The sequence below is a fragment of the Tetrao urogallus genome, assembly GCF_951394365.1.
Source record: "Tetrao urogallus genome assembly, chromosome: 6".
NCBI lineage: Eukaryota > Metazoa > Chordata > Aves > Galliformes > Phasianidae > Tetrao > Tetrao urogallus.
Window position 1 is genome coordinate 28,199,180 of NC_136819.1, and position 101,433 is coordinate 28,300,612.

Below are 101,433 nucleotides of genomic sequence, written 5' to 3' on the forward strand. Positions count from 1 at the left end.
TGCAGTCTCTTAACAGTCTTTGCAGTATTTAGTTCTGTTTCAGGTTCTTACTGATCTGCAGGGTAGCTTGTAAGGGAACAGGACAAATCTCTTTGATAAGTTGCAGTTATCATTCACTTCTGATATCGTGTTCTGTACTTTCTTTCTGCCTCGTGAACTTGAAGACACTTAATTGTTGAAGGCTTTCTAGTAAATGTTCTATGGGATAGACCAATATTATGTTAATTCTTTTTTTTTTTCTAGTTACCGTGCTGATACTCAGACATACCAACCATACAATAAAGACTGGATAAAGGAGAAGATCTACGTCCTCCTCCGCAGGCAGGCTCAGCAAGCAAGCAAATAATGGGGGCACCATCCTTACGTGGGTTTGGGGGAGGGCTTGGACAACAGGTGTGTACAGAGTGTAGTAGTGAAAGTTTTGTATTATAGTCATCCTGTTGCCATCTTGTTAACTCTTCAGTCAGGCCTGAACGACTTAGAGATGCAAGGATTTTGTTGGATTCGACCTTTTTTTCCAGTGTAATTGAAAAAGAAAGTGCAGCATCTTCCGCAACGTTTTAATTTGGTTTTGGTTTGGTTTTTTTTTTTTTTTCCCCCCTCTGGTCAACTAATGGTCCTACCTTGTTTGAACCCCGGGGCTGTTCACACTGTACTTCACCACACTTATTGTATGTGCCCTTCTGTGGGGTTTTCAGTGTTTAGTTTTTTCCTTGGGGCAGTCTTAACAGGAAATAAACTACCCTTTAGTTAAATTTGAGTGCTGAATTTTTTGTTGGGGGGGTGGATGTTGCCAAACAACAAATTAAGCCTTTCTTGCTCATTTGCTGAAGGAATCTTAAACCTTATATGGACCGAATCATGGTTGTCTGCTGTATTACATCACTGCTTCATTTCTGGTCTGCCCAGTTAACTTCTCCAGCCTACCACATCTACTGTCTTTCTTGGGGGATCCATGGGAAACACAGCAACTCTTGCTCTTGCACTCTAGACAAATATCTTTTAAGAAGGATCAAGTTCAGGTGTGTTTGCTCTCTGGGAGCAATGATAGCTAAGAACAGGCTAATATGTCATGTTACAAACTTCATGAATAATTTTATTTCCAAACTTCCTGAGGAAAGAAATAGGCAAAATGAATTATTTTGGCAGGAGTCTGCCCCAAACCATGATCTCTTTACAAAAGATAAGGAACTATCTGTTTGCATGCTCTGCAAAATGATAACCTCTCTACCTTTATTGGATGCTGCTGACTTCATAATCTTGCTGTACTGAAAAAAACTAGTGCTGGAGGATATAATAGACCAAACAGCAAGTATGGGAGCAAGGCTGGATTAGTGCTTTGTGCTTGTATTAGCACAGAACTTGTCAGGTGTGGTACAGACTAGAATCAGAATCAACAGGCATACACAGCCAAGATCATTTGGAGGTTTAAAGGAATATTGTTCTCCCCAGCACACTTAACTTCCTAAATCACATCAATAGATTCTGTTAGACCTCACAGCAAATGCATTGGCTTACAAGAATCCGAGTTCTAATGGTCTGTGTATAGCAAAGCTTCACTGAAGTAACTCATTGCTGCTGAAGACTTGGAGTCAAATGACTGGAGGGAGAAAAACCCTGAGGCTGATTGAGGGGAGAGGGAGTTAGACTTTTGCCAGCGTAAGTATAAATTGGAGATAAGAGCTATGAGCTCTATGGTTGAATCAATTCCTTATCTCTACAATATACTGACTTCAAGACATGCTTCATTTAAAACATTTTCAGAGCTGTAGGTCAATATATGATTACTTAAATCTGAGAAAAATTCTGCTTAACACAAAAATAATTCACTACCTATTGCCCCAAATAATGACATTCAAATTAACATCAGCAGTGTTATTTCAATATCTTGCATAGCTCATTCTCCTATATAGCAAGAGTAAAGTAGCATGTATTCTTTGCTAAAATGTTTGATGTTTATTAGTGGTAAATATTTTGTTGTTGTTAAAATTCCACTATTCTCATCTTAAATGCATCAAGTCACACTGAATGTACTCTAAGGTGCGTAAGTCTTCAGCATATAAGTTTTTTGGTTTTTTTTTTAATTTTTATTTTTTTATTTTTTTACCCTGGGAGCTAGACTTGGCCTGCTAATACAAATACAAAGATATGGTCTATACATCCTATTAAAAGTTACTTCCCTGCTCGACACCCACCTACAGTTGTCTATTGGCATTCTATTAAGAGGTTAGGTGAAAAATTACTCTCCAAGGTAGGAAAAAATAATCTGAGCCAAGCTCTCCATTGAAGCTTTGCCCCTTCAAGTTCCCTCCCCCCCTCCCCCCCCATCATCTAACTGCCTGATCATTGTAGTGCAGGTCTAAAACAACTCCACCCCAAAAGACATGTCACATAGGACTCCATCTTGTATCAGTGCTCCAGTGCTTTCTTAGCCAAGCTTGACTTACTGGAATGGTTCCTGCAATCAAAGCCTGAACCACAGGGAGATTTTGGCCTCAAGTAAATGACTGTTGCAAGATCAAGGACACAAAGTCAAGCATGTAAATGTGGTTTCAGAAACTACCTGAAGGGCTGCATACATGAAGGACCTGCTCATATGCCACTGCACACTCCTGCTTTGTAATAGACTGGGGCAGACAAGGAGGATGCCTGACACTGTTATATTGCTTATTTTTATTACTCCTGATAAAGACCAAAATCTTGCAGCTAGTTCAAGGACCTCGATCTGACATAATCTCACCCAGATTAAAGTTTTAATTGCATATGATGTCACACTAGCAGCACTGGTCATAGAAGAATCCCCCTTGGCAGCCTCCTTTGGGATGCTGAAGACTTAAGTGGTGCTTGTGAAAAGCAAAATTGACTTTTTATTCCTTCTTTGAGGGTGAAATAAGGTAGGCAATTAAAATAGTTTCCTTTGTGTACAGTTTCTTGCCTCATCACATTATTTTTTTTCTAAGAGTCTAAAATCCTGACTTCCAAGCCCATACACCATAAGCATAGCAGGAAAGCAGCATGCTCACTGGATCAGTTTGTTCTCGTGATAATTCTGTCACATACAGTGGGAAAAAGAAGTGAAGACTGCCTTGTTATCTTTGTAAGTAACTAATAGATGTATTTCACAAACAAGCTTAACAGCAAGAGGAGACTTCACCATTCACAGTGTTGTTTGGGTTGGAAGAACTACCTGATTTTTCACTTGTATTGAGACAAGAAAGTTACAAAGTTGCCGGTTGTGATCGCATTACCCAACCCTAAGCAGTGAGATAGGCCCTGATGTACTGCAAACACGTGCAAGCTTCTAAAGGTGAGTTACTGTCAGAAGGAAGAGGGAATGCTCCAGTTATTTAGCTTTAAACTACTTAAACACATACATACGTTTGCAAATTCCACTGAATTGCAAGTTATATTGATTTACTGATTGTATTCAAACTGAGCTGTGCTAGGAGAAATGCACTTTAAACAATCCATCAAGAGAATGAATAAACAATGGAAATCTACGGGTACTGGATTACGAGCGTGAAGTAATTTCAAGCTCTTGCTTCTCAACTGCTATGAAAATTCATTGCCTGCTAGAACCAAACGTTGTCTGCTTGTTGACTATGGATTAAAGTATTTAATAAGTTATAAATGCTCTGCCTTGCCATTAACACGTATTTGTTGTGGAGGGAGTGCAGGAACATATTTGAAGGGTCAAGGAGCTTTACACAGAGGCAGCTGTGGATGAGGCCAATGACTGACCCCAAGCTGCACTGAGTGCCTGCACTGCTTGCCTGGTGTGCCCGCTTTGCCTTGAAGTTTGGAAGGATTTAAAATTTGTTGCAAATGCATAGTCAGCTAGCACAAATTACTTATCAAAACTGGAAGGGCAAATCAGTTTAAATAGAAAATTATTTTAAAGCTGTGATGTATTAATCAGTTCTCTGAGCTTTGCCTACACACTGTCTACTTTAATATTTCTTAGTGCTGGCTGATTGGAATGTGCCACTCACTGGAGTAGCAGGGAAATGAATTGCCACTGAAATACACCAAATGGAGATATTTGACTTTATGCAGTTCTAGACAGCCTTCCATTCTGACACACTAATAAATGTTTTATCTTCACTATGTCTGAATACCATTGAAGTTAAAATAAGCCCCAATGGGATTTATTACAGAGTAACAGTGGATGCTAACAATTAGTCTTCTCATCACTGTAATCTGAGCTATGCCTGTATGAATAGTTTATCCAGGCACAGCTCCAATTTATAGGTTTTCTTTCTATTCACGCTCAGTTTGCAACTGAGACGCAAGCAAAACTTGCATGCTGCATATCCTCAATCAGTGCCACTGCTTGTGAAGCGTTAGCAAGAATTCTAATAATACACAGAATAGTCACTGTTCTCCTACAATTCCTGCAGTATCTTAGAATCGTATGAGTTGGAAGGGACCCTTAAAGGCCATCTAGCCCTACTCCCCTGCAATGAACAGGGACACCCACAGCTAGGTCAGGGTGAGCAGAGCCTATTCTGCCTGACCTTGAATGTCTCCAGGGATGGGGCATCCACCACCTTTCTGGACAACCTGTGCCAGTGCTTCACCATCCTTTATTGTAAAAATCTTCTTCCTTATGTCCCACTTAAATCTCCCTGCTTTTAGTGTGAAACCATTTCCCCTTGCCCTATCACAGCAGACCCTGCTAAAGAGCCTGTCTCCTTCTTATAGCCCCCTTTAAAATCTCCACAGTCTTTCCACACAAAACTGTTACTTTGCACTGTTCTCATAGCATCAGCAATCAGTGACATGCACACAGCCTGTTACTCTGTGCAGCTGTGTCACATTTGTGTCATGTGAGTCAAGAAGTCCTGGGAGGTCATCACACCCTCCACCCAGAGACATCTTTGCCCCCAAAACACACCCACATGCCTTTCCAGCTGTCAACTGCTCCAAGTATTTCTACATGAAAGGGCTAAAATTCAGTAATGTTCTTTTAGAAAAAGCTTGAGGACACAATAAAGGTCAGAAAGAGGCCATGTGTGACAGTACAGAGAGAAGCAGGCACTTAGTAGAACCATCAAGATATAACCAACATGCAAGAAGCAGTCAGTATTCAACTTCCCTCTTTGAAGTGCATTTCTCAGACCCATCCCCATCATCCCCAGAATTCAGCTTGTGCCAAATCAACACAGCTTTCACCACCTGCTTGTTTGGCTATTCCAGATTGCAGCTTATTCATGTCCTCACAGATTCCAGTCAAGGTGAGTTTATGATCAATTTCTATTGACTTTTGCTAGTATTGCCTCTTTATGTTCTTTCTCCAAGTGCTTCCTCCCTCACCTCCTATGGAAATCAATCATTCTCTGTCTCAGTTTTTGAGACATTACCAATTTCTCATTGGTAGGTTCTCCCCTTACAGTATGTTCTCACATTTTTATCTTCTTCACCTACTTACATTTATCTTTAGTTCAATATAGTAATTGTTCCAGGTACCTACAGCTCTACATGAAGTGACCAATCTTTTATACTGTAGTAACATCATCTCCCTAATCTCAACCAAGAGCAAATCATTTAACGCCTCCTAAAGTGACGTATGTTTTTTAAGGTTTGCAACACCTTTGATTGCCCATAGCAACTCAGTACAGCCTCTATGATCTTCAGTAATAAACAGTTTATAAAATGAAACAACTTCAGCTAGACTTAGAAATAGACATGCAAGAATAACAAAGCAATTAATATTAATTAGGGCACTCACCTGAGATATTCAAAGAATTTAAGGCCTCTCTGAAACAAGCAGAACATGGATTGCGTTAATCCAATGTGCCTTGAGAGAAAGGCACCCAAATGTGGTCAGCAGTCGCTCCAGGGACTATTTCCCCTCTGAGAATTCCCAGGTGGAAGCATCTCCCTCTATCTTTTAATTAATGAACAATCATCTCGTTAGCACATTGCATAACCTGGGCAGCCCCCTGCTCACCATGCTGCCTTCGGTCCATCCCACTGCCCAGACCCAATACTCCCTGAGCCCAGAAGCACAGGTGGCTCATGAGGAGCAACAGCAAGAGAGTTTTTATGCAGACACCTCAAATAAAGCATTTTTGTTTTAACAGATCTGAGTTCTCCATCTAAACTGTTTCAGTAGAAAAGTCACAACTACAGGCACACTGCCATTAGAAGTCAGATGTTTTAATAAATCTCGTTGCAGAGAGAAAGGTCTAGCTTCAAAGGTACTTGGCAGGTAATTCAGACTGAAAAAATCCTCCTCTGTGACTCGCCCAGGCTTTCTTCCAGCTGCTGGAGCCATGAAAAAGTAAAATCCAGGCTCCAGGCCAGTAACAGCTGAGCCAGCTCCATGTGGAGCACCTGGGTCCAACTCCACCTTTCCCCGTTACCCTCACTATGTGTGCACTGACCCAGCTGGCATTGCTTGCCCTAGTTTCCATGAAACCCCAGCTCACCATAACTAGGAACAAGCAGAGCTAATTAAAGCAGAAAGAAGATTCTCTAAGGACTGAAGCATACCCCTCTTCCTAATTATTTAGACAAGCTCAGTAAAGAGAAATCCATTAGAGGCTGTTAATTTGAGGACGCTATCCCTGGCTCAAGCTGTCGATAAATCCAAAGTTATTAAGGATATCTTGAGAGCATTTTGGCAGAGCAGCACCATACAATTGCCCTTTTCTTACATCTTCCCCCAGCTCCTCGGTTTTGGTCACTGACAGAAGTAGTTTAAGAGATCAGGCAGAGCTTTTATCCAACCAGATACACACTTACAAGATTTTGATTTTAATTTTTTTTTTTCAACTTGGCTAATATTTTGTACAGATGATGTTCTACAGGGAAGATGTAAGAGAAGCTGTGGATGCCCTCAAAATCAGGTAGGATGGGGCCCTGGGCAGCAGAATCTGGTGGAGGCAGCCCTGTCCATGGCATGGGGTTGGGTGGCTTTGAGGTCCATTCCACCCCAAGCCATTCTGCAATTCTATGATTCTAAGTATGCAGATCCAAGGAAGGCAAGGAGTTGCCACAGGCTGAGTCTTCCTCATTGTTATCACTTCTTAGGGCTTTGTGCATGCTGTGGTGAGGAGAACAGGTGGTGACGTATTCTTGCTGATGCAGTGATTGTAAAAGCTGTTTGCTTGCTCGAGGAGCACCCGAAGACCTGGAAAACCTTTCTCTCAGCGCACAAGCAGCACTACAAATCAGTTGATCTACTTCACGGCACTGAGTGGCTTTTAAAGCAACAGTTAACATAGCAGATAGATGACTTTTTTGTAAACTAAAAAGCAATTAATAATAGCAATTTACCCACATCCCTGTCTCATTGAAGGCTAATACTTTAACGCTCCTGCAATTACTTCTCTATATGAGTTCTAGGGGCCTTAGCAATTGCTGCTGCTTCACTACTGTGCCCTATGAGCATTAGCTCAGCTGTGCAAACTCCATCTGAGTCTATTTAACAAACTGCATGAATCAGAGCCCTGCAATAAAGCCCAATTAGCAACGAGAGTGAAGGGAATATTGATCCACTTAAAACCTTTTAGACATTTCCCAGCTCTCAGAATCTGCTTGGTCACACATAGATGCAGCAAGTACTGTAGTCTCCTGCTATCTCCCTTCCACTGGCTTGCTGGGATTACGGTCCAGTTGAGTTCTGATTGCAGAGATCACTGATGAGGGCCTCAGGGTACGAGCAGTGCCCCACATAGCCCTTTCCACACATGCTCACAGCCTCTGGGATGACTTTTATCTAATTCAGTGGAAATATCTACAGCAGCTCTTGCTTCTCCTCTTAGCAACACTGAAAGCCTTGGAGGTTATCCAGGCCATTCTATCAATGCTGTGTGGTGTACTGGGCTTTGCAGAAGCTGGACAACAGCATCACCATATGCAGGACACCCATGGAAGGGTCTCCTGAACTCCACTAACTCCAGATGTTCATAGTACATTACAGGATAAAGAGCCCCTGTGGTAATGAAGCACGCATTATTCAAATGAGGCATCTGATTAAGATTTTCAAGAAGTGTGCATTAAGCTATGTGAGGAATATACAGCATCCTATCCAAAATACAGGGCTCAACATCAGGCAATTTCTCAATTCCTTCACAATGGGAAAGGGAGCTCTCCCCTCACAGTCTGCCCCATTTCACCCAGTTACACAGCTGCTTTGGGTCTGGTGGGAGGGAATAGAGTGCAAAACACCAAATGTCCTCTTGTGAGGCTCTTCTGAAATATTTTGCATGAAATATCTGCAGATGATCTGCACCAGAGGGAAAGCAAATGGGAGGTGTTCCCAGAAACTCAAAGCCTCTCTCTCTTGTGCGAAGGATCTGTGCTTCAGCTGAGACTCAGCACTTGCAGACAGCTGACAAATGCCGTCAAGAAAGTTTAGAGCAAGCCGAGGTGACATCTGACAGGTTAAATATTGCTAATGAGCATCAGGTGTTTGCAGGGGAAAAACGTTCCTCATCTCAGATATGGTAATTACTGTAAAGATCTATTTAGCATTTAGATTGCTGAGGGGAAAAGGAACTTGGAGCAGCTGATTCCCTTGGAAAGTGCTCCAGTGCTAAGTGGGGCTCCTTGAGCACTGCTTTCATCTGCAGAGACAGAAAGCAGACTTGATGCTTCAGCTCGGGATAATGAGAAGGACTTTGACATCATTTGGTTGTCCTTGTCAACAGCATTATTGCCTGCAGCCTCTAGCTAAAAAAATACGCACAGCAAACCTCACACAACAGCATTTTAGAGAATTAGAACCCCAAAAGATGGGCCTCACTGCAGTGAACCCTCAAGAGGAGCTGTGGAAGAACCATACAAAGCATCCGCATCATACCCTCACCCTTTGCTGTGCAGAGCTAGCCACATCACAGTGCACGTTCTCCCCAGTGGGTCCCTACAGCTGCAGCACTCTGTGGGTGCAGAGGGGCCCTTAAGGACAGCAGCTCCATGGCATTTGGTTCACACTTGCAAATCCAAGTGTCTCTGGGCAGCTCTCTACCCAGCACAGCCCAGCCGTGGGCAGCAGTGAGCAGCGCTGCTCTATCAGTTTCCATGGAAATGGCAGCCAGAGCAGCTGGTTTCCACCAAAATCCTATTAAAACACAATTTTGTCCCAAGTGGATTATTTTGTTATCTTTTCTCTCATTCTTCCTTTTCTACTATGCAGTACACAGATCAGGTTGGACTTATTTTAATGAGTTGGATTTGTTAAGCAGAATTTCTGTCGAGATGTCAAGCAGAAGCTGCTGTTTCCATGTGGATGAGATGTTCCTGACTCACAGAATACTCACCCAGTGTCACTTGTGCCATTTCCAGCACCTCCTGGCTCTTCCCTGCTTTTGATCACTGTTCAGTCACCAGTGGGATCTAAGCAGAAGGGGCAGCAGCCCCAACCACGCACAGGCAAAGATCTACACAGTTCTCCAAGACTCCTTTGCTACTGCCTAAAATGCTCAAAAGTCACAAAAAAGGAGCAAAGCCCCTTGCAGGGGGGGAAATACACAAACTTTTTCATCAGGAGCCTCCAAATTGGCACTGTTGGCTGTTTTTGCCAATTTGTTTCAGGTATGGGCAGATTTTACCAGCCCACTGGCAGTCACAGAACCTGAGCCCAACAGCACTGTACCAGCAAGCTGTGCTGCTCCCTCCCCTAGAGCTGTAGGCATCAGAAAGATCTCTGGGAAGCTTATAAGGAGCAGGAAAGCTGATAGCATGGAAAGCTCCAGGAAGGGGGTAAAGGAAGAATTAACATCCTTCATGCAAAGGGCTGGGACATGGCTGGAACATAAATCTGGTGAGGGACAGGGACCAGGCATGAGCAAGGGGCCTTTTCTTCAACAGGAAGCCAGGAGAGCAAGAAGAGGCTGACACACACTTGTCTCAAAGTGGGTTTTATTACAGGCATTAGACAGATTCTGGAACATGCTTTCTTAAAGAAAAGGGAAAACAAATCTGGGTTCCACATAAATTACATCTGGCAAAGTGCAACTTACAACTGAGTGGAGGGAAATAAACCTTCTGAATTGATTTCTGTACAACAGCAGCTTCAGCTCCTCTTAAATAAACCAATGATTGGCACATGAATGATAGCACATGAAGTCACGCTGAGTGATCTGAAACAGCACCAGCTTTCTTATTATCAATGCAAACCTCTGTCTTCACAATCTTGGGCCCATTTAAAAGAAACAGAAAAACAAGGGCAAGCAGCTGCTGATCTGAGTGTCTGAAATACAAACCACCAGGCTGAACCTGAGGGCTCTGCTGGTTTTCTTTCCAAAACCCTACTAGAGTAATTTCAAATTGCTGGACCTTTGGGGAAAAGCACAATGACGTTCCTCCTCTTTCCCTTACCTCCCAGGGAAGTAGAAAGCATGCCAGCAGTGAGTTTGGACGGCCTTTGTTTATCATGAGGAAAAGTTTATTTGGTCACCTTTAGAAGCAGACTTTTGTCATGCATCTATGTCTCAGCAATTGCTAAAGTCCGTTGACTCGAAGGTGATATGGGAGAGGCCTACAGGAATGCTCCTTGGGCTGTGCCTTGGCTGCCAGCAGAGTACAGCAGTGGAGGGGTGACCTTCAAATAACATGTTCAAAACCTGGTACATTTGAGGTTCTGGGAGCCCCAAAGTTTGGGGACAATTTGAGTTACCGGTATTAGCATCTGCCCAGCTTTTCCCTGTTCTTCCCCAGGCCAGAGCATTTGAGTAAGAACGTCCAGTCTTCTCCTGCCCATCCTGCAGCCCAACATAGATGCCGGCTCATTTGGCCAGTTGGTGAGCAGCGTGAGAAATGCAAACCAACACAGCCAGTCCAGGAACTGCTGTCCTGGGAGCTATCAGTAACCTGAATTAGCACTGGAGCCAAGCACAAAGTCAAGGTAGCAACCAGCATGCCTTTGTCTCAATCTAACCGGAGCCCTTTGAACCAGGGCTGGCGCAGAGCTTGGCAGGGTGTACATAAGCAGAGTTCATGTGGTCTGCAGCAGCAGAATTGTTTGATGAGGAGCTGGGTCTTGGTCCCAGTCTGGTTATGAAGAAGGAACTGCAAGAAAGCTGCACACATATAGTGGGACAAAGAAGGGAGGAAGCAGTACCTGGTGGATAAGTGAACATACTGTTAGCTGCAACCCATAAGCTACTAGAGAGTAGGGAAGCTCAGATAGTTCACTGAGGATATATTTTGATGAAAATAACTAATCATTTAGCACTTCACTGTACACAGAGCTTACATACGATACCTGTTCAATGGCTTTTCATCTGTCTTTGCATCAATTCTTTTCAGGCCAGGTGTTTGAGAACTTGGCCATTCGTGTCTCCTACTGCCTAATGATATTTCCTGGAAGCAGCATAGTTCTTGTTTAAAAATGTAGTTGCTAGTAGGATAGCTTCTCTTCTCATAGTAGGTCTGTCTGCCTTTCCTCTTTCCTTTCCTAAGTTTTTTCTTTCTTTCTTTGTCTTTCCTGCTTCCTAAAGTTGCAGCCCAAAAGCCCACAGTGAAACAGAAGTCTCTGCAGCCAGTACCACTGCTCCCATACACAAATGCAGCTGCAGCATGCTTCAAGCTCGGGGCCAAAAGGAACTGTCTCCTGAGCATTCCCCATGCAGGCAGGTCATTCAGTCAGCTGACTGGTTCAACATGGTGAGCTGATGTCAAAGTGGAGGTGGAAATAGAAAAAATGCTCCTGGCACCTGACTGACTTCATTTTTTAAATAAAATAACAAGTCAGAACACAAAAAAAATTCCTCCAGTTCTCAGACAAGCACTTCTGAGCACAAGCAAACATATGTATGAAGAACAGTATCTGTTCTTTTGTCATCTGTTTGGGGTAATACCAAACTACAAGAAAGAATTAGAAAGGGGTATCCCTTTCTATGGTCAAATACATGATCAAACACAGCCATTGTTCAGAATCCAAATGATCCTCCTCTTCTTCTATACCCGACCAGAAAGGACACAGACAAACATATTCCGAAGATGGCCCCTGTATAACCCTTGGAGGATTTGGGAGGGGGGGGGGGGGAGGAGGGGGAGGTTGGCTTACGAAACTGAGCTCCAAAGCAATGTTGTGGAGATTTATTTATTTGTACCCCTTTCTTTTCATTGATAGGCATCCCAGTTGAGTGGTAACTGGGAACAGGGCTGGGATGCGAGCTACAGACACCACTGCCATCAGTATTTACAGCATACAAAGGAGACACTTCACAGGGCAGACTTACACTGTGGCAGTATTTGTGCTGGAGCAGTTTCAGCTTCACCAACCAACCCCCACAGGGTACCTCCTGGAAGGAAAGCCAGGCCTTGCAAGTGGATCAGCTCTGGGTCTTTTCAGCTCTTCTTTCAGATAGAAGGGGAAAAGCAAGTGGACGAAGGGACTGGATGTCTTATCACACTGGGCCACCCCATTCCCACAAGGGCTACACATTGCCTTTGGTGTGAGGTACTGCAGGCAGAAAAATAAGTCAGCAAACAGCCCTGGCTTGCCTTGTATCCCAGAGCACCAGGACACACTGACCATCAAGGGGCAGCTCCCCAGGAGCATGGTGCCCCAAACCCAGGTCCTGCTGGGCTCAGAGAGACAGGGCTGGTCTGCCACCCATAGAAAACTGGAAGCAGGAATTCAGCAGGGAATAATGCCCTCCAAAATTCCTGGTTATGCTGCTAAAACAGGCTGGCCTTTTTCCAGCTGGTTGGTCAGCCTTATGCCCGATTTTCCAAGCTCAGCCCATCTGGCTGAAGAGCAGCTGCTAATGGTAGAGGAAGGTGTGGGCCTCCACAGAAATGTTACAAACCTCTCTCAGGGCTTGCTAGATCCTTCCCTGCACCTCTGCTTATCACACTGGCTCCTCTTCGGGCCAGTCCTCACTGCAGCACACCAGCACACATGCATGAACGATGCATGACATTAAAGTGAAATGCCAGGGAAGACTAAGAGCTACCCATGTTTGTACAAGCATTGTCCAAGCTGTCGCACTGAGGGTCATGGAGTCTGGATGCAGAGAAAGGTCTGGAAAGGGGGAGAGCTGCAAGGCAGTTCTGGTCCCTTTAAGCATTAGAGGCTAGGTGCTCTCCCCTCTCCGGGTGCTGTGGTGTATGGACATCAGCTGCAAAGGAGATCTTAAAATGACAGATGGCTGATTTCAACAACTCTCCTCATTCTGCACTCACCCACAGCTTCTTCTCTGAAAGCTCAAAAACACCAAGTGCTCAGCTGAAATGGTGGCTTGCTGATGGGCATAATGAAAACATTTAATGTCAGACACACAAAAAAATTCCTCTTTGTTTCCAAAGTCTCATGCACAAAGAAACAAGGAAATCTCTGTGCTACCATCATGTTGCTTGCAGCAGCTCCCACTGTTGGCCAGGTATGTCTGCCTGGCAAGGGTTGGTCACCACTCTCCCAGTCTGGTTTTCCAGGCAGAGACCGCTGACAAAGTGCTGAATGAAACTGCCTTTCATCTTCCACTTCTGTGAGGAGAGAAGTACACTATTACTTCCACTTAATTAGGTAACTGTGCCTTCACGCTTAAAAAGAAATGCTGAGCATGAACCTCAAATACAGCTCAACAAATGAGGAAATTGGAAGATCTGGGTATTGGCAGCATCTCCAAGGCACTGTTTTCTTGTATTAATAATATCTCAAGTTTGAGTTCATCTGGTCTATAGGACCAGATGTTCAGAAGCATCTAAAAGGCAGACAACACAAAATAATCAACTTATGGCATTTCCAAAAGTATGTTATGTTCATAAATTCCCCCGCTGTTCTGTGCCCTACACCTCTAGGCACTGAGATCACTTTGAAACCCTTCTTCGGTTTCTTTCCAATGCACAAAAGCAAAGATCACACAACTTGCTGTTTGTCTAGATTGTATCTCTTCTTTCATCAAATCCAAGATTTTTATCAGAAATACACTGAAAACTCATCATACTTCCTGCATTCTCATCAGCTCATTGTTCTTAATCTTCTCTCCCCTACAAACATTTCTGTTTCTAAGTGCCCATTCAACAGCTGCTCAGCACACATCACTTCACTTTCTGCAGCGCTGTTCTCTGAGCCTGCTCCTATCAGAGCATTTCCACAAAGCTCCCTGCACAACTCTTTCTTGAAGACCTACTTTGTTTTTGCTGCTTTCCAGGAAACAAAACATATCTCCTAACCTTGCACTGCAAATTCTGCTAGGAAAAGGCAGTACCCTCCATCTCTGCTGGAAGAACCAGGACCACTGAAGGTGATAGCATAGAGAAAAAAAAAAATAGAAATGAGTCTGTGGACTTAGGACCCCCCAAGTGAGGCTGTGCCATTTCCCTCCCATGGAGCACAGCTAGGACCAGCAGGTTATTAGATTGAGTGCTACAGGTTCCTGGTATTTTTCCCATCACTCTGTCGCAAGTGACTCAGTCAGACAACAGCTGAGGGGTACTGTGAGGATGTTTTGGCTAATTCCTGTGACTGATGAGGGAAAAGAAACACCTTGGCAGCATTGATGGGCCTGAAGGCTGCTGGAGAAATGCTACCCAAAAAGAGTAAAAAAAAATCCTGTGATAACCAGACAATGTCAAAACCTGCTGACATTTTGATTCCTGGGTAAGTAACACAGCAAGCCATGTGCTTGCCATAGAGATTGCCATGTGCTGTGTGTTTTAAGACAACCAGGTACATTCACATATTGCTGTCAGCTTTCCTTCAGATCTGCATTCTGGTCCAGCTTCTTGGAGAGCAGGGCAGCTGCAAATCCTGGAGTAACATCACTTTTGTATCTCATATTCCTTCTTCAAGATTAAATAATAGGTGGAAGATCACTTTGCCATGGCTGCTAGCCCTAAATGATGGGATACTATTGAAGGAGAATTGTTTGTACAGCAGGAAGAAGAAGATTTTAACAGGTGTACAGAGAAAGGTAATGGTGATGCAAAGGAAGACCCAAAACAGTCTGTGCTTACAGAGGAGCCTCCAATACGCTCACCAGCTGCTGCATCCCAGTGTCTACACAGATCTCACAGCCATCTGGCTCTTATCTGGTAGAAGTTTCCTTGCAAGGAGCTGAGGAAGAGTTAATACCATAAAGCAACATGCTGCCTAGCGGGTGTTATATCTGTGCAATGCCCCCCTGCCTATCACCATTTCCCAGGGTCACAGATACTTCTGTAAAGAGCCTTTTGCCCTTCTCCAACTCTCTGCTTCAAAGCATACCTACTGTGCTGAGGGAAGCTCTTCCTTGCCCTCCATCCTCATCCCTGCCTCTGTAGTTGTTCAAGAGATGCTTTTTTTCTTCTTTTTTTCCCCAACTGCTCAGGAGAAAACTGGCAGCAGTGGGAGACTCTCACACATTATTGCTCCAGATCAGAGACCTGCTGTTGTGTGGTCTCTCCATGCTGAGCAGACACCCTCCGTGCTGCCTGCAGAAAGAGTCTACAGACACAGCAAGACACCAGCAAACACTCAACAGAGCACAATTTCTGCTACTAATGAACTATACCAAATCAATCAGCTTCCAGTGAGCAGTACAGTTCCAGTCACTTTAGGTCCCTCTGTTTCCACAGAGGGTGGTAAGGATAGGGAAGAAGGGACAAACACTGAGAAGGTGACAGAATTAAATGTGAACCTCATCCAGGCTCTGGCAGGTGCCATGCATGAAGCTATTATAAAGCATACTGACAGTCAAAGCTAAAATAGGGCTCCTTCATTTCTCAGAGGTGATATTTTCAAAATGATGGACAGCTGCGCATCCTGCTCAGAAATTGCTCTGCTGCTCTCCATGACAAACCCAATATGCTCCCTTGATTGCACCTGAGCCTTTCACATGAACTTGCTGCATGATTGCCATAGAATTGCCAGCAACAGCCCAGGAGCTGACTGTACAGGGACATATTTCCATCTCACACCCTTAAGGAAGACGGGCAGTAGGAATGGATGGAAACAGGAGATTACATGTTTGTCTCTCACCTTCAGTCCCCTTAGAGCTGGGCACCGAAGTCTAAATTAGTCAGCTAATCTTATACTTAAGGAGAGGCCCAAAATGCAAACACCTTCAGGAAAGGCTCAGTTTTCTGCAATGACCACAATCAGTGCCTGGACAGCTAGCTTATAAATTGCAGTGATGGTCTCCATCTTTAGGGAAAATAGAAAAAAGTATAAGCAATAGTTAATTCCTGTATACACAGCCAAACTTTACTGAGAGTCTTCTCCCCTCTTATCCACAGATGGCTTTGACTGGCCTGTGCTTGGAACAAGGGAAGATCTTGGAAGAGCTGGGAAAAGTTTTGGCTTGAAAATCTTAGTCAGTCTCCCACATTGCACATGGAGCTAATACAGTTTACTGGTTACAGCAGATTTGGAGTGGAGATGGAAAAAAGAAACAATATTTTGATTGAAATGTTGCCTCTCTCTCTGCTCTCCTCACTCCATGTAAAGTTCCTTGAGGCTGTTGGACAGAAGAATTCGGCATGCAGTCACTAAGAGAAAAGCCAGAAACAGCAATTTCTCATCTACTAGTTGGTGAAATACAGCCTAATATATAGGGATGAAAGCGTTAACAGTATTGTAATTTTTCAGGATAATCAAAAGGGTTTTTAACCCACAGCAATCCAATCAGTCCAAGATTTATTTCAAATTCCTGACAACAGCCATGTAACCCTGAAAATGTAACAGAGTTGGCCAAGCTCAGGAAACACGGCTGGGAAGAGCAGATGTTGCTGATTAGGACAGAGATGCTTCAGACAGACACGTAGGGAGAACTGATAACTGAAAGTATTTGCAGAGCCATGGGCAATGTGAAGCTGGTGTTGAAGACAACGAACTAATTTTTAAACAAGAGAGCAGAAAGAGTGAGATAGAAAAGCTCACACCAGCATCCAGGAGGTACTATCTCCAACTCTGAGCTCTTAAATTTGCATAACTGAGAGAAAATCTTGTTTCCTAAAAATTGCTTTCAAGCTATGGCATATTGCAAGGAACTTTTTATCTGCTTATTATCATGAAGTTGCTGAGTAAGCTGCTTCCAGAACAGACGGGTCTTCACTCCTCTTCCCTGAAAGTCTGTATGAAGCTGTATTTGTTTGCACCCAGGTAATAGGAGACACTGAGAAGCAAGGTGGGAAAAAATTCTCAATCACATCGAAAGGTACACAGCACTTCATATACTGGGTGTCTCACCAGAAAAACAAATGTCCTTATTTTCAGGCAGGGTTCACTTACTTCAGCACATTTTCATGAAATGTGGCTGTTCAACAAGATTTCTCAGAACGTTTCTTGTTCTGTTGGGAAATACTGTGCCAATGTTTCTCATTTTTATTCTGTTGTGTTAGTGTCTGACTTTCACTTTGCCTTCTATTTGTCCTCACTGTAACACAAATTAAAATACCACTCCCACCATCAGTCAGAGCCAAAGCTCAAAAGCTAAAGGCAATAATTTACTGTGCATTCAAGTAAAAAATGCTGCTCTCCAAATAACATTATGGATTACATCCATCTGCTTTGAAATCTAGTTCTGATTATGCACAACAGCTCTTGGCTGGTCTTGTGCTAGCAGAGCTGGCTGCTGCTGTTGAATGATCAACAGGATCATGGCGCTAATAGGATTTGTTGCTGGTTCCTTTCAGCCCAAGGAAGGAGCCTAACAGAATAAAATATCATCTACATTTGGAGCATTGTCTATAGCATCATTCCGCCTGCAAGACTCTAGAGTTATTTCGAGGTAATACTCCACAGATACAGTTCATAATACTTTAAAGCCTCTGCAAGAGTATTATATATGTCAGATGGACATGAGATTGTTGTTAGCGCTCAAGAAAAAACAACAAAATTCTCTTCCCTGTGGACAGGCTTTATGCACAACAGCTGTGTAGCATGGGCACAGATTCAGTACATCTGAAAGCAGAAAGCAGCATTAGGAACTCTATGGTGCTGTTGTAAAGATCTGAACAACCTGCTATGGTGACAGCAACAAACAAAGCCATCACTTGTCCTACATTTTGTAGGCTTTTTTGATCTTGGCTTTTGAGTGACTCAGCCATAAACATGACATCTAAATCCAGGAAAGCCCAAATGCCTTCCACCAAAGACCTTTGATGACAGCGATACCAGAGATGATGATCAAATCTGAGTTTCATCATGCTGCCATCCTCTCCTGGGATGACACATGTGCTCACTCTCTTCCACTCAGGGTTCTCGATTGCCACTTCCACTTCTGAGGTAGCTCAACTCCCTTCCTTGATCCCTAGTCAGCCTCTCTGATGTTCCGAGAAGCTCGCTTGAACTGAGGAATGGCAACACCTATGCGTAGTTTGAAAAGACTGCTATGCCCCATCACTAATACCTCACACCCATTGGGAGCCTGCCAAGCTGTAAACTAGGGGAATTTGTTTCCCCCAGCTTTGCTGTTCCATTTAGTGCTTTAAGGTTTCATAGCAGTTGATGTCATCCTGAAATTGAACTTTGTAAATACTGCGAGCTGGGCTTGGGTGACATGGTAGGCATGGTAGGCTGTGCAATTTGCCAGCTCAGGAGGAAAAAACTCTCTCTCTGTCTTGTTTCTTTGTCACCAGAACCCTGCCTTGCTAACCCAGATGACCCCTGTAAGAGCTATTAGTTTCACCTCCCACTCTAAACGGGAATTGGCAAAGAAAGTCAGTTCCCACAATGAGCAGAAAGCATTGCATTAGATGCATGTGGTCCTCCTAGAAGTGAGACAGAGGAGAGAGAATGGGTCAGTTCGCAAAGATGACTGACTTTAATTAACTAAAATCCAATATTAACTACTATTACTGTCGTATTTATGGAAGGAAAATACCATAGCAACATTCCCCAAGAATGTGACAAACTTGAGCACTATGTGCGGATCTGGCTTTCTAAGTAAAAATCTGAAATGGGATTTTCTGACTTCCAAGCAACCCCAGAATTTCAGAGCATGTTAACTCTAATTAGATTAAGAATTCACATGCTGTTCTTCCACTTCATCCCCACCTCATCCATACAGCCACAGCAGGATTTGGAATGGCAGCTGTGAATCAAATCTGTCTCTAATTGTTTGAAATGCTTAAACAAAACCCTTGCTTAGAGTCAGTTGGCTAAATCATCTGCCAGGTCAAGTCCTCGATTTAAGTGCAGTTTGTTCACATAAGGTAATGGAAAACAACAGATCACATCCTGCGTGTCTATGATGAGCCTGTATATAATCACCACATCAAGGATCAATAAATCCAACACTCCAGCAGCAGAATGAACCTGATGTGTAAATGTGGATTAATCTCTCTTCTGGCTAATAGAGCCTGCACTCCACACCCCTCCAGGGGGCCCTTGTCCTTCCATGACACAGAAGGAGGGAAAGAGTTGATTTTGGCAGCTGCTAGAGTCCTCTTTGCTGCCAGGGAGGAAAATGCTGCAAGGCATCTAAGAGGAAGCTAAGTGACCTAATTACACAGCAAGAGGGTGAGTGGTTATCAACAAGAAAAAAGGAAAAAGGAGCAGGCAAGCAAAGCCCACCTAGAATATCCTTGCAAGACTAATCCAAACTAAGTGTCTACCCATTATATTCACAGTGACAACTCTTCAAGACCTTTCTATATTAACCAGACCTCCAGGGGAAAGTCTACACAGGCCTTCCACACATGGGCAAGACCAGATTTCAGTGCCTACTTTCAGGAGGAACTAAAATCAGAAATACATACAGCATTAAAAAATACTGACAAAAGAGTCGCTGCTGAAGACTAGTAACAAGCCGTTTTTTATCTTTGGGCTACCAAAACAATAGATGTGTTGGAAAGCACAGAGCTAGAATAGCCCTATATGATGGAGAATTTGTTCTCTCAGTGTAGAGGGAAGCATAAAACTAGGGATGCATAAAACTAGGGATGAAGCAAGCCCTGTCCATTCACTGTCTGCCAGTGCTTTGTCACACACTGTATTTTGACCAGTCCTGATAAAAAAAGGCATATCACAAACATGTGAGAGCAACATGCCCATCTCAGACAGTCTCTTACCTTGTATTGCAAGGCAAAGTGCATTAGGTGTCCTGACAAATCAGAGATCTGTGTTTTGTTGGGAACATTCCAAAGCCAACACTGCTGCTGTGTAATTTTCCAAAACATATACTGTTTTATGCCAGTTGATATTTCTCAAATGAATTGTACAAACTCAGTTTTACATGCCTGTTCACACATCCAAAGAAAGCACAAAGAACACAGTTCTCTCACTTCTAAATGGATAATGCCCTCATTAATATGCTTTAACTTTTGATTATCCCTGAAGTAGCTGGGCAGTTGGACCAGATGATCTTTGAAAGGCATTTTCAGCTGAACTATTCTATTCTGGTAAGCAAGCAAACAAATGATAGCACGCACTGCTATCATGATACTCTTTTCTCAGGTCTCTCAAAGAATTTACTGCTTATCTACCCCACCCTGATGCTGTGCTTCATCCATGCACTGACCTGCCTGTATGTGCACGTATCCACAAAGTGAGGTAGATGCCACTGGGCTGGATGCTCGCATGGAGTATACATGCATACATCCATTCATCCATTCATACGGAGCACACCAGAGAGGGAGATGCAGAGACAGCAGAGACTTTGACACACTTTGGTAGTACTGGGTTTGCACTGCTGTAGGAACACTGGTATGAGACAACGAAGAGATTAACAAAGGTGCACAGTTACCTGTCTGCCATCTTTTTGATTGCAGGCTTCCAGTGTGATTTGAGAGCCAGTAGAAAAGGAGGTAATGGAAAGACACTTGTCCTGCTGTCTAATTAGAGGGTCACTGAATACCCACTCCTTCAGCAAAAAAAAGAGGAAAAGAAAGGTTCCATTATGATCACAATGGTGACAAAATGAGATAAGTTTTTCGTGTGGGTTTTTTTTTTTTTTCCTTCCTCTTTTCTCCTGTTAGATAGTACAAGAATCTGAATATTTTCTTCAACACTTATCAAAGGCTCCCTGGGAAGACTGATCAGAAGTTTATGCTCTGTCTTGACACACCATGACTATTTCAAAACCTACAGCTGGCTTCTCTAACCTTCTGAGCTGCTTGATTAACCTTGGATCCCTTGCGACTCCATGCTCTGCAGCTTTACAGAGTCAGGCCTATATAGCATGGAAGCCACCAGCCTCATGATTTACATGATGTGCAACTGCTTCTGCATATTTTACATAACAAACATGTTCTATAATGAGTAACTGAGATTTATATATTACCAAATGAAGAAAAACGCATGCAACAATATCCATGGGCTAACAAATATCACCAGCACATATAAAGCTCAGACTTCATTTTTCCCTTCTCTCACTTGAAGGATGCTTGACCCAATCAAATATTCTCATTATATATTCCCCAAACAGGAAACAGAAACACAGTACATTTTGGAGATTTTAAACAGTAATGACATGGAACAATGAGTAAGATTAAATGGCATGTTGAACTCTGGCTGAAAACCGGTTTCCAACAATTAACAGATGTGAATATGTATTTTCTGGCATAAAATATCCTGCTGTGACACTTATCTTTCTCAAGCTGCTTCTCTGCTGCTTAGACTACCACAAGAAGAGACTGAGCATAAATCCTCAGCTGATATAAACCAGCACAGCTCCACTGTTAAAGTAGCTGCACCAAATTACTGCAGCTGAGGTCTTGTCTATTTAAATTCTGCTTAGGCATTACACTGAAACATCTGCAAAACACACAGTTCAAACCATCTGCAGCTACAGCTGAAATGGTGGACTAAGAAACGTTTATGACCCTGGGGAAATCTCTTAGCCTGCATGCCTGGGTACCAGCCAAGTACACCCCAGGACTGGTTCTCATAGGAAAGTCATAGCCCCAAGGGCAGGAGATGAAGCAGAGCATATCCAAGCCATGAGTAGTGGTAGAGGTCTGAGTAGTGATCACCACGCAATTCAAACTCTGGCCATGAGTTTACTTCACAGACTAGTCAGGCCTCTGAATGTTCAAGTGTTACCTGTTGCCTCTGACTGAGTGACAAAATCCTTCCTACCCCGTGCTTAACTGTTGTGTCTGTTGAGACAGCAGAGCTCTGAGATGGCCACAGCTTCTTTTCCTGTTTACTACTAAAACCACTAATAGGGCCAAATTCTTCCTTTATTCATCTCCGTACAAATCCAAAAAGGCCAGAAATACCTTTTCAATCACTGGCAATACATAAAGGGGGCAGAGGAAGGAGGAGAGCACCAAGCTGAAGCCCATCTTACCTGAGTGACAGGTGGATTGTTCACTGTCCCTTTACAGTTTCCGATGCCAGCCAATGTATTCCCTGTGGTATCCTGAGCCCAAGACTCCAGACAGTTTCCTCCTTGTCTAATTATTCCTGGAATCAAGTCTTTCTCAGGAACCCTTGAAGTAGAATAACTGTTTTATGGCACTTAATAAACAAAGAAGTACAAAGCACTTACATACTTAGAAGAGCATAACTGGTCTCTATCTGAAACACAGCCCCCTCTAACCACACAGGAGAACAAAGATCTTTTCCAAGTCACTTTTTTTTTTTTTTTTTTTTTTTTTTGCCTGCTGCTCCACAGCTCAGTTTCTTGCTGCAAACCACTTCCCAATTCCTTCAGGAATTTTGGAAACTGAGATCGAACTCACTTCAGCTCAGGATAGACTTTCTCCAGATACCACTGGAAGGATTTACAGTTCAGTTTGCGGCGCTGCTCCACTCGGTCTGCAATACTGAAAACACAGACACACACAGTGACCAGGAGGAAGGGGGATGATCAAGAGCAGTCAAGAAGTCTGAGGGGGACTGTATAGTTTTCCACCTTTGCTCATTCTCCCACCTAGTTGTTACTGGGTTTAGAGCACTAGCAGTGACCTGAGGTGAAGAATAGACAGGCAAGAGAGGAATATTGAAAAGAAAGAAACAAATGCCTTTGGAGAGCAATTCTTGCACTTCCTTTGGTTCAGAAAGATGCTGGGGTCCAGGTTCTATAATGTTAAAATAACACAGTGCATGTAAAGGTACTGTAAGACTGAGAAAGCATTTCAGCCTCTGGGTGCCTCTGTAGAAGCATTCAATGAAACTTACACAACCATCAGCTCCTAGAAAGGCCTAGAAAGCATTTACCTTATGGTATACACAAATGGCTCATCCCTGTGGCTGCCAGAAGTAAGGGGATATGGCAGCAGCTGTAGTCTCAGGTTGGACTGCAAACCTAAAAACTAAAGCAATTTCTTCTTAGACAGTTTTGAGAAAGAAGGTAAGAGGAAATTAACTCAGTGCCCTGTAACTGCCTGCTGTAGCAGCCCTTCCAACTCTGACCTCCTTGGCTTTGGATGGCTGAAGAACTCTGCTTGACCAGTCCCCCTGAGCAGTGAAATTAGGGACTGTCCTCTTCAAGCTATACTGCTACAAGTGTGTCTTGGAAAGGACTTTCAGATGCACCCATGTTCCTTGACATCCTCAGCCCACAGAGGCCATCCATATCTCAGGCGTATTTATGGAGATCTTACAGCTGCATCTAAATTGTGGGGAAAGAAGGTCAATTCTTGGACCTTTTGATGGTGTCAGAGACATTTGCATTCTAAATCTAGATAAATAATGCAGGTTCACAGGGCTGTCACTACAGGTCAAGAAATCACCCCAAATCGAAAACCAACTGATCTGCTTTAGCTCTTACTTGGCCATTGCTATCTGTAAATCTGGTAGGAAATGCATGCAAACAAAAACTGCAAGTTCAGGCCCTAAGACACAAAAGCGATAAGTGCAAGTTCAATATGCAATACTTCAGTTTCTTTTATGAATAGGAGCATTGCTTACTATTTGGCCACAGTCTGGCTGCTGCAGTCAATACAAAGACAGAAAAATTAGGTAGGTAAAGCTATTGTCATGGCAATATCAGGATGTACAATGATAAGCCTGTATGGGCCAGACCAAACCTGCTTGTCACCACATAAGTAGTAGATGCATCATTATCCAATACATGTAGTTACACATCTGAAGCACCATCACATTTGACAAGTCCCCCAGCTGATACAACAGTCACTTGTTCACAGGGGATACAACACAGATACATGTGCCTCCCAGGATGTTTTTAACGTTCACTCGGAAATCACAGGCATTTGATACAGAGAACCAGCTCTCCTCTCATCCCAAGTTTTGGTGCCCAATGATTTCTGGATCACAACTCTAAAAAGCCCATAATAGCGAGACTTATGTGGCCTGCAGATAGGTTCATCTAGGATGCTGCAAGAAACAGTTCTTCACAGAAGTGGGCTCAGAAGGTGCTAGAGACCAGATTGTGTTTCAGCACAAGATGTCTCACCATTGGCCGTGCTCTGTCCAACCTTACAAAATGAGCAAACCACCTCATTCACTCATCAGCAAAGAGGGGAGCACACCAGGTAGCAATGAGTGCCATCTAGCTCTGCCTGGCCCTGGATTCTGCATGTACATCAAGCTCTAGTAACTGCACAGCTCACATTTCCAGAGCATATGCATACTGTATTAGAAAATATTCTTATCCCCTTAAAAAGCCTGGCATCTTAATTTCATTACAGCTCACTTTGGCCTTCCCCTAACAAATGATTTACAGAGGACTAATGGAGGAAAAATGAAGTGAATTAGAAGAAAACGTGCCAGTCAGACACTTGAGCTGTAACACTCCTGGCAAGTCAGCAATTCAGAGCATCTCTGTTTCTCTTTACCACATTCAGAACCAGAGAAGATCCAACAACTATTTCTTGCTAGGAAGAGGCTTACTAGAGTCCTCCTAGTGAGGTCTGGGAGCAGCTTACCTTCCATATGACTTGCCAATGGCTGATGGCCGGGCTTCGTAGTAATACTGCTTGTACTCATCCATCCACACCTCCGCTGTGCGCTTAGTGTTCCTACATGGGAACAAGGGGATGCTTTGCTGAGTACTGCTGGAGAACCTGCCCTCCTGTCAAACAGTGCTATGTGGGCAGACCCAGGGCCTGTCTGCCACGGGGGAGTTGGGAATAGCACTAGACATGAAATAAAGTGGGCACCACAGTCAGATTTAGACTGAATGTGTTAATTCTACAAAGCTTCATGGGGATACTACAGTTCAGAATATAAAAATAAATTAAAAAAAAAAAAAACAAACACAAAACACAACAAAACAGAGTTTACCATGATTTCTTTCACATACGCTCCCACTGCAGAAGTAACTGGTCTGACTGGTCACCACCATTCTGCTCCCTTTCTCCAGACTATAATGTTACCATGGAATAACTCAGCTTGGAAAGCAACTCTAGTTACGATCTGACCCAATCCTCCTGCAGAAAGCAGGACTAACTTCAGCTAGGCAACACTGCTCAAAACCTTGCCTGAGTTCTGAAATTTCCAAGAATGGAGATTTTATCACCTCTCTGGGACTCTGCTCCAGTACTTCACTGGTCTCATCATTTTTCTCTTCCCCTCTGTCCTGCGAGTTGTCCACAGGGCTCATCTCAGCACACACACAGCTCAGTAGGATCTCTGGACTTGAAAGCAGCTCAGAGACATCTAAGGACTGCTGATACCCAGGCATGTGTCATTGGGAGGTGGCCAGGGTCTCTCCCTGGGGCACTGCTCCCCTCCACCATTGCAGAGAGAGGAAAAGCAAGATGCAGTAATACAAACAACAGGGAACAGAGAAGGGAACATTGTGCATTGACCAACAGCAACTCATCTTCCCCTTGAGAACAGATGCTCAGCCACAAGTTGTTCTCTGTCAGCAGGGAGAAAGACGATAAAGAATTCAGGCTGATTTAGAGATGCCCAACATCAAGGTGACCTGGCTGTTACCACCTACTTGATGTAAGTTAGTGCATTGCCTTCAGGGAAGTCATATGGATGGCGCTTCCTGAACACATGTCCCACACGACTGCAGGGAACAATCTCCAAGCTGCCACCACACATCCACACTCGGAAAGAGAGCTCTGGAAGAGACCGAAGAGTCATAGAGTTGAAGTCAGACCATCAGCATTTCCAAAATGAGTAACCTCAGCAGTGTGCCTGAAATCCTTGTCCCTCTGTTCTAGGTATATTTACTACAAAGTAAAACCAGATAAAGTGATGCCATGGTAAGAGAGGAAAAATCCCTCTGCCCTTCGTTAAAACAGAGGCAACTCCAGTCCTGGCCTTCTCCAATACCACTCCACTGTTTGGGCCTCTGAGCATTTCAGTGAGACGCCTTTTCATTTGACCAGATCTTAGCAGCTGTAGTCAGGCTTTCAGAACAGCATTCGGTAACAAATCAAGATCACCTCCATACCCACCCTGCTCCGAGCTTCTGCAACTCACCCACCCTGAAAATGGGTGGAAGAAAAACGAATGAAGAATTTGCTAGATGAAGCAAATCATGTGAGGAAGAGAAGGAGTTTAGGAGACAAAGGAGAAAGGAGAGAACAAGATGAACGCATAGGAAGCAAGTCCTCTCCCCAAGAAAATTAACTGAGTAATTGGTTGGGATTTCAGATGAAGTGTCTGCCATAAGAGACTCAGAATGTATAGACTGATCGCTTCAAAAGTTTTACTCACTTGTGGTCTCCCTGCCCAAATTACGGCTCTGATGTTTAGAAATTAAAAAAGAAATAGTGCATCCAGACTTAATGGCTGTTTCAAAGCACGCACACACACTAACATCATCCCACCCTTCATCTTTCTCCTTGGCTTTCCTCTACAGTTCCTGGGAAAGGTTGTTTAAACAGCATGGTAGTTTACTTGTCTGGCTGTTTGGCGATTGGATGGTTGTGGGATTTTTTTGAAGGGGAGGAAGAGATGGTATATTTAATCCAACTTCTAAGTAGTTGTCTGTAATTTGTGTCATTTCTTATTAGTTGCAGTTTCTCCCTCAATCTTTCCTACAGCTTTGAAGAGAGGAAGGACTCAAAAACAAACAAAAAAGAACTAAAACAACAACAACAAAAACACAAGACATAAGTTTCTATCTGGTATTATATCCAGGTGGCAGTTGCCCTCCTCAAATGAGGTTCTGATTCATTCTGGCCTGTAACAAAAACAAAATTCTCAAGCTAGCATGTTTTATTTAAAGCAATGTCCATTTCCCAAGAAGAATCCTCATATTCATATCTTAGGCACACAGACAGACTTTGCATGACTGGGTTTGCAAATGGCAATTCTTTAACAGCGGGGAGAAAGGATGCAGATTTTTGGCACAAAATAGAAAATGGAGATCAAGCATAACATATTAAGGACTTTATCTGGTTTTTTATGAAAAATATGACATTTTTTTTGCTATGTATTTTCCAGCACCCGACCTTGCCCATATATGCTTTAAATGATTTTATTGCTGTGCCTTTTCCCCACTTGAAAAAAGTTCTTACCTACTCACATCCAGCTGGAAGAATACTTTGACAGCTGATAACCACTACCTGACTGTTCCTATGTACCTGCTTCTCCAGCTCTGTGCCCTTTAAAACCTTCTCTTACATTGTTTCCTTGCAGGAAAAAAGTTTCCAAGGAAAAGTTTATTGAAAATGGCCTTTGTGGCCATTCTCACCCACCCAGACTAGTCAGAGCTACTCTCTCAATTCACCCATCAAAAGGTGACCTTATCTAAACAATTGCTTTGCACTCAAAAATGTAATGCGTAGTAAAAAGTGTTTCAGAACCAACACTTTTCCTTCATCACAAAAACTAGATTTCCATTAAGTATGGAAAACATTTCTTTCAGAGTAGAAATTGAACACTAAATATTTTTTAAAGAAAACGAACTTTTTGTTGTAAAATTGTTGGTTTCTGCTCATCTGCTACATAAGAGAAACAAGCTGAATGTAGAAGCCACTGATGGAATTACTGCCTCATATTATGCTGAAGGGCTGAACAAATGTTAGCTTCGGGGAAAAAATAAAATATTTTCCCATTGCCATCAGCACACTGCCATTGTAGCAACACATCTCAGGGACAGACCCCATTGTATCCCATTACATGCGCTGTGCACTGAGCCTTGCTTTTGTAAAAGAGTCAAGGTGCAGGATAACAGCCAAGCGATGAGGGGCAACTAACTTAATGGAAACTGCACAAGGCAAAACTGGCAAGCCCTGCATGCTCAGCCCAATCCCACACAGCCTGGCCCAACCATTGCCAGGCTTTATGAGAGCAGTTTAGCGAAGGTTTTCATCACCTCTATGTACAAGAGAAGTTGTGGGTGTGCAGGTAACTGCCACTTACTGCAGAGAGCTCTGCTTTAGCATCAGCTATGGACATACGCACCAAAAAACAGTGCTAGGCTTCCTGATGGGCAGCAGCAGGCAATGAAAAGCCTAAATTCTTCCACTGTTTTGGGGATTTTCAGCTTTTACACAGGTAAAGCTCAGAGGCTGACTCTGCAGGAATATTCTCCAAAAATAAGCAACAATTTAAACATTAGGAGAGGAGTTCTTTTTATTACTATTCTTAACTTGTTTGTACTGTAGAAGCACTCATACAGTGCTGCATATGCATATAAGACAGTGATAGCCCTGATATCAAAGGGCCTCTGTTTACCTTGTGCAAAACTGACATGAAATTCTGACCCAAGTGGTGATAGCCTGACAATGTCTGTAACCTTCTATCAACATGCAGATCTTGGAAGAAGAGCTCTGCTAACTGATGAATACTGGGAAATGGCCTGCATTAGTGTGTCATTCCCCAGACACTCTAAACTTACCAAAATTTTCTCCTCCCCAGATGTCCATTTGAGTATCATATTTTCCCAGGTGGTTAAACCAGGATTTGTTAATCACAAAGATGCCTCCTGCTATGACAGGGGTTCTGGAAAAGAAAGCACAAGCCCATATTAAATAAGCTCACATACTCATGTGCATGCAGCACCACCATCACTGCCATCTTCATTTTAGAGGGGGGACATTTTGTGCAGGCCTGACTAACCATCTCTCTCATTCAAAACAAGAAAACAGAAGTCAGCTGATCACGTTCCTACTTTGCTGAGATGCCCCTCACGAGATCCTCCCCCATCCTTTATTAGACTGTACTGCAAGCACTACACAAATAATGCTGTGCCTTTTGCATTTATACAAATACATACAGTGTGCCGGAATGACAGAGGTATTGTCTGATGGCTGTGTTCACCAACTAGACACGGTGTGAGTGGTTTTGCTGTATGTAGTGCTGGATACTTCTTGAGTGCAAAACACAGACTTACAAATTACATAAAGGAATAAAATGGCACTTTTGTTACAAACAGGGAGCTGAGTACTGTGACTTCTTACACCAGGATTTTTCATGCTCTACATCCCTCAGAACCACACACACAGCAGCAAGGCTGGCAATAACCGCCGCAGCCAACACAATCTGTTTTTGTGCGGACACACTTATTTAGGATAGAAGGTTAATTCCGTGCTCAAATTAATAGGCAAGATTAAGCTCCTAGCTCTGCTTAACATTTCCTGAGGTGATTGTTTAGCTGCTTCTTTCCTTAGTTTCTCACCTAGAAGACAGAGGTAATTAAAAATGATTTCTGGAGGCATTCAGAGTGTTGCGGGAAACCATAAAACAAATACAGAACAGGAAGAGGTGGCTTGTTGGGATAGCACAGCTACAAGCCAGTGAAACTATATAGCTGCTATTCATATAGTATTCAGGAAGCAAAACTCGAAGAATTATGGTATTGCTGCATTACAAGATTTCTTTAGAAAGAACATGAAAAGTTTGCCTTTATCAAGTAAAAACAGTGAAACATTGTCCCCAGCAAGACAACCCTTTGCACTCCTTGCCATAAAGGCAAAGGCTCAGTAAAGGCATTTGAAGGTCTGCACGCAGTCCATCAGAGATAGCTACCTTATAGACTGAGTTGGGTCTGTCCTGGACATCTTCTGCTCTATAGGAATCTGCTCCCACTTAAAGTGAAGACTCCAGTCAAATCCTGAGAAGAAAAGAAACACACCAGATAGGCTTTGTTCTTGACTTTCTACCAGCTTCAGCTCCCACCTTTACATCACAGGCAATACCTACTTTCCTTCCTCAACACCCCTCGCAGTCTAGCCAGAAGGGGAAGAGTTCATCTTAATGTAGCCAAGAAGTTGCTGCCAATTTTGTCTTGGTATCTTCATCCCTCAGCAGCACAGGACTCTGATCAGTTCCACTCCACATGCTCAGGAGAGTGTTGTCAGAGTGACACGTACTAATTAGGGTTGTTGCATTTTGGCCAGTCTGTTTTACACTTCCCTGTCTGCCAGAGTTATTCGGCTTCAATCACAGCACTTTGTGGGACGTAATGTATTCTGGGAACAAAGGCTTGCTGTTCATCTTACCATTTTAACATCCAAGCCTACTGTTTATTTATAATTGGTCTGTGGTGGAGAGCTGAGCACATCACAGACACTAGCACTATATCCTGTTGAGGTTAGCCACTGAGTGAGTAGCCTTCAGTGAGCAAGCAGTGCAGCAGTGAAATGCAGCTACCTACATTTCCTCTAGCCACAGCAGGAGCTCACACTACAGGCAACCACAGGAACAGCCATAAGAGGGTTCAGCTGCTAGGAGAGTGGTGGTTTTAAGGAGAGGCCTGGCAGTAGAAGCAAGCAACTGAAGTGGGTGTCAGACACCAACATACATACAGTGCTTTGCAAACGAGACTCACACAAGGTAGGAGCTTTGTCTCTGAACTCTAAGCTGAAAGCAATCCTTGCCTGGGAAAGCTAGCAGAGAAGGCAGGACAAGCCCTAGGCAGTGAGTATGTGCTACCTGAATAACTACCAGGAGGTGAATTGATCTCATGTCCAAAAACATACACAAAGAAGTTCAGATGCCCTCTGAATCCTCATCTGCAGTAGCACGCACGCATATGCAGCTTCCAAGGGATTGCAAAGGTTCATATTCACAAGCAGCCCATGTGATGTTGCAGAATCACAGCACTGCCATAGCACTTCAACATCACACAGAGCAGACAAAGCCTGGCAATGTTGTGCACATGTGCAGAATTTAATCTCCTCTTCATTGTTTTAGTGGGTCTTTCCCAAGGAGCAAATTACATCACACAGGAACAGCCCAAGATGCCAGATTGACCACAAGGAATATAAGAAGCGAGAAGGGTTTGTAGAAGTGGCTTTCACCTATTTTATTTGCTATCACCCTTCTTCCTTTACTGTAAACTGTAAAGATTGATTTCCCTGGTTTATGAACATGTGAAAGTACAGGAGGGTGCTCCACATCTGGCTGTTTGGCCTGAATGCCACAGCCCAAAAATTCTACTGTTCACTTGCTGACAGGAGGTGAAGTGGCCAGAGGATACACTGATATGCTTCATCTGTTAGCTAAGCCCTTAAACTGCAAAATACCATGATGTTGATGCGAGCTCAAGAACAAAACCACATTTGGACTTTATTTCAACTCCGCAAAATATCCAACTTAGGAATTTGCAGGAAAAGGAGGACAAAACCCATCAGGAAAGAGGAGCATTTTCTTTTTATTTTTTTTTTTTTTTAAAGCTGAAGTAGACATCAATTATTTTTTTTTTTTTTTTTAAGCAATATCCCTCAGGCCTAGCTATCACAAAAGCCATTAATTATACCCACCTCCCCTCAGATCTGCTGATGCTGCCAGGTAGGCAAAGTTATCCAGGCTGATAACATCAATGATTGGACTCACCACTCGGGTATAATCCTGAAAGGGACAGAGAAAGGGGGGAAAAAAAGCAGTCAGGTATTTCTCAAGGGTCTGGAAAAGCTGCCAGAGATCATAAAAAAGCTGCACATGTAGCATGCAAATTTTTATTTGGCTTTTCCAGTATAGTTTTGACAGCTGAGCAGTGATCGATGTACACTATGTTCAAATGGAGAAGGTTGGATATTAGCCAAGTGTACACCATGGATAAAGAGAATGAGGCAAGAGACCCACATACCCAGAAGTGCTGCCAAGAAACAGCTCAATTTCCTGCCCAAGATACAGGACATGAATCATTGTCCCAAAGTTTTTGTGCTTGTTTTTGATATCTACTGATAGATATCAAATATATACTGATAGATATCAAATATATACAAATGATACTGATGCTCAGCCATTCTTGAATTGACTCGTGATCAGACCAGAAACAATTGCAAAGTGAAAAATATACAATATCTTAATATTAAGGAATTAGGACACTTCACTGGCTGTAAGGGTACAATCCTTATAATACACAGAATTTGAGATTGTAAGAAGTTTCCACCACAGCACTGAAGAAAGTCTTTTGAAAGTTGAAATCTCAGATGAAACAGAGATCTGGTAGTGCCAAAGCCAGTATCTTGCTATCACTTGACAGCCTTCACAGCCTACCTACCAAACATCCATTTTATGCCTTACAGTAGCTCCTTTTGCTTGGCCAGCAGGGCACAACTAGCAAAAGCCGTTTGTTCATGCATATTCCCCTTCACACAGTGACAACTGCACAAGGAGTGTATCAGTAAGGCCTGAGCCCTGCCCTTAAACCTACTCTGTCAGCACACCACTCACACAGCTTAGGAACCCCATGCTGTATGTTGACTTAAAAGGCAGAAGTAAATATATGTGGGCTTCTGAGATAGAGGATTTACTGAGCAGGACTAAGAAGTGGAAGCTTTTAAGTCATCATTCCTGAAGTTTTGCCTTCTTCCAGTTTAAGCCAGACATGGATACGAGTCAGCATAAAAGACTCAAACTCCTTTTTCTGGAGCCCATTACTCCATAGAATCCTGTATTTCAAAGGAGGGGAACAATCCCAGCCCCTTGCAAGCAGAGCTAAGTCTTCTTGCAAGCAGGGCTAACGCTTCTCCCCTTACCCCTCCCATTTCTCTTTTAGCAGAGCCATGTTTTCCTCTCCAGCCCTACAGTGCAACCAGGGTGACAGTCCAGATTCACACCAATCCCTTCTGAACTAAACCAGCAAAGGTACATCCCCACATGCACAGGCAGCTCTTCTGTGCTGGGAAGCTGCCTACCTGTAGGTGGTTTGTGTTGGCAGCTCAGCAGAAGCATTAGTGGAAGGAAAGTTTTGGCAGTGACAAGACAGAGGGGAAGGTCCAGCAACAAGGGAGACAGCAGCCATGGAAAAAGTTGCCCAGTGCGTGCTGAGGTCACTATCCTATGTACAGGCAGAAAAGAAGCACAACACTGCAGGACAGCTGAGGTACAAGTTGGTGGTTCAATTATTCACCATTGCATCTCATCACTCAGCACCTGCTGCCCTGCTATGTTGGCAGCAGAACACAAGAAGTCCGTCAGGGATCTGCTGCCCATCTAGCTCAGGCTGTACGTCCATCTGCCTGAGAAAGGCTACTTGAGAAGGCTCTGTCCTTGCTGGCACTGCTCAAGGCACCTGAAAGCATGGGATTCATCAATCCCAGACACACTAGCCCTGTCCAGCTCAGAGAGGGGAGATGGTGCTCACCTCTTTCACTCTCTGAAGCATGGGCTGCAGCCACTCACTGTTGACTTCACAGTGACTGTCTAAGAAGGTGAGGATGTCAGCAGTGGCCATTTCAGCTCCTCGCACCCGAGAACGAATCAGCCCTGCAAGGGGGAAAGGATGCAGAAGAAGAGAAGAAAGGTTAGAAAGGTAAACAGCTGAGCATCTTGCAAAAACTAAAGTACTTCTTGTAAATGTTACATGAGAAGACCAGGCACTTCTCCAATACAACACCTCTGTCAGGAGCAGAAAGCAGCTTTGGCAGGGCATCCCCTGGGGCAACATCAAATCTGAGCCCTCCCAACACACAAGGAATTATCTCACATGCCACTTCTGTTCATGCCACTGAACCCTCACCTGGTTCCTGCCTTGATGACAGTTCCCTTCCCCTCCAGCCCTTCCCACAGGGTTTCTCTATTCTCTATTCACAGAGCCTCCAACATTAGGATACCAAGCCCTTATACTGATAAAAAAAAAAAAAAAAAAACAACCCATAATGGTAAGAAACAACATGTGCACAGCTGGCAAGCAAACAGAGCCATGTGGGCAAATCCAGCAAATCTCTGTACCTGTAAAGCTTCCACACTCACCTTCTCGACGGATGTTTCGTAGACACTTGACTTTAGGGATCTTGGTAAGGAGCTGACAGTCCTCAGCTTAAGGAAGGCAAAAAACATTTGGTACATACACATGAATTATTTGGCTTCAGTAGAGAGCTCCAACTAACCGTTCTCTTGTACCTCCATGGGAGGGGAATTTCTGCTTTCACTTAATATCAGCCTGAGGGCCACAGTCCTCCTGTTTGAAGGGTACACAAAAGACACTGCTTGCCCACTGCCCACCTCAGACAGCTGAGCCTGTGCCTCCTGACACTCTGGTAATCCAGGCCTCCATTCTCTTGCACTTCTCACTTCACAAGAATAATGGGGCATGTGCTGGTAACATGGCACTGAGTGGATGGCTTTGATGAAATGTAGAGACTATAGGGAGCCAGAGCTGCAAACTGCAGAAATGCCAAGTAAAAGAGAATCCTGTCATATAAAATGATTTCATCCATTTTCTTTGCCCTCAGCAGCTCATTTGGCCATTTCCCAACATTTGTTCTTAGGGTGGTTTCTGCTTGATTTTATTTAATAAAAGCCACGGAGAGTAGATCTGCTTCCCTGGAGGCACCATTACACTAACACACGGATGTCTAACTGAGGGCTTTGCTGGCAGCTTGCCAGGAGCTTGTGCCATCCCTCATTTCCTTTGCTCAGGGAACACGATGAAGAGCAACAGCTACTGGGTCCAGCCCAGCCATATGAAGGAGCACCACATCATGCAGGATGTCACAGGCTAGGCTGCCTACAGACCTCTCTACTCCCATTCACAGAAGCAACACTTTCTAGCACATGCTGTTTTCCCTTGCTCCACTATAATATCCCATTCCTCCATATATTTCATGTTCCTCTTTATGTCTCACATCCTCTCTTTCCCACTGCCATCCTTCCACAGATGTCGTGCTCCAGGGAGAACATGAAGGCCATCAGCCAAATTGCATCTCCTGGCATGGTCCTGCAAGAGCATTTCTGCTCTCAAGGATACATGCATGCAATCTAAAATACTGCTCTTGTATGGGCACTTTGGCAGCTGCTGCACTATCCAAGTGAAGTGGCAGGTGTTCTTAATTAAAACCTACCAAGATTTTGCTGGACATCTGCTACAAGGGAAAGCATCACTCAGCTTGGCTAAGCCACAATTTCAAGTACATACAAGAATCCATATCAAGTCACTTACTCTGTAGGAGTGAAACTTATCACTACTTGCAAGAATCGATGGATTCTTTATCTTTGCAGAAACTGAGGCAGATGTTAAAACTAAGTGTCAGTCCTCAAGCAGGTACTAAAGCGGTGAACTAAAGTTCAGAGGCCTCAGTAGAGTAGTTGTAGAACCACCGATATCTGTTTGCCAGCAAGAAAAATAAGAACTACCATAGGATGGGGCTTTGCAAAAATTCTTCTACCTAAGACCCTAAATGGCAGTTTGTAGCTGAAGCCTGTGCAGTACTGGCACCAGAGATCCAGTTTGTGTTGATCTGGAACGCTTCGGCCACTGATACTGGAATTTTCAGGTGCTGAATGTGAGACAGTTAGGACTCAGAAACACCCAGCTTCAATAGTTGGGTGCAGTTCAGTCCTTACCCAGACAGGACTCTGAAGCCCTCACAGGTTTTAATACCTAATTTCACCATCCACCTCTGCCATGGCCTCTACCATGCATGTAAACTACGCACACAAATACCACCTCCCTTTTCCTTCTCCCTTGCAAAGAGACATGATGGAATCTCTGTGAAAGAAGGGAATAAACAAAGCAACCAAAAAGGAGAACAGAAGGAGAAAGGAAAAATGAATGGGAAATAGGTCCATACTTACGATCTGAGCTGAAGTCATCTACCAAAATAATTTCCTGGATGAGGTTGGGAGGGGTCCGGTTCAGGACGCTGCAGGGATCCAGAGAAGAAAAAGACAGTCTTTGCGAGTTGCCATAATAATGATAATGGTAATACTGACACAAGTCTGCTGTGCCGTGCATTACAGCAGGAATACCAAACTCAGTAATGTGGAAAGAGGTAACACAGGTCTTTGTATGAGGGTCCATTGGAAGCTGAACTGCAAGCAGAAACATCCCAGAAAGCAACAGCATCTCAATCAAACCTGAGAAGGACCCCATAGCTAGAAAGATGATTGTAGGGTCTGCCTGGAAGCACCTAGGAAGGGATGCTGAAGCATGCTCTCTGCCTCCTAAAAGACAAAGAGGAGAGCATTAACAGCCCTGCAGCAACCAGGAAGCTGTTCCTGTCCACCAGACTCCGGACAAAGCTCATCGCTGCTAGGAAGTAAAAAGAGAGCTGTTACTTTTCCCAGCTAGGAGCGCTCTCAGTCTTTTCTCAATGATTCTCTTTTTGGGAAGAAACCAATTCTCTTTTATGGCAATGTTTTGGACTTGTTTTGGTTTGGGTTTTTTATTCCGTTCTTTTGATTGTTATTTGTCTTTCTTTCAAGCCATGTCACTTGCTGAGAATACAGACTTTTCCTTGGGCTGGTACTCACTGTGGCCTGCAATAGGCTTGTGTTTACAAGACGCAGGCTTTCACATACAAGGAAGGAGGATAAGAGTTTACACTCTTCACAGAGATCAATACAGTCTAGTACTCTAGACTTACAGCATCTTCATTTTGACCTCCTCATTCCTCTCATTTGTTTTAAAATAATTGAACTAATTTTCCATAAACTTCAAGCTCCTCCTCTGGCTTTACTAGAGCTACACAGCATATTCCCTCTTTAAGCCTCCTTCCACAAATGCACAGGCAGGTCCTTATTGCCCTCAGTAAGATGGCTCATATACTGAACATTGCTCACACTTGAGCACACCAGTGAAGAGGACAGTTCTGCAAACTTCAGCCTTAAAAAAAATCAGAGACAATCTCTGTCCTCCTGGTTCTAGCATTTTAGTGGTGCTTGCTCTTCTGATTTCAAGCAATTTTAGAGAAAGCATTGCTTAAATATTTTGAGTTATCTTATTTTGTTCAATTCATTTTGTTTTCTGTTTATTTTGCTTCCTCTTTGTTTTGGTTTCTTTTACACAGGAAACACATCAGCAGCAACACCATACTCCCAAGCATAGACTACTAAGGCTAAAGAGAGAGAAATTACTGTATGGTAATTAGCACCACCAATGGCTTTGCACACAGAGCCCAAATTTCCTTAGTTTTCCACTGATTTTGCTCTGTGGGACATTTCTGCTCTGCTGCTCTGTATCACATTCTACTCCATTTCAGATTTATACTGCTTCATATACCTCAAGAGTATTTGTATTTTGAGCTTACACATCCCAAGATGACAGACATTGCATTTTTCAAAGCTGAATCTTATTTGCTGCTCTTGGCTCATACTCCTCTGGATACTTCAGAACTGCATAATGGGGTGGAAGGTGGGGCTATGTTCCTTCTCGCATTTATGATTGCCCCTTTCCCCAGAATAGCTATTATCTGCATATTTTACAGACAAAGTTGCCTTGCACTGAAATTCTTGTTCACACGGACTTAACACAAAACATTAACAATCCTGACTGGCCACATCCTGCAGCATAACTGCTGTAAAATGGTATTCTACACATTCTCTCGCTACCCTATTAGCAATACTCGCATTTTCTCCACAAGTTTCAGGTCTTCCAACTCAACTTGTGAACTGGAGAAAAGGCAATACACTTTGTTCTCTCTTCCTCAGTTGTTCACTCTGTCCCCCAGCAGAGAGGAAATATTCTTGAGGAGTTCACTACTTATTGTTCAATGCCTAGTTCCGCTCTCAGCTCTGCAATAATTTGCTGTGGATCCTCGGAAAAGGTACTTAATCTTCTTTGTACTTTGCCTTGCCTGTCTTTTTAACAAGGAACACAGCAGACTACTATTTCACCTCAGAGAGGTGAACAGACTGGCACAACAATTGATTACTCTTAGGCACAGAATGTATTACTAGGCTTCCAAAATCCCAGTGCTAATCCTTCTTCTACAGCAGAAACAGAGACTATTCCCCTCATCTCAAGGATACCTCACCCTCCTTATTCTTTTTTAACAACTTTCTTTTTTCAATGTCAGTGCCCTTACTTTGTCCCATGACACCATTTCAATATTGCCAATATTCTACTAATATTCTAGCTTCTCTACGCTGCTGATTTGTCCCTCTCCCATCAGTCCAGATACCTTTTTTTTTTTTTCTTTTTTCTTATCTGAAATTATCTCCTCTGTTTATGGTTATCAAGCCTTCTCTGATTTAAAAGTGAAGGCTCCTAGCCAATGTCTGGCTGTGTGCCACTGAAAATACTGTACAACCCAAGAATTCATCCTTTGGGACCACTCACCAAACAGGGACAAATCCGGAACACTTCTGACATTTGATGTTGCAGAGTCACTATCCTTGGAGATACTCAAAACAAATTGGACATAGACCTCAGCAACCTATTCGAGCTGATCCTGCTTTGAGCAAGTCTGGCATTATGCATTGGCAACATTCATCTGGTCCTTAGTACATATAACCCACAGAGGATCTGGATATCAATTCCTATCTTTATGGGTTACTTCTGTTTTGAATGTCATCTTCTCTACATTTTATCATCATAGCATCTTCTATTTGATTGGCTGCATTGAGATTTTCTTAAGGATCACACTACCGCAGTTTCTGAGCACCTAACGATTTATTGTTTGACCTATGATATAATCAGCAGAAATCTCCTGCTGTTGTCCTACTAGCAGCACTGTAGTTCCAAACAAAACTACTCATTTTCTGAACGGTGGCTGTGTAGGGTTAATTTTATGGTTTAAATGAAAAGAGAATGATAAGAAAAGGCAAAAATGTGTTAATGCAATATATACAGGACTCTGAAAATACAGCAGCACCAAACCCGGCAGACTGAAACGCAGCCTTCTAACCATGAGGCCAACTTGGGAAAGCCTGTTATTTATTCACAACGTACATTTCTCTAAGCCCACAGGACCTGACAGGAGAAGTGATGATGATGAATAATACATTCCTGTTAGTGAAACCATGAATTCAACCTTCTACCTGAACAATTCAATCTCCTTTCAGCCTTCACAAGCTGTTCCTGGACTTGCTTGCAGGCTTCAGAGACCATTTGAACAAAGGCTTGATAACTCCGAGGGCAAAGGGCATTTTTTTTTTTTTTTTAATGTAGAAAGGAAAAGGAAAAGAACCTCCCCAGATTCTACAGGGATGATGAGGAGGGGAAAGTGCAGCACTGCTTTGTGGTACAGATAATTGCACGCTTTCTTCTGCTTGGGGACAAGACTCTATGTCACTATTTACCTGATAGATTTGGCTACTGCTGATACTCAGACATTAGGAGGTACTGGCACAAGATAGCAGGTGTCCTGTACGTACAACAGGGTCTGTGTGAAAAGCCCCAGGGAAGACCTGGTGGGCCATTAGGTTCAGATGTTTCTTTTAATCAGCTTTCTGCTTGAAAGACTGCTCACCCTGTTCTCAGCAGGATAACCCCACCTCCTGAAACATGTACCCTAGGAGGAAACTGGCTGCATATTTCTGTTAAAATACACCCTCCCAGGCCCATCCCCTCAGCTGCATCCGGAAGCCCACATTTTCCCCCTCTGGTCCCTCAATCTTCCAAACCAAGATAATACTGACCATTCCCCATCTGCGGAGGCAGGTCCAGCAGCCCCTTTCCTGCTGCTAACGATCCCATCACAAGAACTATGCAGTAGCTACCTGCAGACACTTTGAAGAAACACCCACATCACCAATCCCCAGCCCAGACCCATCTTCGTGGGCCACGTCTAGGACAGATCACTAAGCATACAGGGGAGGTCCACCCACCTTGCTTGCATAACCACTGGAAAATGTCTACTCCTGCAACAGTGCCCCCCCAGAGCCCAGCCCCTCTTGCTGAACTCACCTCCTCACCGTGCGGAGCAGCGCAGAGCGGGCCTCATTGTGGAAGGTGATGATGAGGCTGGTAGCTGGCAGGTCTGCATCATAGTGTACAGAGGTGCACCTGCAACACAGAAGAGAAACATGAGCCAAACGCTTTCCACCAGCTGGGGCAACACATTTACAACTCCCTGAGGAGAAGAGAACATACATGCTAAAAACAGAAACAGCGCAGCAGAGCTGCAGCAAGGAAAGCCTCAGCAGCCCCTGTACTAAGGACAGCAGACTGTGCCTGCCAAAAGGCAAAAGCTTTGAGGTTCTGGTACCTAAACTCATAATGCTGCATGCATTATGGATGAGAATGCATGACTTCCCTGGGGAACAAATGCTCAACACTGTGGATTCTAGCCCATGAATTTGCCTGTGTTTCATGTACTCCAGATCCTTCGTGCATAGGATGTGCACGATAGCACGTGCACATGCTAAGGATGCATAAAGCTGGTAGATCCAGGCATCAGTTCAAGCTCTTTGGGCCTACTGGGGCTCCGCAGCTTTTCTTCTGAACATTAATATCTCAGATAGCAACAGAAAATAATTCTTCCCTTCTTCCCATTTCACTTAGTAATATTATGTATACTCATCCATATACTCAGAATGAAGAATCAGCTTGCGCCAAGGCTGATTATACCCTGTGGACAACAAGCATTCTGGAGAACAACTCATGGCTATGAATCTTGGATCCAGTTCTGGCAGTGCTAGAAATGGCAGATTTGGACTGATGTGCTCCTATGGAATTGTGGCTTATTTTTACTTTTAACTACTCCAGGCCATGCTTAGACTAAATACATCACTGGACAGAATACGATTCATTTCTTACAGCCACTTGTTGTACTTCTACATTTACTTACCATTCTTCTATGGCTATTATTGGACTGTAACTATTTTTATCATCATGCTCAATTCTGCTAGTTTAAAACTATTCTAATCTATTGTTATTTTTCATTGTAACAAATTGCATTTGTTAAGGGTACAATGACTTCTTCCATCATTTTCAAGCATACAAGGAAACTTTCATAAAAAGCTTAGGACCAGACATATCACATTTATTATTGTTTCAAAATGACTCCATAGTTTAATGAATGTAAAATGCATGAAGTCACCAGCAAGTAGAAAAACAAGATATTGGTGTGCACATTATTTGAGACAGACTTTCCAAGTTCTCAGCATTATTAGAGCATCACAGGGAACAAATATGAAGTTTGTGCTTGTAAGCTGGGTCTGCCTTTGCTTTGGATCAAAAACCAGCTAGCTACATCTTCAGTTAGAATTAGCTTGAAGGAGGTAGACTCAAATATGCCCTATCTGAGCTTTGGTGCCTAAGGAAAAATACAGCAGTGACCAATTCATCCCCGACTCCTTGAACTGAGCCAGAGCCATTTGTGACAGAAGGAAGGGCTTTCTCAAACTACATCTAACTTGTACCAGCAGAAATAAGTCCTTATGTTAAGCTGTCATCACAGCAACCACTCCAATATTGCTACATGACATGGTACTCAAAAGCAACATCTCACTCTCAAACCAACCCCCCTGCAAATAGTAGGAACACGATAACAGATCTATCTGCCTTGATTATATGCTGCTTAAGGTGTCCCCATTGCTATAGGCAATCTCTGCAAAGCTGAGGCCTGAAGTAGCTATACATTTCCAGAGAACAGTATATGTATGTCTTTAGACTGAAGCACACAAGTAGGGTTTCTCACAAAAAGCATCCTCTGCATGCTACTACAGATCACAGATCAAAATAAATAATTTATCTTTGAAGGGTACTGGTTTAGGCCAGAACATGACAGCAGATTAACAGCAAACAGCAATTCTGCATGGCAGGGGGACTGCCAGTAACAGAGGACATGCACCACTGCCTCTGAGTCACCAGCAAGCCAATCCTGAATACTACACTGGGGAACAGAAGCACAAGACTTTCATCTAACCAAGGTCCCAGCCGCTTCCATTCACTAAGCACCCTGAGGGCTGTCAGTGCTGGCAGGCTCGCAGAGCTCCACATCTCTTGACACCCCTTTTGCAGTTTCAATCAAGTTAGATGCCTGGTTTCCTCTTCCCAGAAGTTAAGAGGCATTGCTTTGCAACACTACATCTAAGTTTCAAACAGACACCAGTGTTTCTGACATGGTTACTTCGCTCCTATTTTTTCTTCTTTGAAGTAGGCTGCTTTGCAATATTCTATTACTATCAAACCTATCATCTTCAAGGTAGTGTTATCTTTCTGTACTACAGAAAGAACAAAATAATTACCTGAGCTCTGGTAGTCATTTACAGATTAGCTTAGTCAGCAAAATAAATTCACTCCAGTGAAACAAGGACAGAACAAGGAGCACTCTGCAAGCCATGAAATATTCACTGTCTGAACATGAAAAGCTCATTATTTTCATCCCCACCTCAGCAGAGTTCATCCAAACCATAACACTCAGAACACACTAAACGAGATTTACACAGCCAGTTCATAGCAGGTGAGCAACACCAAAGTAAAGCAATGCTACAACAGCTGAGTACCTTGCAGATAGGACAGAGGCTCACTGAGAAATCCTGAGAGTGGGGGATTTTATGCAAAAAACAGCTTCCAGTCAAGCAATTTAAGCTACAATAGAGGAGCTATTCTGAAACTCAAATGCTGAAGTAATAGGATGGAGTTTAGACCTGGGAGAAGATATGCTAGAAAAGCAACAAACTAGGACTGAATTAGCCAGGGGTCTCCCATGCATTTGAGACCTTTCCAGATTAACCATGAAACAAAGTGACAGACCTTAGAGAAGAAAAGCTAAAACCATCTTCTGTTAACAGGGCAGAACACAGAAAGTCTCTGGACTCCCCACAGCAAGCAGCAGCCATGGCTTGGAGCAAGGGCTGCACAGTACCTGTAGTGCCTGGTGTCCCGTATGGGCCGGTCGCTGCTGAGTTTGTCACTCTCTAGCTGATTAAAAGCATGCTGGCGGTAGGGGTCTTCTCCAGCCTTCAGCAGCTTTGAGGACAGATAAGCTTTCTCATCAAAAGCCCTCCTGTTGTTCTTCTCTCCCTGGGGAGCCCTCGTCACCTAGAAAAGAGATAAGCATCAGGGAGAGCAGCTGATTGATGTTTCAACACTGGTAACACATTCAGATGTATACACTAAGGGAAGGGAGGTCATTTGTGACACATCTGGAGGCGGGTATGGTATGGAGAAAGGCAGGACAGGCAAGAGCTTGGAAAAGAAAGAAAGAAACCTTATGGATGTAATGTTACAATTGCCTTCTCCAAGGAAAATTGCAGGCCTTGCTACCCTTTGAGGTAGCTTGGTTGAGTAGCTTGGGTTGAAAGCTGCTTTTCTGATAGCCCAGGCAGAGCCAAATTCTCTGCAGCACTTGTTACACAGAACATGTGAGACTGTAGGCATTTGGAAGCTCTTGCAGACAGCACAGGTTTAAGAGCAGCTCCAGCCAATGCAGCTAAAACAGTATTTCGAGGAAAAATATTTTCAGCTTTTCGTCAATCACTACTGCATACAAACACTGTCACAGCTGATTCAGCAGGTTCCCCTCTGTGCCTCACCACCCAGTTTCACAGAACTCCAAAATAAAACCGAAAACTGCATATGACCATCCCCAGTCCTACACACAAGCTAAAACAACTGGGTTATCCCCTCTCCGCTCTCTAAAGGCTTAACTTGCCCTTCTTGGGTCATTGAGTCCACGCAATGCCAGCACTTGAGGACCATTCACTACAGCCACTGGTAGGGAAACTAGGATAATTCGCACAGCAAAAAAGTTGTTTAACAAACTGTCTATGGTAGCAGTTTGAAAGATGGAATCATGAAAAAGCCATAAAATGCTTCCAGCCTTGTACGAAGGTATGCTGGACCTCCCTAAAACTGCTGGAATAGACAGATTCTGACATATCTGCAACTCATAGAAAGTGGCAAGAAAATCTCCAGATCTCAAGATCCCTGTATAATCAATGAATATTAAGATGCTATAATTACAAAATAAACAAGAGAGTTAGGCAAAGCAGATTATGATAAAAAAGAGAGAATAGATAGAAAGCTTACCCATATCCTAAGCTCACTTACAAAACTCCAGCAGAGCAGGTCTCCAGAAGAGATCCTTCCCCCCTGGCAGTCAGCTCTTAAATGGGTCTAGGAGAGGTGGAGCCAGGCTCCATCCCTTCCTGCAGCACAGGTGAATTGCCTTCAGCTGTGCTCCTCTGGCTGACTCTTTGCTCACCTCAGGTGATCAATCAGAAGTTCAGGCCATGACTCAGTAGTTCTTATACAATCCCCCTATTTAAAACAGTTTGGATATCCTCTAATATTAGATTTGATCATGCTTCTTCCTCTGCTATATGACTACTTTTAAGACAGTTAGAGGACAAGAGACCATGGGCTGGTCATCAGTATCAGGCAGCAGTTCACTTAATCCATCTTAATAGGGTTGGTGACAACTCAAGAGACCCCGCACATGGCAAATTCCCGAAGCAGCAGAGTGTTTTGAGGTAAAAACGTCTCTGCACTCATCTCTGAGGGCTGTTCTGCAGTTCAGACAACCCTAAGAGACATGGACAGTGGAATAAGATGACAGTAAATGGAATTCAGTGTAGGCAAATGCAAGGTAATGCACATTAGAAGAAACAAATTCAACTATTCGTGCACACTGATGAACTGCAAACTGACCGTGACCACTCGTGTTACAGATCTGAGAAATTCCATGGACAGCTGAGCAAAACCTCAGCAGTCAGTCAGCAGAGGTGGAAGATAGGACAACAAGAGCAGACTAAGGACAGGATGGAGAAAACAAATTATCATGAATGCTGTTATACAAAAAATCAGTGACAGCTCAGCACTTGTGGCCACAGCACAGATTTTTGTCAAGCCAGACTCTGGAAATAAATTATTAGGGGATGAAGAGAAGCTAAAGGTTAAGATTATTCGGTTTGGAGAGAAGATGAATAAAGTGAGGGGGAAAAAATGATAGAAGTCCTATAAAATTATGCCTACTATACCCGAGGTCAACTTGATGCTCAGATTTCCCATTCTTATCGTAAAAGAATAAAGAAAATGTCTTGGCACAGGAAATAAAGCTGCATTACTTTCAGTACCAAGCAACATACTCAGTCACTGCACAATCAAGCTGCTGCATATGGATTTACTCTGGTTTTGGTTCAGGCATGCTTTAGCAGACAACCCTCTCTTCCACTGTTGCAGGCACCTCACTGGAGGTGCTGGCCCCTGCCTCTTGGACTCTTCCTTCAGGTTTTATCTTCAGCACAAGCAGGAAGATTGGCTCCTTTAAAAGCTGAAATGTTATCGTCTTTTAATTTATGCTATAAGTTATGTCAAACAAAGCTTCCAATTCTACTTCCCAACCTAGTAAACAACACTGATGTGAAGCAAAAGCCAAGCTAACCATGCTCCTTTAAATATTTTTGCGGTCACTCACTGGACCTTTCTACTTACTTCTGTCACCCCAGGCCCTGGAAAAGCAACAGCTGGGTTTGGTTTCTATTGCCACGAATGTCACACAAAATGCTGGCACAGCTGCAAGCCATTTTTTCACAGCACTGGGAGGGCTCCCCAGGCACCTCCCTTGGGCATAGGCCATGGCCATACTGTGCTATTGTCCCATGGGTGGCACAAGCAGGTCCATCGGTGCCCTTAGGGCAATGACACATTGACACTTGAACTATTACAGGTAATTCATCTAGCTAGCATAGTTCTGACATTACTTCTACCTAAATTTGATGTGTGAGTGCTAGGGTGCTGGGAATCAGGTGTTGGTTAAGAAAACCTCCCATCTTTATTTTGACTGGTACCTCTTCATACTGTCCTTAAACAGGAAAGAAGGGACATTTAGGGCATAATAACTTGAACAGTTTAGCTTCAATGCTGAGAAAGACACCACAACAAGTAATCAAACAGCTGATCCGCAGGCACCAAGAAGATAAAAGGGTGACAAATAGCAGCAGACTGAGATTTGGCAGGACCACATCATGTCAGACCAATCTTATTTTCTCCTGAAATGGAGTAATCAGTCTTATGAGTGTGAATAAGCAGTGGATATGACGTATCGTGACTTTGGTAAGGATTTTTATACAGTCCTATAAGATAACATTAGCAAGCTAGAGAAATAGCAGCCTTGATGGAAGTCATCATCAGAGCTGAATTGCCAGCTATTCATTGCCAGAGCAGGGGAGCAATGGTGTGCACAGGTATCAGGGGTTTGTTCATAACTGGCTTGGGTCAAAGAACCAAATAGCTTTATCAAACTCAAGGAAAATCCAGCAAAAACATCAGACACACTGGGGAGCCAGATTAGAACTGAAAATTATCTCAACTTATGTTTGTCTGAAAACAATACATAAAATTCAGTAAAGGCAAACCTCTACAGTTCAGCGGGACAAAACACAGAGGAAATAAGAGGAAGTGAGAGTTCTTCAGAAATTACAACTCATTATGCAGAATACAAAAACTAAGTTTAATGAGGAGAGGACAGCAAACACTGCCCTGGAGTTGAGTCCAGACAGTTACAAAAAAGCCTAGCAAAGTGAATATAAAGCTTATCACTAGAGGACTGACTTGCTTTCCTTCCCTAGAATATAGATGCTTGACTGCAGAACATTTATCACTACTAATTCAAAACTCACTTAACAGGAACAGCACAGGTTCTCCATGAAATAGTAGACAGCCCTTCACAAATTCCTTTGAGGTGGGCAGACTGACATCAACTCCCCTGCTTTCTCTCCCTTCGCATTAACTTCTCTCACTTCAGGAAAAAGTTGATGTAATCATACACGAGCTTTAGGTATGTTAAAGGCACGCTATGTACAGCTGAGTGCTAACTCAAGGCTTTTACAGAATCAATGGGACAGCTCATTGCCACAAGCTATACGGCTACACACCCCAGATCCCCATGCGTGAGGCTGAAACTACAAATGGGAGTTACAGGAGCAGGAGTGCCCAGTTCCTTCTGACACTGTGTGACAGACCAAAAAAAAATATCACTACATTAATGCAGAAGATTAACAGGCACTGGAAAACTGAGTGTCTAGACTAGGGATTAGCAAAGTAGCTTGCACAAACCAAGGTTTGACCCAAACACCGCTGTGACCTCCAACACAACTCACATACCAACATTTCAGGAAACAGTGTAAACATTCTAGTCTCATTTCAGTGCTTCTCTTTCGTACATACACTTTTTCCTGTCAGTGACAGAATGGACCTAGTTGCTCTCCTGATGTTGAAAGCACATCGTTATCTGTATTTTGAGACAGTTGAAGGGACCAGCAACTGTTTAAGCAGTGAAAATAATACCATAAGCAGGGTATTAAGGGAAAGGAATTAATGCCATGCATGTCTGTGACAATTTGAGGACTTAATTTCTCAACTAGCATAGTGATACACGTGTAGGCCTGTAAGTCCTAAGACAGCAAGACATTCACCCATGTATATTGTTGTTATCTGCCTCTGGATACAAACACACCAATTCCAATACTGAGAAAATAGCCACTAAAACTAGAGCAATTTGGGAGCTCAGGGTCCCAAGATTATTATTTATTTTTTTTTAATTTTTATTATTATTTTGCAACAGTAGGGTTTGCCAAATTCAAAAAGGATAACCATATTCCACAGGCCAAGAGGAATCATTACTCATCCAGAGTAAGGTCTGCAAACCTCTCAAAAGTCACTATAATTCATCATTTTACAGTTACTCTGAAGTTAGCCTAACAGCAGTATTATACAACAGGATGTGTACTTTGCAGCTTACACATCTTTCTGGGATTATTTAGTCTAGAGAACAAAAGGCCCCAGGGAGAAATCACAGCAGCTTTCCAGCATTTAAAGGAGACCTACAGAAAAGATGGGAGATGCTCTTTATCAGGGAGCATAGTGACAGGACAAGGGGTAATGCCTTTAAACTAAAAGAGGGTACAAGTCAGATTAGATATTCAGAAGACATTGTGAGGCTTTGGCACAGCTGCCCAGAAAAGCTGAGGATGCCCCATCCATGAAAGCATTCAAGACCAGGTTGGATGGAGATCTGGGCAACCTGATCCAGAGGAAGGTGTCCCTGCCCATGGCATAGGGTTGTACCTAAATGGGCTTTAGGGTGATCTATCACACAGCCTACACCTCCCTTCCACCATCCTTTCAGGCCGAAACCCCTTCAGCAGAAGTGTTCCCCTCTGAACTGGTTCAGTGCTAGCTTCTACTCTTAGGATTTAGTTACCAGCTGGCTGGCTGAGCACATCACCTCCACTCAGAGCAAGTCACCTCTGTAAACCACTGTGGAGCCACTGGTATCCACAACTAAGATTTTCCTGAATGAACTCACTCCTCTAGCTCCGTACTCAGCTCCCGTGACCTGATGCTAAGCCTCAGAGCAGCACAGCACTGCTACCAGCAACCAGGCTGCTGAGGAGTGCAGCAGCACTTGGAGATGCTACACATGGACTCTGAATGACACAGTGTTCAGAAAGCTGCAGCAGATCCCAAGAAATTCCCAGGAGATCTGGGAGTACTTGCCAGGGAGCAGGCTCCTGTTGATGGGCTGAATCTACAAGATGTCTCAAATGTCAATTGCCAGAGGCAGCTGTTTCAGAGGGGGTGTCACATTCCCTGAGGGGGTTTATGAATCCCAGCATTCACATGGCTGTTATGCCTCATGGAATAACTCATATACTTCCCCAAAAAATTGCACAGAATACGTAAAAAGGCTGTGCCTAGCAGCAGTATGGCCTATTTTATTCATGCCTTGTCTAACTGTGTAAAGCATTTTAATGTGGTTTAGGAAGCACGCTCTTAACGTTTCATAACAGAAGTTCTGTAAGAGAAGTGACCACAATTAAATAGAACCATCCTCTTTTTTGTTTGTTTGTTTGCTTGAGAAGTACAAGTGCTGACAGAGGAGCAAAGAAATTGATTTGAATGTTTTGTTCACATATTGCACAAACAGGAGTAACACAGTAGAAGAAGTAAAGCAATTTGAACTGATTAGCTCCCACACCAGAAAACTGGTCACGAGAGATTTTCTACTGGCATCAGCTCTGGACTATCTTGAGTTCTGCTACCTTTTCCAAACTATGCTGGAGGATTGGCGATGGGTCCCCACCAGAACCTATTTTCATTGCCTACTCTAAAGAAGCTATGGCCAATAAGCTGCAGCTGCCAGCTCACAGGTGTTCTTCAGTACTGTGACAAACAGAGCTGTAGCCTCTTATGACTCTAATCCAAGGGACAGTGTAAGTAAGAAGCATAGAAAGTCTGCTGAGGCCTCCTTTTCAGTGCTGCAATTTGCTCAAGATGCCTCTGCATCTCCCTATTGTTTTCCACTGCTCCCTGGTATTTATTCCTTTTGCACACACAGAGGCCCTTCTCTGCTCTACTCTTGTTTTAGCTCTGAGAATTTCTGTCTCTGCTGTCATAGCCAGAAAGTCACAGGAGTCTATCCAGCATTTCTGACTTGTTTTTCTTTCCTTCCCTCAGCTTCACCAAACATTAAACTGTTGATATGGAAAGCATCCTCAAGCATCTGGCTTGAACAGGTTGAAATCCTGTAAGAGGCCAGAAAGGAGAAATAAATATTTTTGGGTGTTTGGTTTCCACAGTGACCTTCTCCCCACACCCATGACTTTCTGGACACCACTCTCATAGCTCCCTCCAAGAGAGGCACAAGATGGCACAGTGTTTTCCATGGCACTACCTTCAGTCTGGAAGTAGCGATCATCACATCCTCACATGGTGTTTGTCACAAGCAGCTGGATGTTCTACATTTCTGGTGTAAAGGATTTAGAAAGGGGATGATGCTGACCTGCAGGTCACAGCAATGGGTCGATAGACAAGGACTGACTGCTACATTTCAAACAGACTTGCCATGGTTCATCCTACCACAGTCTTTGCTTTCATGTCTAAGAACTGACAACCTTGCTTTTGAGGCAGCTACGTGACCTCTACCTAATGATCCTATTAGACATCTTGTTAGTGACTCTGTAGAGGAACATTCTTATGATACTTTATTTTGACCTTGCACGTCCTTATCTTCAGGAGAGTGAAATGTTTCCAGAAAGAACACCTTGATCACTTTGCCTAGGTCCCAACAGGTATTCAAAGCAGCATAGGATAGCACCTAGCTGACCACCAGAAGTAATGCAGCACACAAATAACAGCACTGAAGCAGACAGTCTACATTCATTTTGCAGACAGCAGCCAAAAGAGTGCAAGGTACATAATGCCATGCTGGTTATGAGCTCAGCATTGCACATAAACAAATCATTTTCACATGCAGAGACTGACCTCAGTATGACCTAAACTCACTCCATCCCCATGTAAATTAAGAGTCCACACATAAATCACAACACCATGGCTTTACTTCTGGATACAGTCCACAGTTTGCATTTGCCCTGCCTGATGTATACTCACTGTAAAATGGAAACCTTAGAAGATGGAACTTATTTTACCCTCACATGACAAGTGCATGATACTGACAATTATGCTCTCCTGCTAACCAAGACAGATTTTTCCCTACATTTAATAGGAAGTGACCCTATAAAGCACATACATCTTTGACCCAGCTATGTAATTCTTGAACAGGTCTTGAAGAAGTTAGCATAGTCTGGATCCTGCAAAACCTTCTGGCCCAGCTAACCAGAAGCAAGAATATATCGCCCATAATTGGAGAGAGGGGAGTTGATGTCTTGGGGCATCCTTCGAGTTTTTTGTTTTTAGTGTTATGTAAAGCAACAGTGGAAGCCAAAAGCACTTCAAACAAAGATGCCTGAGGGCACTCCCTTCCAAAAAAGCTCTGAGGAAATAAAGCTGCTCGGAACCATAGAAATCCAGGCCCCAGATGACGTGAAGCAGTTGCCAGCGCCTACTTCTTCTCTGAGTTTGAAGCCTAATGCACACAGATGTCCATTATGCAAAACTTAAAAAATTATGCGACAATGTTTAGTTTTAATATATTTATGGCATTTACATACATTGAATTTATATAAACACCCACATGTCCAGACACACATACATCTGGCTTAGTATTCACTTAATCTTCATCTCATTCCCTGGAGTAGAGGCATATTTTTCCCTATTTGGTTAATTCTATTGTAACATGAACACCACTGTATTAGCTGACAGAAATTCTTCACTCTTCTACATTTCTCTCTGAGAAAACAACAATATGAAGAAAACCCTGAAAAAGTGAGTGAGGGGAAAGTCTTCAAAATGACTAGGAACCAGCAGGAGAGGGGAGAGCGAGGTTTCTGAAGTTGTTTTTCCCAGAAAACAGCTCTTGTTGCCCAATTGCACCTATCTCCATCCATAAATATCTATGATAACATCTGGCATCAGGGAGAAGACAGACATGACAGCACACTATGAATACATAAAGGACTAGGCAGTTGATGCTGGCACCCCTACCAGAACAACAGTACTGTCAGAGGTCCCAGTGGGTGACTGGGGATGGGTACTTCAGGGAATGAAGTTTCTCTACAGAAAATTAATGGCCACACAGATATGAAGCCGTCTGCTTTCTGACATCTGTTCAGCATCACCTCCCTAGCAAAAGCCATCTAGGTTTCTTGTTGTATACAGGAGTGCTGCTTTGCATTTCATATGTGGTTTGTAAAAAAAAAAAGGTACTAGAGGTTGTTGCATTTGTTCTTCCCCAAAAGCATCCCTGTCTCTGTAGACATATAAACACCTTCAGAACTTCACGGTGTCCAAATAATTTTGAATGATTAAAACAAGAAGTAGCAGTGTTTTGTTATTTGTTTAAGTGTTAGATGTACTGAGGATACTCAGTACTTGAACTCATATTTATAGCACCTCACTTTACATCAAGACATATTTAATGCCCTCTTGGTTACCTGCTAGCACCTACAACATCAGTAAGTCAGTTCAAGTGGGTGTGGACCAGGTCTTCATTAAATGCTTCAGCCAAACAAATTGTTTCCCTATGCCCACTCCCCCATCTATGCTGTCTTCACAGACGTGTGTGCCTCCTGTGCTGCTGCACTAATCTATTCCCTCTGAACTCAAGTGACCTACTTGAGCCTTTTTCTCCCAGTGAACCACAGCTGTCTAAAGTGACAGATGCAGCCACTGATATTTTCATAGTGGAGAAAGCAACTTCAGATCTGCTAAGCTGGCAGTGAGGGGCAGTGCTGTGTTATTCCCCAAGCAAACAGAAGGCAGAAGTCAAGTGGCATGGAGAACAGGAGGCTGAGAGTAGGCAGTTGAAATGGTAACAAAAACTAACCTCCCCCAAATGAAGTCAGGATACTATATTTTTAAATCACCGCATACCTCAAGACAGAGGGGAAATGAAACTACAGTAGCCCCTAGCCTTCCACAGAGAACATACAGCACAGAATATGGACAACATTTAAGAAGATAGCCTACATTTACATACTATTTTTCTGAAAAGCTGTGAAGAAGTTTCCTCAACAGTAGCAAAACCAAGGATTTAACTATAAAAAATAAATAAATAAACATCAGAAAGCTTCAACAATTAAGCAAACAATATTGCTTCCCCCAAACATCCTCGTCTCAACTCCTGCAGTTGCTGCGTGCTTCTTGCTAATGCAGACAGCAGTGAACTAATTACTTAAGAAATGAGCAGAAGTCAGTCAGCACTGCTCACCCAAAGCATTAAAAGATTTAATTATATTAAGCTTGGGGCTCATTTTCTTAACCTTCAAGATCATGATGAAAGAGCTTTTTGCTAAGGCTAGAGAAAGAAAGTTGAAGTACTTCTTTAATCATTCATCCTCAAGAGTCACAGCTTTAAAAATGGAAGATTAAGAATAAAATAGAGCGGCTTTGCAACTGGCCAGTATTCACACTCTGGAGAAGTGCTGCATCATGTACAACTGAGACAGGAAGACAAGGGGACACTGTGATACCCAGCCCCACAGCAGGAGACAGAAACTTCTCCTACCGCATTTCTGTTGGTGGATCTTGTTCATTCACAGTTCTGAACATTATCCAGTTCAGAATCAACTCTCTCCCCTCCCCACTTTAAGCCAGCTCTGAAAGAGACCTTGTGATATACAGCTTCTGAGATAGCTGCAGTCTCGTGGGCTCAGCCAGCTGGAATCTGGCCTCATGGAGCAGCTCTCCTGGCTGGGGTACCGACCTGGTCCCGTAGGCTGGCCCTCAGCCCCATTCCATTCAATTAGAAACTGCATGGGGCTCATCTTCCCAGGAAATAACATGTGGGTAGGACACGACCTTGAGGAATTGAGTAATTTACCATAATGCTCCTCATATTAGCTTTTGAGCATCACACAGAAAGGCTCTTGGCAGGACCTGATGGTTGGGAGCTGGCCAAGCCCAATATTAAAATGCAACTTGTCCATAAACAAACAACACAACTGGTGTTTTACAGAGTCACCTGGTATAACATTGCATACCACTGTTGAATCCTGGCCTGGTTTGTTAGGGAAGTTTACAAATGACCTTCAGCTCACAAGGCAAAGACTCATATACTGCAGGTTCGAATGTAAGACCTGTCCTCAGGGACCCGTTCTAATGCTCTTTCTAAAGTGACAACGGATACAGTGTATATGCACCCATGATTTATTACAAAATTAGTCCTCCTGCACAAGGCAGTTCACTCAAATGCATTCCCTGCCATATATTCAGCTCTGTAGCATGCAATAGTCTTCTAATAATGGAAAAACTCATTCTCTGTCAGTGAAGATTTGAGAGTTTCAGGTCATTGACATTTTGTTTAGAAGCCAGAAGAAATCCGATTTAATTGATTGATTAATTTTTCAGTTACTGCATTACCCCAATTCCAGGGCTCAGCAATCAATCTGAGCTGACAAGACCCTCACAGCCATGCTCTGCTCCTGCTTGGGTCTCCATTTGCAAAAACTAATTTATCTCCCCAACAGCAAATTTAATCAAGGATGGTGAATACCAATGAAAAAATCATGCAGTGGGCTTGAATATGCCTCTCAAATATGAAAAAAACTGTGTTACACATCCAGGCCTCTGTCACTCTAGACTTCCATCACATTATGAATAGCAGTTTCCTCTGCAGCCTGCTTTTTAATCACTGTCAACCAGGAAAGAGTTGTGTATATAAGAAAGAGTTGAGCCTCAGAAGCAGGTACCATAAAAATACATACATCTGAGTCTCAAAATACTCTGGACAGGTTATGACCAAGCTATAATTCATGGAAACCCACAGCTCCCCCATACACCAAGCCCCACAGTCTCTCATATGGCCACTTGCCTCATTCTGCGGGTGCAAACTGCATCCAAAAAACCTCAGTGATTGCCATATGACCTGTGAGGATCTTTAAAACCCATTACTGCATCAATTCCCATCCAATATAAACAGCTCTAATCTTGTTACTTTTGAATGTTTGTGGTCAGCAAAAACATAGCTACACAGAAATCTTGGCCCACAGCTGTTTTTTGGGTTGGCTAAATGATAGGTCTGATCAGGCAGATTTTGAGAGCTGATATTTTTGTGTTCATTTATTAAACAGTAAGTCTGACATTTTTCTCCGCTTACTCCACTAGGGAGTTTTTGCCTAAATGTCATTTGCAGCAGGTTCTCAGGAGGCCTGCAGTCAGGTGTTGTTTCCTCCACACAGCCAAGAGCATTCCTGAGAGCCTCTCCCTGCTATGGCTGTTGAGCCCCATTCACTTCTTTGGGCAGTGTGATGCCCTAGCCACTCCTCATTGCCTAGAAGCACAAGCAGGTGCATTTTTCACCACTCAAATTTATTTCACCAAGGAGATGCACAGTTCCAAAAAGCCACCAGCACTGTGACAGTTAGGGCATCTTGCCTAGGTTTTCAGCAGCCTTCCTAAATATGAAGGGAAAAGAAAAAGTATATACATATAATCCTATCATCCATTCCACAAAAATCACAGGGTTACTTAAGAGGCTGAGCTCTGCTTTCTCCTTGCCAGTTTTTCAGAAGGCAGCACAAAGCACAAATGTTTTGTTCACACTCATAAGAACACAGCACAAGATGTCATAAATTACCAATGAAATCCTGGTGACAAAATTCCCAGTCACATCAGCAGGACAGGATTTCAGCCACAATACTATATGTAAACAGAGAGAAATGCACAGACACTCTACCAATCAAGGCATCAGTTTTCTGCTATGTTTGCCCTAGGAAGGGATTGCGTTCAGAAAAAAATTCTAAATAATATGTTTTTAAATAGCCTTCATTACAGAGATGACATGTATAAATGTCTAGATGGAGACTGTGGAGGTAAGCTAAAGGATAAATGCAAAACAGTTTGTTAGATACACAAAGCCTTCCAACACAACTCATTTTCTCCCAAATAGAAAAAAGAAAGAGACATTCTTCACAGATCCACCTCATTCCTGTTGGGTTTTAGTTTTTCTGGCTCCAAAAGGGATTGTGGAGATGAACTAACATGAACAAAGGAAACTTGCTGACAGGTTTGTTCAAAGCAAGTTCAAACAAATAATTCATAAAGCAAACAGTAGAGCTATGGTTACAAGCATAGGGATACACAGCACTAAAGTTTTCACATTAAAAAAAAAAAAAAAACACAACAAAATCATGCACCAAAATACTTGAAAGAGGGAACAAGATGAGAGAGGTCTATCCTTTAATGAGAAAAGAAGAGCAAGAAAAGGAATAGATTGCAAGTCTGTATTACAGTCTGCAATAGGCATTTCTTACCACACTTGTTTGGGTGTAAAAGACATTCTGAATAACAACTTGGAACATAGCAGGATGATAGAGTGACAGCACCCAGTCCATCCACTCACCCACATATCCTAGCTCAGGTTGTCTAGGGCTAACACTGCTGAAGGTGCTGAAATAGCAACACACCCAACTCCAACAGAGAGCAGAACTCCTTAGCAGAGCAACACCTACCAAATAAAGCAAGCTTGGTGGTTCAAAATGAGATTTTTGATTTTTATTTTTTTTTTATATGATGTTTTGATCAATACAAAGAGTAGCTGCCACTCCAATGGCTGCAGCTGCAGGATGTGAGCCAGAGCACACACAGCAGCTCTCATACCCACCAAGCGACGCACGCTAGCCAGGGTTCAGTAAGGTGCCAGGGCAGGATTTTTCAGTTATTCCTCCCTGATCAACAGAGGCTAATCCAACAAGAGCTGCTGTGAAGCCTGTGATGAGAAATGTACAAAATTCTACAGGAGCACATTCTTCAGCATCTATCTACCTTACGTGAAGGGCACTTTACTGGCAGTCAACATATGCACTACTTAGAATCATAGAATCATAGAATCACCAAGGTTGGAAAAGACCTAAAAGATTACCCAGTCCAACCGTTCACCTATTCCCAATAGCTCCTACTAAACCATGTCCCTCAACGCAACATCCAGTCTTTCCTTGAACACCCCCAGGGTCGGTGATTCCACCACCTCCCTGGGCAGTCCATTCCAGTGCCTGACCACCCTTTCTGAAAAGTAATACTTCCTCATGTCCAGCCTGAATCTCCCCTGCCGTAGCTTGAAACCATTCCCCCTGGTCCCATCACTAATGACACGAGAGAAGAGGCCGACCCCCAGCTCACTACAACCTCCCTTCAGGAAGTTATAGAGAGCAATAAGGTCTCCCCTGAGCCTCCTCTTCTCCAGGCTGAACATTCCCAGCTCCTTCAGCCTCTCCTCATATGGCCTGTGCTCCAGACCCCTCACCAGCTTCATTGCCCTTCTTTGAACACGCTCCAGGGCCTCAATATCTTTCTTGCAGTGAGGGGCCCAAAACTGGACACAGTACTCGAGGTGCGGCCTCAGGAGTGCTGAATATAGGGGAACAATCACCTCTCTGCTCCTGCTTGCAACACTGTTTCTGATGCAAGCCAGGATGCCATTGGCCTTCTTGGCCACCTGGGCACACTGTCGGCTCATGTTCAGCCGAGCATCAATCAATACCCCCAGGTCCGTTTCCTCTACGCAGTCCTCCAGCCACACCGCCCCAAGCCTGTAGCGTCGCCTGGGGTTGTTGTGGCCGAAGTGCAGGACCCGGCATTTGGCCTTGTTGAAACTCATCCCATTGGCTCCAGCCCAGCTCTCCAGCCTGTCCAGATCCCTCTGTAGGGCGTCGCTACCCCCAGGCAGATCCACGCTTCCAGCCAATTTGGTGTCATCTGCGAATTTACTGAGGGTGCACTCGATGCCCTCATCGAGGTCATCTATAAAGATATTGAAGAGGACAGGCCCCAGCACCGACCCCTGCGGAACACCACTCACGACCGGTCGCCAGCTGGATTTGACTCCATTCACCACCACTCTCTGCGCCCGGCCCTCCAGCCAGCTCCTTACCCAGCCAAGAGTGTACCCATCCAAGCCTCGGGCTGCCAGCTTCTGCAGGAGAATGCTGTGGGAGACAGTGTCAAAGGCTTTGCTGAAGTCTAGGTAGACCACATCAACAGCCTTTCCTTCATCCACCAGATGGGTCACTAGATCATAGAAGGAGATCAGGTTGGTCAAACAGGACCTGCCCTTCATGAACCCATGCTGGCTAGGCCTGATCCCCCAGTCACCCTGCACATGCCGCATGATCTCCCTCAAGACGATCTGCTCCATAACCTTCCCTGGCACCGAGGTCAGGCTGACAGGCCTGTAGTTCCCCGGATCCTCCTTACGACCTTTCTTATAAATGGGAGTCACATTGGCAAGCCTCCAGTCATCTGGGACCTCACCAGTCAACAAGGAGCGCTGACAGATGATGGAAAGCGGCTCGGCTATCACCTCCGCCAGTTCCCTCAGCACTCTTGGGTGGATCTCATCTGGCCCCATCGACTTGTGACAGTCCAGCTGGAGCAGTAGGTCTCTGACTGTTTCTTTCAGAATCGCAGGGGGGTTAGTGTGCTCCCCGGCCGAGATTACCAGGTCAGAGAGAGGGGTATCCTGAGGATAACTGGTCTGACTTTTAAAGACAGACGTAAAGAAGGCATTCAGAACCTCCGCCTTTTCCTTATCCTCAGTGGTCACATTCCCAGCCTCATCCAGCAAAGAGTGGATATTCTCCTTTGTCCTCCTCTTACTGTTAATGTATTTATAAAAGAGTTTCTTATTCCTTTTCACACCAGCAGCTAGGTTAAATTCAAGCTGGGCTTTTGCCTTTCTGATTTCACCTCTACACATCCTAACAACTTCCCTGTATTCATTTTGAGTGGCCTGTCCCTCTTTCCACAGGCGGTAGATTCTCTTTTTCTCCCGGAGCCTCAGGAATAGCTCCCTATTCATCCACGCCAGTCTTCTTCCCCGCCGGCTCATTTTGCAGCTCAGGGGGACTGCCTGCTCCTGCGCCCTTAAGACTTCCTTTTTGAAGAGCAACCAGCTCTCTTGGACCCCTTTGCTTGCTAGGACTGAATGCCAGGGGACTCCCCCTATTAGTCCCCTGAACAATTCAAAGTCCGCCCTCCTGAAGTCCAAGGTAGCAGTATTACTATTCCCCCTCCAGGCTCCACCGTGAATCACGAAGTCTATCATTTCATGATCACTCTGTCCAAGACAGCCTCCAACCTCCACATCTCCCACCAAACCTTCCCTGTTTGTGAACAGCAGGTCTAGTGGGGCAGTTCCTCTCGTGGGCTCTCCGACCAGCTGTATCAGGAAGTTGTCCTCTACGCATTCCAGAAACCTCCTAGACTGCTTCCTTTGTGCTGTGCTGTACTCCCAGCATACGTCAGGGAAGTTAAGTTACTTCTTGTAGTTCTCTCCCTTACCCCTTCCTTCCCAAACCAACATTAAAAGAGATATTGGAAGTTGCAGAGTCAAGCGCTCAACACAAAGGGCAATCCTGGATTACAAGCCTCAGCACATAGTTCTGCTGTGCACATCCAGTATAAGCAGAAAGTGGCATGGCTGCCCACAGTGATACGCCAACCTGCGCCCTAACGCGTGAGACAGAGCTACCTGGAGTTCAGTTACCATGATCCCTTTTCTCCACAACAGCATGCAAGTTAGAATGAAAACTAGCAGCACGTCAAAAGCATCCAGACCACATCCCTGGTGACCTTGCAGTTCCTACTCATCTAATGCTAGAGACGGTATTCAGGAAGAACCAGCTTGTGACTTGTGCCCTGAAGAAGCTGGAGCAGCAGCAGGCACAGAACTCTTGCACGACAAGAGGCAGCATCCCTCCACACACACACTGTGCTCCTTTCAGGAGCATCCCCCACAGAAGGCTGAGAGAAATGAGACCTGTTTTCCTAGGCAGCATTTTGAAGCTATACCACTGCTTGGCTAGTGCTTCTTCTTCAAAAGCCATGCCTTCTTGGGACAGATTTTCCCCTCCTAACATCACCCTCCACAAATACAGTGGGGCTGCCATGTGCCTCCATAACTGCCCTGCTGGAAATCCTATCTCTTTCTCTCCTGCCCTATTGCCTGGTGCTGCTGTACTTTTTGGTGATGTTTGTGGAGGAGAAGAGCTACCACAATGGCAAATGCAGTAGGGGTTCTTTGGAAAAATTTGCTCCATCTCAGCCAGAAACTCCAATATCTCTGCTGTTGGCACCTCCTCTCCTGTTTCACAAATTTTAAATGGATAAACATTGCCCATAAGAGTGAAAACAGAAAACAAAGCATGAGAACAAAGCAAAATTCAGAACCACGCCATACCAGGAAGCTGAAGCGCCCTTTGCATTCTCCCAGGCCTTGAAGGCAGGCTTGCCATGGAACTGAGTGCAAACCGAATCTAGGTCTTCTCCACAAATCTGATGAGGTCAAGGTATTCCTAACTCAAGACAGAGGATATTCCAATACCCATCCCTTGGTTACCCACTTCCGCTCAGTGGCACCACTGCCATGCAGTGCATTTTTCCCCTCTATCGCCTACGCAGAGAGTGAACAAGCAGCCAGAGACATGCACCAACTGCTCCCAGCCTGCCTCAGGTGTGGGAAACAATAGCTCTCCTAACTGGAAAGATCCCAAGGTAAGCCTGCTGCTGTTTTCCTTCACAGCATCATTTTCTGCCTCTGGCCGTGGCAGAGGCTACAAAGCCTGAGCTCATAGTTGATACAGGCCTGCTTTTCAGATATTTGTTACCATAGCAATACCATAGGAATTTTTAGTTTGTTTCGTTGCCTTTGTTCATTGTTTGTTGTTATTTCTTTTTTAAGCTATGTACTCATCAACGGCAAATGGGGCAGTCCCCAGTAATGTGAGATGGAAATTAACACAGCACAACCTGCTAGCTGGGAGCATGGCATGGGCCTCTGCTGCTGCCTCCTCACTGCGATTGCAGACGGCTGCCCACGCTGCTCACCCAGCACCTGCTCCCAGCTCACTGTCACAGCCTGCCCACGCTGCCATGCCTCCTCACCGAGCTCATGCCAGCCTCTCCCAGGACAATCAGCAAATTGCTTCGAGCTTGCAGCTTTTCCTCTAAACAGTCTTTCTCCCCAGACATTTTTCTCCCCCAGATCAGCTTATGGAACTAGCATGAATAAAATAGGAGCAACTTCATCATTACTACAGCCTGCTTCAAGGGTATGGGAGTGATCTACAGAAGTCAACATACAACTGCTGTAAGGGTGTTTTCCCGAACTGCCATACCAACATACATTGGTTAACAGCGTGGTTTTCGATGCATTATTTGTAGGCTACTCCAAAAGACGCTCCAAAGATTAAATAAGCTGACTGCCAGAAATTCACCCTCAGCTCTCCTAGGAAGTATAAATGCAGTCATGTTCAGACTTAGGGAAACCCAAGGGAGAACCCTTCCAGAAGGCAAGGGAAAAAAAAGAAAAAGACCCAAATTCTTGGTCCATTCAGGCAATTCTGGAAAGCTGCCCCTTTAGCAAACAACGCCCTGAATTCAGTAGAGCAGAAGAGCTTAACTGCTATTTTCTAATGAAGAGTGTGCTGCTAAGCTAAACAACAGAAAACCATCTCACAGGATCAGGTCTTCGTAATGTGTGTTCATTATAAAAAGGAGCAATTTTTGAACAGCTGTCCCTGTGATTTGCTAGAACTCACCACCTCTGCATGCTGGTGTGCTGTGGATAAATGCCTAGCGCTCTCCTTGCAAATGAATCATAGAATCACTCAGGTTGGAAAAAAACCTTAAAGACCATCGAGTCCAACCATGACCTAACCATACTACCCTAAATAACAACCCTCCACTAAATCATGTCCTTGAGCACACATCCAGGGATGTTTTTAAACACATCCAGGGATGGTGACTCAACTACCCCCCTGGGGAGCCTATTCCAGTGCTTAACAGCCCTTTTTGTAAATAAATTTTTCCAGATATACAACCTAAACTTACCCTGGTGCAACTCGAGGCCATTTCCCCTCATCCTGTCACCTGTCACCAGTGAGAAGAATCAGTCCTGAAACACAACACTGCGATGCTAGAGGTCAGGGGTTGATATAAATCTGTCAGTCATGCAGAACAATAGAATAATTCCATTAAACAAGAGCAGGACAGTACCTTTCAAAAGCCTTTAATTACAGATTAGTGAAGAAATCATGTTTCCTTTTGCAGAAAGGGATCTTCCTCACTGAAAGTGTAATTGTAGTGTGCGATGGAGTGCTCCAAAAGTGGCTGCCTTGCAGAGAAACAATCAACACAGACCACGCACCACAACAGGTAATGCAACAGCAACTTCTCTCACTGCATTAACCAGTGTTACACAGTTCAAATCCTACTGTGTAAAGTCAGACATGAGAGGTTCTCTTTTCTCTTGATATCTGAAAGAGGCTCATTAACTGGGAAACATCTAACAATCTCATGGCTTCAGATGCTACAATTTGACTTAGCTGTCACAAGCAGCCGTTCACTTACTGCAGTTTTAATCTGCAATGGAGTTGAAAGTACCTCTCCGTTTTTTTGCTAGTGGAGCCTCTGTTCAGTTCTAGGTTGTTGGTGGGAACATTTAGCTGCTCCATGGGGTGGCTGAGGGCCAGTAGTTGTGAGGGTACCAGCCCATGCACTCCATGGCTCTGGGGAATAGGGTCTACGCAACTGCAGATGCCATGAAACTCAGTTTGCAGCCAAATAAGAATAAAATCCTGCAGTTCCAACTCCTGGTCCCTCCAGCTCAACCATGAGAGTGCTCTTCCATCTCTGTTTCCCCAGACCTATAGCATCAAGACAGCCATTCGATCATGTCGCAGCATGCCAAGTAGTTTAGGGATTTACCAATAATGATCCAATTTCAGATTTGCCTGTAGGCTTGTATCAAGCTGTTCCAAAGCTTAAGCACACTCTGTATGCATAAGGTGACACAGAGGGATGCAGAGCTGAATCCTAAACATTTGACCTGCCTTTTGACTTCTGGAAATGGATGGGGAAAAAAGCCAGGGCAGTTCGCACCACCAAAGCAGCCTTGCAGGAGGTAGCAGATAGTGAAAGATTCTTCCAAGCAGCTGCACAAATTCAGAATCCAAGACTTGGTTGTGTTACCAGCTCAGACATCACCTCCCATTAAAGAGGGCTCTACCTACTGCAAGTCAATGCTCTCCTTCTGACAGCAATGCTGCATCTGACAAAGAAGCCACCCCCTTCTGGGCAGTCCCCACACAGGAAGGAACCTGGCCTGGTTCCATCTCTGGGACACTCCCAGAAAAAGAGAAATCTAAGAGTAAGGAAGACAACTCAGTCCCAGGAGCCACCAATCACCTGCACTTTCTGAAGAACTCAGGGGCTTGTATAGTAAAAGCATCCAAGGTGATCCTCTGCTCAACAAGGAGAGAATAGTGCCAACAAACCTCCCATGTCAGACAGACTGATCTAGTTTAGTCTCTTAGTTCAGACAGTTATTTCCATTTCCTTGGTAGATATCATGAGGCATTCCTCTGACCTCCTGTGGTTTAGCTCAGGAGGTCAAACAGCTTGTCATTTCTTCTGTACCACTCCAGTGCAGTAAGAGTAGTAGTAAGAGAAACATGAGGTCTCTGTGGGTCACTACCTGAAATAAACCAGGAAAATATTTATTTTCAGAGATGATGAAAACTCTCTGTACTGAAAAAAAAGTCTCCAGAAGTTGTCACAATTAAAATATCATTATGCACTTGCAGCTGGGCTGCAACACGAACCTCAAGCCTGCCAAAGTACACACATACAAATCTCCCTGGCATATTGTTCAGAAACTATGCATGTTCAGAAATCATGTAGTTTCTGCATGAGGGGACACAAAAATGAGAGGAGTAATGGATGAAAAAGATGGCAGCCAGCCTACCGCCTGTACCATATGCACAGACATTCCTACAGTCATCCAAAGGTGGACAATTTTAATATTTTTATTTTTAAGTCTTTTTCCTTTGCTGCTCTTACAAAGAGACCTGGACTCTCTATCACTCACCAGCAATCTTGTTCAATTCTTCTGCTACAGACATATGATTTCTGGCAAGAAGTAAAGTTGGCTAGTAAGATGTTCATACAGAGAAGGGCTGAAAAAGTTTACAGATTTCATATGTTAACAAAGCAGCTGACTTTCAGACAATCCAGCAACACTTGTAGTTCACAAGAATGGTCAGCCTATACTATCTACTGGCACAAATGGAGACATGCTTTCACATGCTTCCCAAAATCAGCACAAAGCAATTAATTCTCTCTGCCCCTTTGTGCTCCACATTCTCAATCTGCAGATTTGGAGCAGTGCTGCTGACATGAGGCTGCAAGGTTAAGGCTTTAGCAGCACTGAGCAGTATTACACGATTTTTCTAAGACACTACCAATGAAAGGATCACAACAAAGAAGTCTTGCAGAACTGTTAGATTTTTTTGGGCCAGTGGGTTCTAGGGAGTTGAGGATGAGTCACAGGTTCAAAATAAAACCACCACCTACTAATCCTTTTCCATTCAGTCTCCAAAGACCACACACAACTGTCTGACCTACTATCAGAGGCAGCAATGACACAAGCTAGCATCAGTGCCCTCAGTACTGGTGCCTCCGTAACATGACACGCTGCACTGCACTCAGCTCCACCACGTGCTCTTCTCTCCACAGCAGGGACAGGTCAGTCATATCCACAGCAATATATCTGCTCCAGGCTGGTTAGTTGCACATGCCTTCAGGTCAGTGAGCACAGCAGGGGTTCAGGCTACCGCAGGATCATGAGCAGCTTTTGGTGGAAACACTGCCCTGATTTAAATCCATTCCCTCTAAGCGCAAGGCAAGGAGCGTATAGTGGGGTAGCACTGCTCAGCGTCAGATGTCAACAGTTTGCCATGCACACAAGCCTGGAGTCTAGTAGGGACTGCATCCTCCTGTCTGTCCCTTCCCTTTTTCTGATTAAGACCAGTTCCACTTTCAGTCATCATCCCAGTGCTCTGCAAACAGAGAAATCTCTTCAAGCCACCAGGACTCAACTAGCCAGAAGACTAACCAATACCTTGGGAGATGTACCCAGGAACAAGGAAATGCAAGCATCACTGGGGGACTGATGAAGGGTGTATCCCAAAAGCCAGCTGGTAAGGATTACTTCACCCATGTTTCCTGACATCTCAGGCACCACCTTTGCTGGCAACTACGAAAATCTGGAGAAACAGCACAGCCCATATTAACCTGCAGAGCAAAAGATAACAATAGCACATTCATAGAGCAAGAACAGTAAGTAAGTGCACCCAGGTTTTTAAATAAAATATTCTTACTTCTTTCAGCAAGCTGTAAGAGCTGTTTATCCCTTCTTCCAGATGAATGGGAAGAAGGAGTGACCAGCAGGGACGGGGAGGTGATTGTCCCTCTCTACTCTGCCCTTGTGAGGCCCCATCTGGAGTACTGTGTCCACGTCTGGAGCAGCCAGTACAAGAAAGACAGGGAGCTGTTGGAGAGGGACCAGAGGAGAGCCACAGAGATGATCGGGGGGCTGGAGCACCTCCCTTACAAAGAGAGGCTGAGGGAGCTGGGCTTGTTCAGCCTGGAGAAAAGACTGCAGGGTGACCTCATTGCAGCCTTTCAGTATCTAAAGGGAATCTACAAACAGGAGGGGAATCAACTCTCTGAAAGGGTAGATAACAGCAGGACAAGGGGAAACGGTTTGAAGTTGAGGGAGGGAAGATTTAGGTTGGACGTCAGGGGGAAATTCTTTACAGAGAGAGTGGTGAGGTGCTGGAACAGGCTGCCCAGAGAGGTTGTGGATGCCCCGTCCCTGGAGGTGTTCAAGGCCAGGTAGAATGGGGCCCTAGGCAATCTGGTCTAGAATTAAATGGGGAGGTTGGTGGCCCTGCCTGTGGCAGGGGGGTTGGATTCATGATCCTTGAGGTCCCTTCCAACCCGGGCCATTCAGTAATGGCCCAAGCAAGATCTTTCAGAGGATATGATCAGTGATGTTTCCACAGGACCACATCAATATCTTGTGGAGCTTGAGTAATGATTAGCACCTCCTTTCCACCCTGGCTCAAAGGGAGCTGCAGAGCAGGACACAGCTGCAGGCAGATCTGGAAGCAGGTGTTTCTATGAGCCCCCTTCTAAGACTTGCAAATCACAAACCTCAAGCAACCATGTTAATTAACTACTTCCATTCACTATAAGGATACAAAAGACTTTTTAAAAATGAAAACATTGTCCTATAATTAAAAGTAGATAACAGTGTTCTCTGCCAAGCAACAGTCACTTTAAACTCATTTTTATGCTCTTTAAAGCCAGTAAAGCAATTTTACTTTGCTCACATCTTCAGGCAGCAGTCACATCTTCACCCTATCCTTTCCTCCACAAGCAGCAGTATAGGAGACGAGAACATAGATGTTTGAGGAGAGGGTTGTTAAGAATTTAAATATGGCATGATTTTCTCCTTTTATCACTGCAGATCTGGAAGCCTTGGAATGTGTAAGTTTTAAGCATCTCCTGATCAGCAAAGAGCAAGCCTTGCAGAGCTATCTCAGTGCAAAGTCAGCAATTCATTAAGTAATTAAGAACACAATAGTGACAGCACAGCAATATCACATGGAACTCGATCCCTGTCTGCAGACATTTCACATGAGCAGTAAGCAACAGACACTTCTGCTGATGTAATTAATCTATCCCCTACTATATTAACGAGAGAAAGACGTGAATGTTTATGATGAACTCTTCTAATTAAGAACCCCATGTGAATAGCATGCATCTCACCCCAGGGACTTTATCTTAGCCAAGAACCCAGCTTGAGGATAGAACTCAGCTGCGTGGCTAGGTGAACACAAATCACAGTGATGTGTCCTCCTATGAGGCCGAAGCCAATGAACCATCCCTGGACAGCTCTTTGCTGTTTGCCTCATTCAAGTCACTCATTAGGAGGGCCTTCACCTTGCAGTACACAAGCTGTCACACTTGCCATCAGAGACCTGAGCACTCTCAATGCTGCATTCCAAAAACACATCAGGAAGAGAAGCACCATCCCCACAGGTGAAAGCATTCTGGCACTGTACATCAGTTGGGTACGTTCATCTATTTTCCTTAACCCACCATCCCTTCTCACCACCCCTTCTCACAAATGACCCATTGCTATTCACACATTCTCTGAAGCCCCAGGGAAGCAATGTCAGTCAAGTGTCCACTGAGAAAGATGTCCACAGCACACGTCAGAGCCTGAGCAATCCATGTAAATCAAGACTTTAACCTTTCTGTAAAAGATGCTCAAGGGCTTTCCAGAAATGTGTTAAGTGAAGTGCACCAGACAGGTATCTCAATACAGAAAAATATTTACCAGAAATAATAACTGAAGCATCATAGTCTTACTGTCTCTGGACTGTTCCCCCGCTACAAATAAATTAACTAATAAAGGGTAGAACAGATGATGCTACAGATCTGCAGCTTTCAGCCTGTACATCCCTATTAGGCAGATCCTTGGGTTCATGCAATATCTAGCTCCCAACTAATGTGACATTATACACTAAGACATAAGTGTAGCAGCCAGCATCCCAGTTCCTAGTGCAGAAAGCAGCACTTGCTGTTTACTGACCTGCAGAAAGAAATCTGGCTGCCTAGCAGCTGAATCAGATGGCAAGAGCCTCTTTCCCAGGCAACAAAGAAAATATTCAAGAAAAATCATCCTCTACCCACTACTCTCTGTAATATTACCATTAGGTTATGACATACAGTCAGGTCTCTTGGTCATTTAACACAACATGAAGGGCTCCACTGACCACGTATCCCTTGCCTGACTGAGGACAGCCTGTTGGGTTAGCTGTGGAGGAGCAGGCAGCAGTCCTCTCCTCCCAAATCTCACATCTTTCAATGAGGGAATGTGGCTCCTATGGCAAAAGCAGCCAGCTCCAGCCCAATTATCTTGAACCCTGCTCTATGATCCCAGCATCTGTAGGTTTCACAGTATTCAATCTGGCTCTGCACACACACCAGAACATTGCAAAAGCATGTTAAACAGTCAAACCATGTGAAAAGATTCCAGAGACTAGACTGCTGCCATCCTCTCTTCTTTCCCCCAACTGAAGACTCTTGGTTGAAGTTTGCAGCACATAAACTGCAAGTGCTGAGAGCGCTGAATGTTGGTTTCTCCTAAACACTGCATACAAAGCTGCTTGCAGCTATAAGCAGCCCTCATGGGGTGGCACCTTGCTGCTGCCACAGTGAGCAGGTCATCCATCTCCCAGCATAGCTCAGGGCCTCAACTACCCAGCATTACTCACCAGCATCACAGGGGAAAGTGCCTGTTCACCCATTTCTGACATCCAGTCACCCAGCAGACTTTGTCCATGCTGCCCAGTCTACGTTAGTTACAAAGCCCTCCTGACAAAAGCTGGGGGGCAGGAGCAGATATACTGCTCCAGGGAAAGTAACAACAACCAGCTGAACCCACACCTGCAAAATTCTGTTCTCATAAAAATGAACACTGCAGTTTGCATTTGGCTGTGAATAACCTGTGGCAAAAAGCTATATGCCCAGTCACAAGGGGCTGCCCATTATACCTTCTGCCTTGTGTCACTAGACAGGAGTAAGCATGCAGGATTCACAGTGCTGTTATTGATCTGCTTAAAGAACTCGTTGGCACAGCAAAAAACAAGAACCACAAGTGCCAGGAGCACATTCCCACATGAATGCACTTTTTCTGCAGTGAGCCATGGGTCTGAGGCACTGGTTACAGATGTCACTTTTCATTAAGGTCAACAAAACATGAAAAGCCTCACTTTATGAGGGCAAAGCACAGAACTTAACTTTCTGAAGGTGGAACTGGGAGCGTGATAGGAGTCCTACAGCTGAGGCAGCCCCTGAGCCCTGTGCCAGCAGCCAGCATGCAGGGGAAACTCGGCCAGCACACAGTTTAATGATTAACATTGTCACACAGAGGAACTACTTCTAAGCTTTCCAGCCTGTCTCCCCACTTTAGCAGCTTATTCTCAAATGCTCCTTCCCTGAGATGAACAGCGGAGAGAAGTGTAACCTGAGTTGGTACATGGAATAATTGAGGGGGTAGAACATCCCTGACCCACCCCCTGTCATGGGCGGAATTTATTTCCACCAATCTGCCACAACCCTGGCAAGGCACAGATAACAGAATCACAGAACCATTAAGGGTGGAAAAGACCACTATGACTGTGTAGTCCAACCACCAACCCAACACCACCATATCACTTAACCATGTTGCCAAGTGCCCCATCTCCATGTTTCTTGAATGATGCCACCACCACTTCTCTGGGCAGCCTGTTCAATCACAACAGGCTTTAGGTGACCAGAAATGATAGGGGCAAGTCCTTAAAGACTGCAAAGACAAAATGTGAAGCCCAAACAAGGGCAACGTGTAGGCAGCTACAACAGCAGGACAACCTGAATGTTAATTGTCCCTGCGTGGCAGCCTGAATCCACTGCTGAGATCCTTAAGTCCATGTCAGCACACAAGACAGTATCCAAGCTCTCTTGACTTCACTAGTATTTGAACTGGAGTTAATTACCAGAGGCATGCAGATTTGAATAATGAATGTAAACTTTCTTTCTATTCTTTCAGCAAAGACTGAGGCTTCACCTCAACTCCACATCAGGTAAGCTTATCTCCAAGTCTCTCATCTCTGACCTGAGCGAGTCTTTCCCATCCCATGCTGAGCAGTCCCATCCTGACTTGCCCCACAGCAGGTGTGATCCCTCACTGCAAGGTGCTGAGCCTACGTGGCTCCTAAAGGTCACCAGTTGATATGCAGCAACCAAAATCCATCTCAGCGTAGCTGCATCAGATACTCCTGCTGAAAATGACATGGGAATTTACCTTGGGGAGAAAAATACTGATGACTAACAGCAAGTCCTGATCTAACAGAAGCATATTCCATTCAGATTCAAAACTGGAAAGCTAACAATTCCCTCTAATGATTCAACACAACCTTCTGGCAACATGCTTGCTGACAGTCCTTGCCATGGAGCAGTGACAACCACAATTAATGCTTCACACAGGGCTGGCAAGTTAAATATAGCAGCAGGAGGTGTGCTTCTGCTGGAGTTATAACCGTGGTAGTGGAAAGCGAGACAAAAAGATTAATGATGGAAGGCGGATCTCCAAACCTTACTTACTCTTAATGAATGTGTCACAAGACTCGGTTGAGCAAATTCCTGGACATTTAACAAATGCTGTGTGCTGCATTATTTCCTAGTTTCTCAGATTCACTGCTACATAAACACTGGAGTTCAAACAGTCACCCCGCACGTCTGCTCACTAGCACTGTTTCATTTACAATTCAGATGTTACAGCTTTAGATTCTGCTGAAGTGCAGCTGAAGGAACCAGGCACATCTGTGTATCGTGTTTTCTGAACACTCAACACAGAGCAGCACTGAGTGCCTCCGGTACACTCATGAGCTCAAATAACGCCGTACAAGAGTCTCAGGGCACTGGAGGCACAGAAGAGCAGCAAGGGGACCCTTTTGCCCTACAGCTGCTGGTCCTGCCAGACACCTTCTGGGAGCTCCTAATCCTCCACACATGATGCACAGACACAGGGCCAGGGAGCTGATACAGCCAAGCAGGTCCTAGAGCAACCCCTGCAGATCCCACTGGGATGGGGGCACAAGAGCTAAGGGAGAGCTTTCTAACCATTCTTCAGCGCTCATAGTAATGCTAACGCCTGTTAATCCATCCCCAGCCCTTTGTTAGGATGCACCTTAGGAGAGACTAGGCAGAAGCAGAAAGCAGACATTGGGCATTCTGATCCTCTTTAAACTCAATGCCACAGTTATAATCCTCCAACTAAAAAGAAAGAGGAGAAAAAATAAGACGGTCTGTGGCAGGTTGGGAGGACTAAATCCCTGTTATCTAGGACATCAAGATGGAAAGGTCTCAGCCACACACACATCCCACACCTCTGGTGATGCCCCTACAGAAGAGCATCTCTACCAATATCCCCACGGGAGAGTGACAGCTGGTGAGCCAGCTGCCCCGGGCTACCAGCAAGACGGCTCTGTGTAGAGGCACTGCCACACTGAAACCAAAGTGCTACAAACCCCGGGGTGCAGGGGGCAGCAGGGCAGGAGCAGTGCTCACCACAAAGCAGAGCTGCGCAGCCCAGCGGCTAAACAGCTGCAGAGAAAATGTCACACAGCCTGCATACCATTCACTCTGCCAGGTGCAGTCCTTTCCTTCTTCACACCAGGTATCCCTTCAACTCCAGCACACCTGTACTGAAAGTGAGGCTTTGAGCCTTCAAAAATTAAGAAATAATTTACTATTAGCACTTTCAATAATGCTAGAAGCTGAGTGATACAAGGTGATTGGCAGATGTTTCCTCTACTACCTGATGTGGCTCGATCCATGTCCTGCACTGCAAGGATCGTGCTGTTCATTGCCACTTGAACCACCTCCTCTTGGCCCACCCGGCATTGCAGCCTGGGATGTGTGCCTGTTCCAACATGAGCCAGCAGGTCTGTCCTTGCATCTCTTTCACACGCTGCCAAAAGCACGTGCTGGGGAAACCCTCTGAGGCAAGACATTCCTCTGAGCACCTCATCCTCTCCCAACGGACCTTCTGTGCTAACCACAGCCAATTCTGAGGAGCACCAATTTCCCTGCCCTTTCCCAGGTTACTCAGCCAGCACAGTCTGAAAGGCTGCAAGTGCTCAGCCAGCAGGCACAGCACAGCAGCTGGGCACCCCAAGGCACAGCACGGCCACACTTGGACCACCCAAACAGAATAGACAGGACAGGCACAGCTTTGCTCAGATCTGCTCCAACAGGTGCTGAGGCTCAGTACCCCTGTACTGATTACATTAACAGTATTGTTGCAAACCATTTATATTATTTCAATTTTTAATGCCCTACACAGGCCCAAAGGGACAAGTTAAATACAATTGTTTTCTGCTGTTTAGGCAAACGGCATTCCTGCATTTCAGAGATAAACATCATAAATAAAATATGAGGCTGCCAAGCTGCCACTGAACATTATTCCAGCAGTGACATCCCCGGGGAAGCAGTCATGCAGCGATCCCTTCCCAGGGTGCTCACCCACTGCCATAGCTGAGATCCCATGGAGAAGCACTGCAGGGCCTGAAGTGATATTTTATTTTTCGCATCAGGAGAAAATAATTAAGAGAACTAAGAGAGCCTAGAAAGTACTTCAGCTTTTTAAAACCATGCAATTCACTGTAATTTGCCCAGGATCTGAAATGCCATGGTACAGACACAAGAGTAGGCTTCTCATGGGCTCGCTCATCCAAGAGACGTGATTAATTTTTTCCCCCAGGAAGAGAAGCAGCCAATCGCAGAAAATTGCCGAAATAATTTTCCAGAGAGCCATAAGTCACATGAGTCAGCCCTGCCCGCAGTGAGCCCAGACTTGGGCTCCAGATCATCACTCGCGGGGAGAGGAGGAGACTGGGAGCCAGCCGAAGGCTGTGGAAGGCCAAGAGACCGAGCAGCACGCAAGGGATGCGCGCGCTCCTCTTACACAACGCTGCTGCCATCGTCGATTAGCTCAAGTCGCTTGGCTACCCCGGGGCCGAGGGCCTTGCACAGGACAGCCGTTGGAAGCAGCATGTTCCCCGAGCTGAATAGGGGCAGAGGGCAGCGCCGCAGCCCGACCGATGGGGGAGGGACGGGCACCGAGTGCCGCCTCGTACGGCATGCGGAACCTGTCCCGGTGCCTCGGGGCTGTGCTGGGGGTGCCAGCCCCCCGGGCCAGCGCTGCCACAGCGCAATAGAGAGAAGCTCAGACATCGCGGGACCGCGCGGCCACCCCTCAGCGCAAGCAGACAGATGCAGGTCAGGAGACGACATTGCCACCGCGCCGCGCTGCTGTCGGGCACGGCAGGAAAGGCCCCATAACACAGCCTGTCCGCGAGCGCCTCGCGGGCACCCGGCTACAAGTCGGGTCAGGGGGCAAAGGATGAGAATTTCTTTCCGTTAAGAGGTTCCAGAGCGAGCCCAGCCGGGATGCAGGATGGGTCGTGGAGCTTTGCTACCCCGCGCTGCAGCTCGCACGGTGCTGAGCCGCCAGCGCTGCCCGGGCAGTGCGGCATCCAACACGGCACCGCGTCCTGCCCCACGAGGCGGGAGGGCACGCGGCTCCGTGACACACCGCAGCCCTGAGAGAGCGAGTAGAGCAAGCAACAAAAAACAAAACCCAAACAACAGAAGGGTAGGCGGGTGAAGCGGAGAAATAAAAGTGCCGGAGCGAGCTCCAGAAGAGCGGGGCTAAGGGCAGCGCCCGGCATACAGAGGAGCTCAGCCCTTGGCCCGGCAGCGGGACAGCGCTCTGCTCGCGGCGGGCCTGCAGGGAGCTGGGGGCATCGGGAGCATCCGCGCGGCTGCTCCAGGCTGCGACGCGCGACAGTAACACCCTCGGTGTGCGAGGAGCATCGGCTCGGGGAGACTTAGGAGTTTCCGCATCGGCCGGGAACGGCTCCGCCGGGCCGCTTCTGCCCCGGGGGAAAGCGAACACGGAGCTCCCGGCCGCCCCAGCCGAGGGCTCAGCCCGAGCACCTCCGCGAGCACCGCTCCGCTCCCCGAAGCCGCCCGTCCCGCTCCCCGCTGCCATGGTTACGGCGAGGAAGCCGGAATCAACCTGAAGAGCCCCAACTCCGCCCGCCCCGCTCGGTCACTCACTCCGAGGGGCACGGCGCTTTCCTCCCGTCGCGCCTCCGGACGCCCCGCAGCCCGCTGCCCTCCGCGGCCGCTACCGCCGGCGGCCGCCGAGCGCGGCTTGCCGTCCTGCCATAAGTAGTAGAAAGTGCCCAGGATCCAGGCTGCCGTCAGGATGGCGATGGCATTGGCCCTGATCCTCCTCATGCCGAGCGCCCCGCGGGAGCCGGGCTGCACCGCCGCGCCGGGTAAAGGCGGCCGCGGGCGGAGGAAGGCGGCGGCGCGGAGCTCCCCCGTGCGCTGCGATGGAGCCGCCCCGGCCCGCCGGGTCCTAACGCCGCGCCCCGCCCTCCCGTGCCCGCCCCGCCCCGCGCGGGTCCTGCCGCGCCGAGTAGTGCGAGAGGCGCGCGGCTCCTCGGCGGTGCTGCCGGTGCTCTGCCAGGGGCGCTGCGGAAGTGCGGTCGCTCAGCCGCGCCTTGAGCGGGAGAAAGCCCCCGCCGACGTTTTACCTAAGCGGGCCCCCACCCCGAGCGTGGCCGCGCTGTAAGCGGCGACGCCGCCCGCGGATAGCGGAGGCGGCCGTACCCGCAGCAGCCCGGCGAGATCTCGGTGCCGCCTCTGACGCAGGCGTACGATGAACATCAACAGCGATAACATTGCGCCGCTGACTTTCGCAAAAGCATCGGCTAATTTCAATAAACGCCCCATTTTCCGGCACGGGTGACCTGAGAAACATTATTCTAATAAATGAAACAAATCAAGATTGTGCGAAACTCACGCAGTTGCGGCGCGGTGCCATCACCGCCACCGCCGCTGCCGGGCTCGGCTGTTACTCTCGTGCTGGAATTTTCAGCCTTAGTTTCTGACCGAGGCGGCTGTGGGATGACACATCCACGTTTGTTTGGAACGTGAACGTAAGGTCTGTCTGGACACCAGAAACGGCTTAAAGAAAGATACCCAGAGTTTAGCTAACAGTGTCTAAAGAAAACCCATCACAGGGGCTGGGGGCCTGAACGGGTCCCTCCGCGCTGAGGAGCGCAGTCGCACCCTCGCCGGGCAGAGGCTCCATCTTTCCGCCTTGCCCCAACCCGGCAGCAGAACTTTCTTACAAAAGCCTTTGCAGCAGATCCTAGCTATGCCATATGGGTGAAAACCGGCCCCAGCTCAGGGGTTTCTCACCAGGCTGCTCCTAGGGAGCTCCTTCTGCACGGGCAAAGCGTTGTAACAGGGAGAATAAGGCAAAACATCCGTCTCTGAGCTTGTTGCCATCGGTGGCTCCTTCCTCCCCCTCCGGACCCTCCCTGGGCTGGACACACCTTCCCTGGTGAAGCTTCTGCTCCCTCTGAGCAGGGACAGTGCTTCCAGGTGCTCAGTTGCGAGGAAGAAATGGGTCAAAGCGATTCACTTTCTGAAGGACTCTGAGCTCAGCCCTGACTTCAGCCCAGGAAACTCCTGGAAAATTGAAAAGAGAGGTGTGAGCCTCAGAATCCTTCCCCCATAGTGAATGAATGGCAGCTCTGGCGGTCTGAGCACAGCAGCTCATGTGCTCTTTACCGAGACCCACACGGTTCCTCCATGAACCTTCAGACACGTCAGCCTCACTGCAGAGCCAAGGTAGCAATGTCTGTGCCACCATCCAGCACTGCATGGCTTCAGAGGAGAAAAATGTGCTCTGCATTACTCAACTGAGCTGGCCAGATTCCTAAACTGCCCCAAACACTCTCCTCGTCTGAAAGAGCTTTCTCATGCTGGTCAGAGGGTGTGGGTTTCTGGCAACCCGTATTACTGTGCCTCTCATCATCTGTCACCCTGCACATCCTTGGCCTCAGCCATCACCACGAACACATAAGGTGTACATGAGGTCTGACAGCTCATCTTAACCGTGGCCTGCAGCCACTCATCTCCACAGGCACTATGAACAGCTCAGACAAACTGCGCCCCCAGGAGTGGCTCCATCCTTTATTTATTCTGCTGCCTGGACACAAGTGGCACAGGGGATGGATGATTCCTGCCTTTAACAGAAGATGTGGTGCCTAGGATGGCACACATGCCAATGAAGGACAGAAATGCCTCCTGGCCTTTGGTTACTGGCCGATATCCAAGCAGCATGGTGGCAGAGGGCAGTGACCCAGGACAAAGTGAAGGCAAAGAGCACACAGCTGGGAACTGGGATTTGAACTGCTTTGTATTGAATTCTACTGGTAAACATTCTTTTAAGTGCTATTTAAGGACACCATGACCTTAGTTATCTTCGTGAACCTTTTTGTTAATGAAAATGAGAACAACAGAATTCTCAATAAGATGTAATTAACTGTTCTACAACACATTTGTGCTTATCAAGAGAAACATCTGCTGAAGGCTAACCTTGGCCAGGGCATCTCTTCTGGCAGTCTGAAGGAGCCCGGCAAGTCTTCATAGAAGGTGACCTGGGACTCAGGACGCCCCCTGGGGAGGAGGTGCTGTTAACCCTCTCTAAGCCAGGTAACTCACTGCAGGAGCTGCACAGCTGCAGGGCTGGGCACAGCCTTAGAGAACACAGTGGTGTTACCTTCACTGCCATTCCTCAAGGCTGCTTCAGCAGAGTCAGGGCAGAATGAGGCACAGAAAATGCCACAGAGTCATACGCACATAGTGAGATCTCAACCGTGAAAAAGAATAAATATTTAAGTAGAAATAGTTACATATTAATCCAGATGATTAAACTAGAAGACCCACTAACAATCGGCCTGACCAGCTTTACAAGTGACCTAAGTTTTCATTCTCCCTTCTACTGTTCTCATCATCTTTTCTCATCCCTGTCCACATGCTTCTCTTACTTGCTGTATCTGATTTTTTTCTAGGACAGAGATTTATTTCCCACCTTTATGGTAAAGCATGTAACTCTTTTATTGTGCTCAGAATCAATTAGCAATGAAATCCTTTTATTACAATCTGATGACTATTTGCTCTCCTTTATTGGCAGCACATCACAGCTCTGACTGTGACCCGAACAGCAATTTAATCCTCATAGAAATTCTAAGCTTTTAAGGCTCAATATAACTATCAGGTTGGTGCTTATAACAGCCCTTTTAGCAGCTTGCAGTGCTCATCTGGCAAAGTGATGAAGTTCCTGTCTCTCGCTACAGAGGAATTCCAGACAAAAACACTGCAGTCTGGGAAGTAACCCATGAAAAACGTCCTACCCAGTTTCTCACGCATCCCTTAAGAGAGGGAGCAAACTGGGTTCAAGTCGAGTGCACTGAAATATGCTTAGTTTTCCTTAGAGCCAAGCAACATACTTATTTTTGAAGCTCCATCACTCGAAATAACCTGAACAATTAACAGAAAACTTTTCAAAACATTTCAGTCCTGGCACTGAGCATGAGAAAGCCCAGGCTGAGGAGGAGCCAGGAATGAGAGCCATTAACCTGGCAGCCTAAGAGGCACCGCTGTGCACCAGACTGCCTCCATGTCCAGCCAGGGTCCAGACCATGTCCAGTGGGGAACCGGAGAAGCCAAGAGAAATGGTGGAATCCAATGGACATCAGGAGCAATTGTCCATCATGTTAGGCTGGAAAAAAGCAGAGAAATCCTAGGTGGTTGTGCTTTCCAGCTCCCTGAGCTGACAGGCAGAAGGATTTGTAGATGGCATCAGCACTGTGGCCGCTCACAGGGCAACGCACAATTGTCAGTTGACATTGTTTCTGACTGGAGACTAAAAACCACAACCTGAATCTGGCGGTGTTCCTTTTCATTGCATTAAATAGTGATATGAGTTGTCCTGATCTTGCACACACACACCAGTATCTCCTTCTGGAGCTTCCACAGAAACCAACTCAGTCTCATCATCTCTACTTGTTATCTCCACATTGCCGGCCCTTTCTGAGTCCTGGGGCAGGCAGATGGGGCTCCTTGAGTTTCAGATCAGGTCCCACAGAGAGCAAAGTGAGATCTGAGGTGCAAACCTAGGGGCAGAGACTTCCTCTGAAGCTCTCCGAGTGCTGGTGTCTGAGGAGACAGAGCCATAGAGAGCGCACTTGACATTAGGGAGTATCTATTAAAAAACATCCCAAAGGGCTGCTGGAAGTAGCAGCATTTCTACCTGCTACTCCCTATGGGATCTGTTAATGGACCCGCAGTCTATAACCTTCCGCATCTGTTGGCAGTAGAAAGAAACTCTGCATTTAAGAAAAATGACCCCTTGTTTCTCTCGTAATTACCTCCTGAACCTGAATGTGAGGGTTGGCAACAGGGAGCTGCCACTGTGGGAACACAGCAGCCAGAAAGTGAGAAATGGGGGAACTGCTTAAGCCACCACATACAGAAGTGATACTATTTCATCTGAGAGCCTGCATGTCTGCAGAGACGCTCAGCACATCGGCACAGCTTTTTCAGATGCAGAGATGCATCATCACTCGTGCAAATGCATTTCACACACTCAGACCTGTTTTTCAGACTAATTGGAACTTCCAGCAGTCACTGACTGCATCTTCTACTGCTGGCTGAGGACAAGGAGACCTCTCCCACAGGAGCTCAGAACCAGCACGAGCCTGACCATTTCTGTTTGAAGGTCAGAGCAAGATTAAAGGAATGTGCCATCTCCAGCAAATATGTATAATGGCTTGTGTGTGCAATTCCTCTAGAAATGTGCCTGCTGCAATGCATTTTTCTCCACAGAAAGAAGATGAAAGATGTTGTATGTGACAGTCATAATCGCGCTGCTTAATGGAACACTAAAGAACACTAATATGTTATTTCATCGCAGTGAAGCCCACACAGACAGAAGCAGCCATATCAGTAGCCCCTGGTCCTGGGTTTCACAGCTCCGTGCAGAGCTTTGTGCAGTCTCAGCCTCTCAGGAAGCACACTGCCATCCATCAGTGTGACACCAACCTTTAACGCTCCATAGCTTTGCTCTTACTGCTTCAAATCTCAGACTCCACCATCACAGCACCTCAGCCACACACCGAGCTCTCGTGCACCATGTCCTTGCCTGGCAGCCCCGATCTCGTTCCTCCATGGATGGGAGGAGCTCAGCCCTACCCAGCACAACTGCCTGAAAGGAGGTTGTAGCGAGTCAGGGGTCAATCTCTTCTCCCAGGTAACTGGACGAGAGCTAACAATGTTAAGTTGAGCCGAGGGAAGTTCAGGATGGCTATTAGGAAGAATTTCTTCCCAGAAAGGGTGGTAATACACTGTCACAGGCTGCCCTGGGAGGTGGGGGAATCACCGCCCCTGGAGGTGTTCAAGAAATGTGTAGATGTGGCACTGAGGGACGTGGTTAGTGGCAAGGTGGGGTTGGCTGACTAGAAAATTGTACAGGTCTTTTCCAACCTTAATGATTCTGTGAAAAGTAGCAGGAACACAAAGGAAACACAGCAGAAAGAAGGCAACGCTCCTGGAGCACACTGAGGAGTGCGATCAGAGAAGGGGAATGGACACGATGTTGTCTTTGGGAAGCAGCTGTGGCTGAAAACAGGTGTCTTGTAGGGGTGTTTGGGCTCTGCTGAGCTGGAAGAATGGATTTACTTTGATGGGTTTCCAGCCCTCAGAGACTGATACATCTCCACAAAGATGACCTAGGTCAGTGTATTTCATCTGGTTTATCTTTTATTTTATGCTCTCTCAGCATCACATCCACATCCATCTCCAAAGCCTGCTGTGCAGTTCCCCCTGCACTGAGGCTTGTTCTGTCTGGAAACAGGCAGCTGCTCAGACTATGGTGGTGGCGGTTCCACTTTCCCAGCTCCGATCCCCTTGATGCTACCTTCACTCCATCCCTGAAAGAGGACTTTGAAGCTTAACTTTAAAATTCAATTCCCATATGCAGATTTTCCAGCTGTCCCTCCTCTTTGCATCACCCCCGAGGACATCCCTTCCTCTTCCAGTGTTTGGAGAGAGACCAAGCTTTGGCTTTGGTTTGTTGCACAAGAGAGAGATCTGATTTCACTGAATTCTGCTCTGAAGAGGGGTGAGAAGAGATAGCCACGTTTCATCTCTCCCAGCTGGGGCAGAACGCACTGCAGCTAACAATTTTCAGGGAATGACCTGAGACTAAGCATGACCTTCTGATGCTAGCAAGGGAAAACCTGCTTCTCCTTCTTAGAGGAGACATGACATCAATGACAACATTTGCCGAGAGGAGACATGGAAAAATCTGAAGAAAAAAATTAAAAAAATGGATATTTCCAGTGAGTGGGAAAGGGAGATCTGTTCCGCTTCTCAGAAACTCCCAGCTGGTTTCTAAGGATCTGAGCTTCCAGAAGAGAGCCTTGTGACACTCTGCAGGGCTAGCATTCCCCCACGGGAGCTATATGAAGGAGAAACAAAGCATTTCTTATATTGATAGCACATGCTTAGGGTCTCAGTGACAGGCAAGCCAGAGGGAACAGGAGCAAAAGGCTGAACCATGAGGACAGTGGTGACCGCAAAGCAGAGGAGCTCAGCCCCAAGGACTGCCCTCCTGCTCCTTGGTTCCTTGGCAGATGGCTCACCCTGGTGTGGTGGTACTCCAGCACCCGGTTCCTCTGCAGGTTCCTGTGTTTGAGGCTGCTAGGTACAGAAAGGCTCCAGGCTGCTGGCAGTGCATAATTGCATCCAGCCAAGAATCTGTGGCAGGGATTTAGATTTAATGCCTTTTATTTCCCGTTTTCAGAAAATAAATGTATTTACTTACTGCATGTTTTCACTGCTGACAGAAAGAGGAGCTTGTTGATACACAAGCAACGCTGCTTTAATATACTGACAGCATTAAAGCAGTACAACTCCCCCAGGATGGACACAGCTGCTGGATCTGAGGTGTTTATAGCACTGCAGTGCCAGGGGAATGAGGTATAACCACATAACAACCTCTGTACCACCCCCACACCCCAACAGTGTCAAATCACATTCCAGTTAGATAAGCAAACAAAAAGTCTATCAAAAAATCCACCCCCAATCAAAACAATAATTAGCATGCAAACAAAATCTAAGCACGGTTTCAGGAGAGGTGATAAGGACCTCGGGATATTTCTGTGTCCCCTTTACATCATTTCGGCAGGGCAGCAAGGCCAGCACACACACGGAGAGGTAGCTCCTATCCCTCTACTACACACTGTAACTGGGAATTGAGATCACAGCTCTCGGACACCATTTCCCAATGCCTTTGTATGTCATGATCACCACAGTTCACCAGCAAACATAGGAAGAAGGACAGAGAAGCATGCTGGAGCAGAAAAGCAGAATTCTGCATTAAATATCAATATGGATTACTCCCGTAACTCTGAAGATGCATTCACATCCTTTTGCCAAAACTCAGATCTGCCAGGAGTTTGGCTACATTTCTCAATGGTAGGAGACTTGCTAAAAACCACACCACTCCCCAGTTCTTCTCAAACAAATAATAGCACTCAATTTTCTGCCATCCCTGAAAACACAAAGTGTGAAACACAAACTGTCTAGAGAGAACTGAGCTCTCACCACTGACTGTAGTAGTCAGAGAAATTACCCTGAAACAACATCCAGGTTTCCATCCATCTCAGCACTCCTACAGCCCTATCCTCGCCCTCATGGGTGGTTTGGGGCATCATTCCTGTGTGCCTTGCACACAGCATCACACTGCTTTGGAAATCCCCTTCTGTTGTGTTCGCCAGACTCCTTGCTTCCTCTTTCTTCAAGGTAAAAGCACAGTGTTGGAGGGACAAAAGTGGAAATGTCATCCTGGCTTTACTGGCATCTATTTCCCATCCTTATTCTGGCACAATTCCTTACTCCGCAGTTATGTTTCATTTTCCAGTTTAAAAAGATACACGTACATCCATGTACCAACAAGAGGGATGTCTAGGAGAATAAGGCTGTTGAGGTTACTTAGCCCATATTCTCCCCCTAATTAAAATTCTGAGGTTTAAAAAATGAGCATTTATTTAGCATCAGAAAATTCATCATGGCTGAACGTTCCAGTTTCTTCTCAAGGGAGTGGGATTTTTGGAAAGGGACTAAGCTGCATTTTTCAAAGAACTCATTTATATCAGAGATCTTTTCTTTTTTCTTTTCTTTTTTTTCTTTGGCAGTATCTGTCTGAAGGAGCAAAGCTTAGTGTTAAAACACAGGGCAAGGAGTGAAGGGGAAGAGTGCATGCCAAGGTCACATCTGCAGCAGCGACGGCAGCTGCACAACAGCAATATTAAACCTCTCTCTGGTGTAGGATACACACACAGACATTTCTTAAGAGCAAAAAATCCACATCAATTAGAGCAGTTCCCAAAGCAGGGCTGCGTGGCAGCAGGTGACTGAAAGGCACACAGTGAGGGTGGGAGCAAGGTGCCCAGCTGTAGGACAGATTCTCAGCTTTATCACCACCAAGTTTGGCAGTGCAGATGGTTCGCAACTGGGGAGCCGCTCAGCTCACTGCCTGGGAAGAAGCAGTGCGACCCGTGCCAAGAAGCAACGAGCACCAGAAGGACTGAAGGTGACTATTTCAAGCGAGTAGAATGAAGATTATCTACTCTTGCTGGTGTTTTTAAAGCACAGTAGGAGGCATCAGCTCTCCCACCTTTCTCCTAGTACTCACTGCACCTCCTGGCTTCTCTGTCCAAAGCTGCTACAGCACTCATACACTGCTGGGGGCAAGGGCACCTTACAGGAACTCCCTGCAAGCTGGAAACCTCGAAAGAAGCAGAGAAGAACTGGAACGCAAGGAGATAATGGAGCTAGAGCCCATTCACGATGCAGAGAGCAAAACTGCTCGGGTGTCTGCGAGGGTCTAATGCTCAGCACCATCTAGTGGTCGTCACCTTTGGCAGTCACACACAGAGCCATGGGTCTGTTTGATTTATGGCGCTTTTCCCCTCCATAACCAATTTGTCAAGAGTCGTGCAGCCTAGCCTGACATTTTCCAGGGCTCTGTAAGGATTGCTCAAGTTCTAATCTCATTGCTTGGGCTGACTTTCTTCCTCGCGAGGAGGAGATGTTTTTCCTAAGGGAAAATATGTGTAAAATAGAGGCACTCTTTTAAGATATCAGCAGAGTGATTTGAGATATGCAGCTGAACGACATCCAGTATTGCTGCCATTTATCACAGGGGAGCCAGAGGGGGAAAAAGAGAATGTAACGCTGTAAAACATATGGAAAACATTATCTAAATAGCACAAATACAACATAAAGCCACACACGCAAACAGAGCACGGATTTGAGCTCCCCATAGCCCTTGCTAGACAAGTTAGGATAATGAGTTTTTATTCACAATGCATTTAAAGGAGGTCCCACTCTCATTTTCTCAGCCTGCCATCAGCAGAGTCCCTCTGCTTTTGTTTACAGCTGAATGTCCTGGATGGAACTGGAGAACAGAGGAAAAGGGGAGAGCAACTGACAGATGTCCACCGATGCAAAGTACCATTAGGCATTTCCCAAAGGGTGATCTATCAGAAAGGACATGCTGCTAAGCAGTACGAAACCAATACATGGCAGAACCCCACAGAGCACACCACAACACAGAACAGCTCCTTAGAGAAACGCTTTCTGGGGAGAAAAGGACCTGGACACGCAGCTCTTCCCTTAAGCCTACAGGTTCACCTCGGCCTCTCTCTCATACTTGCCCCACTGGTGCTGAGATGCATAAACATCTTCTCTCTTTTGCTCCCTAATCACCACACAAACTTTCCATATTTAGGTGAAGAAAGATAAAAGCCATATTTTGTATCATTTATAGCTGAAGCTGGAGTTCTCCTGTACCAGGAGAAATGGTTTCTTACTGTTAAAAGATGACATCATTATTTTACAGTAAAAGCCTCAGCCGTATTTTTTTTTCTTCAGTCTTCGTTTCTTCCACCATCTTGGAAATGGAACTCATCCAATAGCTTGCAAAGACCAGTAACAACAGAAAGATGGTTTGGCTCTGTCTCCTGGCTACCAGCACTACCGAGGTAGCATCACATTGGTGAAGTCAAACAGCACAGGGACAGCTAAGCGGGCAGTGAGAGCGCAGCAACAAGCTGGTGCAGAACTTCCTTCCCACATCACCTGCAGCTTACAGTGCCATTCACAGTGGAAGAGCAGCCTGCTTCGAATGCAGGGGATTATGTTTCATCCATACCTTTCTGGCTTCCCCCTCACTAAAGTTAACCATGCTGGCTCTCTTATGTTACCCACTCTACACACAAGAGCATATAACACAGCTGTCTTGCTGCTGGGTTGATACAACAGGACAAGCTGTGTCTCTGTGGAAAACTCCCAGAGGAAGAGGGATAAGTCTTCTTTGCACTTCTCTCAAAATGCCTCTGTTCCTCCAAAGCAATGTACCCAAGGATGGGGAAAAGCCTTTACATCATTTACATAAGGTAACGCAAATGTGAGAAAGTGCTTTAAATTATCCTTATTCCCCAAGAACCAAAGGATACTGGGGACCGGGGGAAGGACGTGACAGCCTGCAACAGACCAAGGGAATGAGAAAAGCAATTAGGGACAGGCCTGAGCTACTGAAGCATTGCCCCATGCAAAGATGCACCAGCCTGCTCATCTGTGAAGTTACCTTTTAGGACTGCTGTTGTTTTCCTGCTTGGAAAGCAGTCCTCCTGGAGGCCTGAAGGAAGGAAAAGGAGATCCAGGAGCAGCAGTGGAACCTGACCTGCTGGTTCATACCAGAGGTGCCACTGCATCAGCACACTGCATGCTGCTGAGGTCAGTGGTGGCTCTTTGTCCCCTGCTTGTGCAAAGTCCCATTCCCCAGAGGCATTTAGGCCCTGCACCAGAGCATTGAGGTACCTTCTCAAGGGATACCACATTGACTTTACAGAGGAGGAAAAAAAATAATAATAAATAAAATAAAATGAAATAAAACCTGTAATAGAGAGTGCAGAGTTCAGATCTTCTCCAGGGAATCAGAGTAATAGAAATGCAACAGGAAGACAGCTTCCATCCCCAGCATTAATAAGTAATGAACAGAGGAAACACAAAGAGCCCACAGGGATATGCTGCCTTAGCCTTGTCAGTCACGAAGGGTGACAGCTGAGACCTTTAAAAGCTGTCACAGGAAATCGAGGCCCTCCAAATGCCAAGCCTGTCAGCAGCATGATTAACATGTCACGTGTGGCCTGTTTGCAAGTGCAGTACTTACTGCAGCTCCAGGCTGTGGAAAACTCTGCTCACCTGGCACTTCCTGCCCTGTGGAATTATGCCAAAGTCACTGCTCAGCCAAGAAAAGGCAAACTGTAATGTTTGGGAAGACAGGAATCAGTTTGCATCCCATACAGGAAAGCAAACCAACACACCAAAGGATGCTGCTGTTCCTGCAGCTCCAGAGGAGCATTTTTGGAAACAGAACCCAGTGACATGCTCAGAAAAGTGCTGAGCAAGACAGACCTCACAGTCTCCCAGCAGCGTTACAAATATTTTAGTTATTTTGTTGTTATCCTTGGCAAAAATTCTGGGGTAAGCTCACTGAATTGTAAGAACAAGAGGAAGAAGGCTGTAGCCCGATGGCCCTTCCTTATCACACCCCTTCCCCACAGCACAACCCGCTGGTCAGCTTGGCAAAGCACAGCCTAGCCAGTTTGCATCTAAAACTGCTCCAAGAAGTCTTGGAATAAGGGCTCCTAGAAGATTCTTTGACACAGTTCTGGCATCCCAGCTTGGCCACTTTTGACAGCTAATTTTACAACAGCAGCAGATCTCATACGGCAGCAGAACCTGCACGGCTTCAAATGCTGCTGAACTGGAGAGGGTGACCAAGATCGGAGCACAATAACCTGATTCCACACAGAAGAACAGCCACCAGATCCCACCTACGTTATGTTTTCCTGAGGTAAATGTGTTCCCAAATTTAAAATAACACCTTAGCTCTTGCCTTGCCAGAATAAAACCTGACTTTCTTTCGAGCCTTCCTCAGGTCTCACACAGACCAGAAGGAATCTAACAGGTTCTCCAAGCACATCCATCTCACGAGGACAAACTGCTTGAAAGGGAAAGAATGGAGGCAACACCTATGGAGAACTCATAAACCAAGTAGGTGTGAGGACTGCAGCAGTGGAGGATCCTCCCCACTAATCTAGAGGTAGCAAGTGAGAGGTTAAAAGGAAACATCCCTCCATTTCTGGCAGCATACCTCAGGCAAACTTCAGATGATAGGTGTTACTGGAAGGAATGACAAAGATGGAGTAGGACATGCAGGAATAAGAGAAAAAGCAAGCATGCAAAAAAGGAAAAAAAAGAGCTTGACTAGTGGTTAAGTCTGGTAAAAGAGCAGATTTATACTGAATGTAACAATTAGCAAAAAAAAAATGCATACAGAAATTTAATCTGTAGACTGCCTTTGTCTTCCTCTGATCATTGTACATTCCATAGTCCAATCAACTCTACAAGGAGGAAACAGATGTTTCTCCCTGTTAGTCTGTAACCCAACAAAGCCCAGCAAGTGCCCATGGTAACCATATGCAAAATCTACTGAATAGTAAAAAGCACACATTCGATTAAAATGCAGAAAACGTTAAATCACAACCATCTACAAAAATACTGTATTTCTACGCAGTAAATATACCATTTCTCTCTTCTTTCAGGTTGACTTAAAATCACGCAAGTTAAGAATATCTTACAAACAGCAATGAGGAATCTTAATTTATATTTTACAGGAAAGCTTTCCTTGCAAACTCCTATTTCTGAGGTGATCTGAAAAGATAAAGGTCATTTGAGATAGCAGGTTACTCAAAGTCCGGGGACCATTAGTCCAATTCCTGTCTCAAAATGTTTTGGTTTTTTTCCCCCTCAGTAAATAAAAATGACAGCAGTCCTGTGGTCAGCCCTTAGGTTCCTGTCAGGAAGGATGGTTTTATCAGCAGTTCATGCATCAGAACAAAGGGAGAAAAATGAAACAGCAAAGAAGTGAGATGGATACTTGGTATTCCAGACTGTTGAAAGGGGTTTTCTGAGCCACACAATGAGCTCTCACTGCCTGAAGTCAGCAGAGATAGGAAATAACACTATCTGAACATACGCTCAAAATGGTTTGAAGAAATAAAGTTATACCCAGGCTGCTGCTGTAGACAGGAGGGTCTCACTGAGATTACAATCAGCAACGTGAACGAGCACAGGGATAGTACACATTTGGATAGATGACTTTTTGTTAAGACCTGCCAAAGGCAAAGGAAAGGCATAACATTTCCCTTATAATGAGAATGGCCTAATTTGCAGTTCTGCAATAAGAATTATTTACCATGAATCTTTGATTCCTTTCACCAGGTTGCTACTACAGCAGCTCCTCCAGGATGGCACAAACACACCATTTCTCCGTGGCTCCTCTTTATCTCAAACAGGCTCTGCTACAGGGTGGTTTTCACCCCTGGCCTGTGAAATTTCTTGAGTTGCCTGATAGTGGAGACTTTCCACCATAAACACAGCAAGTCCAGGATTCTGTCCAAAAGTTATTAAGAAATACACAACATAGTGTGAAGTACGGCAAGGGTCATGCTGAGACTTCTTTACAGAGCCTTATAGAAGTTGAGCACAGTCTCATTCGGAAGTACAATTCACCTCATGCAATTGAAATAATTAAAACTGACTTCAAAGAAAGGGGGATTTATTTTTATAAAGTCGTATTTTAACTAAGGTCTAACCTCAGGCAAAAATCACAAATATTTAAGAAAGTTAAGACAGTAACACATTTTTAATAACAACAATAGTAATTAGAACACACTGCCTTAAGTTTTCAAAGAATTTTACAAAAACCTTGATTAATCAATCCTCACAACACCCTTGTGAGATAGGTAAGTACTATTAGTCTCATTTTAGAGACAGGGAAACAGGCATGGAGAGTACGATCTGATCTTCACCACAAATCAAATCCAAGAAGAAAACACTTGATTTTCTAGTTTCCTGCCATGAATGACTTCTTAAAAAGCAAAAAAAGCTGGTCTTTAAATAAAGTTTATTTCTTATTCCTTTTAAGACACCTGGTTGAGTTTCACTCTAGTGTGAAACAGTACCTGCCAAGAGCTACTCACAGTAAGCAAGTGAAATTGGCGAAAAAACACTTCTTACAGACTCTGTGCTGTTGGAAGCTGTTTAAAAAAAAAAAAAAAAAAAAAAAAAAAGACTCAACATAGATGCTTCCACGCTGCCAGAATCAAACAGTATCACTTCTCCTCAGGCAACAAGATACTCACTGAGGCCTATTGCAGTGCTGCAAAGACTTTGCAGAATCTGAAACAAACAAAACAAAACAGTAAGATTTCTTTGCTATTTCCGAACAAGGAATCTCTCTCTAGTGGGGCATCTTCTCCAGGAAGAACTCACTTGAGTACAACTGCACTGAAAGCAAAGAAAGATTTATTATCAGGAGATGCTGGTGGTGCAGCCAAGGTGCACATCTATCTCTTGAAAACCTGGAAATGTTCACATATTGTGCTCTATGTTAAAAGAGAGGGTCTGGAGGCACCAGACATCCCAGGAATAGAAAATAACTCCCAGTAATCAATTAGAGCAGAAAAATTCCCTTGGCGTATAATTCCTGCACTGAACTATCCAGTGACAGTCTGGGATTAAAAATTCCTAACCACCCGATAAAATTCCAGTCAGCAGATTAACTCTTTGTAAAATGTCAACTCACTGCTGCCTGTTCACAAAGCCAGGCTCTGATGTTAGTGGAGAAACAGAAATGAAAATAGTCTTTCCACTTTCAGTTACATACATCTATTAGACACTATCATAAGTCCAGGAAGTTAGTTTCATGACAGCTCGACCTGAAGATCCTCCCCATACTTTCGGATCAGCTTCGTGTGGTTGTGGTCCACTGACCACTGCTCTGGGAGATGTTTGGGCTGCATGCTGTCCAAGAAATGCTGCCGCCAGCGTCTCTCCAACTGCATAAGGGAGCGCAGGCCTCCTTTAGCACAACACTGTACCACCTTCAGTCCATGTGGCATGTAGCTCTCATTGCAGATCCTGCCAGGACAAAAGCGGAGTTTATTTTCACACAAGTCCACTGTCAGACTCCATCTGACTCATCTAAAAGGAACAGCAAGATGCTTAAGATGCCTTCAGCTGCTTGGTTTAATTACAGCCACATGGTAAGCTAACCAGGAGGGGACCCAGGAGGGAGAATTAAACTTTGCTTCAGTGCCAGACTGCTTTCTGGAACACAGCTACAGTGGGAAGCCAGGTTCTTTGAAATGAGAAAGTGTTATTCTTTTATAGCAATACTAAATAAAGCTCTCAAGGCCCATTACATGCTCCTCAGGAGACAGACTGCAAATTTCCAAGGCAAGAACAATATGCTGCTCCAGAGCCTCAATCCTGCCCATTGGACTCCCTGCCTGGATATGTACTGAGATGTAACACTGGCACATTACAAACAACAGTGAGCTTAACAAGGAGAAAATATCTTCATGCAGTGAGAGACCAGATACTAGTTAAAAGATATTTGGGGAGGCTGAGAGAAAGATGAGTAAAGGAGACAAAGACAAATCATACCAGCAGTCTCCCACTCTGACACGTCCTTCAAAAGGAGCAGAAAATAGTGGAAGGGATGAGTGGTGAGTAAGAATAGATGGAGATTTCTGGAAAATAAATGGAAAGAGGGGGGAAAAAAAACACAAGGTCTACAGTGCACATACCACTACCACGGTGGGGACAAGGCAGTAAAATAAAAACACAGGAAGAAATCCAGGGTTTATCTGTCTGCTTAGAGACTCATGAAAAAGCACAGACAGTTATCTTCTTTCTCTCCTTGATTTCCAGTGAAGTTTATCAGAGTACTCTAAACCCAGACTCTTCAGGTTTACACAAGCAATAAAGTTGTGCTTTTAGAGGCTTTTTTTTCCCTGTGCAGAACAACTCCTAGTCTCAAATTCAGAAATCCCTTAACTTGACATTATTTTATGAAATGTACTTCATATGCCAAGGAGACCAGCAATGGGTCTCATCTTTTTTTCATTTAAAGGCTTAGCAGGAAAATGTCAGCATGCACGAACCTCAGCTCTGCAAATGCTGCTGGATTTTGATTTGTTTCATTCATATTTACCCAAGGCTTCTTGTGTAGATTTACTTTGCCTGAATTCACATGCTAACATAAATGACTAAAATGTTATATCTACAGGTGGGTTTATTATACCTGGTTTCTAGACCAGCTGCTTCCTGCAGCATCTCTGGGGTCACAGCTTCTACGTTAAAGAAGTCCTTGATGCCTTGTAGGAGTTCTGCCTTTCGAGGGTCTGGCAGGCTGTCTGCATTCAGCAGAGCTCGGGCCCCGGAGCGCACCTGCCTGCGCAGAGGGTCCTCCAGCAGACGCACTCCTTCCTCAGAGCCAATAGGAGCACCAAACTCCTCAGCCAGCTGCTGCTTGAGATGGTTGTCATAGTAATTGGAGATGGCATGGCAGGAGGTGCAGAGCAGGAGCACGTCATGGGAGTTGTGGTCCTTCATCTGAATGGGGAAGTGCCTTCGATACTCGTGAGGAACAATGTTCTTTCTGGAGAAGAAGCAGAGGGTTCACTAAATTTGCCTGGAACTGCTACTCCCCAGTTCCTTTTCTGGCCCATAAAAGCACAATACTGTAGTTGTACTAAAGTACAACTGATAATATTGGAAAACAAAGAACACGAGGGACAAGACTCACAAAGCACTAAGAGGATCCGCAACTCCTTACTTGTATTTCTCTACACAAGCTTTCTGTATATCTCCAGTTTTTCTTGTTGTGACCTCACAGACTTCAGGTCACATAAGTCTTTCGAAAAGTTAAGGATCAAGTACTAGCAGAAACAGTATATTTATTTTGTTCCCACACCATGGAAACAGCATGCATTTGCATACTGCTGCTCCCTGTAATTAAAATTGTAAGACTGTACAATCAGTGAATATACAGATGATAATAGTATATTTGAGAGCTTGGCTTATATAATTATAATACTAGAGCAGAAAAGGACACTCACCCTGGCCTGGGCTCATGTAGAAAACTCCAGTGGAGCAGATCTCCAAAAGAGATCTTTCCCCACTGGCAGTCAGCTCTTAAATGGGTCTAGGAGAGGTGGAGCCAGGCTCCACCCCTTCCTGCAGCACAGGTGAATTGCCTTCACCTGTGCTCCTGTGGCTGACTCATTGCTCACCTCAGGTGATCAATCAGAGGTTCAGGCCATGATTCAGCAGCCCCACACAAAGACATATACAAGCCAGCTCCTTCCTCACTAAGAGTGAAGATTGGCCTGTTCAGTGTCAAACTTACCCAGATGTAATTGATCATGGAGCATTCAAACAGCAGTGGACCATCCAAGATGTAAACAAGCACAGTGTTTCAGGCAACTAACTTCTTGATGCCAAACTAGATGCAGACTTCAGTCCCATTTTACGTGTTTTTCTCTTATCCCACCGAACAACTCACCGAATATAGGACTCCCGTTTGCCACATACAACACACAGGTTTTCTTTAACCATCAGATAATAATCAACTTCAGACTCAGGACGTCCTGAAGGCTCAAACCGCAGCTTCACAACAAATGGGTCTTTGCTAACTAGATCTGAAAGAGTAAAGGCAAAGAGAATATTCAAGACAAATTTGTATTTAAATCTATGACAATGATGTTAGAACAAGAGAAACATTCAGGACAGCATTTTTAATAAAAAGGGTACCGAAAATCATGCCCTGTGAATGAAAGACAGTACGAAAGTGCTGTATTTCAAACACCAGCTGGAAAAATGGTATGCTCACCTCCAATCCCCTTGTCCAGATACCATTGAGCTTTCTTGCGATCACAAGTGCACAAGGGCTGTCCATCTGGTGCATGCAGAAAGCAGTTGTCATACAGTGGAGATTTTCTGTAAATAAGGACAGCATTGCAGAAACTATGATAGCATACCCAGATTTATCTATAGTGATGCAACCCATGCTGCAGCCACCTGCAAATCAAGCATCAGCTACCTAAGACCATAACTTTAAAGTTTCAGTAAGACATTTGTTTAAAACTTAAGTGTGAAGAGCAATTACTTCATTCTTCCAAGAGCAGTGTTAAAAACAAACAAACAAAAATCCCACAACACTCTTGGAGCACAGGTAATTCACACAGTATTTGCTCAGTCCACTGTATATTCACTCAGTGAAGTTCTATCAACTGAAAAAAAAAAAATGCAATCTAGCTAAAGGATTTCTGCTGATGTCCTTGAGGATGAGCAGAAAAAAAAAGAAAGCAATAATGACACGGCAGGAATCTTTCCACCACACAGCAATGCTTCAGCTCTAACAACATCATAAGTGAGAGTACATTCAAACTAAACATGCTTACAGAAGGGAAGAGAAGAAAACGACTTTTGAAATCACATCCAATCTTATTACAGAACAACAGAACAGTGTGCTGGAGATACTATAATGAACAGTGAGTCTACAGATCTCTCATGAAATCAAGCATGGTTAAAAACAAATAAAACAAGCAAACATAGTGAGATCTCATTCTAGCTTGGAATGCAACTTTGTTTAAATTTCAATCTTCCCATGAGGTGCAATCTCTGTGCTTTCTATGACACAGGTTCCAAGTTCAAAAACAAAATCTGAAGAGACTTACTGTGTACAACACAATATTGTTAATGACTGATAATGAAATCAGTATTATAGATTACATTACAATGTCATCCAGTAAACTCGAAAAGGAGAAAACAAATACTGAATGTTTTTTCTTCCTAAATACAGGTAGTCACAGAAAATTTCACAGAAAATCACATCCGTGTGATTCATTTTATTACAGTGCATCTAAACAAAACCAAACATGCTGGTTCTCCATGTTTCCTACTGCACTGAGACCTCACAGAGACCTCTCCTACTTGTTTTATTTAAAAGAACGAAACTTGCAATAGCAAAAGACCATAGGAATTTGGGATTTGCCCTACAAAACAGCCTGCTGGTTGGGGAACCTAAATACAGCAAAAGCTATCCCTGCAAGGACAGAGTAGAACCGTCCCCTCCTTTCTCCATGGCCCACACAGAAATGCAACACTGTCACTGCTACAGATGGTCCTTCCTGCACTGCCTGGCACCTCACATCATCTTCCAGGTCTGCTCAGTCTCTTGACACCTCTGAACTGGAGCAGTTCATGAGGCAGACGATCACAAGATCTGCTCTACCCAGTTTTACACCTTTTCCCTGGTGTCTCAATATTATAAGGAAAGGTAAAAAACAAAGATATCCTCTCGATCTTTTCAAGACCTAATACAGATCTGAGTGCTCTTGCCAACTTTCAATAAAGAAAAGCTGGGAAAACAGAAATAGGAATTGTTTCTCATGACTGCTGAGACTTGTGTTTCCCTCTCTTGCTTGGATTATCCACTTTATTTAACAAGTAGAGCAAGGAGTATCAATCAGTTTTCAGCTGTGGTTCAAGGAGTAAAATTTACTTAGATATTTACCTTGCAGAATATCCCACACCCAGAGGCTTTCGCTTCTGCCTCCGAGGATCTCTCACTTGCTGACTGCCAGAGGAATGGACATTCACCAAAGATTTCCGATTCTTTCCTTTCTGAGGAGAACGTGCCTCTCCACTCTTGTCCTCTCCTGTGCTGCCACTTTTTCTTCCTTTGAATGGGATATCCACCAAGCCTTGGCATTTACTCAATACTTTTTCCCAAACGGAAACAGAGTTTTCACCTTTAGATGTAGCAGGGAGACAGGCAAATCCCAGCAAATGGAGGAACAGAGCCACCGAGACCTGGGCATCTCTAGCAGCATAGAGAACCTGCAGAAAAGCATAGACATTGACACACTGGCAAATAGCAAACACTTCCAAGCACCATCAGTCTTTAACACTAGATCCAGCAAAGCTGGATTTATTTCTCTTCAAAACTCACACAAAACTCTGGCAGTTAAGTCACACTTTTGTACCACTGCATATGCCACGTTTTAGGGTCAGTCAGGCCTGAAATGCTCACAGGCACTTCCACACACCACCTACTAACATTCAACGTGATTATTTGTCCTGTCACTCCCTCTACTGGTCACTGATATCGTAGACATCCGCAGCATGACTGAAGAATGTGAGCAATGAGGGAAACCACAATAGCATAAAGATGGTGAACATAGCTTTGGTTTTCAGCATTTCTCTGATATTGCTCTGACTGCTATGTATGGGAAGGGGAAAAAAGTGAGGATCTGGGTGCACAAATATTTCCAGGGATCTTGCCTTAAAAATCTTCAAGAATTAAAAGAAAGCAAGAGGCAAGAATCCACTGAGAATTACAGAAAATCACCTTCACAGAAAAGGAGGGAAACTCAGGCATAGAGTCCATAACTGACTTCACATCACAGATACACAGAAGCTACTGAGGCAGAACTCAAAGAAGGCACAAATCTCCATATTACATTGCCTTTCCTCTCATAAAAAGGGTTCCTTTTTCTCCAAAAACACTAAGTTAAAGTGGAAGACACACCTGATCTTGTGTCAGTTCTTCTGCCTCCCAGTTGCTGCAACGCATATGAGGAGACTTGTCAAGCGGGCAGTTCAGGACTTTTTCAGCTAAAGACTTAAGGCTAAGGCAGTTGTGAAGTAGATCCTTCCTTTAGTTTTAACAAAGAAAGTGAAACAAACATATTAAAAACAAAACTAAACACTCATGCAAATTCGGATGGCCTCATACAGCCTGATTCTGCCAGAACTGAGTGCACTTGATGCATGACTCCCACTCAAGCAGCATATAGCTAGCTGCCTGTCAGCTTTACAAGCCCTCCCCCTCCACAAAAATGTCCATCTTAGACTTGGCAATTATCTAGTGTCTGCAGTATGCAAAACAGGCAAGGCTGGGAGCTGATAACATTTAAGGCTGAGTATTCTGCTCTGAACTACCTGCTTATCAAATAGAGAGATCTGGCATTGAGTGATGGACTGTGTGTCCCAGGGATTCTAGAACAGAATCCAACCAATCCAAGCCTGGAGATATTTTTTGAGGAATACAAGAGCCAGGAATGGCTCAAGAGGAATCCTGGCTTCTAGGGACAAGTCCATCCTCCACAATACAAAGGCACCACTAGGTGAGCAAGGTCATGCTCCACACCACTAACATCACACACATAGCAAACATGAAGAATATTCAAAGTAAAACATTTTATTTTAGGATCGATGAGGAATGACATCACAACTGCAACCTATAAATGGAAGCAATGTCATTATAAAATCATATTAAAACTAGTTTTAGTCACTTTTCAAGAAATCCTGTCATTCAGCAGTTCCACTTATGTGCCACTAGCATATTTACCCATACCAGTAGGCAGCATACTCAACGTCTGCATACATGGTGATCACTTTGCCTGCATTATATCATGGTACTTGGCCTTCATACAGGCTGAAGCATGATACTCAGAAAAGCCTTTACAGGTATTACAGGAGAAGACTGACATGATTAATACTCATGAAGGTTTCCTTTCATTTCAGACCACAAAATACAGGCATGACATGTTCTTGGGATGCTGCTGTCAATGCTCATGCTCTCCAAGAGAGTGTACCACCTTGAGAACTCCATACCTACCTGGCATCATCCAGCACATAGAAACCATCTTTTAAATATTTAAACAATACAAATGATGCCCTCAAAACATCTGCCTTTGTCTTCAGACACTCACCGCTGCCTCATGGCTAAATACCGGAGATCCACACTCCCTTTGACTGGAAGACTATAATCCTGAAGTAACTTGCAGGCGTCTTCCCAGCATCCTACTCCTACTTTCAACACAGCATCATCTGCCATGATGTCCAGGAGGGTCTTTGGGATAGGCTGTCCGCTGGCAACAAGCCTGGGCAACCGAACAAGAATGCAAAGGCCACTGGAAGAAGCCATCTGTAGGAGGGATACGGGATTTGCTTTTCCCTCCACAGATACCTGAAAGACAAAAATCACAGGCTGAGTTTCAGCATTACTGGTAAAACTGCAGCTGGAACAAATTATAGAAGAGGCCACCAAAGACGGGAAATACTTGTCAGAATATGCAGTCAAGAGTTGTTACAAGCGTCTAATCTTTTTTTCCCTTGATCATTAAGTGATCTGTCCCACAGCTTATTATTACTGTTCCACAGCAGCTACTTCTTGCCACACTCCTACAGGAGAAATTTCCCTCCTCTAACCCTTACCCCCCAAGGGGGGGAGCTTAATCCTCCTCAGCATTCCTTAATCCTCCTCAGCACAAAGCCACCCACCATATAAGCGCTTATGGCAAACACATTGTTTAACTGTGGTTATACTAATGAATATGATGTGAATAAATTTCCAGCCAGAAACAATGGCAAAGTCGAGCTTTATAAATGACTCCAAGTCTGCGTTGAGAGTTCACGTAAGCAAATACGCAAGCGGAATCAGAGCCCTGCTCCCTGGGAAAGCCAGTGAGCTGTAGCTACTATCAGTAGATAAGAACATCTCCAATTCTGGTTTACTGTCTTTGAGAGATACTTTCCCCAGTACATAGCTGGATTTAAGATAGCATAAATCCAAACCACTTTTACAAAATCACATTTAGAGAAACATGATACAAAACACAGAGCGCTTTTGAGCCATACAACGATCACCACACGTTTAGAACCAGATTTATCACAACAACCCAGCCAGCAAATACAACTACGAATGAATTCCCTACCATCGGCAGACTTAAACGCGAGAATAATCACCGTTAGCGGGTACATCGCTGGTGCCACGAGGGATAATAAGTTTCAACGGTAGGCCAAGTTGTATCCATTCGGGCAAGGACTCGCCCCTCCCCAGAGGGGATTCGCAACCGAAAGGAGAGGCGCTCCGATCACTCACCCACTCGCAGTCCATTCCAAGCACCGGCCACTTCTCCAGCTCCTTCTTCAGCAAAGGCTCCACCCGGTCCCACTCCTGCCGCTCCGACACGATCACTATATCTGCGCCGAGGCTCCTTTCCACCCAGGAAAGGGTGGGGGACGCGAACAGGGGCAGCGCTTCTCTGCCCCCCGCCTCGCTTTCTTTCTCCTCCGGCCGCTCCCCCGCCGCCTCCTCCCGCAGGCGCCCGCAGCGCGCTCTGCCACTCCGGCGCTGGGCGGCCTTCCACAGAACCAGCCCCCCCGCGGCGATACCCAGCAAGGCCGCCAGAGCCACGGGCACGGCCGCCTGCCTGGGCATTTCGTAACCCTGCGCTTCACCCTCTCGGAGCGGCGCGATCGGGTTTTATCATGGCCTGCAAAGAGAAAGGAGAGGCGGGCGTTAGAGACGACGTAGCGACACGCGTTCCGAGCTCCGAGACACCCACGTCCGTAGCTGGACGAGGCGAGCTCCGGGCACGGGAAGCATCCTGCCGGCGGCGAAGCCCCGCGGCCGCCGCTCAGCTCGGCGCTCCCCCGAGTGCCCCCGCAGCGCCCCGATGTTCGGTCGCTCGGGGCTTCTCCCGGGACGCGTACCGCTACCCCTCGCTCCCAGCTGGGCCCCGCCGGCCCACCAGCCACCTGCGTTTCCGCGGAACCGGCTGCAGGAACCCCTCGCGGGGCGGCCGCGGCGCGCACCGGGACGCTTAGACGGGCGGACGCTTCCTCTTCCCCGCGGCTGCGGGCGGCCCGTGGGCGCCGCCATGTTGTACGGCAGCCGGTCTCGGGGGTGCCGCCGCCGCCGCCCGGGCCTGCGGGCGCGGGGGAGGCGGCCCGCGGCGGGCGGGAGGACTGCTGGGGAAGCGGCGGGCTGCGCCGCAGGGGAAGCGGAGCGAAGCGATAATGAGGAACAGGAAGCGGTGGGGAGAAGGGAGTAACAAAGGCGGGATGGGAAATAGAAACAGGAGTGTCGCCTGCTTAGCAGCGAGTGTGAAACAGGTGGAGGGAAACAAAGGGGGAAATCGCGTGGAGAGGGATAAGGGTTTAAGAGAGGGATCGTTTCTGTCAAAGCTCGGGAGAAGCACGTGTGTGGAACTGCGGAGACGTGACACTGTGCCCGGCACACAGAGAGCAGCTGCAGCCACTAGGGATTGTCACCATTGGGCCTCAGTGACAGCAAACAAGTTCCCAGCGCCGATCTCGTGGGAGCTCACAGATGCCAGTGTGCCTCACTCCTTCACATTTCTTCACAGTTCCCCTTGTTTCCAAATGTGCTGACAGACCCCAGCTATTTGCATCCGCACAAAGGAGACCCCAAGGCCACGGGAAATATTGCTTCCAATGGCTCTGACTCTGTGGCAAACTCCATTCTGTTTTACTCTTTGCCTGTTGCAGAGCTCTCTAGCAGCTGGCGTTTTGCAGAATGCTGCAGCACAGGGGCTGTCCCCAGGGGAAGCGCAGATGGAGCAGTGCTCAGTTTGGGGGAGATCAGTCACAGCCTAAGCTGCTGCTTGCTCTGGGAAGCAGACCCAAGCCCAAGCACAGTGAGGTGGTATCAGAGCTCACAGCTGATGGGATCACCTCAGGAAGTTTGTTTTCTGTCAAATTGCCTGGTTTGTGCACGCAAATCCTTTTAACTGAAAGTAACAGCTCCTGCATGCCGTCCTTCTGCAAAGCCCCACAATTGCTCTACAGGGGAAAAAAAAAAATTGTCTTCATTTTTACATTTATTCACCAGGGCCTAGAGAACAGTGCAATCTGCCAGGCTGCAGTGACTCCCACCTGGTTCATTCACCCCCACAAGAAAGACGGGCTTCTCTCTCACAACCATACATGAGCCGTGACTTCTCCACCCACCCCCTGCCAACCAGTGTAGCAGACACAGCTGGGAGCTGAAATGCGGGTCACAGGGCAGGATGCTGCTACTCTGAGGCTCATCACATGATTCAGTGTACAGACAGGAGGACAAGCTGGAGTAGCCTGCCTGTCCCGGAGAGTTCCCACAGTTACATGGGGACATTTGTTCTTTTGCCTTTTCTTCTCTCCCTCCCCCCTCTTTTCATTCTCCTGCCTTCTCCAGAGCATATACTGCTTTGTTTTACAGGGTCATCATCACCTAGCACAGACCTGGAGCACCACTAGGATATTAGCACAATTCCTGTTAAGCCTGACTGACCACTTCCTGCTCCCTTGCTGCAGCACCAGCATTCCTTAATGACAAGAGCACAGATTCAGGGAACTGAGCTGGGGCTGAAAAAAGTTAACATCTGGAGACACTACACACGTACTTCAGAGACCATGTAATCAAGAGCAAGGGACAGGAAGAAGACCCAGAACCCCTCTGTGAAGACTGCAGAACCCAGCTGCCCTGTTAGGGGGTGAAGGGTATCTTTAAAAACTCTGTCAGAGACTCAAGAACTTAGAAAATCCGAACAAATCTGCAAAGTTTATTAGAAGTGTGCTGTTACAAATAAACTGACATCCACCTAGAAATCTGAAATAGACCAGTCTTTCCTTTTACAAAGTGTTTGTTTTAGTTTCTAAGGTGATAGGAATTTTGTGTAAATTCATAAAGGAGGGGGAAATAAAATGCCCTAGCATTTATCACACAACAAAAGTCTTGCAGAGAAGATCCAATGTAATACCCAAGCTTTTGAACAATAATGGAATTGTATACTTAGCTGCATCTAAAACCTTTGTTCTCTATGGCATCACTGACATCAACAGAGTCCTGTAAACCACAAGTCTCTTTAACAGCTTGTCTTACTACCTACATACTTGATAAATTCAAGTATGAACATTAAAGTAAAAATAAATGAAAGTAACAGATGCACGAGTGTGCTCTGGCACAAAAAAGTCCCACCACTTTTTCTGGGAAAAAAAAAAAAAAGTTCCCAAAGCCTGATGGGGACACTGGAGAAGAAAAGAACCAAGTGAGTAAAAAGTAACCAAGCGGAAAAGTAACCAAGTGAGTAGACACCAACTACTGGCATAACCTTACTTACGGGAAATCTGTTGCAGCTGGTAACTGAGGCTTTTACATGCCAAACAGCTAAACTTACTTTTTCTTCTCTCTCTGGTATCTGATTTGAGATCTTTACAGAGACCGCAGCCAGAAGATTCATTTTTAGCCTGATTTCTTAAGGAAGTCTGTTGGCTCTTCTGCCTGTGGATCCCCTTTTTTTCTCCCTTTCCTTGCCAAAAAAGCACTAAGTGTGTCTAAGACTAAGCACTAAGCAGTCTAAGCCACTGCCCAATTCCATCTAAATTTGTACAAAGAGATAGAGCTTTCAAAGGTGACTACTGTGAAATGCAAAGCCAAGCTTGAGATAGACCATAATAAAATTGCCACTGATAAAATGGCAAGCATGTGCAGACGCTGCTTAATATACATCAGAGAATCCACACAGCAGTGCCACATCAGGACAAATCCATAGGAAAGCAGACTTTGCTTGTTATGCTGATCACAGAAAAAAAAAAAAAAAAAATATATATATATATATACACTTATAATCCCATTAGCTCATCCTTTAACAGAGGGAAGAGTACAGTAAATGATTCAGTGTTCAAAGGAAAATCAATGATAGTGGAATATCAAAGAAAAGAGGCTCCAGTCAAGACTTAAATTGCTGTTAGCAGACAATGAGCAGAGAGCTGCATGTAGTCCTCACTAGCTCATTAATAACACTCCATTTGGGCCCCATCCCAAGCTACATAAGAAAGCCAAACTCACATTTCAACTGTTAATGTCATTTATCTTCCTCGTGTGGATGCTAGTAACCCCATGACTATATATTCAAATAAGTAATTCTGAGCAGGATTTGTTTTAATAAGGCTGATCTCAGGGAAGTAGTAGGACCACTTCTTTTGTCAAAAGTCAGAATGACATCAGTTTGAAATCAACTGTCAAGCCACATCCATAAAGGCTCAGTTTCACAATGCAACAAGGTGGATGAAAGGTTTAGCTCCTGGTTGAAAAAACAATTCTGCTTCCCTCTTCTGCCCATAGCCTTCCTTCTGCTGCCACACTTCTACAAACATGGGTGCCAGTTTGATTCAAGGAATTTAGTGAACAGAAAGCTAGTAGGAAAAATAGAGTTTTCTTGTGGTTTAACTCCTTGGACTGCTCACCATAGAGCCAGATCTCAGTGAAACTATATCCTCAGCCAAAGGATGAATCAACTGCAACTCAGTCAGTGCAGGAATCTGCCAGAGTTTGCATGTTTTGCAAAGAATCTGATCTGCTTTCAGAGGTGTGAGCTGCCAGATTGATCCCATGAGGATGAGCTGTATTAACATGAATCATCATCAACATATTTCTTCATTAATTGCCTACTCTTTCACTGTAGGAATAGAGAGGAATTTCACATATCCATTTCTTGAAGAGCTGATCAACTTACCTAAATGGTTGAGTTCCAGAAGATAAAGTAAGTTGGCCTCAGCTAATGGTTGCTGAGAAAGTGACATTCCCTACATATCCCAGAACTCTGCTCCCAGCTACACATTCCTGATTGGCCTGTGCTGATTTTGGCACTCATCAGGACACCTTCTGTGAGCCAAATGAACTCTGAAAAGTGATAGACAAACAGGTCCAAAGAGTAGCAGCACCAGTACAAAGAAAGTGACAGAGCACAAAGCCAAGAAAAGTAAATCCTCCTTACAGAAGCTACAAGTCATTAAATAGGCTCGGCTGCATGTTAAAGCTACATCTTAAGCTGAACAGCCCCAAGGGGTGATTGGGAGAATGGTGCTTGTTCTTCCCACCTTTCAGCTCTGTGAAATGAATGAATAAGCAAAAGACAAAAAACCCAGAAGCTATCTAGTTTCTGCTAGAGGGAATAAACTCTATTTATTTATTTATTTGTTATGGCTAAAATATAATATCATCTTCTTTGCTCACTCTCCTTTTCCTTCTATCTCCCCATACGTCCCACCATCAAATAAATAAATAAATAAATAAATGACCCCAAGCCTGTTTTCAATATATAAAAGCCTTTACCCCTCCCCATCTCCCTCTCTACCTGTCTCTCTGGTGCATTTGTAGACTGATTCCACAGACATCAAACTACCAGCATTGGATTCTCCATTTCCACTGTGGATTAACCAAAGCCATTCAGAGGCTCAGCAGAGCTCAGAAAAAAAAAAATGTACTTGAGCCTCACTGTGTTTGACCTGACACAATTAAGTATGCTTCACTTTAAATCTCATTTTACCTATTTAGCCTTCCTTCCAAGTGTTCATAGACAGATTCTCCTCACGCTGCGTCACAGAGCTGTATTCTGCTTTCATCCTCCCACGTTTTTTTTTCCCAGAGTTATCGCATCTGAAATACAAGTACCACCTCTATGCAGATGATTTACAGATCTGCTCCTTTCCCCTCAAATCATAATCATTTTCTCTCTCTGGGGATGACTAGCAGGATGCTATAGCTCAAAGCTAGAACCTGGTTCTTTCTCTTCCCTGGATGTCCTCTTCTTTGTGTTATCTGTGGATAACACCACCAGCCTACCAACCATTTCAAGCTTCTATGTCAACTTTTAGCTCTGGTTGTATAGATTCTAGCATCCAGGCTGTGCCTAAATTTAGACTTGTGGTACATGGCACCTGTAAGACAAGGCCCTTTGATCCATCCACACAACTAAGACTTTTGTTTAGGTCTTTTTCTTCCATAACTGAATTGCTCCAAACACCTTTCCCTCCAGCGTTAACCAGCTCAGCTCATAACACAACAGCCTTTAACAGCTGTAAATGCCACGATTTGACAATACAGTAAAGCTGACTATAGCCTTCCCATTAACGATCAAATACACCACAGCCATCAAATGGAAACCACTAATTCAATTTTAACTCATTCTGCCAATTTAAATTTCATCAGTAGAAATGTTGATGGGATAATTTTGTACCAGCAGACATTCAAACAACATCAGGTATTGTCAGTCCCTGCAGAGGCAGAGGAAAAACTGTAGAATGGGCACAAACTGATGTGAGGACAATGTGA

General features: G+C 45.0%; 2 protein-coding genes across 2 annotated transcripts; both read right to left on the reverse strand.

Moving 5' to 3' along the window:
* Nucleotides 1–13,305: 13,305 nt before the first annotated feature.
* On the reverse strand, nt 13,306–72,920 carry GALNT16 (polypeptide N-acetylgalactosaminyltransferase 16; the record flags this gene model as incomplete). Its single annotated transcript, XM_079536807.1, has 15 exons — nt 13,306–13,443; nt 20,628–20,744; nt 22,176–22,317; nt 22,570–22,653; nt 24,718–24,810; nt 25,740–25,866; nt 28,599–28,702; nt 29,729–29,813; nt 31,465–31,552; nt 33,294–33,415; nt 33,902–33,967; nt 35,726–35,793; nt 39,780–39,878; nt 42,685–42,860; nt 72,738–72,920. The coding sequence occupies 15 exons, from the start codon at nt 72,918–72,920 to the stop codon at nt 13,306–13,308; spliced, it is 1,692 nt and encodes a 563-aa protein (XP_079392933.1).
* Nucleotides 72,921–87,382: 14,462 nt separating this feature from the next.
* Nucleotides 87,383–95,757, reverse strand: EXD2 (exonuclease 3'-5' domain containing 2; the record flags this gene model as incomplete). The annotated part of the gene is made up of 8 exons (XM_079537369.1): nt 87,383–87,599; nt 88,768–89,124; nt 90,031–90,166; nt 90,358–90,464; nt 92,044–92,369; nt 93,061–93,187; nt 94,247–94,503; nt 95,419–95,757. The coding sequence occupies 8 exons, from the start codon at nt 95,755–95,757 to the stop codon at nt 87,383–87,385; spliced, it is 1,866 nt and encodes a 621-aa protein (XP_079393495.1).
* Between the last annotated feature and the right edge of the window lie 5,676 nt (nt 95,758–101,433).